This window comes from Eleutherodactylus coqui, chromosome 4 (assembly GCF_035609145.1).
Source record: "Eleutherodactylus coqui strain aEleCoq1 chromosome 4, aEleCoq1.hap1, whole genome shotgun sequence".
Classification (NCBI taxonomy): domain Eukaryota; kingdom Metazoa; phylum Chordata; class Amphibia; order Anura; family Eleutherodactylidae; genus Eleutherodactylus; species Eleutherodactylus coqui.
The window spans coordinates 27630629-27774807 of record NC_089840.1 but is presented as its reverse complement, the minus strand read 5'-3'; the positions used below and the strand labels follow the sequence as shown (position 1 = coordinate 27774807).

The following is a 144179-nucleotide window of genomic DNA, read 5'->3' as shown; positions in this document are numbered from 1 at the left end:
CACAACTGAGAAATTAGCAGCCATAAAGGATTGACATGCTCTTCTTGCTCCAAAACCCTCTACTTTCTAGGCCTGTGCCATAATATACTGAACCGTGGATAAACCACACCCCTGTCCATGGTCCGTGATAACAATTTTATTATAGTTTTCCTATTACATGTATTTAAAAAATCATGGCTGTAAACAGAAGATTTCAGGAGTAAGACAAATGTCTGGCGAAAATAATTGCGGTTTTGAATAAATTAAGTCTCCTTAGATACTAATTACTTGAAGTCACTATATAGGTCACATATGACCTTGGGGTAGAACTACCATTGAAGTGACAACAGGAATGGTGCATCTATCAACAGTTCTAATTAATTTGCTAATCTGATCATGGTGAGGAAATAGATTAAATCCATAATTTATAGAAAAGCAACATTTTATTTATCTTTCTGAAGAGTAGATAATCTTTAGATACGGCTGCAGATGCCTGTGAGTTATTACAGTAGGTTAGTTCTTCAACATGTATTTTAGTAGCACGCTGGTTATGTCAAAAACTCAAAGAAGCAGGGCTGTTTTAATATCCAGTGAGCCCAGCGAAGGGTATTAAAATGCCGCTCCCTACATGTTTTCCCCCTCCACAGTTGCCTTGCCCAAATTTTTTTTTGCAAAAACACCCCAGTAACAGCAACCAAATCCAGTAGCCTGCACTCCTCTGTGTAGCTTTCTTGCAGTCTCTACTCACATCCGTGTCCAGTGGTCATGTGCCCATCTAAGCACATGGGTAAAGGACCCACCTCTGAAATGGTTAAATTGTTACTAATGGAATGGGCTGGCAGTAAGATATTACCATAAAGTAGGAGGACAGTGCTGTTAGCACAGGAATGAAGCACTGCCCCTAGTGACGTCACCACGCTAAGCCTTGCCCCTGAGTGATGTCACGGTGGTCATCTTGGCCTGAGGAAGAGAAAAGCAGCTGTATTAGAATTTTGTCTTTTGGGGGGAGGTAGCCCTGTGAGAGCCATGAGCTGTGTCAGAGAGCAGAGCAGCTGCACAGCTGGAATAGAAACAGCAGCCTTGGGGTGATAGAAGGCGGCATTCCTGATGCTGGGGAGCTGAGAATCAGTAGAGCTGAGATCTCCTACTGATAAACCATAAGTGGGCCCCAACCTATAAATATGCACACCGGAGGGACTATTATTAGATTTTTAAATAATCGGTGCGTGTAAATGTGCGCCCATCGCCTACTTTTCAGGCACTGTTAGCTGATCGTTAAATTCAAGCTAACCTAAAAATCGTCATTCACTTTTATCAGTAGTTCTCCCTGGGGGAGTACTGATAGCATCGTTTCCCCGTGGAAAACATTGGATCTGAGCGCAGATAATAGCCTCGGGACTGCACTGATGAATTGGAGACTGCCTGCTGTCCGGAACCAACAGAGGGAGAGAGAATGGCCACGCTACAGTCCCAACCCGATGGAAGCCACTGGACTGCAACAACGATCATGGACAAGTTAGGGCCAGAAATAATAATAATAATCTTTATTTGTATAGCGCCAACAAGTAATGATGACCCCTTCAACAGAAAACCGTAAGTGAAGACGGCCTTAATCCTAAAAACAGGTGTGCATTCCAAGAGGGTTGCAAGAGTTAATCAAAATGCTGTGAGGTGCCATGCTAAGGGACTTGGACTATTTAGCAAATTGCCATTTCTCAGTGTTACGGACAGAGATAAAGCTTCATGTGTTGACTTACAAACACAATGCACACGACTTTGACATTAGCATGCGCTATTATTGGAATTTAATATGTATATGCTGATCCTGTAAATGTAATACTAAATATCGGAATAGTACATAAGATGCCAGGATCAGAAGCAGCAGATAATGGAATGACACTTCAGAGCTGTTATGTGTAATGTTATTGCTCTGCCACCTTTTTCTGCATTAATTATATAGAAATAAGAACAATTAAAAAGGACAAAATTAAAAAGTCAGCTCTCCGGCTTAATTTATGGCCAAAACCCTGAGTGTTCACCAACAATCATTATCGGTTACAGCCATGACATTTCAAAGTGATATTTGGAACAGGTTCCACATTTCTAAAGGTCTTCTATAAAGGAAACCTGTAGATTTATGCTGCCAGATGCGATTTTGTGGCTGTAGACATCTCATAACAAATAGTAAAATCCTGCACCGAGGTGAGAGGAAGATGTAAAAGTTTACAGGTTTGCAAACACAAGAACAGATAATGAACATGATGTTAATGAACCTTTAAATGGCACAAAAAGACAACTGGAATCTGCGCTAATCATGGAAACCAGAGTGTATGGGAAAATCCGCAATCTCCATATAAGTGCATAACTCATACACATTTCGGGTTTCTTTTGTTCATAGCTTGGTTTTATGCATTTTTTTTTATTTTGGCATTAGGTATATTTACATACATAATTTCCAATTATGTTTGTCCCGGTGAATAATAACCCTTTCAAGACCAGAAGCTTTTTTGTTTTTTATTTTCACCTTTTTATCTCCATATTCCATGAGCCATAGCTTTTTTAGTTTATAGTTAGTATACCCATACAAGGGCTTGTTTTCTGCAGGACAAGTTCTATTTTCTATTAGTACCATTTAAAGCAACCCTCTGGTTACGGGACACAATTGTATTCTGGGATTGAAAGGAGAAGGGAAGGTATTACCTGCAGTTGTTCGTTTCTGCTGGCCCTCTGATCCACCAGTTCCGAGTCCCATTTTTGCCCATCCAAGGTGGCCGACACACTCTTTAGACTACCTAATCTGCATAGTGCATTGGGAGTGTTAGACCAATGCAGCCTCTGACTACAGTTAAAATAAAAGTAGGGTCTGGTCTGGAGGCGACTGTAAGAAAAGGTAAGATGTGGACAGGGCGTGACGCATATGGTCAGTTTCCACACACGGCTCTTTGATAAGTGTTTTGGCTTACAAGTAGAAGGATCTGAATAGGAGTGAACCAAGGCTTGTGCTATTTTTAAAGGGGTTATCCGGGACTTTTAAAAAAATGTACAGGCTCAAACATATACAATAAAGAAAAAATCCTATTCCTATGCTCAAGTGGCCCCCGATCCGGTACTGGAGCCCTGGTGCCTCGGAAGCCAGAAAAAGTCAACAGGCTGTCATTTGCTGTCCATTCAAGGATTGTGGTATGATGTATGACATTTTCTATGCCATGCCAGAAAAATGTACACCAGACACTGGGACCACCACCACCAGTCTATTGAACCCCAATGTTGCATCCCTGGGACACATGTTGTTTATGCTAGACAAACCTTCAGCCAAGTTTTCAAGGTCCATTGACATCTTTCATGAGCCCATGTGAGGCACTGTTGGTGATGACGTGGGGTCATCAGGAGCACCCTTGTCAGTCTTCGCCTATTGAATCCCAGTGGACATAAGATATGTTGCATGTTTTTTGTAGAAATTTGTCTAACTTTCCCACTGTTGTACTGCTATGGCAGTTGTTCCACTGTGGCACATCACTGCTGAGATATCAGAAACACACGTGGCCTACGACTGTGTAATCTTCCATCGGATGTCTGTCATGGTACAACCAGTCTTAGTATACTCTTGATATTGTGGTTCAATGTGTTATGTCCATCCATCCTTCCACACTCAAAGCAGAAACCTGTCATACCCGCACACATTCAGATTCAATCAGATTAAATTGCTATAATAAGTACAAGGTATTAGTTCATGGATTAGTCAAGTCACTTAAGACTGCAAGCACACTTCAAGGATTATTGTTGTCTTGTGCGTCCCTACTCTAACGAGACAACTTCTCCCAGGAAACCTGCCTGCAAGCAGGGCGATCGTCCCAATAAGGACGACCCCACCCTGGAACCTAAAGACCTAACTCGCCCAAAGATGGTAAATGATCCACAGCAGGGACGGACTTAGTTCACACCAACACACCAGAAATTGCAACCCAGAACAGGACAGCTCACAACACATGTCCGGTCACCTGCACAGCCACAGAATACATCGCTGTTCACACTACAGAACCGGACTCTACTCAGAACTCTCATGCGTACAGATATCAAACCATAGCTAGCCCAAGTGTCCCACACCAAGGGGAAAGAGAGTCAGCCACCACACCATTCTAACATACAGGGGACCGTTTTAGGAATCACCCATCTGACCATGGCAGACACCAGATGCCTGGAGGCAACACCTGTAACAAGGAAAGGGAGAGCGGGACCACATAAAATGTAGACGGGGACAACAGGTGTCCAGACCATCCTCAGGAAAGGTGAGAGAAACACTACAGACTAAAATGTATAATCCCTAGCTTTGAGTGAAGGGATACCAGCTTACTTATGTGGAGGAACTGGTATATATATATGCAGCAGACCAGTGAAGATTGGCTGGCTGGAGAAATCCACACCCGGCTGGCACAGTTATTCGACACCTGGGAAGGTGTGCTCTTGGAAACCCTTAGAACAACAAGTCCCAGCACATACACCTTGACACCGTGGCAGCAAACAAATGTGACTCTTTCAGAAATATTGGCAGCACACCTCTGACTACAATCTGCCCACGGTCAAAGTCACTCAAGTAACCCCTGTTGTGTCTGCTTAAATCACTTTGTTGGTGTTTGGGTTTTTCTTTGCATTGTGTTCTCTGACTTTGCTCTACTCAGTCTCCTTTTGGAAGCCAGGTTAGAGTCAGAGTTCTGCCTGCATCATACAGATAAGTTCTGTGGTTTTTCGCTATTTGTGGTGTGTGACCTTTTGGTTTGTTTTATCTTTATTTTCAGAGATCAGGGTAAGAGAGTACCCCAGGTTCCAGTGTGAATGCGTCTTTATGGAGACGATCCATTCACTATTTAGGCACAGGCGTTCATATGGTAGAGTCCCTTAGGGAGAGTTCACATTTATTTTATTTTTCTCTTTCCCATTAACCATTTGCTTTCCAGGATCTGTGGTGTTAACAGTTCCCGGGTGTTTATTTCCGTTTCACATCTACCGCTCACTGGCAGCGGGGGCGACAACCACGTTTTCCAATGACTGCCAATGTTGGCTTCTGCTGGACAGAGGAAAGGTCAGCACATTATCTGAGAGTGGATCTTGAGGCGCCCATCACTATGGTACCAAATAGCTGATCACAAGATGTTTAGTGCTAGCCGTTCCTAATGTGGTGGTCATTTACTGCGCAACATGTTCTGCTAATAGAATAGCACAGCATCTGTAAAGATAACGGTTGCTACATCTGTGCAAACAAAAACTGGAACAAAAATAAGAAGATTGACAATTTAATGTGAAGGAATATTGTCTATTTATGCATAAGGCTGAAAAAGTTCTAGATTCCCTCTGATGTCACTCTTTTCAGTGACATCGCTGTCTTAAGAAAATGACTGAAACAGCTGCAGAAGGAAGGATTATTTGGCAGTGCAATTCAAACACGGTGCGAATGTGACAAAGTGCAGTGAAACCTGGCAGATGCTGAAAAAGGTGCTGCCAACATCCATGAGGCGCTCCCACCGTCCTTAGAAGGTGCACCTACCTCAACATCAGTGACGGGTCACAAAGCTGCTGTGCAGGCGCCAGACTTCGAACATCTTGTCAGATAATTGGGAAACATGACTATGAAAACAAAGCTAAAGACCGTGTGACATTAATAAAAAGGTAGAATAATGCATTATACTGGCAGATACAATGCCCAATGGAGATTATTATGGTACGATGCGGATAAACCATCCTACAAAGTCCCGAGCAACTTAGTAAAACATGGATAATTATGGATTAATTATAAAATCAGCCTTCAATATATGCAATATGATAGATGTACAGTATGTTAAGGACTCACCATAAAGGGTTAAGATTGCCATGGTTGGAACTGGAAGATGTGCCAGAATTTCTGCTTGTGCCAAAATTTGCACCAAATTTTGGCAAGCAGGTCTGAGCATGCTCATTGTGAACTTTCTGGGGGCATTATGCCCAGATATAAAAAAAAGACAAATTGCTGCTGCGTAGTGAGTTTAGCAGGAGCTGTACAGAGGGACAAAGCCCGCAGGCTGTAAAGATGCACAGGGCCTGTGGTGAAAAGGACAGAGAGAGAGAGAGAAGTAGCGATGACCCAGGACTGTGCCTTAGAAAAGTGTGGACAGCACCATCCAGGATCGGGCAGGAGTAGGATTGCCCAATGACAGCAGAAAGGAGCACAGAGTAGCGTGTCCTACTACAGCCAATGCTGTAGGAGTGCTTGGGTCTGTAGAAGCAGCAACTTCCATGCAACAAAATCGTAAGTGAGGCCAGCCTCAGCTAAGACTTTGGGTGTGTACACAATATATGAGGGTCAGCAGTAGTTTCAATAACAGGCCTGCTTCAGTAAATAGAATCTGCACAGAGGGAATTGGACTGATAATAAATTTCTTTTGCTTGAGCTTCTGGTCAAGGACTGAGATATTTCCACAGGGAGAAGGTAAAAAGGAAGCACAGGAGTGCACAAGGCCTAGGTAAAGGAGAATATATATTTAGCTGAAATGTATGCTCTATAAACTGTATTTTTAAGAGATTGCATTGATATTAGTAAAGGAAATTGCTTAGAAGGTAAATGTACGTTAGAGTTAACCCTTTCCAATCCACTGTCTGACGACTGAAGACATTCTGATTGAAGGCTGTACAGCTTTGATGTCGGAAGACATCTGGCAGGGTATTCTTACTGTATATTACTGGCTGCTCTGTTGTCGGGGGCCTCTCTAGCATGCCCCATACTGCAGTACTGGCTCTAGCCAGCAGATGGTGCCATTGTATAATGGCAGAAAGAGAAAACCCCCTAGGAAACCCTGAATCCAAAATTGTATTGCAAAGAGTTAATAGCGCATTGTGTCTAAAATACTGAAGGTAAAGTGTATTCGCTTTTTTCATTATCATATCATTGTTCATCTTTATTTTTGTGTTAAATGAATATTGTGCAATTTAGTTACTCCATCCGCTGCATTGTATCCTGAATCTTCCGTCGCCATACCTCCACCTGTGGCAAGTGCATCAGCCAGACAGTACAGAGAATGTATAGATACTAGCACAGTGAATACAATGTTTACATATACTGAAGAACATGGGTGCATGTGCAGTATGTGCGAATAAAAGGATGGGCCCCAAGACGGATGAAATGGCTAACATATCCATACACTGAGCTGCAAAGGCTACTAGAAGCTAGGTGTGTGATGTCAGCAAAACCTGCTTAAAATGCATAGGGGTACTGTTACTGAAAGGGGACATGTGGGGGCATTATAACTAAGGAGAGGCATGCAGGGACATTATTTCTGAGGGAGCACGTAGAGGTATTATTAGTGACTGGGTGTATGATTGGGTATTGTTACTGAGGGAGATATGTGGTGCGTTATTACTGGGTGAGGACTTGCAGGGGCATTATCACTGAGCAGGGCACTATAACTGTGAGAGGGTCATGGAGGGATGCTGTTGCTGTTGGAGGGTTATTAACGAGCACAATTACTATGAGGGGGCATAGATAGGGTGGATTATAGAGATGAGCGAGCATACTCGGTTCGGGTGTTTTTGCACTCGAGCACCGCTTTTTCCGAGTAACTGACTACTCGGACGAAAAGATTCGGGGGGGCGCCGGTGGTGAGCGGTTGTTGCAGAGGGGAGTGGGGGGGGGGGAGAGAGCTCCCCACTGCTACCCCCCGCTCCACCACGCCGCCCCCCGAATCTTTTCGTCCGAGTAGTCAGTTACTCGGAAAAAGCGGTGCTCAAGTGCAAAAACATCCGAACCGAGTATGCTCGCTCATCTCTAGTGGATTAGCATAAAATGGGCATGGCTTTAAAGTGTACCTGACATATGCCCACTATAGCATAGATTAAGTTATGGTGCTGTTAGCGAACCGGGTATTTTTTACTCACCTGCTTCCACGATTCAGCGCTGTCTCTCTCCAAAGTTGGTGCAGCATATAAAAATCTGACTCTTTTCATTGTCCCGTGAGTGCGTATCTCCCATAGACTTCTATAGGAGAGTTCACGCACAGGATTCTGAAAAGAGTCAGATTTTTGTGTGCAGTGCAATCCTCAGAGGGCGACAGCACTGGATCGTGAGGGTAGATGAGCATAAAAAATACATCACCTGGCTCCCTGTCACATCCCCTAACAGCAACACAACTTAGTTCTTGTCCCCTGTTTGGAGTAAAAAAAAATGTAATTAATTATTTAAAAAAATAAAAGGTAAAAAACCTTTACCGATAATTATAATAAAATAAAATCTATATAAGGAAAACCCCGAAACATATTTGGTGTTGCTGTGTCCATGAAAGTCAAAGTACCAAATTATTTACCCAGCATGGTGAATGTCATCAGAAAAAAAAAATAGAGAAAGTCAGAATTGCCCTTTTTTGTTCACCCCCTGTCCAAGAAAAAATGTTAAAAAAAAGCGATGAAAAAGTCATATGTATTCCAAAATGGTAGCAAATAAACTACAGGACATCCCACAAAAAAAGAGCCCTCACACAGCTATGTCGACAAAAAAGAAAAAAAAGTTATGGCCGTAGAAGAAGGTGGCGTCAGAAAAAAAGTTATTTTTTTTCCAAATATATTTGAATTAAAGTAGTTCAGCAAAAAAAAAAAACTATATAAATTTGGCAATGCAGAAATCATACCGACCCACGGAATAGAGTTATGCTATTTTTGCTGCACGGTGTACACCAGAGAAACAAGACCCCTCCCTTCCCTCAAAGATGGCGGAATTGCGCTATTTTCCCCATTTTACTCCACTTAGAATTTTTTAAATGTTTTTCAGTACATTATATGGTACATTAAATAGTAGGTTGTGCTGCTGGGATCTGTTGTTCTATGAGGTTCCAGCAGTTAATTAAACTGGCTGGGTGTGGAGTTTTTCCTGCCAGCCAATCACCATCCCTCTGGCTAGAGGACGCTGCTCATTTTACTCATTCTGTCTTATACCCGCTCAGAGCTTCGTGTTCTGCATGTTTACTTGGAAATGTTTCTCCCACCTTCCCTGTGGATTGTCTGGACACCTGTAGTCCTGGTCTGCATCTTATGCAGACCCCTCTCCCCTTCTCTTTGACAGGTACGGCCTCCAGATGTCTGTCTTGTGTGTGTTCAGGTGGGTAATGCCTGACACGGTTGCCTTTATGTCAATTTGGTGTCTTACTCTTTCCTCTTGGTGTGAGGACACTTGGACTGGCTATTGTTTACTAACTCAATGCATGTCTGTTCTGAGTGGGGTTCCTGTTTATGTGGTATGCATTACCTGTGTGTTGGTGTGAACAAAGATGTGTTCTGTGTGTCTGTGCATGTGTCTAGCCATGTGGTGTATGAACAGTTCTGTTCTGTGTGATGTACATTACCTGGTGTCAGTCTGAGCAGCGACATGTTCTGTGTGACTGTGCAGGTGACCAAACATTAGGTGTGAACAGTCCTGTGTGTAGGCGAGAACAGTAAGGTGTTTTGTACATCTCTCCAGGTACCTAATCAGCGATAGCCAGGTCCGGGATGAAGACCACGGGGCCGTCCTTGCTAGGACACCTACACCGCTTTTAGGCACTGGTTCCCAACTTGCCCTGATTAGTAAGAGACAGGTTTCCATCTATCTTTGCCTATCTATCTGTCCTTGCAAATACTGTGAGTGTTGTTGCGGTCTTGTTAGGACGCTGTCTTGCGTCGATGCTGCGACGTGGTGCGCCCGGTGGATGTAACAGTACCACTGAAAAACTCAATTCGTCCCGCAAGAAACAGGCCCTCAGAAAGATACATTGACAGATCAATAAAAGAGTTATGATTTCTTTAAAAGTGAGGAGGAAAAACTGAAACTGAAAAAAAAAAAAAAGGTCTGCATCCTTAAGGGGTTAAAATATCCCCATGACATGGTCTATCCATTAATACGTTAGGATGGCAGAGCTGCGACGAGATGAACTGGTTCATATTTCTATAATTAAGATTATATGGGAGATACCGTCCTTCTCATTATCCTTTGCCACCTTCATTATTCGCCATACCTCTTCAGAAGACCTAATTTCGGGAGGACGTGCACATTTTTGATGCCTTTATTGTGTAAGAAGCCTTCCAGGGAGATCTTTACATCTTTCTAAATGTCTCTCAAGGATCAAAAGGTTTCAGAATTAATCACCTAACGATGTCGATATCTTTGCCCCTCGCTTTCAACATCCTCTAGTATTTATTACCTTCTTCAATTATGGTGACAGATTTTCTCATCATGTGACCGTTCCCTCGCCGGGAAGATTTTTCTCATGTTGTTTATTCCTTCAATATCAAATGTTCCAAGAACTTTTAAGCTTCCAGTTGCGCTGCGGGAGAACAATTGCCTGGATGTTATTAGAAGTATTTTAATATCTGATAGCTACATAATTTGCCAAGTTTGCGTAACCCGACTCAACTTCAGCAAAGCGAAAAGACTTTTAAAGGCAAAAAAGTGGGTCAGTTTAAGTCAGGAATGTACAAAAAACATTTATGTGAGTGACACAACCAAGCAGCAGATTCTCTTAAGAGAACTGTATCATTAAAACTAAGATATTATTTATATTAGGTTTTAACTTTTTTAAATATCTTTTTAGTGGTGTTTTTCGACAAATGGGTCCTACAAAAGCCCCTTCGTCATTATTTGCTGGCGTTTAATTTCAGCAGGGCAAGCAAGGGTTAACCACTGGTTAACCTGCCCTGCAACTGAGCTATTAATATTCTGCCAGGCAACCAGTTTATTCTCATTGGTTGCCGACAGCTTCAGCCCTGATAGGACAGCAGCACAGATGAGCTGATCAACCGGATAGGCTGTCAAGCCGTGAGGTGATAGGAGCGCGGAAGCCTGTGATTGGAGCGCCTGTTGCCTGGTTACACCTGAGGAAAGGAAATAAAAAGCGTGCGCTGTGAGGTGACAGTTGGTCCTGACAGTTAGTCAAGAGAGTGGGTCTAGGCAGTTAGTCAAGTGAGTTGAACATAGGAGGAGACAGGAGGGAGAGGTTAGGTCAGAGGAGAGTAGAGGTAGAGAAGAGTCAGGTCATTTGGTCCTGTGATGAGACAGAAGTTAGTGTTAAGCCTGTTTTAGACACAACGATTATCGCTCAAAAGACATCTTTTGAGCGACTTTTGAGCGATAATCATTGTGTGGCTTTAAGTGCAGGGTGATCGCTCAAACGTTGAGCGATCACTATGTGCTCCGAGTGGGGAATGCAGAAGACAATTGAGGCTGCTTTTCTTCTGCATCCTGCTGTTCTCTGCTCGGATTGCCCAGCTGTTATACAGCTGAGCGCTCTGAGCAGGAATGCAGAAGACAAGCGGGGCCGCTTGTGTTCTGCATCCAGCTGTTCCCTGGTTGGAGCTCCTGGCTGTTATACAGCCGAGCGCTCCGAGCTGGGTAGGCAGAACACAGCTGGACAGCTGAGTTCTTCATACCCCCGCTTTTCACGGAGCACTCAGCTGGTATACAGCTCTATGCTCCGTGTGGAGTATGAAGAACACAGCTGGACTGTTGTGTTCTTCAGACCCCGCCTGTGTTCAGGGAGCGGGATACAGCTGAAACAATAGTATCAGCTGTATCCCGCTGTGTACTCCCGAAAGCATGCTGAAAGACAACGATCAGCGACTGCTTAACGAAAGCTGTCAGTGCAGTTAGACACAATGGTTATCGCTCAAAAGACGGCTCTTGGGAAAATTTTGAGTGATAATCGTTGTGTTTAAATCGACCATTAGTCAGTCAGTGAGTTTACTGCTAGACAAAGAAGAGTTTAGCTAACATACTAGATAGTGTAGTCTATGCCGTGTGTAGGAGCCGGAGAATAGTGAGCGGTAGATAACAGGTAGTGAGATAGATCAGTTAGTGTCCAGTCAGTTGTAAGTCAGTGTGTGCTGCAGAGGAGAGGTCAGTGTCGGTATAGGAGAGAGTATCAATAGAATAGTGGTAGTTTGTAAGTCTGTTTTAGTGAAAGCTAGCAGTATAGTGGAGCGTGCCCATAGGAGTTGTCTTAGGGAAGCAGTCGTCGGATAGTGAGGAGAGGGTTAGAGGCAGTGAAAGCTGACGTCGGAGGAGAGTCACCAGACCCTGGGGCGAGTTGCGGCCTACTGCAGCAGAGTGACAGCGCTGACGCCTAGGGAGAAAGGGAGCAAGCGATCGCTGAAGAGGGATAAATATCACTAAAACCCTATTGCCATACACTATCCATTATCAGGATTTCCCAGGAGGCCATTTATGTCAGGACGCCCCTTTAGCAGTGCCCCCCCCCCCCCCCTCCCCCACACATACACTTTCCCCTCCACCATCAGGAGAGATAAGGCTCCAAATTTCCGGTCCACCAGCACCTGCACGGAGGCAGAATAATGTGGACACCAGAAGTCAAATCCATACCTAAGCACAATTACAAGGCTATCAAAGGAAAGCCCATACAATTAGGTCACCAGTTTGTGGATTTAAAGGAGTAAAAGTGTTTATTCGCTGCGGATTGACTGTACTGTACACCAATACAATTTCTGCTATAATCTTCATCACAAAAGAGAAGAGAAAAAATGATAATTTATTACATTTATTTTACTAAACCCCGACTTGGCGCGATTAATTTGTCATCTTCATCACCCATTACATTTTGTGCTGTGAGGCACTGGCGTCACAAACAAATTAATAGAAATAGTAAACATATTCCAAAACAACACCCAGGCCATTGGTGTGGGATCTGCTGGGCAGACGCTAGCGGACAGCCGCCAATATAGGGAGAAGAAGGCAGAATCCAGTCACCAACCACAACAGCCCTTCACGTGTTTTTCTTTTTAATGAAAAAAGTTTGGTACCGTGTTAGCCAGTAGAGCAAAATGTGACTGTTGTCAGCAAGAAAAACCACGTAATCTTGTAGATGTGATACCTTTTAATGGCTAACAAACATATATGATGTCACAGTGAGCTTTCAGTTTCCTCAGGCATAATGGAATAGATCCAAAGAGGCATATATATATATATATATATATATATATATATATATAGTATAAATATATGTACACACATATGAAAAGGCACAGACAGGGTGTGATAAATTTGCACTCAAAACTGTACCAGAACAAGATGAGCAGAGGAGTAAATAATTAGTCCATTGATAAGGGTTGTGAAAGTTTTGTGGTCCCTAAATTGGTGTTAGGGGGTCACCAGAATTACCTGCAGCTAAGCACTTTTCTAGTCAGGGACACAACATAGAACATATGAAAGTTATTATATTAGGGCGGCTTCCAACGACCGTATATTGTCTGAGTTTTCACACTCTGCCACCCTCCCACCCACTCCTATTGCAAATAGTGGCGAGGGGCAGAGAAGGGGCGGGAGCTCAGTGCACTGCTCCCGGCTCTTCCAGCCTCCTCCCCCTGCAGAAAGGGACACCGTATATCGTCCGGGCGAGAAAACGCGGCAGATATATGGTCGTCTGAATAAGCCCTTAAAAGGCAATTTCAAATCCAAAAGGCACAGAAGGATCTGGGAGTACAAGTTTATACCCATCTTTCTTTCACACTTTTTGAACACAGGCCTAAATATTTCATGCCATCCTGCATCTTATACCAGTCTTTATGGGACATATTCGATTTAATCCACACTGGCCTTCATCAGCCTGTAGACTAATACCAATATATCCATTAAGTCTCAAATAGTTGACCTGAAGATATTTAGCATAGGATTGTTATGATTAATATGGTTCCTGATGAATTGTAATTTCCAAGGAAACGCGTCAAACCCTGAATTGAACCTTGAACTATAATCAAGATTATATTAGCATTAAGATCAGAACAGTGGAGTGAACTTTGAATTACATTGAGAATTAATTAATCAGAAGAGCACAAAATTAGCAAGAGAATTCTTTATCTTATAAATTTAAGCAAGCACAGAGCATCTGAGGCGTTTGGTGGCCCTCTCATGCTATTTTGTGAGGGGCCTTTAAATTTGCGTACTTCCATCATACTTATGAACTAAATTATGCACTCAGAGTGGGACTACAGTCAGTACTTTAGAATGCTTCCAATAATCCGGATATTATCTACCTTCTGGTTTGGAGTCAGCGTATCTCATTATTTACAATTCTTTATATGATGCAGTCTCCTTGTTACTTGGGGGGTGATGTGTTCTTGGATCGGGCTTGTCACAGTTTGAACCTCTCTGTGGCTCGCCATCTCTGACCCAACATCTCTCACCGGTGAAAAGTCATATAGAAATACGGGCTCACCTCTCCTGCAATGCCTCGGTAATATCTAGAAGACTCAGTGGAAGCTCTATCCTCAAGTAGCCATCGGCAAGCGGCTGAAGTCCAATTCCAGCTGTTGACAAAGGCCAGTCTGCCGAAATACGTCCAGCGTTCACGTCAGGGGCGTAACTATAGAGGGTGCAGGGGATGCGGTTGCACCCGGGCCCAAGAGCCTTAGGGGCCAATAAGGCTTCTCTTCTCCATATAGGGAGCCCAGTACTATGAATAAAGCATTATAGTTGGGGACCCTGTTACAGGTTTTGCATTGAGGCCCAGAAGCTTCAAGTTATGTCTCTGTGCAGCATGGTTTAGGTATGGGTACGGGTACAGAAAGAGATAGAGGGGGGGCCCTAGCTCACGTTTTGCATCAGGGCCCCTGAGCCTTTAGTTACGCCCCTGGTTCACGTGTACCTTGTCTGTAAACTTTATGCTTTTTTACTCAATAAAGAAGACTTTAGTGGTAGAAGCTTTCCTCCGACATCTCTCACCCAACATTTGGTCCTATCATCGGATGTTCCTAGGGACATCCCAGAAGTTGGCTTTTCTGTATTTGTTCTTTCATCTTCTCATCCTCTAATCGGATAGGTATTTTCATTCAACTAATCCTTCTGATTGTTGGCGATACCAAATTTATGTTTTGTCAGTCCTGGGCCCTAAGTTTTAATACAACATTAATACAAGTTATTTTTTAGGTTTTTCTATTCTGCGAAGGGCTTTTCCATAATCATACTAGAGCCCTCTGCCTCAGTGAGTCCCTTGGATAATATTTTATGACTCAAAACTCGTAATAATAAAAGAGGTAACACAAGTATAATCTACTCCTCCATCTTCCAAAGCTGTTTGTCTGGGGAAATAATCACAAGTCTAAAGAAACAAAATTTGTGTTAAAAGCCAGAGTATCTCGCGGGAAATAGTGTAATGAATGTGCAAAGAAAATGGTATTTTTACACATTTACCGTTCAATAAACTATATTACATACACAGACTTTTGTCATTATATTTTAACAGCAGCGATGGGTATATTTTAAATTCTCTTCCAAAACAATGCGACAAAGAATATTGTAGGGGTGGGGCCAATATATTAAATTATCATTTTTATGATTGGTGGGGGTGTTATTGCTAAAATCTGCAAAACCCAGGTATATCTTGATTAGAGATGAGAGAGTATACTCGCTAAGGCACATTACTCGAGCAAGTAGTTCCTTAGCCGAGTATCTCCCCGCTCGTCTCTAAAGATTCGGGGGCCGGTGCCGGTGACAGGTGAGTTGCGGGGGGGAGAGAGGGAGAGAGAGATCTCCCCTCCGTTCCTCCCCGCTCTCCCCCCCCCCCCCCCGCTTCCCGCCGCAACTCACCTGTCACCCGCGCCGGCCCCCGAATCTTTGGAGACGAGCGGGGAGATACTCGGCTAAGGCACTACTCACTCGAGTAATGTGCCTTAGTGAGTATACTCGCTCATCTCTAATCTTGATTGTGTAGAATTGGTTATTAGAAGAATAGCATCTGCTATAAAATCACGGTCATGTGACATTCAGCTTAGGCTTAGTGTACCGCGATGATCTCAACTATATTTCAACATGCTGCAATCTTTATCCTCTCAAATCAAAGGGTGCGCCTGGCTGCCTGAGCCAATAAACAAGCGTGGAAGGTTCTAGAAGAATATGTTCTTCACAGAACATTAGCTCTGCTATATCATCTTATATGTCTAGGACATGCTATGACGTCAATGGCTTCTTATCACAGTGCTTCGTCTGGTTATGCCATCTAGATTAAGAAGTCAAAGTAGCTATACAAGACTATGTCCTCTAACCAAAAAAGCTGTCTAATATTTCAATATATGTCTTTTTAAAGATACATACACAATTATTATCACAAAAAGTAATGAAGGTCATATAAAGAATCAATTTCACAATCTTACATACATATATTCTTTAACAGGGGTTTGACTACTGGGACCCCCATTGATCCTGAGAACTGGGTTCTCAGAGGTTCCTGCATGAATACAGTAGAAGTAACACCATTGCATTCATTACAATGGGAGTGCCGTAAGCTTTATTTCTTGGCAGAACTCCTTAAGGTTGATTCTTAAGAAAATTGCAGTAATATCACAACAGTGGTCTGTGCAATATTACTGCTTTATCTCACGGCAAAATAGCAATTTTGTGTCACTTCAAAGTCGCACATGGTGCTACAAAGTCATGCGGCTTTGTAGAGCTCTTTTGTCGGGATCCTTGGGGGAGCTTGAGATAAAAGCCCTACCCTGAAAGTAAGCCCTAGCTGCAGAAAAAAACCTAATACATCACTGTCAGCTCTGCCGCTTCTTCTCTCAGGTCCCCGGCACTTGTCTTCAGGTACCTCTTCCTGGTCAGAGATTTAAAAGTCCCTGTTTCTAGAAAGCACTAGCTCTGATTGGCTCTCGAGCGCTACGGCTCAGCCAATCAGAGCCAGTGCTCAATTGATCAATCACAGCCATTCAATGAATAAGTGGCTGAGCCATGGCACTCGAGAACCAGTAAGAGCAATCGCTTGCTGGAGGTGGGGTTTGCAAATCCCGTTACCAGCAAGCGATCTTCTGTTGGCACTGAAAACTGCAAGGAAGCCTGCCAGAACCACGGAGACCAGTGGGAGGGACTCAGACTGTGCTTGCTAGGTAAATATAATAAGCTTTCCCCTGAAAATAAGACCCTGTGCCTCTTTTGGCCGAAAATTATAAAAAACGAAGTATTTTTTTGAGGAAACACGATACCGGCAGCTACTGGCTCTGGATCTTTTACCGCCTCAGCTGTGGAGTCCTCATTTTTTAATTCAGACTTGTCTCTGGAAGTGTATTGGAGTGAGGTGCAGCATACTTACAGGCCGGCAGTGTTGCCTTTCAAACAAACTTTACTGATGGGACTTGGTGGAACAGCAAAGAATAGCAAAAGTTTCTAGACAGCAAAATATTGCTACAGATGGCTCTGGCTGGCAGCAATGAAGAGAAGAAATGGCAACAGGTTGTTTGGCCCTGATCTGCTGGCTTGCAAAAAGATATGGCACTCTATAGGGATGGCACCACAATGCCAGTGGCGTCACGCACAGGATCCTTACGTCAGCAGCTTCACCACATTCTAAATTGGTGGGAAAACTTCTCTTTAAAAACTCCTCTTATACATGTGTGTTAAGTCTTTATCACACACCAGTGCCCGTGCCATTAACACAATTCTTAATAAACTTAGGCAATAAATAGCAAATAACCAGGATACTCAGTCTGTCCATGAGGGCCCTTGCTAGGAAATGAGGCAGTCGATACAGTAGCACACATGACCTGGTGCTTGGTTTCCCTGACAGGACCAGTGGATTGGCTTGGTAATACAGGCTAACACAGCTCTTATTGAATACAATGCAATACCAACCTAGACCACTACACTGACAGTGGGCCGGATAGCAGCTAATCACTGGGGATCCTGAGCGTTGGACCCTGCTGATCTACTATTGAATATGCTGACAACTCTAGGAACTACTACTGGGTCACTATGCTCAACCAACTTCTTGAGGGGAAGATGAATGTAGCAAGGGCATATGCCTCACATTGGATATGGTACCAGTTAATCCTCCTGAACTGCGGCCTCACAGCTATTCCTTACCACCCTTCGTCAATAAAACAAACCCATAATATAGCTATGAGATACATGAAAAAGTCAACCAAACCTGCAGATTTAGTTGGGATAAGCTGCTGATCTAAAGTCCTTTTCACTGTCCCCCAACAGCCGATGTCTGGGGAGAGAGATCAGACATGTTGGATTTCAACATGCCCAATCTTCTGTTTCCATAGGAGATAAAATGCTGACAACAGCTAATACACTCAATGACATAGATGTGCACCACCAGCTTGGCTTATGGTAGAGTTATGGCCATCTTTACATCCTTCAGTAGGTTTACTTGACGTCTGATAGAAAATGGTTACAGCTTTGAGACCATGAGAAATGACAATCACATGCTGCTAGCCTGTAGACATGTCTGTACGTAGTTCTTGCAGGACTGTGTTTGAACCTGAGCACCAATGAATCCATGGTTTGACGATTAAGTGTGAATAATATATTGTAAGAGTGCCCTAGGGATACTCCGGGTTATATAAACATAATTCTAATCGCCAAAGGCAAAAAATTCCCATAGGTAATATCCCCTAAAATATAAATGCTTTATTATTAAAAAATAGACAATAACAACATCAAAACTATTATAAAATAAAGGGGCAAATGGTGGTAGCAATATAGTGTGACCAGCACTCATCAATTAGTATCATGTTTGTAATTGGGCATATACAAACTAAGGGCCTATTCACAGGAGCGTATATAGGCTGCAGGGACAGGGCAGAGCTAAGCTCCACCCCCGTTCTGCCCCTCCCATTGCTGGCTATAGACAAGGGGCGTGGAATGTGGGCGGAAGCTTAGCTCTGCCTCCGCCCCACCCACTACTAGTGCAAACAGCCGTAGGGGAGTGGAGAGGAGGTGAGTTGGTGAAGGGGAGGGAAGGGGAAGATAGCTCAGATGATAGCGTATATCAGCTGGCCGTGACAACGGTGGCCAATTCTCATGTAAATAAGCCCTTTAACTTAGGCCTGGATGGCCAACTTCCAAAAGCCTGTGTAGGAATTAGTAGGTCAGCACCACCAGAACCCTATTAAAAGTCTAACCTATAGCCACCCCAATATGTTTCACCTTATGGCGTCCTCAAGGGGAACAACAACCAGGGCAATAGTGATATGAAACATGTAAGGTTGGTTATAGGTGATACTTAGACAGAACATGCTCCCAACATTCTCCCATAGAAGTCTATACATAATGGTCTCCTGCCCACTTCCTGAGCATGTTCCCAGCACTCTCCCATTGCCAGGGCTCGAACCAATGACCTCCTGTTTCCTGTTGAGCCATCCAGGTCTTAGGACAAGTTCCTCTGCATACCCTAGACTTGTTTCATGATCCTGTTTACCTAGTTCCTGCCTCCCTGTCCTAGCTGCACCTTGCTCCTGATTAAGCCCTGTATATAAACCAGTCCCTGTCCCTTCATGCATTGCATGATTATTGTTCTCCAAGGCTTGATCAAGCTCTATTTCTGCCTGCTCTTCTGCTATCCAACTGAGACCTCCTAATACCAACTTATGGCTTCCTGTCTGACCATGCCACCCGTCTCCTCCATTTGTACCATGACACAAGACCTCCCATTGCTAACTCCTGGCTCTTCCCTGACTACTCTCCAGACTTGCAGCTACTATACCTGAGGCTCCAAACCTACTGCATGAAACTGCTACACCCATAGAAGTCTATATGTGATGGTCACAGCTCTCCTCTGCTCTTCCTGCACAGGTCATGGGTTATAAAATACCAGTCTTAGTAACCGTACCCCAATATCTAGCAGTTGTACCTCTCCTCTCCTGTCATGGAGCCTGATGATCACCAAGGGTCACACAAATAGGCAGTAGCCAACAGACAGCAGTGCGCACACAATATTCAACTACTGAAGTGAATGATGTGAAGCAGTGAATGAGCTTTTCTTGCATATAATATCCATTAAGCATAAATTGGTGCAGCGTTGATTTCAGATGACATGAAAATGATGTACAGCGGTCACTCATTAGTGGCTCACGCTTCCTTCACTCTCGCGTCCCGTTATGTGATTATAAACCCTTCTCAATCATCTTAGGGAACAAACTTTACTCAGCAATCAGACTGAGCATTAAAATCAGTCTGCTATCCACAAGTGCCGTCCGCGTCCACCAGGCGCCTCATCTGTAGGCTGCAATGTATAACAACGTGGAAAAATCAATGAAAGGTGCAATATTATGTCTGGGGTCTTCATATCTCACGTGTACTGATTACCTGAGACAATATCTACTGTAATATAGTCTAAAATACCGAAGTCCGGCTAAATTTGTTATTTAAAGGGACATTTTCCGGGACAGAAAATAGGTTAAACTGCCTTAAGATAAAGAAAAAATGAATAATCAATCACCTTTTGCAGCAGCAGTGTCTGCCAGGAGTAGCGATGGGTGGTTATGTGTCGTTCATTGTGCATGTGAGCGCTCAGCCACTCGCTGGCTTCAGCAGGGATTCTTCTATGGTGCTGAAGCCTGTAAGTGGCTGTGCATTCATGTGTGCAATATACGACAAATGACCACCCTGGGTTCTGTGCGGTGGGCACCAAGGCTACAGCGCCGTACAGGGAGCCGCCACTTCCTGTATGACACTCCCTATTCTGTACAGAAAACTTTTCAGACATCATCTCATTATCATCACAGGCCAGGATTACACTGAGAGTGAGCCTTCTAAATAGGTAACACAGGATCCACCATCCACAATAGGTGATGGTCACAGCTCACCTCCTCCCCCGGCCTGTCTGTGCCACAGAGCATGTCCACTATACTCTCCTATAGAAGTTTGCAGGTAACGGTCATAGCTTACCTCCTCTTCCTCCCTACACAGGTCACAGAGCATGCTCACAACACTCTTCCACAGACGTCTATAGATGATGGTAACAGCTCACCTCCTCACCTTACCTGCATAGCGCACAGGGCATGCCCATAACACTTTCCCATAAAAGTCAATGAATGATGTCACAACTCAACGCTTGCACAAGTCACAGAGCATGCTCACCACACTCTCCTGCAGAAGTCAATAGGTGATAGTAACAGCTCACCTCTACCCCCTCCCTGCACACAAAAAAGAGCATACCTACAACACGCTCCTATAGAAGTCAATGGGTCTCTTTATGTCCATTGTCTACTATGAACAAATCTTTAAATGCTGTTAACTGCAGCTCAGGCAAGATGGCCATCCCCATAGTCATGTACAGACAATAAAATAAAATCACCAATCACTTTTCTTGAAGGTTGGTATGGTATGCAATAGACTTAGTATAGTCTGGTTCATTTTCTCACTCCATTTTCCTGAGGATGATATGCTACCGTTTGGATCTTGGTGCATTGATACAGTTTACACAACTCTTGAAACAGTTGAGACTCAAATGCTGTTCCTTGATCAGTGAGGATCTTTTCTGGTGTTCCATAAGGCAATAAGAAGTAATTCCAAAGTGTTTTGGCAGCTGTTTTAGTAGCTAATTCTCTTACAGGAATTGCTGCTGTGAACTTGGTGTAGTGGTCTATCATGGTAAGCAAGTAGGTATAGCCACTCCTACTCAGCTCAATCTTCAGGGGGTAAAGGGCAAGGAGATCAACAATTTCTTTGTCACTACTGGGTGTTAAGGGATTTTTTGGTCAACTTTGTTGTTTCTCCTTTTAGTACATGTTTGGCACTCTAAGACCATGCCTCTATATCTCTTCTCCTTCCTACCCAGTAGAATTCTTCTCCGGATGGTATTATCTGTTTCGTGCACTCCAAAGTGCCCAGATTGGTCATGGTATGCTGTTAGTATAAGATGTGCTTCTCTTCGTGGAATGAGGATTTGGTGTATCTTCGAATAGGTGATAGGATCTATGGTTCCTCTGTACAATAGACCTCTCTTTACAAAGAGTCTTTTTCTTTTGCTGTCACAACCAGTGAAACTCTGGGCCTGTTTTCCTATTTCTCACTCTGACGGGTACAGTACCATGGGTCAAGAACATACTGAGTTCTCCTAAGGTGCAACTTTCAGTTTGAAGATCAATCCACTGTTTTTCTTCCACAGGTTTGTCTTCATTAGTACCAGCGGTTTGTATGACGTTCTGTTAAACGTTGTAGCAACCAAAGTAGGGCATCTCTATCTCCTCCCATTGATCTTCTTCTTCCATGGAGTAATCTACTGATGCAAGTTGTCTGCATCAGCATTGATGCTAGTCTTTCCGGCTCTATATTTGATAGTAAAGTTGAAGTTGGCTAGCCGTGAAGCCCATCTCTATTCAGGAGCTCCCAATTTTGCTGACTTTAAATGTACAAGAGGGTTGTTATCTGTGTAAGCAATGAATGTGGATGTGATCAAGTAGTCTTTGACTTTCTCCGTCACAGCCCATACGAGAGCTAAGAGTTCCAATTTAAATGAGCTGTAGCTCTGGTCGTTTTGGCTCCTTTCAAAGAACGGCTTGCAAATGATGTTACTCTCTCTTTATCGCCTTGGACTTAATACTGCAACCAATCCTCACTTACTCGGCTCAGTGTATAATCAAAATGGTTTGCTGTAATCTGGATATCCCAGTACAAGAGGAGATATTAACTTATTTTTCAGGATTTCAAAAGCTTCTTGTTGTTCTTTCTCCCATGTGAAGTAGATGTTTTTTCTGCAGTTTTCTTTTGATGTTCCCCGGATCAGTTTGTGCAATGGTTCCCCAATTCTGGTGAAATTTGGCATAAATCTTCAGTAGTATCCTGCGAATCCTGAAATAACTCCTCATTTGTTTAACAGGTTTGGGTATTGTGTTTGTAACAGATGACATTTGGATGGTTTCACCTCCAGGTGATGTCGAACTAGTATCTCGAACAATTCAGCCAGGTGTTTCAGATGGTCATCGTAAGTCTTGGAGTATACGATGATATGGTCCAGATATAGCAGCACCCTTTCAAAATTCTTATGCCCAGAGCATCTTTCTATGAGTCTTTCAAAAGTGCCAGTAGCATTACATAGGCTGAAGTACATAGAATTGAACTCGTATAGCCCCATTGGCGTAGTAAAAGCTGTTTTCTTTTTGTCCTCTGGAGCCATGGGTACTTGCCAGTATCCACTTGTCAAATCTAGGGTGGAGAAGTGAGCTGCTAACCCCAAAGCAGTGAAGGATTCTTCGATTTGGGGCAAAAGAGAGGCATTTCTATATGTGATATTGTTCAATTTTTTATAATCCACACAAAACCGAATGCCTCCATCTTTTTTCTTCACCAGTACCAGTGGGACTGCCCATGGGCTATGGCTCTCCTGTATCAACTTGGTGCCTTTCATTTCTTTCATTAGTTTCTTTATGGGTTGATACATGGCTTGTGGTATGGGTCAGTATCTTTCTCTAATGGGTGAATGGGATCCTGTTGGGATATAGTGACAGACACCTTTAGTTCAACCAAAGTCTAACAGGTTTTTACCGAAGGTTTGATGAAATTTCTAAGCCACTGTAACTACTCCTTCTTTCTTGGTAGCAGGGGTGTCAGCATTTCCAATTTGTAATTCAGCCCACCAAGGGGTCTCAGGTTGGCTATATCTGTGGTCGAGACTCTGTACTCTGCTGAACCTCTGCTCTGGAGAGGGTGAGGATATTGTTTGCATGTAATAGTGAGACTTGTGCCACTGAGTAATATTTCTTCAACTGTACCACAGACTCTCCTATATTAAGTAGGCAGACAGGCACTCTTCCTCTTGAGATCTTCACTACACTCTGGGCTACCATAATACCTGGATGTTCTTCCAATTGAAGCGGCTCTACCAGGGTTTGTAATACTTTCCCGGTAGAGTTTGACAACAGATTATGGTTTCAGTCCCGGATTTTAAAGTTATCGGTCTCACGTCTTTTATTCTTGCACGTCCTACTTGACCTTTATTATTGTTGAATTTCTGGTGGGCGGACAAGACTTTTATCGCCTCATGTAAAGCTTGTTGCTGGGCTTGTGAAGCAGAAGCAATGGAGTTTCGTAAGGCTTCCAACATTTCTTCATAGCAATTTCTAAGAATGTTCATGCTCAAAACGATGGCTGGAGCATTTATCTCTGCTACATTTAAGACTAAGATCCCTTGATGGGGCAGTTCAGCATTCCCGATCATCACTGTAGCCTCCCAGTAGCCTACTAAGGGAACATTTCATCCATTGGTAGCGACAACATTCATAAGCTGTGCAGGAGGTTGTACTAGTTCTTCTGGGGACCAATACTTCTAAAATAGGTCTCTGTGTATGGTGGTCACCTGTGATCCTGTATCCAATAGCGCTGGAAAAGGTATGCCATTGAGGTGGATGATTACCTCCGGGCAGGGTCCCATATACTTTGAGAACCATCTGGGGACTTCAGAACTTACTCTTGGTTTCCCTGAGGGGCAGTCCTTGGCCTCAGGAGATATCCATTTAACTGCAATCAGTCTTTTTTGGTATTCCCTCTCTTCTGGCAATACCTGGGCCTGGTCTACACGGTTGTATTCTGGTAGACGTGGTAGCTGGACAGGAATTATTCTTCTGTGGCAGGACTATTAAGTCCACTTGCTTTCTAATCTAGCCTGCAGTTCTTCCATTTTCTTGCAGAGGGCGGATACACTATGGGCTACTGCTGCAATGTTCTTCTGTACAATATCTCCTTCACGTCAGACTGGCTCTGACCCGCTTGTAATACTAGGACATTCGTCGGGGATTCTATAGATAAATGTTATTTCCTTTTATAGCGAGAGGCCTCTGACGTTGCGTCAGTCCCTGTTGGGACATCTCTGCCTAATACCTGTATGGCCAGTTGCTTAAAGCCTAGGAAAGACTACATATTCTGGATGGATAGCATGCGCAGCTGTCTTTTGGCTTCTTCCGTGGCTGCGCCTTCCACAAATTGTTCATGCAACATCTGGTCTGCTCCTATCGCAACTACTACATCTGCGTGGATCATGGCCTTCATGTCTTCTTGTAGCAACAGTGTGTATTCTTTAAGCATTTCATGTGATTTCTGTCTTCTGTTAATGAAACACTGTTTTACTCCGGATGCGGTGCTGGTCTTAAAGACGTTCTGCAGCCTCTCAAAAATCTGATCTACCGTCTTCCTATGTTCTGGGCCAGGCCTCTCACTAGCAAAGCCAGACTCCTACTGTGCACTGATGAAGGGCACAATACCCTGAAACAGCTGTCCATGCATGGAGTCTGGCTTTGCTTTTAATTCCCAGTCATTGTTACAAGGCTTGTATAAAGAGTCTGACTTTGGCTTGAAGGAATGCTGCCTTCCAATAGGTGGCACTGTGGAGTTCCATCCCCCTTATTTTCCTGTTAAGCATGCTCAGTAAAGTCCATAGAATGTAATGGCTCCTATTCACTTTTATTGACAATAGTCTCTGCCTGTCTTAGAGCCCCCTCTAGTAGCTAATGATAATATTACAGTTTGCATCACTTTCCATTGACTTGAAATATTGAAAAATGAAAAACGTTTCACTATCTGGTTTTAATTAGTAAAAAAAAAGGGTATAGTTGGCACATTCCCTTTAAGATCACCCCGGGCAGCAGAATAATTCAGCTAAGAATGACATTATAGAATGGCATACGGTATATAATGCATTTCTCTTATACAGAATGTAGGCAAAAAGCTGGATCCAGCGCAATGTCTCTACTGCTGTCCTATATTGAAATGACAATCGCATACTTAAATAGGTATGAATGTACTACATGATGGTATGGCTCAAGGCCCCTGGGGGCCCCAGAACATGGATTTCAATTTTGCATTGTGGCCCCTGAAAGAGATGGAAAGTAAAACCGAACTGCAAAGTTGAAATGTAGCGTGTGAGAAGCAGAAATCCACTTTTCGTGCCTCTCTAAGTCCCACGGGACCACCGCTATGACCGAAGTAAAGAGAATGTTCTCCAAGTGGCCTCCTTCTAGGGCAAAAACAGAAGGAGGCCACTTCTTCTACACTTTCCTTACTTCCGTAATAGCAGCGATCCCAAAGGACATAAGGAGACGTGAAAAGCGGATTTCTACTTCGCACATGCTACTCTTCAATTCTGTAATTGGGTTTTACTCTCCATCTCTTACAGGGGCACAACACAAAATTGAAGCCCATGGCATACCATCATGTAGCACATCCATGCCTTCCTATTCAAGTACCCTATTGCTATTTCTATATAGGACACCAGTATGAGATATAGCGCTGCATCCGGCTTTTTAAAACATTTTTGTAGCACTCAGCTGAAGACCGTGAGGCGCCGCCACCTCTCCTCTAATCCCTGCGTACGGGCGGCATCACTGAGATAACCTGTTTACAGAATGAGGTGGAGAAGTTGGGATTTCTTCTGCTTTCAGCGACCAAGTGCGTCCCCCCGATGAGCAGTTAGCTAATCAGAGCATTAACACATTTAGGAGGAGGAGATCCCGGCTTTATGTCATGCAGCTCCGGCGTAAAAGTCAAGAAACTGGAAGACGGTTTATCCTAATAATTGTATTAGAAGATGCCGGCTTCTATCTGCTCGGCTCAGTAAAGCTCCGCATGCATTGGCATTTAGTGAAATGAAATCGAAACAATATAATGTAATTGCGTCTGATCTGATAGCATCAGAAAGCCCCGTCATTCCTGTTCCATTATTCATGCAGCGCGCACGCTAAACGTTCTGCAAAACATTCGGCAAAAATTAAAAATGACAAAGGTCACAAAATGAGCAGAGAATTATAAATAGTTCCATTGTTACACCGGACCAGACTACTTGGTACATCTTGTTTCTTAGTTTTTGCAAAAAGTTAAAGAAAAAGTGTATTTTGATGTGATATCATAATGTGATTTTTTTTTTTTTACATTGGATGATGAGGATGAGAAGTTGTCATTCACAAAGCTGATGCTGCCACCTTCTGGTGAATAATGAGAAATGCACTGCAAGAGACGAACAGCCTCGATAACCAGGTACTGTTCAATTTGGGGCAACATTATGGGACTCGTGTTATTAACCCCTTAAGGACACGGCCTATTTTGGCCATAAGGACGCAGCGATTTGGGGGGAATTTTCATCTCCGCCTTTCATTTTACATTTTTCCTTCAACATGGTCATATAAGGGCTTGTTGGTACCATTTCTGGGTACATATGATGTATTGTATAGCTTCTATTAATTGTTTTGGATGGTGAGGAGAAAAAAAAAACACAATTCTGCCATTGTTTTTTTTTTTTCTTTTACAGCATTAATAGTGCTGAGCCCTAACTGTTACATCTCAAACCGGCTCAAGCCTATCGCCTCTGATCAGTTGGATGTTATTACTGAAACTCCAGCTGCCTTCATTAACAAAGTTAATTAATAGTGTTACTGTATGATGTCTGGGCCACCCATTACACTGGAGAACATAATTTTTGGTGACTGAGATGTTACAACCTTTTGGGGTATTTTGGGGTCGTAGATTCTGTCCATGGTACATGTGGATTCTGCACGTGGGTTCTGCATGTGGATTTCCGCAGCAGAAGACCTGCATGTAAGGGTGGGTTCACACGAGCAGGTTTTTGTGCGTACTTAGGTGCATACATATGTGAGCACCTAGGTATGAGAAAAAACATGCGTGTATGCAACTGCGTGCAGTATCTTCAATGGAGCCGCGGCTGCTGCTGGCGGCTCCATTGAAATCAACGCTCTGCCTGCTCCCTGCATTCTTTTTCAGGGAAGGGCTTTACATATAAGCCCTTACCTGAAAAAGAAAAATGCTAGTGTAAAAAAAAAATGCAGACATTCTCTTCAATAGAGCCCCAGAAAATCCTTCCCTGAAAATCAAGTAAAAGTGGTTTAAAAAAAACAAAAAAAATAGATACTCACCTTGCTTCAGCTGCCGGGGCTCAGCCACATCTTCTCCTGCTGTCCCCTGCGCTGTGGTGCTGATCTATCAGCAGGCGGCGATTTAAAATCCCCGCCTGCTGAAAGAGCTGGATGTGATTGGCTGAGGTGCTCAGCCAATCACAGGCAGCTCTCCCCAAATGAATGACGGGCGAGAGCTGCCTGTAATTGGCTGAACACCTCAGCCCATCACATTCAGCTCTTTCAGCAGGCGGGGATTTTAAATCCCCGGCTGCTGATAGATCAGCACCACAGTGCAGGGGACAGCAGTAGAAGACGCGGCTGAGCCCCAGGAGCTGAAGCAAGGTGAGTATCTATTTTTTTTGGTTTTTAAACCACTTTTACTTGATTTTCAGGGAAGGGCTTATATTTAAAGCCCTTCCCTGAAATCAATTGCCGGCAGCAGAATCCTCTACCGCAGCTGACATGAGTGACAGCTGCGGTAGAGAATTGAAGAATTCCTCTGCTGCATCTGTCACAGATGTGTCAGATGTAACAGCAGAGAATTCTTTTAACTAGCGGGGGTGAAGGAAACATCTGCGACATGCGGCAGATGTGCTCTTTATCCCCGAGGGATCACGGCAGCGGCAGACAGGTAAGTATTAAAGATGAGCGAACACCAAAATGTTCGGGTTCGCGTTATTCGAAACGAACTTCCCGCGATGTTCGGGTGTTCGTTTCGAATAACGAACCCCATTGAAGTCAATGGGCGACCGGAACATTTTTGTATTTCGCCGATGCTCGCTAAGGTTTTCATGTGTGAAAATCTTGGCAATTCAAGAAAATGATGGGAACGACACAGCAACGGATAGGGACGATGTTAGCCCATTGAATTCAGTGGAGCCGTCAATACAGCCGACTCCACTGAATGCAATGGGCTGCCGGCGATCGCGGGATGAATTGTCGGAAAGGGGTTAAATATATAAGCCCTTCCCTGCAATTCATCCAGAAATGTGTAAAAATAAAAAATATATATATACTCACCTGGTGCCCGCAGACGGAGTTCAGCGCGGCAGGCTGCAGTTCTCCTGAACTGCTCTGAACACCTGTGAGTAGTATTCAGCAGCCGGGGATTTAAAATCCCCGCCTGCTGAATAAGATGCCTCTGATTGGTCACAGCCTGACCAATCAGAGGCCAGCCCTCACTCACACCCATTCATGAATTCATGAATGGGTGAGTGAGGGCTGCCTCTGATTGGCTCAGGGGCAGGAGAGCTGAATTCATGAATGGGTGTGAGTGAGGGCTGGCCTCTGATTGGTCAGGCTGTGACCAATCAGAGGCATCTTATTCAGCAGGCGGGGATTTTAAATCCCCGGCTGCTGAATACTACTCACAGCTGTTCAGAGCAGTTCAGGAGAACTGCAGCCTGCTGCGCTGAACTCCGTCTGCGGGCACCAGGTGAGTATATATATATTTTTTATTTTTACACATTTCTGGATGAATTGCAGGGAAGGGCTTATATATTTAACCCCTTTCCGACAATTCATCCCGCGATCGCCGGCAGCCCATTGCATTCAGTGGAGTCGGCTGTATTGCCAGTTCCATTGAATTCAATGGGCAAACATCGTTCTTCTCTGTCACAGCTGTTACAGCTGTGGCAGAGAAGAACGATTTGTCTTCTATATGTTCTCAATGGGGTTGGCGCTGCTGCCGCCGGCCCCATTGAGCGCATATAGAAAAGATTTCTCAGGGAAGAAAGTTAAAGTAACCCGAACATCCGAACATCGTGTGGTGTTCGTTACGAATAACGAACATCCCGAACACCCTAATATTCGCCCGAGCATCAAGCTCGGACGAGTACGTTCGCTCATCTCTAGTAAGTATTTATATTTTTTTTTTTTACACTAAAATCTTTCTTTTTTAGGAAAGAGCTTATATGTAATGCCCTTCCCTGAAAAAGAATGCAGGGGTGCCGGCGGACCATTGTTTTCAATAGAGCCGCCGGCAGCAACCGCGGCTCCATTGAAAACAATGCGTGCATTCCCTATGGTGCACGCATGTCCTATCTTTGCAGGCACATGCCTGTAAAGCACGAACATGTGAACACACTATAGGGAATGCAATGTTGCAAATAGAAGTGTGTTTTTGTGCGTGCATATGCACGCACAAAAGCACGCACGTGTGAAGCCACCCTAAGTGTGGAAATTATTTATAAATGCTTGTTAGCAATTGCAGATGTGGTTTTTTTAGAACAACCACCACCTACAACTCCTCGCCTCTCTTTTATACCTTCTCCGTAGTAATAGTGACCCCCATAGTGGCTCTTAAAATTCCTAGAAGCAGGATTTAAACAGTCAGACACAACCTGCTGCAAAGCAGAACATGCCTCTGCTCTCCATTACACAGTGGCTCATCCATCTGTCTGCACAACTTGTACTGTGGGGGGAGCCATTCTGTACTGGAGAGCAGAGCAATATTCTCAGCTGTAGTGGGTTGTGTCTGATTGTGTGAGTCCTGCTGCCAGTAAATCCGAGTATCAAATAGATGGTGCTATCTTGCCAGTGCCAGTAAGAAATAAATACCAGCTGCGGCCTTTGGGCCTTTAAATATATACACCCCTTTAAATGGTTTTCACACAGGCCAATGTAGACTGTATAGGGGATGAACAATAGATAATATGATCATTCAATCCCCATTCAGTCCCATTATTCTTGACAGTATACCAAGGTGTTGGGGCAGCACAGAAATGCAAGGACAGTAGTCTTGTGTGTCACATGTGATACTGGGGAATAATATATATTGGGGGTCATGTTACCACCCTCATTGTTGGGGTATAACACTATGACACTTGGAGGAAGGTCTGGGGTTGCGGGGGGAGAGAGAGGGAGAAAAAAAAAATAAAAAATCTATGGCAGAATTGATGCGTTTTCTCTCCCTGCTATCATAAAAAAACAATAAAAGTTTTACAATATAGTTTATGTACCAAAAAAATCTACAGTTTGCCACGCAAAAAAACAAGCCCTTATACGGCCGCGTCGATGGAAAAATAAAAAAGTTATGGCTTTTGAAAAATGGAGAGGAATATTTGCCAAAAATCGTTTGGTCCTTAACACCAAAATAGGCCATGTCCTTAAGGGGTTAAATAAGAACAACACTTTTTTTAAACATTTTTGGCCCTTTGAATCACTAATAATTTGATCACTAATCTATATATATAAAGGTGAAAGCCCTCACTGACTCGCCACTAATTCTCTAACTTCCCGGTGTCGTACAAACATGAAATTTGGCACAACCATTCCTTAGAAATAGGAAAAGTAAAGGGGGCCCAACTTAATTTTTCAATGCTAAGTACAAAAGTATTGGCACCCTTGTCTAATGTACCTAATCTAACTCTCTAACTTGCCAGTATCGGGTAAACATGAAATTTGGCAGGAGCATTCTTTAGGTCCTAAATAGGAAAAGTAAAGGGTGACAACTCTATTATTCAATGCTAAGTGCAAACATATTGACACCCCTGTGTAATGTACCTAATCTAATTTTCTAACTTCCTGGTGTCATACAAACATGAAATTTTGCACAGCTATTCTTTAGGTCCTAAATAGGAAAAGTAAAGGTCACAACTTGATTATTCAATGCTAAGTGCAAAAATATTGGCACCCCTATGTAATGTAACTTCCCGCTACCGTACAAACATGAAATTTAGCACAACCATTCTTTAGGTCCTATATGGGAAAAATAAAGGGGTCACAACTCAATTAATCAATGCTAATTGCAATAGTAAGTGCAGCCCTATGTAATGGAACTTCCTGGTTTACAAGTATGAAATGTGGTACGAGCATTCTTTAGGTCCTAAATGAGGAGAGTGGGAGGGGTGACACATTCTGCAGACGGACATCAGTACATGCAGCCTGAGGAGAATCTAACACTCCTCTATAAGTATACACATTTTATTGCTCAGTTACTCTAAATTAACCTTGACTTCATAAAATTTTCTGTGCCAGCAGCACGTAAGCACCTGTATTAAATTAACTCAGGCGAAGCCGGGTATATTCACTAGTATAGTATAATGCAATACCATGGTATTGCATTATAAATGCATTCTGACAAACAGTCTATCAAGACATGCTAAGCCATGCCTTGATAGTCATTCATTCATGGCAGCTTTGGGGCCATCATAAGGCCATGGACTGCTGTGACACCTGAACTCAATGGAAGGGCTTGTTTGGGAGATTTAAATGCCACTAACAGCTGCAATAGGCATGAGTGCTGATGCTGCAGAAGATAGGTGTCAGCTGTCAAAGACAAACCCTGCACCCTGAAGACACAACTGTTTGTCCTTTTGGGTGTTAGTGAATAAAGAGACTGTGACTTGATCCAGAAAGGACTGAAAAGATGTGTCAGTACTGTCAAGTACTAAAATTGTGTTGTGGATTCTGAAGCTGCCTTCTCATTTCCATCTGCTCTTTCCATCCAGGGGTTCCGTCATAAATGCCAGAAATAATGGTGCATGGTGCAATTTTTTCCAGTAAAATGAAGGGACCAGTGAATTATGGAACCCGACAGAACCCTTTAGAGTGAATTGGTTTTATCAGGCACCACCAGGTTACGTAGTTTTGACAGATCCAGTTGACCGTCTTATTTTCGTTCTTCTGTTCCGTCAGATTATTGACTAGCTTAACACCGCTTCAAAATTTGGATCACCTCCCTGTCCTGGTCATAACAGAAATACCTCCAAAACATGTAATGTCCACTAAACACCAGGACTGCAGTGATCTCAATTATTTTCTATTCCATTGTCTTTGGTATCTTCTGCTTGTTCCTCCGAGTCTGATATAAGTTGATTCTGCTATAGGGAGTTTGAGATGTATGACATGCACAGAGCACACGCCAGGTGCTCATCCTGAGTAATATCAATCAGTTATCTCATAAACATTCAGTATTCATTTAATAAATTTATTGATTCCCTATATAACGTTCACAGCTGCGGACACAACAACTATAATCGTCATAAATCCTGCTCTATGCATTTAGGGGCAACGGAATAATCTGCTCGTAATCTCTGTGGTTTGCGATGTTTTCCAAATATGAAGATCTATGCGGTGGACACTGGATTAAAGGGACAATATAGGACGCTCCATCCAGGTACATGCTTCTCTTATCTAGTAGGATATTCTAGGTACTGGAGAGGTGGACAACACTGGGAGGTAGAAGAAACCTGAGCACTCAAAGCAAGAGGGCTGGAAGTAGTGGAACAATGTGCTTCACGTAGAGCTCACTAATCAATTTTACTTGAAAAATAGTTATATATCCCATATCTATCTATCTATCTATCTATCATTTGTATAGCTCATCTAATATCTATCTATATCATATCATATCTTTGTATATCATATCTATATCTATCTCTTCTAATATCTATTTATCTATCATCTGTCTACCTCATCTAACATCTATCTATATCACATCTATCTTATATCTATCTATATATCTATCTCATATCTATCTAGAAGTCCCTTGCAATGCTCCGCCACACATTCTTTGTACCAGGCTACTAATACAAATATTAATCCCATTTCCCCGAATTTCTGGCATGCTATCTATCAATCTATCTATCTATCTATCTATCTATCTATCTATCTATCTATCTCATATCTATCTATCTATCTCATATCTATCTATCTATCTATCTATCTCATATCTATCCATCTATTTATCTATCTATCATCTGTCTAACTCATCTAATATCTATCTATCTCATATCTACCTCTCTATCTAATATCTATCTATCTATCTATCTATCTATCAATCATCTGTCTAGCTCATCTCCTATCTATTTATCTATCTATCTATCTATCTATCTATCATTTGTGTAGCTCATCTAATATCTATTTATATCATATCATATTTATCTATCAATTTATCTCATCTACTATCTCTCTATCTAGCTAGCTATCTCATATCTATCTATCTCATCTTTCTATCTATCTTTCTATCTATCATTTGTCTAGCTAGATATCTGTTTATCTCATCTATCACTCTATTTATCTGATATGAAATACAAAGTGGTTTTAGTCATGCCGTTATTAGACAATATAATGATACTCTTCTATTGTGGGGAAACATGATGAACTTACATTATCTTTCAAAATGGTGACAAAAAAGTGACATCTAATTAGCATTTTCATATATTAAAATTTGCCTTTTGTCACTGATTCATGACAATTAACTTTTCATTTCCTGTTTTCCTCAACAAGATTTGGGGGAATTTGTAACTTAAACACAGGTATTTTAGCCTGACAATAACTTGTGTAATAAGGTTTTATTAAATATTTCCCAGTCTGACTTCGGCAGCTTCTACATATCACTGTATATAGAAAGCTGCAGACCGTCTTCCAATAGCAGATGTGTCAGTGAGATTGTCTAAAGGCTCTCCAGCCCCTCTGTCTTCAGTTAAATGAACTTCTAAGTCGATGTATGACCTAGAAAAAAAGAGGGGCTGCAGACTGAAGCATCATGCGAGCTCACGGACGGATCTGCTATAGGAAGACAGTTTATAGCTAGCTATATACAGTCATATGAAGAAGCTGCAGAAGCCAAAGGGGGCAATTTTTTTAAAAAAATTAAAACCCTATTACAAAGTGATTGTCATCCCTTAATAGATGCATTTAAGTTTAATCCCTTAGTGACCGCTCTATCTTTTGCTTTTTCAGTGTTACATTGCAAGAGCCATAACTCCAAGGGTTGTTTTTTTTTTTTAATGTGGGACAAGATGTATTTTTTAATGGCACCATTCTGGGGTACACATAATGTGTTGTATAACTTACATTACATTTTTTTGGAGGAGGAGATTAGAGATGAGCGAACGTGCTCATTTAGAGCAATAACTCGAACGAGCATCCCTTTTTTCGAGTAACTGCCTACTCGGGCGAAAAGATTCGGGGGGCGGCAGGGTGGAGCGGGGGACAGCAGGGGGGAACAGGGGGGAGCTCTCTCTTTTTTTCTACTTCTGTACAATAAAAATACTTAAAAAACAACAAACAATTGAATCTGCCCCACTGCATTCTAAGATCTATAACATTTTTATATTCCCAGCACCGAGCTACGAGAGAGCTTGTTTTTTGCAGGAAGAGTCGTAATTTTTATTTGCAGCATTTTGGAGTACATATGCGTTTTGGATTGATTTTTATTTCATGTTTTCGGGAGGCAAATAAAAGAAAAATAGCAATTCTGGTGTTACTTTCTAAAGTTGCTTTTAAGGTGTTCACCGTATGCTATAAATAACAAAATATTTTCATTCTCTGGGTCGATATGAATTGGGTAATATCCATTATGTGCTGTTTTTTTATATTTTATTTTTTGGTACACTCATTGTCAGTAACATCCCTCCCCTGAAAGGAGCTGGCGGAACCAAATGAAACCTTCTCTGTGTGAGTGTAATGTTGAGATAAGTGATGACAATATAAGAGCAAAAGGATCATTTCTTGCAGAAAACTGATCCTTTGAAAGGAGGCTCTAGTACCCTGTTGTACCGCCTCTAGCTTGGTTACAAGGTGTGATAGGGGTGGGCATGGATGCTCTAGCACCCTGTTGTACCGCCTCTAGCTTGGATACAAGATGTGATACAGGCAGGCATGGAGGCTCTAGTACCCTGTTGTACCGCCTCTAGCTTGGTTACAAGATGTGATAGGGGTGGGCATGGAGGCTCTAGTACCCTGTTGTACCGCCTCTAGCTTGGATATAAGATGTGATACAGGCAGGCATGGAGGCTCTAGTACCCTGTTGTACCGCCTCTAGCTTGGTTACAAGATGTGATAGGGGTGGGCATGGATGCTCCAGTACCCTGCTAGGCTGCCTCCAGCTTGGATATAAGATGTGATACGGGCGGGCATGGAGGCCCTAGTACCATGTTGAGCCGTCTCTAGTTTGGATACAAAGACGTGAAACGGAAGTGCATGGATGCTCTAGTACCCTGTTGTACCGCCTCTAGCTTGGATACAAGATGTGAAACGGGTGGGCATGGATGCTCTAGTACCCTGTTGGGCCGCCTCTAGCTTGGATACAATATGCAATACGGACAGGCATGGAGGCTCTAGTACCATGTTGGGCCATCTCTAGCTTGGATACAGCATGTGAAACTAGTACTCTGGGTGGGCATGGATGCTCTAGTACCCTCTAGTACCCTGTTGGGCTTTCTCTAACTTGAATAAAAGATGTGATACGGATGGGCATGGAGGCTCTAGTACCATGTTGGGCTGTCTTTAGCTTGGATATGAGATGTTATATGGGCAAGCATTTGCTATAACTGAGTCTCTAGATTTTGCATATTTCTAGGCTGTCAAAGTTGGTGTCCCAGATGTTCCCATACATGATCTACTGGTGATAAATCTGGTGACCGGGCAGCCACAGAAGTGTGACAATGTTGTGGAGGCTCCTGTCACCCCCTTGTGTGTGCACCCGAGCATTATACTGCTGCCTCTTGGAAGCCACCATGGAAGGAACACATGTGGCTGCAGGATGTCCTGAACATATCTCTGAGCTGTCATTGGCCCTTGTACCACTACTAGGGGGGACCGACTGTCGTATGTAATAGCTCCCCCAGATCCACAGCAAAGGCAGACACGAACACGGCCATCGTCAGTGCCCAAACTAAACCTGGATTAACTGTTGAAGACAAATCGGTTCAATTCCATAGCAGTCCAGTTTTGTTTTTGTTGCTCGAGATCACTGCAAACAAATGTGATAGTGGGTGGGCATCAAAGGCAATACATGTAGTGAGACCAAAAGTCCCTCAGCCAAGTGCCTGGAAATGGTTCTTACAGACAGATGATGGCGCCACCTGTCTCTGGATGGCGGACAACTAAACAATTGGAGCTGTTTGTGTTTGTCGGATGATCAGACAGTCGGGTTAGATTGTGGCTGCGGCAATATGCAAGTTGCAACTGGTCTGTATTCACTTACAAAAAGGCTAAAAAGTTGAACAACTTCATAGATACATTTTTTTATCCACCCTGCATGGATTCTGAATTAGGGGGCCTTCACATTAGGATTTCACCATCTGACAAGCCTATACATTTGAACACAAAAAAAGTGTTAAAATGTATTGCCTAATGTGCACATTTATTAATAATGGTAACAATGGTGCATACTTTTGACTACAGTTGACTTCCCTTATGTGTGTGTGTGTGTGTGTGTGTGTGTGTGTTTGTGTTGAACAGTGAAGCATACCTCTCTTTTCTGTCCCACAAAAATAATATAGAAACGTATAATTTTTTTTGTCACGTTACAGTCAATGTATACAACTGCACATATGTATAACGTACACATTTTTTGTTATCTTTAAGATAAAGAAAAGTATTCAACTACAAAACTTTTTTAAGAAAAAAGAGCTGACAATGAAAAACAGATACTTTTTAAATGTAAATTTTAATGCAAAAGTAAAAGGCGACACAAATGTTTAGAAACATACGGCTATCTGTTTAATATATAGGTTTTGGGTGTTTTTTACTCTTTTTATTAAGTTTTTTAAATAGTGCAAAGTACAAAATACAATAAACAAAAACACTTCACAGCATATTGAAGAAAGGTGTGCAAAAACAGTATCACTTTCTTATATAGCCATACAAAGCTCCATAACTGTATCAAACCACCCAAGCCTGGTACATTGCATTAGACCAGTGTTTCTCAACTCCAGTGCTCAGGACCTCCTAACAGGTCATGTTTTCAGGATATCCTATAATACGTACACCTGTGGCAATGTTTGAGGCACCGCCAATCATTACATCAACAGTGCAATACTGAGGAAATCCTGAAAACATGACCTGTTGGGGGTGCCTGAGGACTGGAGTTTGGGAAACACTGCATTAGACTATAGAGAGGCTGGTACTGGTGTATCTTGTCTCCACCAGACGAATGGGTGAAGACAAAATGTACGTCCACAACCAACACCCACAACTTGATTGGCTGGACAGGAGAATGGGTGCCCATCATCTCCCCTCCCAAATCATGTCACTCCTCACCCCTCTGCCAGTCTCCCTTATCCCCTTCCCGGTTCCTGCGCTGTCAGTCTCCTCACTGCTGTCACATACTGCAGCCATTATGCGAGGCCGGCGAGGAGACTGACAGCGGCTGACTGACTGCAATGAAGCTGGAAGGGGAGAAGGCAGCACTCACCTGTCCTCAGCCCTGATGATCCAGTGTTGCAACTCCATGGCTCAACAACTCTATGTTGAGATCCAAAGTGAACACTGCCTGCCAAGCAGAGGCCACAGCGTCACCATTCTAAATACCTGGCATCATGGTGCCCAGGATGCGATTGCTGAATCCAGGAGAACGGTCAGTGATGCTGCAATCTCTGATTGGCAGGCAGCAGTCACCTGACTTCTGCTCTCAACAAAGCCTGGAAGAATTTGGGGGCTGCAGTTTAATAGTGACTGAGACATCCTTGCAGTTGCATACTTGGTCCATGCTCAAAATGGCCGTACACCTTAGTGTAAAGTGACCAGATGTCTTGATTTAGGCAGGATAGTCCCGTTTTGGGACCCTGTGTCCGGCTTTCCACTGGGACGCCAGCGGGACAGTCATTTGTCCTGCTTTTCGGACATTTGTTGCACTTTTGTCCCACTTTTGGGACATCTGGTCGCCATGAAAGTGATTACCAGCTGTGGTGCTACAGCTCCCTGGCTGGTAATCACTTTCGGCGCCGTTGCCGGATGCACACACTGCCGGTAGTGTGTACATCTGGGATGTTTCTCCCTACCTCCCCTGACCTCTTCTTCTTAGTTCAATAAAAGAGAGGAGGGCAGGTGAGGAGGTCTTGCTTTGGGCGCACACACTTCTGCCGGCAGCAGCATCTCTTGGAAGACCAGGAGGAGAGTAAGTATGTGGGTTTCAGGGAATCTATAACTACTGTGACTACTGTGGGGGTCACTATTACTACTGGGCTCAATATAGGGTACACTATTAGTAATAGTGTTCCCTATATCAGCTCCAGTAGTAATAGTATTACCCCTGAGGCCACTGTGGGCGTCGCTATTACTATTAAGGACACTGTGGAGGGTCATTATTACTACTAAGGGCACTGTGGGGAGGAGGTGAGGGGGAGCACTGTATAGTATGAAATCAGCTGCGGGTATGCAAATTTTACAGTTTTTTGAATGCAGAAATGCTGCAGAATTTGCTCCCTGTGTCTTTTTGAACTGGCCCTGTACTTTTTATAACGACGGAGGTAAAATCATAAGTCGTGATAAGCCCCCTCCCCGCTTTGACCCTAGGAAAATCTGGTCACCTTACCGTACTAATCAACACTTTATCTCACCTGTCGAGCTGCATTTATGATTGGTGAGGGATCTAATAAATACAAAATTATTAACCACTTTAATTTAATTGGTGTTGACATTCATGCAGACTTCCTTTTAGGCAGTGACCATAAACTTTGGCTTCTTGATATACAGGTGAATTCACATCTTCTTTTAGCTTCAGGATCAGCATCTTCAGATACTTCACTGTCTCTGCTACCAGGGTCATATTGTCTGCATATCTTGGACTAATGATGGTTCTTCCACTTATTTTCAACCCAATACCTTGATCATTTAAGTGTTGCTGCCTCATGATGCCTTTCGAATAGAGGTTGAAAAGAAAGGAGAGAGGATTCATCCTTGTCTTGTACCCTTTTTGATATTGAACCATTTTGTATCCCCATATCTCGTTCTCACTGTGGCTTCTTGATTGCTGTAGAGAGATCTGATCAATGTGATCAGGTGCGCTGGTACTCCTACCTCACTCAGTGCTTCTCAAAACTTATCATGCTCAACGCAGTCGAAAGCCTTGGTGTCATCAATGAAACACAAGTAGAGCTTCTTCTGATGCTCTCGCCTTTTCCATGATCATCCTCAGGTTTGTTATGTGGTCATGGGTCCTTCTGCCCTTGTGGAATCCAGCTTGAACATCAGGAAGTTCCTGTTCAAGGGTATTGCCAAAGCACTTCTGGGTGAATTTTCAAAGCACCTTGCTGGCGTGGGGAATCAGAGCAATTGTTCTATAGTTTTCACAGTCTTTGACATCACCCTTTTTTGGCAGTTGGATGAAAACCAGATTGTCCGGCATAGTGTTGGAAGTGCAGCTCTTGGGACTGGTTTGAACAGCTCTGCAGGGATTCCATTTATGCCAGGTGTTTTGCCATTTGGCAACTCCACTCCACTTCGCTTTCCAGCAGGTCTGATTCCAGATCCTCTTGACCCCCATGTGCCTCTGGGTGGTCACTGCTGGCACCAGCATATAGTTCTTCTGTATATTGTTTCCATCTTTTCTTAATGTCCTGCTGCTCACGCTTTCATTCCCATTATGGTCCTCGATGGCTGCTTGGCAGGCGGAGAAAGGTTTCTTCACCTGTTTCACATTGGCAAATAATTTCCTGGTTGTTCTTGTCTTTCCTGGCTTCTCTTTGGAATTTGGTATTGAGTTGCCTTGCCTCGTCCAGCCTTCACCTAGCTGGAGCTTATCTCCTTTTATCAGCAATCTGGAGGGTGCTTGCAGCTCCCACTACGAACTGGCTTCTTTTATGGCACGTGTTCTTGAGCAATTTCAGTGATGTTTCCCTTTATTGCTGCCTGCAGGTCATTTGGTTCCCCACTTTCCTGCTTAAGCAAGTCAACCCTGTTCCTCACCTCGACTGTGTATTGTGCTAGCATCTTGCTTACGTCAAATTTCCTCTGAATGGCAGGATGCTTTAGCTTGCATAGTCTGATCCTGACTTTGGCTATAAGGATTTGCTGAGTGGACCCACAGTCTGCACCTGCTAGTGTTTTTGCAGAGAAAATTGAACCTCTCCATTTCTGCTGGCAGAAAATATAGTCAATTTGGTTGCGATGTTGCCCATTTGGGTATGTCTAGGTGTAGAGACATCATTTCGGCTTGATAAAGAAGGTGTTGGTAAATTTAAGCTTGTTCTCCTGGCAGAGCTGCACAAGGCAGTCCCCAACCTCATTCCTCTCCCCTAGGCGATGTTTGCCGACCACTCCTGGATCCTCTCCTTCTCCAACGTCGGCGTTGAAATCACCCATGATATAGATAAGGTCCTTTTTTGGGGTTCTCTCGAATGCACTTTGGACCTGTAAATAAAATGTAACTGAACGACCCCCTTAAGGGATTTTCTGGGACTTTAAAGGAAATACTATTGACCTCAGCCAATCAACTATTGATGACCTATCATGGGGTTAGGTCATCAATAGTAATTGCCCAGAAAAAAAACTTTAATAATGTTGGCTTATCCTTAGCTTAAGTCATCAATATTAGAATAGTAGGGGTCCGATTCCCCCCACCTCCGCTGATCAGCTGATCAGGAACTGCAGCGCTCTGGAGTGCATTGTGATCTCCAACATTTTGTAGATACAGGGTCATGCTGTACATTTGGTATAGACTTTAACCGCTTAGCCTCTGTATTATGGGAGGTCTGAAAGGTTGGTCTTGCAAAGATCATATTGTTACAGCCTTCTGTATCTTAGAGATATGTGTTAATAATACGACATTCACAGACCCCCATTTTATTTAAAAAAAATGAGCAAACATAAAGAATATTAGAGCATCCACCCCTCGTACTGTAAGGCATGCTGGTGCTTGCAGTTCTGCAGCAGCTGGAGAGATACAGGATCTCGCAGTGGTGACCTTTCCATAACTTCATAGCCGCCATGAATATGGTAATGAAATCACTTTGCACAGAAAATGTTGTTTTTTCTACTGAAACTGAAACCTGAAAACCTGGAGAACAGATGATGTTTGTGTCACTCCATTCACTAATATTCATAGATGCAGCCGGTGACCTCTGCGCTCCTATGAATAGTGATGAAGACCTGTAATTTGGAGGAGAACATGTGATAATTAGTGTTATCTATGTGTCTCTTGACCAATATGTGACCCTTTGGAGCTTATGTACGGATGTGACTGCCGCGCTCTTATTTTATGCGGTGAGTAAAAGCGCACGTCCGTCTCGCATACCGTAGTTCTATACATTACATGGCCCTTTGCAGGATATGAGCACCTTTATCCTCTTCTGCTGCAGTCCTTTTAGTTATTGTCATTTTAAATTTTTCCTCCCCGCTTTCAAAAAAATTATAATTTTTTTTTTCTGGTGACACAGTTTAGTTTTCTTTCGCAGGACGAGTTGTATTTTCAATAATACTAGTAATTATTAGGACGTTATAGTACCAGTGCTTCTGTTTCTGGTGGCACATCACACTCACATTAGCTTGATTACTACAAAAGACAAACACAGCTTGGCTCCTCCCACAGCAGTGACATCACCACAGGTGCTTCAGCCCACTGGATCTCTGTGGTGGTTGTAGGTCAGTGTGTTCTGTCAGGAGTGCTAAGTTGTGTAGCTTCTGATAATTCCCCCAACAATCTAATCAAGTTCTACTGTTTAGCTTCCTAATAAAAATAATTTCCTTCCTGAACCCTATTTATACCTTTTTAATATTTAAAATTTTCCCATAGTGTCCCCCCTTATCTGTTGTTCCTCCTCTAACATATGTAAAGGTTTCCATCATGTCCTCCCCTCTCGCTTCTCTCCTCCTGTAACACATATAAAGGTTTCCATCATATCCCCCCTCTCTCTTCTCTCCTCCTGTAACATATATAAAGGTTTCCATCATGTCCTCCTCTCCCTTCTACCCTTCTGTAACATATCTAAAGCTTTCCATCATGTCCTCCTCTCTCTTCTCTCCTCGTGTTACATATATAAAGGTTTCCATCATGTCCTCCCCTCTCCCTTCTCTCCTCCTGTAACATATATAAAGGTGTCCATCATGTCCCTCCAATCCCTTCTCTTCTTCTGTAACATATATAAAGGTTTCCATCATGTCCCCCTCTCCCTTCTCTCCTCCTGTAACATATATAAAGGTTTCCATCATGTTCCCCTTTCCCTTCTACCCTTCTGTAACATATCTAAAGGTTTCCATCATGTCCCCTTCTCCCTTCTCTCCTACTGTAACATATATAAAGCTTTCCATCATGTCCCTTCCTCTCCCTTCTCTCCTCGTGTTACATATATAAAGGTTTCCATCATGTCCTCCCCTCTCCCTTCTCTCCTCCTGTAACATATATAAAGGTGTCCATCAGGTCCCTCCACTCCCTTCTCTCCTCCTGTAACATATATAAAGGTTTCCATCATGTCCCCCTCTCCCTTCTCTCCTCCTGTAACATATATAAAGGTTTCCATCATGTTCCCCTTTCCCTACTCTCCTCCTGTAACACATATAACGGTTTCCATCATGTCCCCCTCTCCCTTCTACCCTTCTGTAACATATCTAAAGGTTTCCATCATGTCCCCTTCTCCCTTCTCTCCTACTGTAACATATATAAAGCTTTCCATCATGTCCCTCCTCTCCCTTCTCTCCTCCTGTAACATATATAAAGGTTTCCATCATGTCCTCCTCTCCCTTCTCCCCTATAACATATATAAAGGTTCCCATCATGTCCCCCTCTCCCTTCTTCCCTCCTGTAACATATATAAAGGTTTCCATCATGTCCTCCTCTCCCTTTTCTCCTCCTGTAACATATATAAAGGTTTCCATCATGTCCTCCTCACCCTTCTCTCCTCGTGTTACATATATAAAGGTTTCCATCATGTCCCCCTCTCCCTTCTATCTTTCTGCAACATATCTAATGGTTTCCATCATGTCCTCCTCTCCCTTCTCTCCTCGTGTTACATATATAAAGGTGTCCATCATGTCCCTCCACTCCCTTCTCTTCTTCTGTAACATATATAAAGGTTTCCATCATGTCCCCCTCTCCCTTCTCTCCTCCTGTAACATATATAAAGGTTTCCATCATGTCCTCCTCTCCCTTCTCCCCTACTGTATCATATATAAAGGTTTCCATCATGTCCTCCTCACCCTTCTCTCCTCGTGTTACATATATAAAGGTTTCCAGCATCTCCTCCCTCTCCCTTCTCTTGTCCTGTAACATATATAATGGTTTCCATCATGTCCCTCCTCTCCCTTCTCTCCTCCTGTAACATATATAAAGGTGTCCATCATGTCCCTCCACTCCCTTCTCTTCTTCTGTAACATATATAAAGGTTTCCATCATGTCCCCCTCTCCCTTCTCTCCTCCTGTAACATATATAAAGGTTTCCATCATGTCCTCCTCTCCCTTCTCCCCTACTGTATCATATATAAAGGTTTCCATCATGTCCCCTCTCCCTTCTATCTTTCTGCAACATATCTAATGGTTTCCATCATGTCCCCTTCTCCCTTCTCTCCTCCTGTAACATATATAAAGGTTTCCATCATGTCTCTTCTCTCCCTTCTCTCCTTCTGTAACATATATAAAGGTTTCCTTTATGACCTTCTCTTTGTTCTTCCTCATGTAACATATTTAAAGCTTTCCATTATGTCCCCCCTCTCCCTTCTCTCCTCCTGTAACATATATAAAGGTTTCCATCATGTCCCTTCTCTCCTCTTGTAACATATATAAAAGTTTCCATCATGTACCACCTCTCCCTTCTGTCCTCATATAACATACTGTATATAAAGGTTTCCATCATGTCCCCCTCTCTCTTCTCTCCACCTGTAACATACTGTATATAAAGTTTTCCATCATGTCCCCCTCTCCCTTCATTCCTCCTGTAATATATATAAAGGTTTCCATCATGTGTCTTCTCTCTTCTCTCCTTCTAGAACATATATAAACGTTTCCATCATGACCCCTCTCACTTCTCTACTTGTGCAATTAGGGAAAGAAGGGAGATGGGGGATATGATGGAAATCTTATATGTAAAAATTTCCATCATATGAAGGCTCCCATAATGCCACCCTTCCCTCTCCTCCCCTCCCTTCCCTTTATTAGTCCAGGCAATGCACCTTAGGTAAAAGAGTATGCAAATAATTTCTCATTGTGGAGAAAAAAAGCAGGTTCTCTAGTGCCACCTTTTCAATAGCAACCCTGTACTTCAATGTTCATCTCATTAACAATATGCTGCTGTGCATTGACAAGGGGCAAAACATGAACCAGCTGTCTTTAAATGGGTACCTTCTCCACAAGACAGGAGGATAACTGTCTTATCGCTGAGGGTTGGACTGCATGGACTACCAGCAATCCCAGGAGCTGTGCCCTCGAATGCACCTGAGAATGGAGTGCACATGTATAACCACCGCTCCATTCACTTCTACGGGATGCAGGGAGATTGACAAGTGAATCAATCTCGAGCTATCGTGTCAAAGTGAATGGACTGTCAAACACACATACACACCACTGCTCCATTCACATGGGCATTTGGGGTGCAGTTCTAGGAATCGCTGGGGGGTTCAGCGGTCAGACCCCCAGCAATCAGATATAGCAGAAAATTGTCATTGGTTGCAAAACCCCTTTAGGCCTTAGTCAGACGGGCGTTTTTAGCCGCGATTTGCGCATGTGCATGCGTCCGGCGATTTTATAAAACCATTGCTTTGCAATGGTATCGGACACATGAGCGCTTTTTATGCGCTCGTCCGATAAATTATAGAACAAAAAATCGCAGATCGCACCTATCTGCGATCTGCGATTCCTGTTCTCTTCTGTATATGCGCTCAATGGGGCCGGTGGCAGCAGCGCCAACCCCATTGAGAACATATAGAAGACAAATCATTCTTCTCTGCCACAGCTGTAACAGCTGTGGCAGAGAAGAACGATGTTTGCCCATTGAATTCAATGGAGCGGCAATACAGCCGCTCCATTGAAAGCAATGGGCTGCCGGCGTGCGCGGGGTGAATTGTCGGGAAGGGGTTAAATATATAAGCCCTTCCCTGCAATTCATTCTAAAATGTGTTAAAATAAAAAAAAATTGTATACTCACCTTTCCGCTGCAGCCGGAGTCCAGCCGCGGCCGCTGTCAGTTCTCCTGAACTGCTTCTTGGCACTATTCAGCCGGCGGGGCTTTAAAATCCCCGCCTGCTGAATGATCTGCCTCTGATTGGTCACAGCCCTGACCAATCAGAGGCTGAAAACACTCACACACCCATTCATGAATTCATGAATGGGTGAGTGACTGCTGCCTCTCAGCGCTGAGCCAATCAGGGGCAGGTCTGACTCACATCCATTCATGAATTCATGAATGGGTGTGAGTGAGGCATGCCTCTGATTGGCTCAGCGCTGAGCCAATCAGGGGGCAGGTCTGACTCACACCCCCTTCACACCCACTGCAGGACGGCCGCACGGAGCTCCGGCTGCCGGAAGAAGGTGAGTATACAATTTTTTTTAATTTTAACACATTTTAGGATGCATTGCAGGGAAGGGCTTATATATTTAAGCCCTTACCGACAATTCATCCCGGGCTCGCCCGCAGCGCATTGCTTTCAATGGAGCCGGCTGTATTGCCGTCTCCATTGAATGCAATGCGCTGGACAGCTCCGGCCCGTTTCTAATGAAACGCGGCTAGGAGCAGATTTTCGGGCGATTTGCGGGCGACTTGCGCGCACCGGTCACGCGATTTGCGGATGCGCATCCGTCATGCGATCGGCAAATCGCGCGAAAAATCGCCCGTCTGACTAGGGTGTATTCACATGTAAGTGCAGTGTAGGTTACTGAAAAACTAACATTTTTTCTGCAAATTCACTGCGATTTTCATGCATGTGCGATGCATTTTTGCATTATAAGCGCATGTTTTGCATCAGATTTACATTTATCTTTCACTCGTGTGAAAAAAAATCACATGCGGTTCCAACAGTGAAATAATTTAGAAACGGCACTTAAATTGCATAGCATGTGAGTGTGATACTTTTTTTTTCACACTCCCATAGAAAATAAGGCCACTTCCACATAGGCGATTTTTTTTCACGCAATTTTGTCACAATGCGACAGCGCTACAAATCGCATGTATGTGAAGCCCATGTTTTCCTATGGGTTCTTCCACACGAGCGAGGTTTTGTAGGCTGCTACATTGCAAGACTACAAAATTGCGGCATGCTCTATACAGCCGCGTTTTATTTTTTGTAGCCCATGTTTCCCTATGGAGCCTTCCTATGTGGTGCATCGCATTGCACAAAAATGTAATTGTATAAGTCCCAAACCAAAAAAAAGGAAAACATCACCTTTTTGGCTTCCGTCAATGTCCCCGCGTGTCTTCTCAGAAGCTCCTGGTCAGTTGCTTGAAGTTCTCCTGCAGAGCATCCTGTTCAGGACTTTGAAGATCCCCGCTTCAGGAAGCTCTGCCTCTGATTGGTTCCCGCGGCTCAGCCAATCAGAGCCAGAGCTTGCCATTCATTAAATGAAGAGTGGCAAGATGACCGCGCCAGAGAGGTGATATACTCCTTTTTTATGCAACTAGGGCTATTTTTCTGGGTAGGGCTTATATTTCACAGCCCTCCCTCCTTCCCCCCAAAAATCCTTGCATGTGGTGAAGTTGCGCAATTTTGTAGAACCACATGTGACTTTGTAGCGACACAAAATAGTGATATCACCAGGAGAAAACGCTGCAATATCGCACACAACACTGATGCGATATCACTGCGATTTTCCTGCGGCAATATCTTTGTCGCCCGTGCGGAAGCAGCCTAATGGTTGATTTTTGAGCAAGAATTGACCAAAAACAAGTTTGGTCCTGGTGAAAAATCTAAGTGAAAAATCACCCTTGTGAATGAACCCATTCAAATGAATAGATTATTTTACCGTGCGATTTCTGTCCATTTCAGAGTCAGATGGAACTCCTACGGGAACATCGCCCATGTGATTTTCGCGCGTTTTTTGCGCGTTTTCCACGCGTTTTTCACGGCATTTTTTGCACGTTTTTCGTGGCGTTTTTTGCAGCCCTCCATTGACAATCATGGGTGCATTAAGAGAAAAATAAGGAGACATATGCAACTGACAGTTCCTATGTGAAAAAACCCCACGAAACGGAAAAAAAACCCCAGATGGACAAGAACACATTCTATACTAATTGCTCTTGAGAAAAAACGCAAAACATCACAGGAAAAAAAAATCGCAAGTGGGTAGGCACCCTTAATAGGAATTCATAAATCTCCATTTACTTGAAGCCTTTAGCTGCATTATACACAGTATATACATTTTCTCTCCTGCGCAGACAGCGGAGGCAGAACATGGGCAGGTGGCTCAGTAAACCAAATCTAACTGTATTTGTCCTTTACCTTAATATGTTGTTTTTTTCAAAAATCTGGCTTTCCGCTATTGTCACCTATAATGAAATTATGCTTGTTTGCATTGAAAAGTCAGCGAAGCGGACATCAGCAGCAAGACCTAATAAGCCATCTATATGTTTCCTAAAACCTGGCACATTGTGTAGCTGCATGGGAAAGTGTCTTCTTTTCAGACCCCTAATTGGCTCTGTGTACCTGCTTATCTGGATTGCACTGACCCTCTTATTTCAGCCTCGTCCACACGTCGGCTTAATCAGCGGCCCTAGCCTTATTTGCGAAATGTAATGCCAATTTTACATGTTCAGCGGTAATGAGAATTGTCTGCATTGAAAATAAATAAATAAAAAGATATATAAACAGACAAATAAATAGATAGATAAATATTATTGCAGTGCAGTTGTGAATGGCCACCGTCCTCTTCATAATTGGAGCTTTCCTGTTCAGGGATTAGACCCCTGACCCCGGAGTGCAGCATAAAATCATATAGGTTTTCCAGAGATTAGTTTCAGTGATCCACTTTGGATGGGAAAATCCAGGGATCTGAGCAACTTCTAACAAGGCCTGGTCATCTATGATAGGCTAGTTGGGGACAAGATTTCACTGCCAACCTTATAGGGTAGTGGGGTGGAGAGTAATCCGGGAATGATGTGAGTAAGGAAAAGCATTCAGTGAAAGGGGATCCTGTGGATTGAAACAATTCATCACTGAAAGGGGTCAGAGGAGGATGTCAAAAATGGTTCTTGCCAACACGTGCTGCACAATCAAGAGCAGCTAAATACAATGCTGGTGCTCCAAGTAATATTTCCAAGCACACAACTTGTCCTTAACATAGATGAGCCATTAGAGTTGATGACCAGTTCCAGCAACATTACTGTCGAAGAGAATAAGAAAGTAAAGACCCCAGTGAGCAAAAGAGCCCAAAAATTGGATCCCTGAGCAATTGAAAAACATCTCCTTGTCAGATGAATCCAGATTTTTATTGCTCCCTGCTGATTGGAGGGGAAGAATTTGGCACAAGCAGCATGAATCGATGACCCCTTCCTGTCAGCTGATCAGAGCATGTCAGCACCTTCATGTAATTTGTGGCAACTACAAGACGTTCTCCTGCCCGTATTGGCCCATATTTCTCCAGAATGATTTCATTACCTTGTCATGCACAGAAATGCTCAGTCGCATATTCCATGTAAATGGAAAGATGTGACGCTGATCAATGACAGCTTTATAAGGATGAACGATATTATGAACAAGTGCTTGTTCCCTAATGGAGTTTCTATCAACCTTTGTAAAGAGATTATTACTGATCTATCAGAGTAAATTGCTCCTCATAAATGACTTTTAGAGAGAAGGTAAAGGTGGCCAACAATGGTAGATTATAATTGGGGCAGTTTGGGCTGCAACCTGGAACCCAATGCTCCTGGGGAGCCCAAGGCCACCCAAACTACCCCATCATGGTTGCAGGCTGTCTGGTCCCTCACACAGTATTCCTGATGCTATCTCACTACAGCATACCACTCCATGCATAACCCGCTCCTCCATATCTCCTACAAATACTGTACTCAGAGCAAGAGAAGGGAAGGAGCAGGTTATGTACAGGCAATAATGTAATTAGGCAGTACTATCGGACTACAGCTTCTCCTGTGTGAGTGACTGAGGTTGGGCAGTGGACCTCAAGGGGCACAGAATGGGGATCTATTACTTTGTGGTAGTACAGAGGGAGCTGCATTACTTTGTGGGGGCACAGAGGGGTATCTATGAATTTACGGTGGCAAAAGAGGAGGTGTTCTATTACTTTGAGAATGGAGAAAGGGGCCCAGTGATATTTACTCCCACCCCATTTTCCACTGGGTGGCTGGAACCAGTGCGGAACTCCCTTCTTCAGAGGAAGTGAATTTCTCTAAATCAAGGCAGCTGGAAATGTCTTCAGGGTTATTTAAGGGGAGTACAGGAAAACACAAATATCAAACCTTTCCATCCTGGGTGCTAAAATCAGCACCTTATTAGGGGGCCCATTTTTATCTTTGCAATGGACCCCCTCTCTTCTCTGTACACCACTGCTGTTAGCTTTGCCAAGTTAAGCCACTAGACTCTGCTGTCTGCTCTCCTTAGTCCTATATTGTCCATAGAGCTACAGTCATTTAAATGAATAGAGCATCTCAGGTTTCTGTTTAGTCAGACCAGTTGGCTGGGTATTGTTCTATGAGGTGGGAAGGACAGTTGATGCCTTTATGTAGCAATCTCCTGGGAAGAAATCATTAACATGGATACAGGGATTTCCTAAGAGTATAAATACCTGCACACGCCATGCACTCGCCAGGCAGTCCCTTAATGCATACATGCAAGTCGAAGAAAACTTTTCTTGAAAGATTCATTTGAGATTCACAAAAGACTTGGAGAAAACTTTTGAAATTCATCTCTTGTCTATTTTCTATTGTCTGGGGGGATGAGTTTCCAAGCTTTTGTGACAGCTGACACATTTGTACCTATAAATTCTGATTCTTCAGCCACATTCCCCCTTAGGATGCATCACGGCACTGCAGAGTATCTGCCTGTCACCAATCATACAACAAACGTGGTCTCCACAGGTATTTCTGAATTGATGTTTTTTTTAATTTTTTTGTTATATTGCTATACTTAAAATTCAGTGTGTGTACTCAGTATGGCTCGAGGTGAGGGCGAAGTGCTTTAATTAGACCACAGACAGCTCTATACCTGACCCGTGACGCTTAGGTTTTACTTGGACTTCAAATATGAAATGTTAAGAATTAAAAAAAAGGATCTTGATAAAAATTAAGATTTTTCGTATATTATGCAAATTAAATATATCTATTGAATCTATTATTATAAGACCCATATGTGTAAAATCCAATGCCTGTAGACAAAAATGTATAGAGATATGTTCTAGTAATATCCAGTTATTTTAATTTAATTCTAGTGATGCAAAGTTTGCAATTTCAAAAACTTTTTTAGTGGATGCAACTTTTTAAATTTCCATAAACTCTGCCATAATGGCATAACGGCACTATGTATATATTGTAATCATGATATCTGCTCATTAATATGTACTGAAATCTTGTGTTTTATCCAAGGCAAGCAATTAGCAGATCTTTGCTGTGATTTTTCTTTTCTGTTTCGCAGTTATTGAAAAAAAATCAATTTTTAGGCAATTTCTGTTATTTTCTAATATTAACATTTCTGATTTGAAAATCTTTATGTTGTTTACGAAGTATCACAAACAACTTTAACAATCAGTCATTTTATCTGTCATTTAGCATTTATTATAAGTATTTGGGTAAATCAAAAGAATAAGTATAATAGTATGAATTATAAAAAAATATGAAATACATGAAAAAATAAATATATACATTAATTACAAATCATAATAAAAATGAATTACGAAATTGTACTGCTAGGTATTATCATTTATTTGTATAGTGGCATGAGCTTCCATGGATATTGCACCAACAGTGATTAATATACAAATATACACGTTACTATTAATATGTACACATGTGATTTTTTTATAAGTAGGCTTAATCATACAATGATAATTTAAATATACTAAATAAGTTACTTTAACAATCTACCCTGTTTCCCTAAAAATAAGACATATTCTGAAAATAAGACATAGCATGATTTTCCAGAATTTTTGAGGATGCAAAAGATTTTTCAGGCTTTTTAAGGGTGCTTGAAATAGAAGCCCTACTCCAAAATTAAGCCCTGCTAACAGTTAATTTAAAAAAAGTCAATTTAAATAGTGTCCAGGCAGCTATACATGTAAAAAAGTTAAACCTTTTTGAACAAAAATTAATATAAGACACTGTCTTATTTTCGGGGAAACACGGTATTAAATTGTCCTTAAGATCTCAGATGATCGTACTTGGATCTGGTGAATTTTTAGTTTGGGAATATTTTTCTGTAGGATTCATAAATAATATTCCATAGACCAGAGGTCCCCAACCTTTTGTAACTTGCAAGCCACATTCAGCTCTGAGTGATGGTCAGAAGTCTCTTCCTAATAAACATGGAGAACACAAAAATAGAAAAATTTCAAGGATTTGCAAAGTTTTGACATATTCATAATATACCATCCAAACTAGCACTGTTTGAAAGTCATGATACATTTGCAATATTGCCAGAGTGGAAAACATATTGTGAGAGCACTTGGTTAAAACGTAGGACTTCTATGACTATCAAATAGTATGAAGTTGTGAGAAACATGTGGCTCCCAAGATGTATTGTCTTCTAATGTATATTGTCCGGGCATTCAGATCGACAGAATTCTTATCGAATATTTACTCTAGAAATTAGGAAAAAATTGTATTTATTAAACCTTAATCAGTCCCGTCAGGTTGTCATAAATTATATTTCACTATTCCTTAGCTTTATCTATTTCTGGTAAAGCTCGGGGACAATCAGTATGGGAACTATATTGTAGGTCGCACAACATTGTCAAAGAGCAGTAAATAGCACATTTGCTTAGCTGTACTGCAAGATGATAGAATGGTGTGTTACTAGGCAAATTTACCATTGAGGAGTCTTGGAAATATAGAAGAAAACCAAGGGTCTACCTTGAAAGACTTACTTCCAGTCACTGGATAAAGGCCCATTTACACGACGTGATGATCGCTCAAAAATTGCCACAAAAGCAATCGTTTGAGCGATAATCGTTTTGTCTAAATGTGTGCACATTGCGCACTTTCCGTGCACTGCTAGCTGATTGTTAAATTCAGTCCGACCTAAAAATCATCATTCAGCCTTATAAGCAGATCTCCGTGGGTTGTGCTGATAGCATTGTTTCCCGCTGGAAAACAAAAGAACTGAAAGCTGATAAGAGCCCTTATCAGCTAAATTGCTCTTATGCTCTTAATTGCACTTAATTGCTCTTATGTAGCTACTTAAAAGCTTATGCAAAATGATCGCTCAAAGCTGTCACTAAAACTGTCCTTTGAGCGTTCTTTGAGCGATCATCGCTCCGTGTAAATGGGCCTTTAGAGATAAATGTTAGAGTGGTCATACACCCAAGACCCCCGTACACATGCACGCTTTGCTCAGCCAAGCGAACATGTGCTCTGAATGTAGAGGGGACAGAAATCCACTGCCGAACAACACAGATAGCAGCTTGTCTCTTCAAAAACAAAGAGATCGTAGAGTTGAGATCCAACTGCCTGATACTTATTTCCCGCAAAGTCTGCCATCAAGGGAGTATCAGAAGACATGTAGAGTGCACCCACACACAGTAGATGATTGTCTGAACCTTCCAAAATTGTTGGGTTTTACCTGAATACATCTATTGTATGGCCATCTTTAGATTAGTAAGAATGGCCATACATGTTCTACCAATTAGTGAGGGTTACGGTCCTCAGATCTAACATTCCTTCTAACTAGATAGGTTTGCTGCCCTAGTTCTGTATCTAAATATCCTGACCAGAGCAAAATAACTTGTTGGTGTAAAGCTATGTCCCTTTGGCAAGCAGTACATTGAGCGCATCCATCTACTCCAAAAACATTTTCTATCAAAAGTGGTTATCCATGGAGTGAAAAACTAGTCCAGGTCCAACAAGCACCTCCACTTCCGGTCAAGTTCTGACATCACATCATGTTGTCAGTGATGTAATTGCAGCGGCTGGCTGTTCAGCTCATAACTAAGCCGTTACCCTTTTCAGTCAAGGCCAATGCTGAAACAGAGAAGGGGTCTGGCTTAGTTATTGAAATGTGCCAATCAGTCATCCCTCTGCGATTATGTCACTAACAACGAGAGGGGAGGAGAAAAAACAAGTATCATACGACCCAGTGTCGAAACTGGGCCAGAAATGGACATGCCAGCGCCACTAGTCCTGGACTGGATTGGGTAGGTTTTTCCTTCCACTTCAAAAAGCCCTAAATTGGCATAAAATAGAAAAATATTAAACATGTCAATATATACCTTTTTAATATGCCTTTCTTCCCCCACTACCATTCTCTAGATTTACAAACCTGTATAATGAGGTGTTATCCACCATTTGGTATGAATAACATATCATGCAAGTTTATAAATGCTGAGGCGGCAGGAGACCCAGGGGGTCATGAGGGAATGAAGATCAGGAAAGGTTAAGTAGATTGAGAAGTTTATAATTTTTATTCTAACCACCATTTTTTTCCAATCTTCTCTATTTGTAAGGGGCGGGTTGTTAAATAGTTTATATTATGTGTTTATTGTCATCGTATATTACACGTACAGAACCGTGAATTACAGCGGAGTGAATACAATGAATATTTTTGAATACTTGTACGTTTTCTTACCAGTCCCGTCTGTTTTGTCTTTGGTCCAAATTCCTAAATTATCTCCTATATACTTCTCTATGCCTAATGTGGACAATATACCAGCAGGGCTTCACTACCCAAACCCATCATGCCACTATGGAAACCAGCAAGCTACCTATGGAGTCATGACAGGTAAGAAGTTCTAATTTTACATTTTTTGAAGAGCTTTGATATATTTAGTGCATTTCCTTCTTATTCTATCCAAACTGGCCTATGCTTCAGACTGTGAGTCTTGACTATTTGCTACTGACCCCACAATGAAGAGAGAGGTGGAAACAGGACGACTGTTCTCAGGATTGGTGAGGGTCTCAGTGGTGAGACCCCAATGATCGTAAAGTTTTCGCCTATCCTGTGTTTCGGGGGATAATTTTAGATTTTGGGATAACCCCTTTAATTCTTAGGGACCAGTGTGTTTTGCTCCTAAAGGGAATTTTAGGGAATTTTACGTATGTGTTGGCATTATTTTTTTCCTCAGCTACTAAAATAATTTTTGCTCCTTTTTTGGGACATGTAGGGATATTTTTTAATATCTTTTTTTCACAGAGTTTTTTCCATTTGTTTTCTTTTATTAGGGGCAGAAAGCTAAAAAAGGCCATTACTATGATCTTTTGTCCCTGTACAGATTGCATTCACTGGCAGCATATTCTGCTGTTTATATGGATGGATCTACTACTGTTGAGTGTGAATTTTGATATCCGCATACATGTTCAAACCAGTCTACATTTGCTTGTTTTGTTGGCTGATTGGTGACTTATTCAGGTGGGCTGATTATCAGTAAAATGAAGGTTCCCAGCGAATGTTTGTGCCCAAATATTGGCCTGTTTAATAGGACCATAACCCTTTCCAATCCAATGTGTATCCTGGTTTTCCTAGGGGCTTACTCTTTTTCTGCCGTTATACAATGGCGCTATATGCTGGCTAAAGCCAGTACTGCATGAGGTAACACATTGGATAGGCTCCGACAGCAGGGAGGCTGGCAATATACAGTAAGAGAACCCCGACGGATGTCTTCCAACATCGGAGCTGTACAGCCTTAAATCATAATGTCTTCAGAGGTCAGACAGTGGATTGGAAAGGGTTAAAGGCCCCATATCAAGATTGACTTTCATCACCTATCCATAGAATAAATGATAAAAGTCTGATCGGTAGGGTCTCACCACTGAGACCCTCACTGATCTCGAGAACTGGGATCTTGTGACCCTCTCTACTCATTATTTCTGGCTCATTGCACCCACTCAAAGTGATGTGGAGATTGAATCGAGCAACAGTCACACATGCGTAGTGTTGTTCCATTCATTTCAATGGGGCTGATGGAAATAGGTGCCTATAAGTACTCAATAGTCTCCAGCAGTCCCATTGAAGATGAATGGAGCTACAGCAGACATACTAGACTGCCACTCTATTCCATCTCTTCCTCACTGTAGGGGGGGGGGGGTGCAAAGAGCCTGCGGCGAGGAGGAGAGGGGGACACATGACCCCCATTCTCAGGAACGGTAGGAGTCTCAGGGGTGAGATCCCACCAGTCAAACTTTTATCAGCAATTCAATGGATAGGTGCTGAAATTCAATCTTCATACAACCACTTTAAGTTTGGTTGCTTATTCGCAGCACATCCCCAAAAGTAAACAATGGGACGTGCTGGTGAGTAATGCAATCTTTATGGGGAATCTTGTTGGCCTCCAAAATTGCAAACATCAAAAGTTGGATATTTGGTGGTAAGGATGATATCTGCTCCAGTCCTGGGAAATCAGAAAAGCCTCTCCGAAAGCTTCCGCTTTACATCTGCAATACTGAGCCATCATAACGCCTTGTGCAGAGTCTAAGGGAACATTTTCAGGGATGTATTTGTGGAAAGTGCCCCCCCCCCCCCCCCCGCCACCCCAGATATTTTTTGCTTCATAAAATTGGCAATGGATCCCAGAAGAAGGAAATAGAAAAAACTGTTTTGTTTGAACAGAAGTTTTCCTTCTTCCCTTTTCTCGACTCCTGTTTCTTAGCTAAGATGAACTCTGGCTGTTTTAAAAAGCACAGGTAAATATTTTCAGCAGTTTCAGGTTTTCTGTCACAATTTCTCTTCCCAGGAATAAAACCCAGCGCTCCAGAAATGTTGTCAGCAAGTATTTCCCAGACACGGATCTTACAGACATGCAGCATGCCGCTATCCAATGTTGTGAATGGAGTGAGTACTTTACAAGGTAAGCTGAGGGGAAGAAGATGTCGGCATGTTGTAGTTTCTTCTGTCACCATTAGCATAATAGTCAGCATTATTTATATGAAAATCTTTTAATGTTTTAGTATTAATCTAAAGGAAAACGATACTAGTGTATAAGTGACCTACCTAAATAGCAATTTCATTATATGCATTGCAGCAACCTTGGGGGTTACTCACTTTATGGGATTGCCATCTTCTCTATTTGAGAGTGTTGGCACCATGTACATAAAAGCTCAGGATCACTGGCTACCACCAGTTTTATTTCACACATAGCAAACATGTACTGGAACATAGTATGACTTCAGGGTTTCCCCTTACTATCCCCTTCCTGGCGTGTCTAGAGGGCGTCTTCCTTTGTGATGGGCTCTAGTTTGGTCTGTGCCGGAACTCAGCTTCCCAGTTCCTGATACTGCTACTGCAGCCTCTCACTCTGGCTTTCAACCAACTTCCCCCTTTGCAGGAATATGTCTGGAGGTTTTATCTCCTCCAACCATACCCCTATAGCTGTCCCAGCTGATTAGCACACAGAAGGCCTGCTTTCATGCCCTCTGTAGGCCCTTCTGTGAACTACCTTGCCACATATTCCCCTTCCCTGATAAAGCCCGTAGCCGTTATCGCAGGTTTTGCCCCTCCGGGGTCAAAACTCCAGGCTCGGGGTTCTCTCTTTTTTTTAACAGCAAGTGTTTTATTGGATTTTTTAACATAAAATAAGAAAACATATAAATTACACATTGCAAAATTTACCCAGTACATAGGGTGTGCAATACATAGTTTATAGCCCACAAATTTAGTATAGACAATCAAGTAAGTCAACATGTGGTTCATATTCCAACATATAATGGGACCTGGGTATGGTGTTGACTAGCTAACATGTTTGAATTCGATCCTGCACATGTCCAAGTGGGTGGTAGAGTGTACCTTCGCTCGGTATGCGTATATTGGGTTGTGTTGGTCCCATCAGATCGTGGGCTAGCATAGACAAAGCTTAAAAGGACAATACTATTGAAGAGAGGAGAGAAAATTTAAAAAAAAGGAAAAAGGAACAGCAAATAATATGGACACTATCAATGGGTTACTCGGTCATGGATGTCTCCCTCGATAATAACTCAGCTACATTATTACATCATAATGAACATCTAAATTAGGCAATGCCTAAAACAACTACATGCAAGGATATATTTTCTTTTGTACCCAATGGATTCATTTTTGAGGTAGGAAATTAACATGAGTATCCTGAGAAAAGAAGCCACTTTTGCCCAATGGTTTTTCAATTTTCCCAATTGGGCCAATCTGTTTGCAATCAGGTCGGGGATTTCTCTCTTTCATGCTTACTACCTCTTCATGTTGCTTAACTGGCACTTTCCTAACTGCCACCTCATCTTTCTCATGCTCAATTTCTTGCTCATTCCGGAACTGCCATTGGTTCTTCAGTTGCTTCTCTACAGGTCCTTGTGTGGAGTCTGCCCCTATTGGCTTTGTTTTGCTATTCTCTGCAACTTCTTTCACATTGTTCTTTTCACCTGCATTTTCTGAGGCCTCCTTTCCCATCTTTGCTTCTTTAGTGGCCTTCTCAGCTTCAGCAGCCTCACTTTCTGCCTTCTCTTTGTCTCTTGTACTTCAGAGAATTGCTCAGCCTCGATCTGTTGCTCAGCACTCACCTTCTCAATGTCTTTACTATGGTTTACAGAGGTAATTTCTTCCCTCAAGACTATTCCACTTTTCACAAACTGTTCACCTGTAGTGCCCAGGTCACCTTCGAAGCATAATTCGGCATGCTTTACTGCTTGTATCTCATTTTTAAGATTCTCCAACAGGGTCTTCATTCCTTCTACTGGTTGTAGGAACACGCTCTTGAGCTTTTCTTGTACCAGAGTTCTCTTTTCAGGATCCATCTTGGTGCTAATCCAGTCTTGTATTTCTGTGTGCGCCTGCTTGTTAAGCAGTTCTTCTGCATATTTAGCCAACATTGTTTTCTCCACAGTAAGCCCCTGTACATACATCTTCTGTTTCTTCTCCCATCTGATGTTGGTGGCCAAGCTCCACATGAATATCTAATTACAGCTGAAAACTCATTTTAAACTTCTCTAATTTATCATAAGCAGCTGGTTTTTCTTCATACAACTGATTTATAGCTTCCAATTCTTCTAGGATTTTGCTCTCTTGCTCTTCAACAGAGGCCCAGCATACAGGGTTCTCCTTCATTTTCTTTGTCATATCTGCAGCCACATTCTGAAGTACTGAAATCTGCATTAACAGTTTTTTCTTTGTTTCTGCATCTACTTCTAACTGCTCAAAGACTACATTCTCTCATCTTACCTTCTCTTCAGGTGTGCACTAAGGTCAAACTTCTGACTAGTTTCTTCTTGCAAAAATTTCAGAGAATCTTCAAACTAAGCTTCCAATTCCACCTGCAGTCGGTTCACCTTCCCAGACAGCTCTGCCTGTACTCTGTCACCTTCAGTGATTTTTATTTGTAGCTCTTAAAGTTGAGTCTTTACCCTTTTTCTCTTGTCTTCAGAGTCACTCTTAAGTACCTTTATCTCACTGTTCAACTCACTATGCTCCCTTTTTAAAGCCTGATTAGTTTGCTCTAGTTGTTTGGACAGTCCCTCCATAACTAGAGCACGATTCTGTTTAGGCTCCTGGATTTGAGCTCCATGCACTTCAGCTTTCTCCTCCAAGCTTTTCTTCAACTGGGTCACCTCTTGCTCATGGAGTGCTTCCTGGGCTTCCTTGAAGTCCAGTATATCTTCCAAGACCTTTGTTTGCTTCTCCGCCTGGCTGTAAGCAGTTTTCTCTGATTCCAGGTTTTCTTTGAGTTCACTTATCCAAGACTCCAATTCACCATTTTTCTTAGCTAACTGCATTTTTATCTCTGCCATGTATGTTTGCAATTTGATTATGCAAATCTGTAGACTCTCCTTCCAACTTGCAACACGTCATCTCTAAATGTGCATTTACACTGAAAGCTGATCGCTCAAAATTCGCTCAAACAGCAGTTTGAGTGACAGTTTTGAGCGACCACTTTGCATAAACTCTTAAGTAGCTAATTAGCTACTTAAGAGCTTATTAGTAAGTAAATAAAGGCTCCCATTGTATGCAGAAGACAGCTGGAGCACTGTCATCTGCATATAGCTGTTTTGTTTGCAGAGCTCTCAGCTGGTATCCAGCTGAGAGCTCCAAGCAGGATACCAGCTGAAACAATACTATCAGCGGTATCCCGCTGAGAACTCAGTGTGTGGTGCTGATAAGGCTCATTGCTGATTTTTAGCTTGCTAAAAGTCAACGATAAATGAATACTGCACGAAAGTGCACGATGGCTGCCCGTTAAGACACAGGGATTATTGAATGGGTGAGTGCTGCCTCTGATTGGCTGAGCGCAGGGACCAATCAGAGGCAGCTCTCAGCTGTCAATCAATAGCTGGTTTTAAATCCTCGCCTACTGAATACTACTCAGAGCAGTGCAGGAGAAGAGCCGGCTGGATGCGGCTGAGCCCTGACAGCTGCGGAGAGGTGAGTATAGATTTTTTTTTTTTAACACACTTTTGGATTGACTTTCAGGGAAGGGCTTACATTTGAAGCCCTTCCCCGAAAATCACTGCAGCGCTTGCCAGCGGCCCATTACTTTCAATGGAGCCGGCTGTATTGTCGGCTCTATTGAATTCAATGGGAGAACATCGCACTCCTCTGCCACAGCTGTGACAGCTGTGACACAGCTATCACAGCTTTACAGAGGATCACGATCTTCAGTATATGTTTTCAATAGGGTCAGTGCTGCTGCCGCCGGCCCCATTGAGTGCAAGGTGAAACCCCTGGATTCAAAAGCATCCAGGGGGTTCACATACATAGAACACCGGTTTGCCGCAGTTACATGCATTCTGCGAACTGGTGTCCTATAATTTTCACCGCAGGTGTATTTCCGCATGTTAAATTCGCAGATGTGACGGCTGCCACTGATAAGCATTGGTTCTATCTAGTGTGAATTTTTGAACGCACGGAGAAACGCATGTAAAAACGCTCATATGAGCCCTAAAAGGTAAACAGGTAGGAGGTCAGGGCAGGCAGCAATCAGTCAAAGCATAGTAAATATAACAGGCCAATGTCAGGGCAGGCAGAGTGCAGGAAAGCTGTGCAATCAGGCAGAGAGTCAAAACCAAGAATCAAAGAAGACACAGGAACACCTTTACAGATACACTAGGAACCTTTTGTTTAGGAACTTTCCAGTATAGGGAGGTTCCTTAAATAGGGTTGTATAACCGTAGACCAGTCACAGTGCCCATGCTCACTCCTGCCACCACAAAAAGTGCCTACAATGGGATGTGAGCATCAAAGTTGGACCATGGAGGAAGGTGTCCTAGTCTTACATCATGGTTACATCATGGGTTTACTTCATGTGGAATGCTGGGAAAGAGAAGGCACTAGGATGCACTATGAGAAGAAGACAAGCTGTCAGGGGCAGTGTGATGGGCAATGTTCTGCTGGATACTTAGCATCATGTGGATGTGACTCATACCAGCTACCTAACATTGCACAGGGCAAGTATACCCCTCCATGGCAGCAGGATTTCCTAATGGCAATGCTCAGCGCAGGATAATGCGCCTGGCCACACTGCAAGAGTTGTTCAGGAACATAGAAAAGAGGTCAATGTGATGACTTGTCCTCCATATTCTCAGAACTATTATGGTGCTAAAAAATGTAATTAGTGTAATTATGCAGATCTGCATTCAAGACCTTGGCTACATAGACTCTTTGAAGCACAGCTTCCCAATATTAGAGCTGCAGCTGCAGTCCAGAGGAATACATGGAGTTTCATGCCATCAGGAAGCTTAAGTGGACCACAGCTGCTCCTCATACTGCATATATAGTGCTTTTTACTTTATGTACATATATTTACACGCATTAAATACCCATGTGTTTTACCAGCTCAGCAATCAAATCTCGAAAGCTCAGACTCTATCCTTCTTCCACAGGAGTCCATACAGGCAGTTTACCACCTTGCTTGATGAGTGCCAGCTCCTGCACACTGGGTCATAGTTTTGCCCCTGTCCATCAAACCCTCCTGGAAGATGTTACAACAACGGACTTCAAGCAAGAATTCAGAAGAAAGAGTAAAGTCATTGAGGAGCCCATTGATATTGACTCCCCAGAAATCAGAGAATTGGAAAAGTTTGCTAATGAATTCAAAGTGCGAAGGATTAAGCTAGGTATGGATCTCTTAATGATGATGCACTGAGTGCTAATGTATTCAAGGGGTTGTTCAGTTAGGGGCTATTGATGGTCTATCCTTAGGATAGGCCATCAATAATAGATTGGCAGGATTCCTCCTCTGCACTTATGCACTGAGAAGGTTTCTTCAGGAAGCAGCCAGCATCATTCCCACTGCAGTGGCCATTCTTGGTATGTGAAGGCAAAGTTCCCATTGAAATGAATGAGACTTTTGCCTGCAGTACTAAGCCTGGCCACTGCAGTAGGAACGGAGCTGTCTGCTTCCTACAGAAATCAGCTCAGTGCATGAGTCCAAACAGCTGATCAGTGATGATCCCTTGTGGCAAGCCCCCGCTGATCTGCCATTAATGACCTAGTTTACAACTGGGCAACCCCTTTAAAGGGGGCTTCCAGGACTTTACTATTGATAAACTATTCTTGGAATAGGTCATAAACAGTTGATCACCAGGCCCGCTATCAATGCAGACAGTGCTGGAGGTAGGTAGTGCTGTCTGTACTGTAGTGGCCCAGATTTATACAGCAGACACAGCTCCCACTGCAATGTTGACAGCACTACCTACGTCCAGCACTGTCCACACTCTCAGTGATCAGCTGATCATCAGGAATTCCAAGCAGGACTCCTGAGGATAGGCCATCAATAGTAAAAGTCTCAAAAGTCCTAGACAACCCCTTTAAGTTACTACCAAACCTAAAAACTGCAGCTTGTCATAATACTATGCTTATTTTAATGCTATCGACTTATCAGAAGCTTTGATCAGTGGGGATCTGGATGCTGAAACCCCCACTGATCGCTGAAATGAAGGGGCAGAAGAATTGACCTGAGCATTGTGCACATCAGCTCGTAGACTTCTATACACTTCTATGTGTCCGTCTTCAACTGCCAAGAAGAGCCAACAAGTAGTGATTAGAGATGAGCGAACGTACTCGTTTCGAGTAATTACTCGATCGAGCACCGCGATTTTCGAGTACTTCAGTACTCGGGTGAAAAGATTCGGGGGGCGCCGGGGGGCGGCGTGGCGGCGCGGGGGGTAGCAGCGGGGAACAGGGGGGAGCCCTCTCTCTCTCCCTCTCCCCCCCACTCCCCGCTGAAACCCCCCACTCACCCACGGCGCCCCCCGAATCTTTTCGCCCGAGTACGGAAGTACTCGAAAATCGCGGTACTCGGGCGAAAAAGGGGCATGGCCGAGTACGCTCGCTCATCTCTACTAGTGATCACAATTCTCAGTTCAGCGTTTTTGCCCCTTCATTTCAGCAATTAGTGGGGGTCCGAGCACCCTGAATCCCATGAATTAAAACTTCCTAGATGTCACTGTTCCGCGTCAAAAGTTTTGTAACACTTTTCGCAATATTTGTAACTTTGACCACTGGAGAGACCCAGAGATCACCGTATTTTTGCTTGTGTAGTTCCAGTAGATAAAGATTTAGAAGCGTGCCCTAAATCATACGCAGCTGCACAGTAAATGTAGACCTTAAAGGGGTTGTACCAGCATACACTTTTATTAGCTATCCATAGAATTGGTAATAAAAGTGTGATCAGTGGGGCGCTCATGCATACGTGATGAAAGTCTTTCCGGGTAATACCCCTTTAAGGGTACGTCCACATATTGCGTATTCAGTAGTAATATAATGGATGAGATTTTCATAACTTTTATCCTATTACTCATATAAACCATCTAAATGGGTCAAACTCACACCCTAGCTTGGCGACTGTCAGCTATTTCATACAGCTGGCAACGAGCTGCAATAGCAGTGATCAGAGCTAGCTCCTATCACTGCCGTTTAACTACTTAGATGCTGACTGTGAGATTTGAGCAGCTTGCCCAAATGGGACCTCTTGCACTCTGTCCCACACCCACAACACAATTGGGAGTTGCTAATGGGTTGCCATTGCAGCCTTTGGCCTAATGAAGGCTTCTAGGCCTATCATGGATTTCAGCCGATTGAGCCCTGCCTGTAACAAGTTCAAGTTCATATCTCTACTGGTTTCTAAAAAAAAGGTAAAAATAAGTTTAATAGATTTTTTTTAAAGGAATCTGTCACCTCAAACATGCTGTCCAAACTGCAGGCACCATGTTATAGAGTAGGAGGAGCTGAGCAGATTGATATATAGTTTTATGGGGAAAGGTTATTTCATTTATATCTCTGCACATTCTGAGCTGAACAGTCCAGTAGGCGGTCCTAACAGTGACTGACAGCTATCTGAGTGTAACTGCACATATAGAAATAGCTGTCAGTTACTGATCGCTCCGCCCACTGGACTGTTCAGCTCAGAATGAGCAGAGATATAAACGAATAAAAACACAAGTTATACTCAATCTTTCCACATAAAGCTACATATCAATCTGGTAAGCTCCTCCTGCAGATTGGACAGCATGCTCGAGCCCATAGATTTGCTTTAAATATTAATCACTTTTAATAATGTGGCACCTGCATATTACACAGCATCACTTGATATTGGATTCTGTTCCTATGGGGGCTTACAATCTAGATTTACCTATCTGTATGTTTTTGTAGCATGGAAGGAAACTGATACACCTGGATAAAATCCATACAAAGACAGGGTATACATAGAAACTCGATTCAAATGTTATCATGATGGTACTAGAGATGAGCGAGTATACTCGCTGAGGCACATTACTCGAGCGAGTAGTGCCTTAGCCAAGTATCTCCCTGCTCGTCTCTAAAGATTCGGCTGCCGGCGCGGGTGACAGGTGAGTTGCGTCGGGGAGCAGGGGGGAGCGGGGGGGAAGGTGGGGGAGAGGAGAGAGATCTCCTCCCCTCCGTTCCTCCCCACTCTCCCCACCGCTCCCCGCCGGCCCCCGAATCTTTAGAGACGAACGGGGAGATACTCGGCTAAGGCACTACTCGCTCGAGTAATGTGCCTTAGCGAGTATACTCGCTCATCTCTAGATGGTACCAATAAAACACACAGCTCGTCTCCCAAAAAACGAACACACAGTTTAATCGATGGAAAACTACAAAAAGCTTTAGGGGTCAGAACACAAATTTTCAACATTTTTTGTTAAGTGTTTACTTTTTAACCCTTTCCAGTCCAATTTGTATCCCGGTTTTCCTTGGTTGGCTTACTCTTTTTCTGCCGTTATAAAATGGCGCTATCTGCTGGCTAAAGCCAGTACTGCATGAGGTGACACGTTGGATAGGCTCCGACAGCAGAAAGGCTGGCAATATACAGTAAGAGAACCCCGACGGACGTCTTTCCAACATCGGAGCTGCACAGCCTTAAATCATAATGTCTTCAGACGTCAGATAGTGGATTTAAAAGGGTTAATAGTAAAACATAAACTATATAAATTTGGTATCATAAGCATAATAAGTCAGAATAACACATACCGTCATTTTTACGTTGGAAAGACAACCCCTTCCCAACCCCCTCCCCCAAAATAGTGCAATTGCATTTATTTTTCAATTTCCCCTCACTTGAAAGCTTTTAAAAGTTTCTAAGTAAATGATATGGCACATTAAATGCTACAGATGAAAAATGCAAGTCGTCACGCAAAAAGCATGCCCCAGAAACATAAAGGTGTGATTTTTTTAAAAGGTGGAGATGAAAAAAATGAAAATGAAAATTGATCATGTTCTTAAGGGGTTAAAAGGCTATTGCAACAGGTAACTTTAAGGCCTCATGTCAACGGGGAAAATCAGGCCCGCCGTGGATTCTTCATGTAGAATCCGTAGCGGGTCCCTCCTGCCCCGCGGACATGAGGCCTAAAAATCAGAATAAACTCACCTGCTCCGGACGATGCGGATCTTCCTTCCTTCGCGGCCGGGTCTTCTTTCTTCGGCCTGGTGGATGTGCTTGGCACATCCGCCGGGCCGAAGAAAGCAGATCCGGCCGCGAAGAAGGGAAGAACCGCATCGCCCGGAGCAGTTGAGTTTAATTCTGGTACAGGTCTCTCGCGGTTCCGTACAGCTTACATAGGCTTCGACGGGAAAAATGACATCCGCAGGTATTTAACTACCTGCGGGTGTCCAATGCATCCCTATGGGGCGCGGATCCACGTGCGGGAGAAACGCTGCGGATTTTAAGCCCGTGGACATGAGGCCTTATATGTATAACAGAATATACCATAAATATCGGATGGTCCCGTGTCCCTCTTTACCCTTCCAAGAACGAGGCAGAAGGGAAGACGGCCAGCGGCGAGCTCTTATGCATTCAACAGAGAGTGATGCTGTGTCTGTTTCTATAACCCTGATCGTCTGTGGATTTAAAGGGGCTTTCCCACAACTTAAATTGCTTCACAACTGCTATATCCTTCCTGGTTGCTGCTGACCAGGACATGTGACCGCTGCAGCCAATCACTGGCTATAGAAGATCACTGCTGTGGCCATTCATTGGCTGCAGAAGTCACATGTCCTGGTCAGCAACAACCAGGAAGGATATAGCAGTTGTGAAGCAATTTTGGTCAGCAGCAAAAAGGAAGGACAAGAAGCAATTTTAAGTGGAAAAACCCCTTTAATGTAAAATTTCTTCATCGGATATGGCTTTAAGAGTGGGGTTGATCTGTCTTTTCTCGGACACATAAATCTGTTTATTCCTCTCAAGCAGGTTACACCCAGACCAATGTCGGAGAAGCCCTTGCTGCCGTCCACGGCTCCGAATTCAGCCAAACAACAATCTGCCGTTTTGAAAATTTGCAGCTGAGTTTCAGAAATGCCTGTAAGTTAAAGTCCATCCTGTCCAAGTGGCTGGACGAAGCAGAACAAGTCGGAGGTACAGTAAATGTTCCGTAAATGCTTCACAGCACAGTCGTTTAGTTACCCGGCATGAACTCTACTCTGCCTGTCTGATAATGTACCAGCGACAGCGCTATATGTCACTGTTATCATCCTACCTGACATCAGGTTCATAAAGACATTTATTGTACGAGACAGGATTACCAGACGTGACATCAACTTCAAGAAAGGGGAGACCGGCAGCTGAGCATGGCCGGCAATGAATTACACAAATCTCCACACCAAGTGTATGAATCTGGAGGGAAACACATAAGTGCAAGCTGGTTCCCCCGTTTATAATGTTTACCGAATACATCGGCCGCCAAAGAACACGATGGCTGATACTGTCAAAGCTGATACTGGCATGGATATCAACCGACTGAAGGAAGCAGTGCAAGACCGAAATACAGGGAGGGAGCCTTTAGGGTCACCGAGGGCCGTGAACGACTAAACAACAAACAACAACAACACTGAATCCATGGTTTGGCCACATGACTAGATTCCCCTATCTTGTAGCGTTGGACCTCCTTTAGTCATCAGAATTGTAGTAATTTATTGTGGCGTCCATCCACATGGTAGTAGAGGACCCAGGGTGTACAAAAAAAACTGTCCCCACACTATTTCTCCCCTCCAACAGCCTTAAGGAAAGGCTATAATGACCATCAGCAAGAGTAAAATATTGACACTTCCCTCTGGAACCAACCGAACCCGAAATAACACACATGAATGCCATAACTTTCTGTTGGGTGAAGGTCGGCCATAGCTTTTATTTAACTTTAATACTCAAATGAGCTTCCCATTAAAAGGCACTTAGAGGGTCAACTGTGGAGCGAGAAACAGAATGGCAAGCCCCAGAAGTCCACCTTCTCTGCTCCTCAACAGATCTCCAGTTTCCACCAGCTGTGACTTGAATATCCGTAGGAAACATCTCCATTGTATAACGGAATACAATAAACGAAGCAATACCCACAAAACATATACAACACGTTCAAGTAAGAACCCCAAATTAACTTCACAGCATAAGAGAGGGCAGAGCAGCAATATCCAGGAACCAAGAGGATGGGGAGAAGAGCAACCTCAACTTAAAGAGAACCCGTCAGCAGTTTTTAATAAAGTAGAGTGATAGCAGCGGAGGAATTATCCTTCCAAGACTGTTTTTGCTTTGAATGGGGCTAAAAGCAAACCTGTGTATTTGCACTTTGAGAATGCCCCGCATGTAAATGAATCGGAGCGGTCTGGTGGGCGGGCCGGACTGTCTCTGCTAGCTGTATGTTTACCCGGAAAGTCCGCCCCTCTCGCATCCCCTGGTGTGGATGACGCATATTAGATCATCAATGCAACTCTCTGAAGACTTGTGCTTGAACCGCGATGTCAGGATCCGAGAGGGGGGCTGGCCAATTGGCTGCAGCGCTTATGTGAGCCATGAATGTCACATCATCGCTTCCAGTTATAGCGGGACTGGGTTGGTGGCGCTGGACCGCCATTCACCACCCTGGGCACGTTTTTTTAAGGTCGGAAAAACCCTTTAATGCAGTTATTTGAGACATCCCCTTTACTTGTAGCTGTTGATGACCAGTTTTATATAATAATCACAATGTACTCTTGACGATGCGATACCTGATACAAAAAGGTATAAAGAAAAGGTTCATAAGCTGATGAAACTAGGGGTTCGTCAAGCGGCTGTATGCGGGTTTCGGTCATGCAAATGAAGAGTATATTTACGCAACCGAAACTCGCCGTTGCCTGAATAATTTGCTCTTGCAGGCTTTTGTGAGTGCCAATACAATTAGCGCATGCAAAAAAGTACGCAGAAGCGCAGATTTATTTGTTGTGTATTCACTGCATATTCGTGCCGGCCTATCATATCAGACATTTCATTAGCTGTTATTTGCCTCTGCAGCCTTGTACAATGAAAAGATCGGAGGGAACGAACGGAAAAGAAAGCGCAGAACAACTATAAGGTAGAGTTGGTGTGTGGTGGGGGAGAGGGGATAGTCAATAGTGGTGCCAAAACCTTTGCAATAAATACCTCCATTATATTATAGGAGTTTTCCAAAGCTGGCAGTCTGCAGCACCTCAGACGGGAGGCGATGGGTTGCTACATGGCTGTTAGCATGGTTCCCCCCAAATCAGACCCTGTCTTATATTAATTTTTGCCCCAAAAGAGGCACTAGGTCTTATTTTTGAGGGATGTCTTATTATATTTACCCAGCAGGCTCTTGTCAGGTCCCTCCCACTGCTTTCCGGGGCTCCAACGCGCTTCTTGCAGTCCTCGGCTGGCCATAGAAGATCACTGCCTGGTTACGGCATTCATAAATTCTGCCTCCATTGGCTCAAATTGGTTCATCGAATGCTGCATTGGTGGGTTGAATAACCAGAGATCGCATTGTGGAGACAGGATTAATGAATTGGCAGAGCCGCGGCATTGATTGGCCAATTCATAAATCCCGCCTCCACAATGTGATTTTTGTGATTGGTTCTTCACAGAAGAGCACTTCCTGGTTACGTGATTCATAAATCCCACCTCAAGGAAGTGATGGCTGTAATTGGTTCTCAAGCTCTGTTTTGCAATCAATGCAGCACTCGATGAACGAATCACAGCCATCACATTGGTCCATCGAGCGCTGCATTGATTGGTTCTCGAGCGCTGCTCAGCCAATCAGAGCCATCACTTCCTGGAGGTGGGATTTATGAATTCCGTAACCAGGAAGTGATCTTCTGTGGACGTCCGAGGACTGCAGGAAGCCCGCCGAAGCTCCGGAGAGCAGCAAGAGGGACCTGAACCGAGTCTGCTAGGTAACGCATTCCTTTTTTTACGCAGTTATGCCAAATTTCGCACAAATATGAACCTCATTCATCCGAATAGGGTTCATACATAACAGCGATGTTTTCCCGCATGGCACGCGATGCGATGCCATGCGGAAAACAAATCACGGCATGTCCTATCTTGCTGCGTGCTCTCGCATCGCAGCCCCATTGTTTTCAATTGGGTTGGCGACAGCCGTGCTGACCTCATTGCAAGCAATGGAAGAACCCTGCATTCTCGGGGCTTTCACATCGTAGGGAGTGTGATATGAGGGCAGGATTCATGGCCCCATATTGCGTTCGCCCATGTGAACCCAGCCTAAAATGTAAATTTATCTCAGTGCTGAGACCCCCACCGATCCTGAGAACAGGGGTCCCATGGACCTCCTCTTCCATAATGAGGGCTTACTGCACCCCCTGCAGTGAGGAGGAGATTGTATGCCGCAGCAGTCACAAATGCGCTGTGCCACTCCAATAACTGTCAATGGGATATTCAGTCTTACATCACTGAGGATCGGTGGGGTTCAAAGCAGTAACAAAGCCCCCCATATCAGTGAATGTCATACTTCCAAGCCCCAAAACATCAAGCCACATAAACTTACAGTGGGCTGACAGCTAAAATGCCCCCCATAGCAACTGTGCCCTCATAAAGTCAGGTCATATTGCTAAAATATACAGTACTGCTGGAGGAGCGCCTGAGGTCTGCAGCTCACATTGTTTTAGTGACTTCACTTTTTCACTACTTACATTTAACAGCATTGCTGCAAAAGAAGCCTTGGAATCCCATTTTGGAGAACAGAGCAAACCCTCCTCCCAGGAGATCATGAGGATGGCCGAAAGCCTCAACCTGGAGAAGGAGGTGGTCCGGGTTTGGTTTTGTAACCGCAGACAGAGAGAGAAGCGAGTCAAGACAAGTCTTCACCAGAATGCTTTCACCAGCTTCTCGAAAGATCATCATGAATGCAGATGAAAGCAGAGAGCACAAGCATCACATCGCACTTTATACATAACGTTAATGACGGATGGACGTCTGGCCGGTAACAGCTCACACAGGCACTCATAATTAACGCAGCATGTCCAAAATGTGCACATCAGTGGAATGCAACAGATCATCTACCGTGTTTCCCCCCAAAATGGGACAGTTTAATATTCATTTTTGCTCCAAAAGATACGCTAAGGCTTATTCTCAGAAGATGTCTTATTTTGACGCAGATCAGCTGAGTCACTTACCCAGCAGACTCGGTCCAGGTCTTTCCTGCTGCTCTCCAGAGACCCGGAGTGGTTCCTGCAGTCCTCAGCCGCCCCCATAGGATCACTTCCTGGTTACGGGATTCATAAATCCCGCCTCCATGAAGCTGTAGCTGTGATTGGTTCTTTGAGCGCTGCATTGATTGGCTGAGCCACGACTCAAAGAACCAATCACAGCCATCACTTCATGAAGGCGAGATTTATCAATTGGCTGAGCCATGGCTCAGCCAACTCATAAGGGCCTAGACCAAGCCTACTGGGTAAGTTACTGGGCTGACCTGTGTAAAAAATGCAGTAAAAATGCAGCAATTGTGTTTTTACGGCCCTTTTCATGCACCTAATACATTCTTATTAACTCTTTTATGAGGTCAGATTTGACCAAGGACAACTTCTGCATGGAGTTTGTATGTTTTCTCTGTACTTGTGTTTCTTCTCCTCCTGCGGAGGAATAAGACAGAAGAAGCTTGGTGGCTCAGTGGTTAGCACTGTTGCCTTGCATCACTGGGGTCCTAGGTTTTAATCTGATCAGGTAGATGTTGTCCTTTTTGAACCTAGGACCCCGATGTTGTAAGGCAACAGTGCTAACCACTGAGCCACATTGGAGGGGAAGGATGAATTTTAGTGGATTTGGTCCAAAGCAAAGTTCAACTGTTTTGGGATCTCTCAACACTATTTTTGGGCTCCTGGGGCAGGGGCTGCTGAGTCCGGGCATGTCACTCTCATGCTCACCTGCCTCCCTGTTACCTGGCTGTCCACTTGGGAAGTCACCACTTGGTCCATTGAATGGACTCCTCTCTTTATCCTGTGCTTGCACACAAACACTGTCCATAATGAGGGCACATGTAGTCCATTTTTTTTTATCATGGTCTGTCAGTTCTTCCTAGTATTTAACACGTAGTTTGCAGCACGTTGTGTTTCTCTGTGTGCTCTGTAGCTGCTGATAATTTATTATTTATACTGGGGTAAAATAAACGTTTATGGAAACTTTTACTTTTGAGTGATTTTCTTTTATTGTAATTGTTATCCACAACATTACCACAAGAGGGCGGAATTGTCTTACAAATGCAAACATAGGTTTGTATCATGATTGCTGTCCAAGGGTGAGTTCACACATAGCGGAAATGCTACGGATTTTTGGAGTGAAAATCTGCTGCATTGGTACGGATTTTGACTTGAAATTTCGCCCCTCGCAATCAGCTGCCCCTCAGTGCAGCCCTTACATCCTCACCCGACAACCACTACCAAGCGCTGCATCCGCCAGTCAGGTGTTGTGGAAGTGGGAGCATCACCTGCCCAGTGGCTGCAGCAGCTTAGAAGGTGAGGGCTGCTCCATGCGCTCCAGTTGTCTGCAGCTGTTTTCGAGCCAAAATTCACACCAATTGGCAAGCGCGATATCACACTCGTCCAACTCTAGCCTAAGAAAGGTAGACTAGATTTACCATTGATCGTTTTTTCACGATCATAGATGACTGATCTTAGGTACGAATGAGGGGTCTAGTTTAAAAATGATTTTATTTTTGGTGACCCAGCAGTGTTAGTGATGGATTAACCTCTTCATGACTAAGCCCGTTTGTGCCTTAACTTTAGTTGTTTTTTTATTAACCATTTAGGAGACGTATGAATTTAACATTAATTATCATTTCGAGGACCACTTTGTCTTCCTGCTCCAAGCCAAGATTGAAAAGGCTCATAGGTGTCAGAATGGTAGATACCCCCACGTATGACCCCATTTAAAAAAATATACCCCTCAATGTATTCACTGAAGGGGGTCAAATATTTTGACCCCAGTTTTTTTTTTTTCAGGAATTAATGGAGAAAAAAAATAAAATTTGATACTCTGATTTGAAGCTGTAGGTCCTGAACCTTGTTTATGGAGAGGAGGGAACGCTGATTTCCTGAATCCAGTATTATTCCTGGGAAGGACTTTCTTTGGCTAGGGGTGGTCTCTGATTTCTCCCAGTTGATTATCCAGCGTAGACGTTGCAGGAGTTGGATGGTTGTAGCTAGATGGGCCATCAAGAGATCCCTGGCTTTCACTACCACTACGGCTGGGTTCACACGGGGCGGATTTGCTGCGGTTTGCCATTGCACATCCGCACTGCCACAAAACCGCTGCATTTGCAGTGCAAATGTGTTTGGCCAAAAAGCTGTTCTCACAGGGTGGAATTTTTCCGCACTGCAGAAATGCAGCTGCAGCGTGGTTTTAGAATATGCAGCTGTCAACTCTTGTTTTTTTTCTGCAGCACTTTTTTGCACATAGCCTCCATGGACGCAGCAAAATCCGCACTGCAAAAGTAAAAAAGCGCTGCGGAAAAAAAACGCTTGTGCATTTTTCGAGCTGAAAGAGTGGCCAAAGCATGTATGAAAATCCCCAAGCCTAAAAGAACCTTTGAAGCGGTTTTGCCACAGTAACTGTTCTTCTGCAGCAAAACCGCAAGGAAAAAACCTCAGCAAATCCGCCGTGTGTGAACCTAGCCTAAGAGGTCTCCTAGGTATAGGACTATTAGAATCGACCTTTGCCGTAGACTGGCTGTCAGCCCCACCACGAGCTTTGTGAAGATACTGGGGTGGGGCAAGGATACCTTGAATGGCAGGCACGTAAACTGGAAGTGGCGCAGCTTCCCTCCCACGGGTAATACAAACATGTGGAACGTCTGGGAATCAGCGTGAATTGGCACATGGGAATAGGCATCCTTTAGGTCTATTGATGCCAAACATACACCTTTTCACCAATTTTACTGTGGAGTTTATGGTCTCCATCCTAAACCTCCTGTATTTATTGAAGTGTTGAGGGGGTTTAGATTTATGGTCGTGCAGTTTTTGTCGCCGGTCTTATTGATTAGAAATAACCTGGAATAATGTCCTGTATTCTGCTTGACCAAGGAAACTGGAGTTACCGCCTGCAACTGCAATAAGTCCGCAGTCCCGGTTGAAGAAGGTGTAATTGGGGTTTAGTGCCCAAGGTTACCAGAATGTTTTGTTTGGGGCAAGAGAGGAATTCTATCAGGTACCCTTCTTTTAATATCTTGGGGATCCAGGTGATATCTGAGAGTCATGGCCACCTCTACAAAACGGCCTGGAATCTCACCCCCACTGGAATGGCATTATGGTCTTGACATATGAGCGCACCCGTGATATAGAAGCGCTTTCGGACCTGACTGCAGGTCTCCTGCCCTGAACTCTGAGCATCATACAAATGTATTGAGACGGAAGCATAAGAAGGGCCAGGATGGACTCATTTGACTCCAGCTTTTTGTTGCACCGTGCTGATGGGAAGTCAGAATTTGGCACAAGCAGCATAACTTAATGGACCCTGAAATCTTGCAGAGGAAGAAGTATCCTCTTTAACCCCAATTGTTGGGGGGGGGGGGCGCGCTTATATGCAAGCTGGAGTCATCTGACCAGGTGAGGTTTCTCCACCACTCCGTGATCCAATTTTACAAATTATACATTTGGCCACTTTAGATGGAGTGCTGGAGTCGTATTCAGCAGCTGTAAAACTGATCAGGGATATTCCCGAGATCCATTTTAGGGTACGTGACCATCACTTTTAGGCCAGTGACACACTGCTGTATGTTGGCCGTTTAGCATCTGTAAAACAGAAATGAGTCTGTCCTGGCCATTCTTATGTTTCCATCTCAATACATTTGTATGATGCTCAGAGTTCAGGGCAGGAGACCTGCAGTCAGGTCCGAAAGCTCTTTTATATCACGGGTGCAAAACGGAGGCCAAAATACAGCAGAGTGTCACCAGTCTTGTGTGTCTCCATCAAAAGTACCCACAGGGAATATCCTGGTCCTCTATCACTCTGTACACCCTCAGAAGCAGTAGCATGGAGGACATAATACAGCAGTACTGAGCAGTGCAGAGGTGAATACAGCAGAGAGAGATAAAAACATGGCAGTTATAGTCTGACCTCTCTGTGAACAAATCTTTGTGCAAGGATTGGATCCATAAATTTAGAGTATGTGATCAGTGCAGCTTCGAAGGAGTGCGGAGGAGGAGAGGGCAAAATTTTTTTTTGTAATAAGGTATATTACAAAGCCTCATCCTTACCTGCGCTATTGATTTATGTGGAAAAGTCACTCTTTACATGCAAGAGCCCTTTTGCACTGAGCGATTACCGTTCCGATTCTTGCTGGATCGCGGGAATCTGAATGATAATCGTTCAGTGTAAATGCTTGCAGCAACTGAATGTCGAAACAATAATTCATTTGCCATTCAGATAGTGCATGCACTAAAAAAACAAAAAACAAAATGATGACTGGACTGTGTAACCAGGTGACGAACAGCCGCCTGTTAAATGGAAATGAAGGTAGGTGGCCGGAAGCAGTCTCTGGCATGCACTGCCTGTAATCACTGAGCACTTATCGCTTGGATGACTAGTGGGAGGTTCTGTGGTAAACGGTGGTCCCATGTAAAAAGCCCCTGAGTTTTCCTCCGTTGTGCAGAGTTCTTCCTCAATGACTTGGCAGAGATAAAATGATGGTTATGAAAAGGCTTTAATTTACAAAGGCACAAAATCAGAGGTGGATAAAGCACATAAAAATGCAGTAAAACCAAAGCGTCCGACTTCCCAGAACTTAACAGCAGGCTATTAAATAAAAAGGCAAATCAGATTAGACAATCAGGAAAGATACGGCGGTTCTGCTTATAAAGACCTTGTACACTACAGTGTAGAGGCTCAGTGCAACCTCCAAAGTGTATGGAGGTGTAATACAGACTTCTACATATGGTACCTCTAATGTCATGGGACACAGTCTCCTCTACCAACACGGCTCCTAGGTGACATCTCCATAAGGCGCACACTAGCTGTGCATTTGATTTGTACCCGAGAAGCTCAGGTGCAGCTCACATTGGATGCCACGTGGTCATGCATCGGTCCATGAAACAGACAGGCAAGAGACCATCAATGTGCATGTCCTTAGACATAATGGGGCCATGTGACTATCTGTAGATTGGCACAGATAGCCCAAAGTACATCAGTGTAGGGGGGCCCTAATACAGATGTACCAATTGGCAGCACATGTAGTAAGAAGGCACACGGCTCCTGTCACCTGCATGGTGCTTACTGCTCACAAAGGAGAACGTTCAATAGAAATCCGCCATTATTATATCAAATTATACAGAAAGCAAAGCCCTGCAACAATAAACCCCACATCCATTAATTTGTAGTTTTGGGCAAAAAAAAAAAAAAAGATACAATTCCAATATGTTACCAAGTGCAAATAGCAATATACAGATGGTTCTGGGGGCATTCAAACTATTGAAATCCTCAAATGAACCCAATTGTAGGGCAGAAAAATAAGACTTCTGAATACCCAGAAGTCTCTTCATCTGATAACTAACGACCGCGTCAAGCTGGCCTAGCACTTTTAGCTTAGGGCTATACAGTGACTTTGGCTGTACTGGTTGTGCAGTCAGAAATGGCAGTATAGACCTGTGACCCTGCCATCTAACAGAAGCCAATGCAGTAGTGTTGCAGCTTGCACGTTGCCACAGCCACAGCTCACTAATAGCAAGAAAAGCATCGTTTCTGCATTTTCTTACAATCTGCAGGTTGTGATTACTTGCACTGTGTTGACTTAAACAGGTTTTCCAGAAAAAGCGCAAGGATGACAAATTCTCAGGGCAACCCGTGTTGTGACCCAAGTTGGCATGCAGCCCTAGGTTACTCTCCTGTTCTATTGTGTCAGTACAGGGGAATTCTGAACTATCAGGTGCCAAATAAATGGAAGTTTATTGTAAGACCGATTTCACAGAGTATTATGGGCGTCTGTTATACAGACAAGTGTCCTGAACTCAGTGCATTAGATCCCGATATACTTTGATTTCAGGTAAGAACCATAGCCAGGCCAATATACCTGTATTACAGATGCATATATGGGCCCGGCCTAGGGTTGTGGGAAACCAGCTATAAAGCCAGACACATATTTGTTATAAAGATGTAGATAATATAACATGAACACAATATACCTTTTTTTAATAGAAACTCCTGACTTAGTTGATGTGTAAGCATGCATGTTAGGAATCGGTCACCATGCACATGGCCGGAGGATTGTAAGCGGTGAACTAATGGGTTAAAAGTTCTCTGGTCATTTTCTGAATACCGTATGTCCGTTACATGTAAAGGAGGAGCATTTTTACAAAATTGTACAACGCAGCCAACGGCCTCGCGGCCCAATGCTATCGTCTATATACAGTTGCTAGTATCATACAAGTTAATGTAGTGTCCGTTAGCAAACAAATGACACGGTTCATCTTTCAGTCCTGGAAAATAAATCACAACGTTCCATCAGTAGCCGAAAATACAAGTCCACACGTGGCGGAAAGCTTTCTATGGTCAGGTGGTTAATCGACTCCCAGAGCCTTCAGCTGGCGCTCGATCTCTTCATCCGAGATGGCTTTAGTAGAGGCGGCGGAGGGAAGGCCTTTGGCTGCTGATGGCGCTTTTGCCATCTAAAATGATAAGGATAAGAAGATTAGGGGTGAGTAGTGCAAAGCGGAATGTAGTAGATGCAGATTATTCATTCAAATGCAAGTATTCCACGGGAGGACGACAAAACTGAGTAAAAACCTGAGTCACATGAAGACTGGCACAGATTACCTCCTTAAAGAGGACCTTTCATGCCAGCGAGGCCGACTACATAGGCAGCGGCAACCTCGCTGACTGTCTTTTTTCCTTCCCTTGCAGTGGATTTTTTTAGATTTGGCTCCTGCCACTGTGAATATGTCAAGTGGGCGTTCCTCACTGTCATCGAGTAATGAGGACTGCCAGAGTATAAACAAGAGCCATCACTAGAGTCAGCAGAGCCGCAGCTCCAAAACTATACAGGGGGCGCTGCTGACATGACAGGTCCTCTTAAGAACACAACTACAATGTGATTGGCTTCTTCGTACAGCATCGCTTCTCATTTACTACTAGATGGGTGCAGGCATTGCTAAGTGCGGGGAGCTGTATGGCAGCAGGATAGTCACCCCTGGAAGAAACACTACTAGAGAATAGCTTTTAGGGTGCATTCCCACAAACGTATATCGGCTGGGTTTTCACGCCGAGCCGATATACGTTGTCCTCGTGTGCAGGAGGGGAGGGAGAATGGAAGAGCCAGGAGCAGGAACTGAGCTCCTGCCCCCTCTCCGCCCTCTGCACTATTTGCAATGGGGAGAGGCGGGACGGGGCGGGGCTAAGTTCTGAGAATTAGCCCCGCCCCCCATTGCAAATAGTGCAGAGGGGCGGAGAGGAGGCAGAGAGGGGGCGGGAGCTCAGTTCCTGCTCCTGGCTCTTCCATCCTCCCCCCCCTGCACACGAAGAGACGTATATCGGCTCGGCGTGAAAACCGAGCCAATAGACGTTCGTGGGAGTGCACCCTTACCCACAGGCTTTACCCCCTGATCCTAAATGATGCACATGTATATCCTCAAGATTCAGGACTCTAAACAACAAGGACCAGCTGTATTAACAGCCAACACCCAGCCACAATCAGCACGAGTGCCAATCGCGGCTATTAACCCTTTAAAGCAAACCTGCAAGCTGAAACACTGTCCACACTGCAGGCATCATGTTATAGAGCCGGAGGAGGAGCAGAGAGGACTGATATATAGTTTGATGGGGAAAGATGGAGTATAATTTGTATTTTACTCATTTATATCTCTGAACATCCTGAGGTGAACAGTCCAATGGTCAAAGAACTAGTCCTCCACTGCCGTTACTTCATGGGCCATAGAGATATTTACTAAACCGGACATGTGAAGGGGGATGATCAGTCCTCTGTAAATCAGCAGAATAATTAGCCATGGCACAATTAGGTCTATTAGGCCAGTTTCATGTGAGCACTTATGTACCTGTAATATGGACGACTGACCCGGTCCAACAGTTGGTCTGCTGACCTGATCTCATGGTATCAGATTCCTATGAGATACCATTGCCTACATACAATGCTGCAAGTTCGGGTCAGCAGACCCACGGTTGCCAGGGACAGTTGTCCGCACAAGGGGCACATTAATGCGCGCTCCTGTGAAACTGGCCTTACGATGGGAATTCTGCAGTGAGGGATGATTCAGCTTTGTTAAGGAAGATCACAACAAGGACTCTAGAGGGCGCTCCGCAATCATGCAAACAAGCAGATCATCACAGTAACAAGTTACAATCTTCTACACTCCTGAAGTTCTTAGAAGATAACGTTGATGTGCACAATGTGAAAGTAGACCTAAAGGGCTGCAATATTTTACAGCCACTGCTTGCCTTAAGGGACCTGGTACTTACCTTTCCTGAGATTTCAATGCCAATCTCATCCAACACCTGGTTCACAATGTCCTGGCTCTCTTCCTCATCTTCAGAGGCATCAAAGATGTCATCCAGGGTGTCATTTACTGCAAAAGAAAGAAATGTGAAGTTACTGTCCTGTGTAGCCGGGAGACAGTGATGCATCTGGCTTGAGGAGAGCTCTGGTGCAGCCGTCTTGTCCACGGCGCCCAGAGAAAAAGCCAAAGTGACATTACTGGCACTGCAGTTAGGGGACTACAGGTAGCAGCATGTCCTGCATATCTAGTGTCCTAGGGTAGCAGAGAGGAATGAGGAGTCAAAGATCACTGCTCGTCCCTAGCTGCTGGAATTAAGGATTGTTTTAGAGGGAGCAATGTGCTATGGTAGATGAGCGTTAATCAACAAGATTGTTGCTTATCTAATGGATCTATACACGGACCATTTCAGGCTCCATTAACCCCTTGGTGACCACCAATATGCTTTTTTACAATGCTCACTAATGGGCTTTAAACCTGCATATGCATCCTTTTAAGGTGGTGGCTTAGCAGACTACTCACAGCCAGGTTCCAGCTCTAACAGCCAGGAATGGAGAAACCCCAGAACCTTGTACTTTAACCCCAACATGCCGCAATCAATAGCAACTTTAGCATGTATGCAGATGGGGGGAGGGGGGGGGGGGGCGGCTTTGTCATCCTTCACCCTGTAGTGCGATCTCAAGGTACCAATGGGTTCTTATGGCAGCCAAAAAGCTGACAAAGGCCCCCAAGTCTGCCATGTAACTATTAGGCCCCGCCTCTCACAGGGTCTAATAAGCAGTTGTCAGACTTAGTAGAATGCACTACATAAGTAATACAGCATCAAATAAATGTTCAAAAAAGTTTAAGTTAAAGAGCAAGAATAAATAAATAATTTTCTCTACAAAAAAAAAAAAAAAAAAAAACTGTTTTAAATGGATAAAATACAAAAGAAAAAAAAAAAAAGAAACAAAAAAAAATTATTTAATCTAGCATGATGAACGACGCCAAATTTGCTCTTTTTATTTTGCTTACTTTTCAAAAAATGTATTTAAAAGCAATCCATAAGTCACATGTACCTCAAACTGGTACTAATGAAAACTACAACTCCTATTGCAAAAAACAAGCCCTCTCATAGCTTCAATGCTGGAAAAATAAACTCTTCTGGGTCTTAGAAGGCGGCGATGCAGAGTCGATTGTTTATCTGTAAAAACGTATTTTTATTGTGCTAAAGTAGTAACAAAAAAAAAAAAAAAAATCTGTATGGACTTGTTAATCGGCGTAATCACGATTAATGATCTAAGAAAATGTTATTTTTACTGAATGGTGGATGCTGTAAAAACCAAACCCCAAAAACAATAATTTTCCCATCTGTATAACATTTACTGCATTTAGGGGGAGCAAACGCATCATATGTACCGCAAGTAAAAAAACTAAAAAAATAGCCCCCACACGTCAACAAGTTAAGGCTCTTGCAATGCGTCCATGAAAATTGTTTGGTCCTTAGAGCACAAACAAGGCGGGTGACTAAGGGGTTAAAGGGTGAATGAGCGATCATTTACAAAGAGCTGTTGACTGTCCATCGCCATTTACATGGGGAGATGTGCAGCCGACAAGCGAGCATTTTTATGCTTGAAGATACAATTAGCTGACAAACGAGCATTTGCTTGTTCATTGGCTAACAGTTTGCCCTTCTACTTGGTCCAACAATCAGGTGACCTCACTTGCCCGATGAATGAGCCTTTATACTAAGTGCTATAGTACGACGTGGCAGGAGCGCACCAGAAACCGGACTATTTATGAGCACTGTGTAGTAAGGACTTACTCATTTCTTCTGTCATTTCCATCTTCATATTTTCTTTCTGGAAGTTTTGCATGGTTTGCAGAGTTTTCTGTGGGTCCATCTTCTTGTTTACGGCTTGCATAGTCTAGAAGACAAGAAAAGAAAAAAATGTAAGTTTGCTCTGCAAAACCTGTCCTGTAAAGTTACAACGTGATCAAGAGCCTTAAAGAGGCTTCCCGGGACTAGGATATGGATAAACTATCAGGACCCCACCGGCCAGCTATATTAAGAAGCTACGGCCTCTTTATCACATACCAGACAGCACCATTCATTTTGTAGCGGTAGTGCCCGGTAGAGTAGTTGGATCCCATTCTAGGGCCTCTCTGCACATGGGCTACTTGACGTCACTGGCCAGTAAAGAGGCCGCAGCGCTCACCCTCTTCGAACAACTGATCGGTGGAGGTCCCAGGCAGTGGGTAGTGATCGGACACGGATGACCTATCCTTAGGACAGGTCAGCAATATTGGAGTCCCAGAAATCCCCTTTAAAATCCATCCGCATGGAGCGCTCACCTTTGCTGTAGTGGACATTGCACCGGCCATCTTCATCTGTGAGCTCATGACTTTGGTCTGCGTTGACATAGAGGTGACTTTGGAACTAACGGCGTAAGTTCTGGTTTTCTGCTTACGTAGTTGTACTAGTTGCTTCGCTAGAACTCTGCAGGCATCTCTGTTCCCTGTCTTGGCCATCTTCTTGATTTCCATTTCCTGGGGGGGGGGGGGGGGGGTGAAATAATACATTAAGCTAAACAACTGCGGACACTTGGTACGTTGCTTTGCTCCTCATAGTAATCAGGAGCTACATTTGTGCTTCTTTATGGTCTGCATAGAGTAGTTAATGATTGACATGCTGGGTATTGTAGTTATTATAGCAAGCACGTCCAGTAATACAATAAAAGAAGATTACTGCATTACTGACCTTCAGTTTGTTTTTTACCACCGGACAACAAGATCATCCTTCCAACTAACGCTGCCCAGTGAGATTATTGGACCATGTGTGTAATACAAATTACAGCTGCTCTTTGTAGTGTTCTGCACCATAGAAGCCACTCACCCCTTCCATATTAAATGCTCTATAGGACAGATGGAAGGGGTAGTCAAAGCTGCTTTGCAACAAGACTGCCCTATATCCGCCAACAGTTTAGTATAGTATTCACAGTTCTATGTAACTCAGGAGAAGTAATTTAAAGGGTTTGTCTGGTTACCAGACAATGACTTTTCGATAGGACCCTGTGTGAAAAATAAATGGTGCTATACTTACCCTTCCGCGGCCGCTTGGATCTAGCGCCCTGAGGTTTGCTGTGGCAGATGATTTTACACTAAGTCACGTGACCAGTGCAACCAGTAACAGGCTGCAGCGTCACGTTCTTGAACTCCTGGCATCATGGTCCTCAGGATGTTGGCGCCGGTGCCAGGATAACGGGAGGTGACACTGCAGCCTCTCATTGGCTGCAGCAGTCACCTGATTTCATGCGACATCATCTGTCACAGGAATCACCAGGACCGCAGCGCCGGACACCGGCAGCTACAGAGGGGTAAGTATACTTCTACTTATTATTTTCACAGGGGGTCCTACTGAAGAGGGGCTTGTCCAGCAAGTGGACAACCCTTTAAAAGTATGTACAAAGTTACTCAATGTCGCATATAAATGAATGTACAATATTCATAGAAAATTAAGGGAACCCCGATGCTGCAGACGGCGTAATGCTAACTATGGCATTTCCAGATGTGTGCTTAGTGGGAACCTGCTCACATCTACGACAAGAACTGGACACCAATGGCGGACCCGCCAATTTTGTTGCAAATCAAGCTACACAGTACGGGTCTGTGAGCAGAGGTGCCACTGTAGGACATCGGCCGTCAGGCCACCCACATGGTGTCTGTGTAGGAAAGTGTGGTCATATGCAAATGGGAAGATGCCACCTTACCCCTATAGCGCCACCTATTAGACGGTGACATTCCTTGTAATAACGACTGGGAGTGTGAGCCAAAGCCAGAGTCTTGTCCAGAAGGAAAATATAACCATGTACAAACAGAATGTTTTTGCCTCTGATCAGTGTACAGTAGGTTGCTGGCTAAGCAAGAGGCCTATAACGTGGGTCAGAAGGGGTATAGTTTCTCTAAGAAAGTGTCAGGAGACTTCTAAGGGCATGCATACTTCTTGGAAAATATGCAAATGACAAGATGGAACAATGGCTCTACAGCGCCACCAACTAGAAGGTGGCACAGTCAGAAACAGTAGCCAGCTGGAAGTTATTCCATAGAGCGCTGGCACTGCCGATACTGGGTTGATGCCCTTCTAGGGTCTTGTCCAGTTCTCCTTGTGACCTGGTATCTGCTCCATGCTCTTGAGACGGTGCTAGGAGGCACACGTTCTTGTGATTGCATGTATGGATGAGCCATCCTGGGGGGGGGGGGGGGGGGGCAGGACGAACTGTACAACCTGATTGGACTGTAAGTAATAGTGACAAAAATAAATAAAGTAAAAAAAAAAAAAACACCAGCAAAAGGCAGAATTAGAGAAGAATCAGCCATATCACCCCTCCGCTGCGCCTGTTGCCACTTTTATTTGCACCAAAACAGGAGAAATTGATTCCCATTTGCTTCTGCTTCCCAACCAGACAGATTGATATCCCTGAAGTGTAAGTGACTTGGGGATATACTGGGGTGCTTAAGTATTGCTGAATTTTTTGGAACATTGGACATATGAACATTTACTATGGAGCGACACTAGGCTTATGTTCAATCTTCTCGGTGACGTGGCCCTATTAGCCTTTCTTTATTACTGGCGCACATACTGTATTGTCTCCGTCTGGTCCTATAACCCATGTAATAACACATTCAATCATCGATTATGACACGCCGCCTTCAGTTCACCCACCAGCTGCTTCTCCTGCTTCTCCAAGGCGGCTCGGTCTCTGGTTATCGCCCTCTGAGTGCCTCTCAGCTCCTTATTCTGCTCCTTTATTATGTCTGCAAGAGAGAAAAGATGAGAAGAGAAGACGTATAAATGTCTGATTGCATTGCGTGCGATCCTCTAATTTTGCCGCTACGACGGCGGCGGACAAGAGGGACTTAATAATGTTTGTATTAGATGTTGCGGGGTCAGACGGGCGAGAGTTGTAATAATCTGCTGAAGTTACGGGAAGACTCGCATGCATGAATATTTAATAGGGGAAAGATTTAGGGACGCCGAATCTCAACTCCAAAGGCTTAAAAAGCAGCTTTTACCTTCTGTTTCTGCGAGTGCTAAAGATCTGGTTGGGAAGAAGGGAGAGAAGAACATTCCTCAGGGGGCGTATTAAATCTAATTAGGGCGTTTATAGCTTTAAAGGGCCACGGAACGGGAGAAGTAATTGGAGCCATAAAGGGAGCGCTCTCTGCAATTCTGCATTGTGCTTTCGCTACAAAGAACATTTGCAAGCAACCAGGCAGAAAAAGTTCTGGAGCCGACTAACTTCAGGAGAGAACTCCCAGCATGCTCTAGTGATGCAGGTACAATGCATCCACATTGGGAAAGCCTCTAGCGTATACTGCAAAATGTATCTGTAGGCCCCCCATTAGAGGTGGTGGGGGGGGTGAGGATGGACATACAGAAGTGAATATCAGGAAATACCCTGCGAATTACATAAACCCTCAAGAACATGTTGTGCACTTCCAATACCGCCCATTTACCTGATATGCCAATCCCTGACAATAAAAGCCACATGATATCTACACATTCCTTTGTAACCCCTTCCTACCCCAAGACGCACATGTACATCCACGGAATGACCTAGATTTATGCCATATGGATGGTATGGGCTCAGGAACTGAGATGAAGCCATCTGTAGTGGGAGCTGGCTATGACTGATAGCGGACTTCCCTCCCCAGTGTTCCCTCCCCACTGTTTCGGCAAGTACAACAGATCCCCCACCATCAACCCCTCACACGCTGCTTTCAATGCAGATCGCTGGATGCATGGATTTAACAGAGGAAAGGAGCTTTCTGAGGTCCTTGGCGCTCAGCCATGAAATCATTCAGAGCAGATGGGTTACCATAGCTTTCAGTGTAAATGGTCAGTGATAATACACTGCAGTACAGAAGTACTGCAGTCATCTTGAGTGATCATAAGATTGCACGTTTAAGTCCCCTGAACATTCAGGTTAAAAAATAAAATAGTTCATGTACAATAAAACCTTTACATGCACTTTTTTTAAAGGGAAGAGTTAAAAGAAGTTGCATGCTTGGTATGACCACAACCGTAATCACCTGTGTAATGAATTGAAAACACCATCTCACTCATGTTAGACTATGTGAAGCAAAAAAGGGAACCAAAATGCTTTAATTGGTCATTGTCCTTCCAAAAAAATAAATAATCACAATAAAAGTGACCAGAAGAAGTCCTAGGTAATGCAAAACAGTACCAATAAAACGACACACACACACACACACACAAAGCTTCGGTTAGAGCTCTAACAAGAAAAAAAGCTAATATATATTTTGGCATCATCATAATCATACCAACCTGCAGAAAAAAAGTAATCATGCCTTATAGCCGTATGGCTAAAGTGGAAGCAAAAGTCCCTAAAAAAATCGTCATATCCTTAAGGAGTTAAGATTCCAAATCCAATCTCCTTCCTAAGCCTCCAGCAGGAAGCGTCGCTACAATAAAGAGATAACATCCCAGCTGATTTAGCATGAGAATATGGAGATCGTAGAGAACGGGTGAGAAATCCCTCATTGTCAAGTACTCCGAGGGTCCACAAGGGTTAATACTCCCATTACCGGCACCAGAGAGACCCGCCGGCGATCTGCCACTTTATACGGGTGCTAAAAATTATGTTTCGATACAAAATACTCCAGATTTCAGCACTTAATATTGTAGCAAATAAAGTCCCCGGACCTGCAGTGACTTGAGATCCTCCTCCTTCGCACGCTCCGTCCTCGAGGCTCCACTATACAGTTCTTCATCTTCGATCGGGAATGGATCTGGGGTCTCTGCATACTCACCACCATGAGGTCCGTCGCAGCAGACGAGATCCTACAAGTGCGGGCTGCGTGGCAGTGCCATGCCCACTTATACTGTGCAGTAAGTTACGCCAATTGGTCCAACGCTGCCGAGGGGGAGGGCTGCCCGTAACTTACTACTCGCAATACCAACATGTAGCTTTTTTTTCTCTCGGAAGGGGGGAGACTAATTTTAAAGGAAGATACAGAAATGATGAGCGGGGTTGGCACACTGTTGGGGTATATACTGTGATCACGAGTTGGTATAGAGCCAGTCTGAGGACAGGATGGCATGAAGCAGACCTATGTGAATTTACAGCACATTATGCATCTTATTTGGCCATTTTCTTATTAAATGACTTTATAACATCCCATATCCATCGCTGCACAATACAACCTGTTCATTGCAAGTTCTTCTGACGGACCTTTCCCATTTCGAAGAGCGATGACTTCTAACAACTGTCGCCGTTTCAGGTTTTCCTGGTCATAAAATGTCATACGGCGAGACACCAGGGAGACGCCCGTCTATCCGCAGCTCTCCAGAGACGCACAACTCTGCGCTAATTTGCTCTGCCACCGTGCCACAAGGAATACAGGTCATGCAATAAAGAATTATTCCCCTCCTGTATCATCCGGAGAGGTTTATACATCGCTGTCAGCATTAATGGGGTGTGCGCTGATTTATATATAAGTCATGTGTTATTTCCATAAAGCTCCTGATGACATATCGCTCCGTGTCACCTGCGATGGATACAGATGTATCACAGTATGTACACAAGACTTTCCAATAAGGAGAAGGGGCTATACACGGCAGGAATACACAAGTCTGTTCTGTCTGCAGAGCCTGGATTGTGTGTGACTGTAGTATGCAGACTATCCACTAGAGGGAGCAGTCTGACAGAACAAGGACAACCGCATTCACATTACAGGAGGTCAGAATAACGGAGCAGAAGTGGCGATCGAGGCGTCTTTGTGCCGTGCAGGTTTACAAGTAAGAGTCTAATAAAAGTGACGATTTTCCCGCACATGGTCCGTCCAAATCCAAGACGGACAGAACTTGTGTGGGAAGAGAGACCCTTCTTGAATAGGTTAATTCACGCCTGATTTATTTTTTTTTTTTCGCTCTCAGTACAATAGTCAGAGTTTGAAAGATTGCTGCGTGTCTTATTCTTGTTTGAGAAACGACCTTTATTTTCTATGGGAGAGTAAAGAACGGATCAGAATTCCACACCATGCGAGTTGCAGCTAATTCACAGCACGTTCCTATTCTGGCGGGCGGTCACCGATTCAACAGATGGGTGTTTTTGGCGCACACTTTTTATGTTCATTGCTAATTCACACTGGGCGTCCTTTTCATTCTTTCAGCCCATTCTGACTAAGGCTAGGTTCACATGGAGCGGAATTGCCGCGCGGCGGCTCCTAATCTCGGGATTAGCCAGCAAAGTGGCTGAAATTTTGCAAAAGTCTCGTCCACGTGCTGCGGCTGAGCCGCGTGGAAAAGGACATGCGGCGCGGGAAACAAAGATGTAGCATGTCAGTTTTTTTTCTCTGCAGCGGCCTCTTTCCTCTCTATGCGGAGAGAAAGCCACATTGGAATGCCGACGGCGAAACCGCTCCAAAACCTGCGCCTAAATGCCATGGGGTTTGAACTGCGCTTTTCCAGCGAAGTTATCGAGGTTTTTTTTGGTGCGACCATTCCATGAGAATTCCACTGAAAATCCGTCCCGTGTGACCCCAGCCTAATAGGGCAGCTGATGCCATTGACGTCTCCATGTAAATGGCCAATAACATAAAACAATAGACTGGAAGGCGACTCCCTCCATAATAACGAGTCTACCGGAGAACGCCACATTTATTTTCCTGCTGAATTTGCACACAAATAAGAAAACCTCCGATCGCTTCTATAGGAGATAAGTATACGGGGGGTAAGAGACGACTGTGGGTCCCCTAGGACAGCTCTGAGGGTGCAGAGAGCCAAAATACAGGCGCGCCTGAGGTGCACGGACAGAGGTGTAGCTCTACCTACATGCAGATATATGTGACGGCTTTTTTAGCTCAGTTTACACGGATGCAGATGTGAGCGTAAGGCTTGTTCAGAAGTCCCTTCACTCCCGGCACACAAAGGGTCAATCAACGCCACAAATGATTTGTAGCTACAACATCATAAAGTCAGAGCATAAAAATAATTAGTGTCACATGTGAATGGGGAAACATTGTTGCTGTTCTGCTCTGACAGTAAACGCAGCATCAGGTAGAGACCCCGAGAACTGTGCCCACCCTGCCAACTTGGTGCCAATTGTACCGTGCCCACAGCAGCGACTTCCATCACTCACAATACTGTTAAGGCCCGAATACGGCGTAGGAGCATTCCTCTGAACGTTCATTCACTCGGGCTATTTAAAAGGCCAATGAAGAACCAACAAATGAGCGACTGCCCCTCTGTTGACTGGTCACTGATTTGGCACCATGTATATGGGGCAAAGTGTCTTCATGGGCATTGATTTTAATAGGGAACCTTGCATCGCCCAGCATACAAGGCATTAAAGGTCCCATTGAAATCAGCAGGCAATGCATTCCGAGGGCCGTAAAACGTTAGGCACGTGTATACATGGCTCCATTCAAAAGAACGGACTTCATATTTGCACACGATCTGCGCTTCTCACAACACACAGATCTCACGCAATTTCCTCAACCGCGTGAAACCAAAAAAAATGCTGCTTCAAAACCCACGCGGACTGTCGGCAGCACAAACGAGACTTTAGCAAACGTCGGCCAGTTTGCTGCTTAGTCTCAGGGTTAAAAATGCCGGCAGAAATCCCGCCCCGTGTGAAGCGAGCCTTAGAGCGCGTTCACGTGCAGCGGATTTGCCGCAGACTCTCCACATGGAAAATCTGCGGTATTTACAGCAGCAGTAAAGTGAGGAGCGGGTGAATTTCGCACCAAATGATGCAGATTTTTTCAGCTGGGGAAAATCTAGAGCAAAATCAGCGATGTGTGAGCGCGTCCTTAGGGGCGCTGGCGCGAGACAACCTTTTAAAAATAGAGCCAAATCTTGTAAAACAATAGATGCAGCGGTCCTTACCCGTCCTCAGCTTGGGCGAGCAGGCGCTGCCGCCCCACGGTCCTTGCGGTCTCCCACATGCCCACTGCAGCCAATCACATGCAGTTCTCCTGGCATCATGGCTCCCTGTATGCCAGGAGAACGGCATCTGACCACTGCGGCCTGTGATTGGCTGCGGCAGTAAGGTGGTGGCCATTTTTTTTTTTTTTTTTAAACAAAGACCAGGAGTACCCGGGGCTGCAACGCTGGATGGCCCGGAGAGAGAAGGGGTAAGTGCTGTTTGAACAGACTTGGATCCATTTATAACAAGCTGCCTCACACCCAGACATCCCCTCTAAATAGTCTTTACTATCCTTTCCATACGAGATCTAGGATCTACTGGCGATGACCGGTGAAGGTCGCTTTGATGATGTAGAAAGTTCATCGTGTCCGTTGACTAAAACGTGGCAGATGCTTCCCAAAGAAAAAAAAAAAAACATTGTATACGAAAGAAAGCTTTCAGCGTTAACCGATCCGTAATAACTGTATAGAATTCTGAGAAACTAGAAATGCAAAATTTTTAAAATATATATATTAATTAGAAAACAATATAAAAAAAGTAAAGAAAAGGAAAAAAAAAAAACTGCGGCGCAGCACACAGAAGGGGGTTCATAAAAAAATTAAGAGAACTGACGACTATTTTCTGGAGTTTATAAAGTATTTTTCGGCGCAGTAAAGCACCTCCAGACGCTGCGGCAACAACACTTCTATCATCACATCCCTTCTCCTTCCCCCCCTTTGCTCCCGTTGGCACAGGTTTACGTCACACATCCCTCTGATAATACTGCTCGTCATTCACTACTGGAATCCCCGATGCCCGTCCCTTCTGAGTCACCTTTATGACTCCGCCCCTTTCTCATCACCTGATGAGTCGGTGACATCAGTTCCGAGTCTTACGCCGGATCACGTGGATAAATAAGTCTCGAAATAACTTCCGGATAGAAGGAGCTAAAAATGGAAGCCCTGTCATTGGCAAAAATCAGACCGTTCTAAAAACTTCCAGCACGCGCGGGGTGCATAGCAAGACAAACTGCTTCTAAGACTTCCACAGACAGATGTAGCAGAGCCGTGTTTGTGATTGCTGATGTATGCAGTAGGTTGCAGTCCTGTGTAACACTACAGATTACTAGACAACGCTCCTGCCCCTTACAGACCCGGCTCTGCTACATCTTACAGTGTCAGCTCTGCTACATCTTACAGTGTCAGCTCTGCTACATCTGCAGGGCTGCAGCCGTCCTGCTTTAATGTTTCACATCTACAGAATCATAAAAGCAGAATTTGTAGTTCTGAATAACCCAGATATAGACTTAATCCGGGGATAAATCCTCTTACCAGCAGCAGGAGCGAAGAATCAGAAGACCCACACAAACCCCCACAATCATTCTGCTAACATCCCCTCCTGATGGGCTAGATACGGTGATGCCAACACGGACACTGCAGTGGCCGGGGGGGGGGGGGGGGGGGGGGGGGATTGGTGGGCATCAATGTAGACGGAGACTCAGACACAATGATGGGGACGGAGGGGATGAGATGTGGCAATGCAGATGACAATGACAGGAGGAGGACGAGGGCCAGCTGCTGCTGCTGGGGGAGGATGGGCAAACCTGGCAAATGGGGTTACAGGATAGGCACTGGGTTGCAAAGGTGACAAGTTTAGGGGCAAACCTTGCAAGTAGCAGAAAGTGAAGGGCACTGGGTGGCACAGGGATAGGAGCAATTAGGGAGAGGAGATGATGGGCACCGGGTGACAGAGCTATAAAAGGGACACTGACAAGTATGGAGAGGAGATGATGGGCACAGGATCACAGGTATAGGGGGGTAGATATCAGGCACTGGTGGCAAAGGTAACAGGCAAACCTGGCAAAAGGGAGGGATAAGGGGGAACGAGGCGGCACAGGTATAGGGGAAAAATATGGTAAGTGGGGAGAGGAGATGATGGGCACCAGGTGGCACAGGGGATAAGTGTAAAGTGCAGACATGGCAACCAGGTGTCGGGGGTGAGATGATGGGCACCAGATGACAGGTATAGGGGCAAACCTAGCAAGGCGGTGGGGGGTAGATCATGGGCACTGGGTGGCAAAGGTGACAGTGATACATCTGGTAAATGAGAAGAGATGATAGGCACCAGGTGGCACAGGTGACAGTGAAGGACCTGGTAATTAGAAGAGAGATGATGGGCACCGGGTGGTACAGGAATAGAGGACAAATCAGACAAGTGGGGGTAGACAACAGGTGGCACAGTTGACAGGTATAAGGGGCAAACCTGGTAAGTGTGTGGGGGGGGGGGGTAGATGATGGGTACTGGATGGCAAAGGTGGCAGGTACAGGAGGCAAGCCAGGCAAGTACTAGGAGATGATGGGCACCAGGTGGTACAGGTATAGGGGCACATATGGCAAGTAAGGAGAGATTATGGGCAGCAGGTGGCACAAATATAAGTGGCAAACCTGGCAAGTGTATGGGGGGAGCTGTTGGGCACCGGATGACAGGTATTAGGGGCAAATTTGCCAGTTGGAGCATAGATGGGCAGCAGGTGGCACAGATGACAGGTATAAGGGGGCAAACCTGGCAAGTGGGTGTAGGAGGGAGAGCTGATGGGCACCGGATGACCGGTAAAAGTCAGAAAATGTGACGGGCAGCAGGTGGCACAGATGACGGGTATACGGTGTAAACGGGGCGGGTATACAAGGTCAAAATGAGACGCCCTCCGAGGCACATTTAACCCCGAACATTCCTCCATCACCGCCGCCGCGAGGAGCGACAATTCTCATCCTTCAAAGTAAAAAACATGGGCGTTTTTGCAGTCCACCAGTGATGGCGGCAACGTATGGCGCTCACCCACACCGGCACAGGGGGGCGCTGGGTATATTAATGGCACGGAGTTACCAGGGGAAACACCTGGACTACTGGAAAAGTATACAATGGCACGGCTGCCCCGTATATGAACTACCCAGGTGCCAATTACCAATCAGAACTGTCATAGGGCCGCTGCCAGGGTGTGAGGTGAGGGGCGCAGGAAGGGGTTAATAGTCAATGACGAACTAAAACCTGCCGGACGAGAAGAGTAAAGGGGGGCAGAGATGGCGCCAGGAACGGGCGAGGCCATGGCGGCAGTCAGGCTGGCTGGCGGTCACTCACCGTCCACCGTCTTCTTCTTGAACAGGGAGGCCATGTCCGCCGCTCGCCGCACTTCCGTATTCACTGCACAACCAGGAACCGGTCACACAGCTTCCCCCCCTCCTCTCACGTGATCCGACAAGCCGCGCCCCCTAGACCACGTGATCTCATCATCGCCTCACACATTCCCGCCCTTTTTCCGTGATGTCAGTAGCGCCCAGAGAAGCTCGCCGAGCTGTGGTCACGTGACCCTCTCTGAGGTGTTGAGCGCCGGCGGGCTGCGGGGAGCGGCGCTGTCTCTGGTCAGTAGTATATAGAAGGCTCTAGAAGAGTATATAGAGTCCATTTTACCACAGGAGTATATGAGGCCCCTACTGTGTATCTTGGGGAATAAGAGAAACCGCTTTGAACCCCAATATTGATAAACCCGAACATGAGCCGACCCTGACAGGAAACACGGATGATTCTCCCCTTACTTTGTAGGAGCCGTGCGCACATGTGAGAAACATACGCTAAAAAATGAGTACAAGCGCATGCGTTTTTAAGGAAGTCTGTTGGCACTGTTTGGGCTCCCAGCTGGCAGAGGTCCGATGATCTGAAGAGTTTGTTGGTACTTGTAGTATTTTTCACTGCGCCGTCACTCTCCAGACCTAGCCCAGTATTTGTGCCGCGCTATATACCAATTAGAGGTGCACCGTCTGGGGGCGTTCCCGCTCTGTCTACAGTCCGGCTCTCTCTTTGCCCGTTGATGAAGAAACCGCAACCATTGAGTGCTTGAGAGAACCGGACAAAAGGTATAAGTGGCAAACCTGGTAAGTGGGGGTAGATGATGGGCAAGGGTGGCAGGTACAGGGAGATGATGGGCACCAGGTGGTACAGGGGCAAATCTGGCAAGTAGGGAGACATGATGGCAGCAGGTGGCACAGGTGACAGGCATAAGGGGCAAATCTGGCAAGCAGTTGTAGGGGGAGAACTGATGGGCATCGGATGACAGGTATAAGGGGCAAATTTGACAAGTCAAGTATAGATGATGGGCACCATGTGGAACAGGTATAGGAACATATATAGCAAGTAGAGAGATGATGGGCAGCGGGTGGCACAGATGACAGGTATAAGGGGCAAATTTGCCAATGGAGGAGAGATGATGGGCACCTGGTGGCACAGATGACTGGCAGCTATAAGCTGTAAACGAGGCGGGTGCTTTTGTAATGTCTCCAGCTGTGCCCACTAGAGACGTATAATCCAGCATCATCGCGAGCGGGCAAACACGCTGTAACACTTCCCTGCCCGCATTGACGGCGGCGTATGCTCGTGACAGTCCAACCGGGTACCGACTCACTCGGTGCGGCACAAGCGCGGTGACGCTGCAACGAATGACGTTTCCATTGGTCAGGCGTGGTTTCTTCAGCGAACAGGGAGAAAGCCGGACTGCAGACAGAGCAGGAATGTCCATCGGATGGCGCACATCTAAGGGCTCATTCACACGACCATATCCGTTAAACGCAGGAGTCCCGCAGCTTTATACTGGTCTGTGTGAGCCATCGAAGACCGTGTATGGACTGCGAGTGCACTGCGCATGACCGTGGATCCCGCGTACACGCACATGCGCAGTGCGATAGTCTTTTTTTTTCTTCCTGCTCTGTTTCATAGCGGGGTTAAGTGTGGGGCTCCCGCTGCGCGCTGCGACCTATTTCTCGTGCGCAGCTACACGCAGTGTTTACACGCTAATGTGAACGGATCAATGAAAGTCTGTTTACGTGTCAAGCTGTCTTGCATCATGGCCATTATATGTGCCGAAATCACACTTGTGTGAATGAGCCCTAATTCCAATATAGCGCGCGGCACAAATACTGGGCTATGCCCGAAGAGTGGAGACGCAGTGTAGAATAATAGAGGCACCGATATGTTCTTCATATCATTGGACATCTGCCAGTGTATTCAGCTAGTAGCTGACTGCCTTCTCTTAGGTATACGTTTAGGTTTCTTTAAAAAAAATGTATCTGCGGTATACTTTTTAATCCATTTTGATCCTTTTTTTATATGAAAATCATACAGTTTTTCATTGTAAACTCTTTTTTTCTTCATAAAGTTTTGAAGTTCAACACAAAACGTATGTCAAGCTCAATCTAGCCAAACAGTATAGTTTGATTGCGCTTAACCCATTATAGCCTATGGATCCATAAAACGTCACATTTTCACCTGTTTTTTGGACAAAAAAGTGTGTGTTTCGCAGATGCCAGTGTGAATTCAACCTGAACTGACAGAAGATACAGACACCTCGTCCCATATGTTGCCAAGTGGCTGTTCACAACACCTTGTAATGTATAATAAATGTACAGAGATTAGATCCTTCACTGATACCGTATGAACGGTGCCCAACAAACCCCACTGACTATATTGGGGTCTGACTGGCTGCTGTCATGTTGGCCAGGAACTTCCTGGACAAAATTCTGCACCTGAGTCTCTGAATGGAGTAAACCGCTTATCAACAAAAGGGGTCAGAGGAGGAAGTCAAGATTCGTTTTGACGAACAGGCACTGCCCAGTCAAGGAAACTGTAACCGATCACAACACTGCTGCCCCATCTAAGGGCGCCTTCACACTTGCGAGCGCGATATTGGTGTGTTTTTTAACGTGAATGTCAATCGGACTTTAGAATGTTAAAAATGCATCGCACAAAAATCGCAAGGCAAAAAGCTTTTCACAGTACTTGGGCTGGGATCACACAGGGCGGATTTGCCGCGGTTTTTCCGTTGCAGTTTTGCCGCAGAAGAACTGCTTCTGCGGCAAAACCGCTTCAAAGGTTAATTTGGGCTTGCAGATTTTTCTGCGGATTTTCGTGTGGATAAATCCGCAAGCGTTTTTTTTTTTACTGCGTCCATAGAGGTCTATGGACAAAAAAGCGCTGCAACGGCAATCCGCGGCAAATCCGCCCTGTGTGACCCCAGCCTTAGGCCTCATGTCCACTTGAAAAATAAAATCCGCGCAGAATCTGCCACGGATTTCCGCAGCGGATTCCACGCGGATTTGCTTTAAATGTTTGTTTTTTTTGCATGCAGATTTCCGCACACATTGCTATCAATGTGATAGCAATGTTGCCGATCCGCGTGGAATCCGCGGCAGAATGGAGCATGCCGCGTTTTTTCTCTCGCGCGTGAAAAACGCAATTCTTTAAAAATGACATCCGCAGCTGCAAAAATCAATTTAATGGACCGCGGATGGCCAATGATTCCCTATGGGCAAAATCCGCTGCGGATTCCGCAATTCCATTTAGCTAGTGGACATGAGGCCTTATAGTGATCATCCTGCTTGCACTCCTTTGTGTTTTTGGTTTGCAAAGTAAATAAGATTCTCCCTTTTATTTGAGTGTATATACCTTTTTCTTTTTTTTTTTAAACATATAGTGGCTGATAGCTGGCAGACGGCAAGGGACCAGTCCCGCCGAGAATATGAACCCCAAAACAGGAATGGCGCAGGGGGACTTAGACACCCTACCAGTACTTGAGGTTCCTGTAATTTTTGTGAAGGCTGGTTGACGTGCTCCATTTCTTTTTTTTTTTGTGTTTCACTTTAGTATTTGGACACTGTGCTTCATGGGAAAAACATTATGTGTCATAAAGTGCCTGAGAAAAAGGAGATATTTGACCAATAGTAATATTTAAGTTCTGAAATGTCCCATTCGTATGGTTTGCCTTTTGCAGTTGAAAAAAGAATGAACATTGTGTGGAGCTGGTGACAGTAGACTGGGCCATTGTGGACCTTCATGTGTCCTATAAATTACCACAAAAACATGTTGTAAATGGGCTGATAACTTTTTTACATTGCATGGAGTATTTGAGGTTTACATCTGCCCCGTTTGCTCCATGAAGAGCGGACCGATACTTGTCTGTATTTAATAACTTTAAACATTTATATCTGCCACCTGTTTAGAATTTTGCTGGAATGTGACAGTATAAGGACCAGTTTAATTAAATTGCATTTTTCTACCATTAGACTCCCTGATTCCTTTTTCATAATCCTCTTCAGGAAAGTTGAGTCATTTTATAGCCTGTTACAGTATCCTGTCCATGCCCCATCACACCAAAGCCACACGAGGCCTCTGAAGATCTGGGGCAGCCCTCAACCTCAGCTGCAGTAACCCACCATGCAGCTCCAAGCTAGTGAGGTCCAGAGGCCAATCCTACTCCTGGTTTGCTTGTAGATCACAATGTTCTGAAGTGATTGCAAACCAGGAGGCAAGAGGATTTGTCAGCTTTGTACTGCCGAAGTCTGGTCCCAGACTTCAGGGACTTGGCAAAACACAAAGTGCTGCCTATGAAGGCTGTGATAGCGACTAGAGATGAGTGAATGTACTCGATTAGGGTGATTTCGCACTCGAGCACCACTTTTTTCGAGTAACTGACTACTCGGACGAAAAGATTCGGGGGGCGCCAGGGGTTGCAGAGGGGAGTGGGGAAGAGAGCTCCCCCCTTTTCCCCACTGCTACCCCCCGCTCCACCACACAGCCCCCCGAATCTTTTCGCCCGAGTAGTCAGTTACTCGAAAAAAGCGGTGCTTGAGTTCGAAATCCCCCTAAACGAGTATGTTCGCTCATCTCTAATAGCGACGTTGTTTGAGGCCACGCAGATGAAACGGGCGAGTGCTTCATTTCTCTTGACCACTGGAGGCACACCAGGACAAAGTGGTACTCTGCTTCAGTCAGGTGTCTCCAGCACCTCCACAAGCATAATACCACAGGTATATGCCATATGAAACTGGCCATTGGTCTCATGCTTCTTTAGAGCGAACCCATGGCCAGTTTCATAAGCAGGAGCCATATTATGCTGTCCCTCCTTTATGAAACCTGGCCTCAGCAAGGGAAGCAATAACGAGGTATTGGTTAGTAATTTGGCAAACTTCTAAACATTGGTAAATAAAGTCAAAATCTATTTTTTAAGATAATCTAACGTATGTATATTAACAAATTATTTTAAGCTTGCAACCCACGTCAAGGGTCCTTGTTGTCTTGCGAGTCCTTAACTAAACATGTGCCAATAAGTATCTAGCTAAACAAAAAAAATGGAAGCACAGCCGGCTTAAAGAAAACAATGATGCTGTTTGGAGAGATCAGTTCATCTGGTTCCTTGAACATAGTCCATCTGCCACGGAACTGCTCCCTGAGGACCCAGAAAGTAGTCGCGCAGATGTCCATGACTCAGAATGCAGATGCTGTTGGACTGCAGTGCAGCCTGTGGTCATTTATAATTTCCGATAGGAAAGTTCTAGGTTCAGCCTCTTCTGCATTCCAACCTGCAACGTTGTCCAGGCAAAACCTATGCAGAACCACAGAGGCTCCAATTACGGCACACACGATCTCAGGTCTTAGCTGAAGCATGGTGTGGAAAACTTTCCACTTGTTGGGGAGCATGTGAAAGGCACAGTCCACAAAACACCGGGCACATGTGAGTCGGTAATTAAACACCCACCTCCTGGTGTCTATGTTCCTGCAAGCGAAAGGATGCAGAACACAAGTCGTCAGATCAAATCCATAATCCGCCACAATGACGAATGGGGCAGGTGGACCTGAGGAACCAGGAATGTTCTGTGGTTCCATCAGGGACAGCTGGTCGGCTATGAATCACTAACCCATAATGGAAGCCCTGAAAATGCGAGCATCTGCAATGCTTCCAAAGGCCCCGATATTCACAAGAAGAAAATCAATAGTTACTATCAGCAACATCAGTACTGAGAAGTCCTGCTTCTACTTGGAATACCGGGACCCTGAGTGCAGCGGCATTTTAATACAGATTTGTGAGCCGTTCAGCACCCCCTATTGTAGTTCAGAAACTGCTCAGCAATGTCCATGTCTATTTATGATTGCTTGCAGTGGTGAGAGTCAATGATGACAAGTTGAAGTCTTTTGCGTTTTTTTTGTTCGCAAATGCGCATGGTTTGAACGTGTGAAATCTGCGCCTATACGCGCAGAAAAAAGACTCGTTCACCGCATAAGTACGTTGCACTGAAGCGCGTGCAATGGCACATACAGACATCTGAAGCTGCCGTAAGGCTACCTATACATAAGCAAGCATTATCTGCACCCGATATCGCTCTCGCCAATGTGCATTTTCACGGCAATGTGAGCCGTTTTCATGGCAAAAACGCCTCCAATCACTTTAGTAAAGTACTGATCAGCCACATCGGAGTATCGGCAAGTGTTTCCCGTTGTTTTCAATAGGAAACCTTGCATGGCGTGCATATGGGTGTGATGCAATGAGTTTTACTGTCCCATTGAAAGCAATGAGAGATGCATTCTGAGGAATGTGATAGGATTATGCAGGGATTTTTATTATTTTTTTTTACCTCGTAGCATCGCGATGCGGTGCGGAAAAACAATGCTTATGTATATGACTGCATTCAAAAGAATAAGGTTCATATTCGTGCAAGATTTTTGTATCTCGCAATGCACAAATATCACGTGATTTTCGGGTTGTAAAATTTGCAATGACTGCACAAAAAAAATTCAAAACACAGAATACGCACAGTTTCGGTCCATGAATATACAGCATTTTCACAAACAAACTGAAAACGCCTGTGTGAATGAGCCGTAAGAGAAATAGAAAAAGCCTCTAGTGGGCAAAAAGTGTATTACTGAGCAGTGGAAAAACATTGCCTGATCAGGTGAATCCGGATTCTGTTGCAGCGTGATGAAGGGAAGTATGGATTGATGATCCCTTTCTGTCAGGCTGCTGGAGGTGCAGTAATGGTGTGGGGAAGGTTTTCTTGGCACACCCATGGTCCTCTGATGTCTATGCATAGACACCACAATGAATTGCTGCAGTCCTGAAAGTCAAAGGAGGTCTAACACTAGGAGATGGGCAGCTGTAATAAATTTAGTGATTTATTCCTTTGCATATATACACTTAGTGTGCTTTTACACTTGTTATCACAATATTGTTGCGTTTTTTAAACGCAAATGTCAATAGGACTTTCTAATGTTAAAAACTACAGATTATCAAGCACGCTCGGATAAGGCAGTTACTCGAGCGAGCATCGCTCTTCTCAATTAGCTGCATTCTCGCCCGAGCAGGCTTGGGGGGAGCGGCAGGGGGGAGAGAGAGATCTCTCTCACTCTCCCCACTGCCCCCCGAGCCTGCTCGGACGAGAATGCAGTTACTCGAGAAGAGCGATGCTTGCTCGAGTAACTGCCTTATCCGAGCGTGCTCGTTCATCTGTATTAAAAACGCATTGCACAAAAATCAAAAAGCACAAACTTTTTTTTTGCGATGAGTTTTTAACATTAGAAAGTCCTATTGACATTTGCGTTAAAAAAACAGGGATATTGTGATCGCAAGTGCAAAGGCACCCTTAAGGCAGCAGAAACCTCAAAAGAGCAAAATTGGGAATCATAGAAATAAGGTTTGTGTTACAATATAACTTTTAGTGGATATGCATTAAAATTAGCCAAAAAGACAAGACACGCATATAAAGACATAACTATGGTTTATAATAAGACTATATAGCATGTGGGCACCTGCTCAAAACAATTGTGAGAGTTCTCCTAGAAGTATTGTGATTAATCTCCTACTTGATAGTAATGTTTAACAGGTGACTGTGAATCTCAAAAATGCACTCTGCTCATTAAAGTCATTTCTCTGGTCCACTGTTCAGACTTGCTCTTCTCTCCCTGTTTCTGGCAGACATGGGCGTCGTCTTGCTTTCCCTGTTACCAGAGCTTCTACATACTGTCTTCCAGCATGTCAATGGTTACCTGCTCCAGGTATTTTAGCTCAGCTGTAGGGCATGGCCAATCATTGCCTTATTTAGCTGAGCTGGGAATCCTCCCCCCTTTGCCTCAGTGTTGTTGTGAGTTTCTCTCTGACACCCAGCTTCGGTCCTGCTTCGGCATTTATCCTGTTTTTGTCTAGTATTTGTCGGTTTGTTGTGCTCCTGCCTCTGCACTCTACCTGTCAGGTAGCCCTTCATCTGTTACACTGTTTCGTTCTTGTTTGCAGCCCCTTGTTTCTGCTATTTTTCCATCCTCGGTCTGTCTTTTGGTTTTTACAGTGTTTTGTCCTGTCAGGGTTAGCTAGGCCATAGAGGAAGAGCACAGTGTCGTTCTTATCAGGACGCCAGCTTCTAGGCAGGGCTGTCCCTTCTCTCCTGTGCGAGCTGAGGGCTAGGTATCTCGTCCATAGGTCTCCTCTCCGTACTGTGTCACTTTCGCCTGGTATCTTCGCCTCCGATTACCAAGGGTCAGCGGTCAACCTCATCCACGGCAGTAACCTTCATATCCCTCAGTTAAATTCTGGGTACTGTATTGCTCAAGCTGTCTTATCAGTAAACAGAAAGTGATTAAATGGAAGAGATTTTTATTACAATAGGTTCTTATCTCTTAATTTTTAGTATATCATTTCTTTACTCTCTCCGTATGATGTTGCATTCAGTAAGGCCTCGCTCACACGAATTTGCACATGCGTAGGTGCGCACGAATACGCGCGTCCATGCACGTGCCAAAACACACGTGAACGAAGCTCCGTGCAGCATTACTCTCAATGGGGCCGCCGGGGCAATTTCTGCAGGGGCAAATTCTGCAGCATTTCCACATCCAAAACAAAGTCAAAATCTTCACCATCAGTGCGGACTTTGACTTGAAATGAAACAGGCAGCCGATTTCTAGTCACATTCTGCACCTATAGTGCCAATTTTGACTCTGCTTTTGTGAAAACGCTATACATTGTGCGGTGGAATTTTCCGCTGCTGAAAACCCGCAGTATTTCTGCTACTATGTGTAAACGTACCCTAAAGTAGCAAATGTTTATCAGAGAAAGTGTTATGACCTGTGCGGGAAGTATCAGGTGTAGTGTGACAGATTAATGAGTTGTGTCATAAAAAACAAATGACATCCCCTCACCCAAATGTTAATGGCCCCCCAATCCATTCCCGTGACTCAAGTCCTAAGGACGCCATTAATTAGTCAAACTGGAGACAATATAATAGCGGTAAAAATAAGCGTTTCATCTCCATCATACAGCAGGAAGAATTCCACTTTCTCTGTGAAAAGTATTAATGAAATACATTATTCAGCACTTGTAAACCTTCCATTTCACGTCTCAACAGGATCGTCACGACATTATCTGAGACTTGGCCTTAATGACAAATCCATTAATCTCCAGCTCTCCTGCGGAGACGTGCAGACCACCCAGCAACAGCCATTCATTTACCTTGAACCTTGTTCAAGATTGGATGCCAAGGTTTTTACAAATTAATGAACCCGGTAATCAGTGTGTCACAAAGAGATGTGACTGCAAAGTACGAAAGAAGGGATGGGAGCAGGTATGGAAACCGGTACAGGAGAACACACTGGCGTCTACCTCCACCTGCCAAAGTGTCCTGTGTCATTTATTACCAGTGGCACATCTGCGATTGGCTGCTATTGGCCTCGGCGTTATGTTTCCTGTAGCTTTCATAAGTGACACGGCCACATGCTCGCTGGCAAAAATACTAGCTGCATTTACACTGAAATTCTGCTAATCGTACAAAATCCCCAATACGACCGAACTGCATTATTTCTCATCTGTTCTGTTAAGGACCCGTCTTCTCAGGATATCCATGGCATTCTATCCATGGCATTCGCTGGCCATAGATAAGTTATTAGTACTGACTAATGGTGATATACAAGGATCAGACTTTCACATTTTTCCCGGAGATAAGCAGCATAAAAGTTATCTGGTAGCAGCTCATCTCCCTATTCTATCCGGAGTGAAATAACACTCAGTCAAACAGGCATGTTTATGGAATTGCTGTGGCGTATATGTTTCACCTAAGGTTGCCCTCTTTATTACCACATAGTAATAGTGCCCCTCTCAGTGGCCCCAATAGAAATTTTGTCCCCTTTAATGGCCCCAACAGTAATAGTGGCTCTTTAGTGACCCTGTAATAATAATAATCCCCTTAGTGGCCTCAGTAGTAATGATGCTCTCATAGTAATAGTTTCCCCAATAATAAGTGTCCCCTTTAGTGACCCTGGTACTAACAGTGACCCCATTAGTAGTCCTAGTAATACTAGCGCTCCCTCTTTACCCCTGTACTCCTGGCCCGCATGAACCACACCATGTAGTAGTTTAACTCACTCTCTAGCTTTGGTCCGGCCGCTGTTAATCAGACCACCGATGTCTGCGCTGCATACAGGACATGCTGGAACGCAGACATGAGAGCGGTTAGGGGTCAGAGTCTCTGATTACATCAGCAGCAGCCAGGCCGGAACTAGAGAATGATGTGGTTGCTCCCTGGCCGTCCTCACAGCTAACAATTATTTGTTTACTGGTTATTAACATGGCAAGTAAAAAAATGAATGCCGGCAATGGCCTTTGGATTTAATTACCAGCTGGGCTGGGGAGCAACCCTAGTTTCACCAGAGGCCAAAAGTGTGTCTTTTTGGCCTTAATCTTGGGAGTATGTGTAGCATACCGATTTTTTAGATATATAGGAAAGCTCAGTGTGTTTCCTATATGAGGAGCGGCCGCAACAAAAAGGTATGTGATGCTATATATATATATATATATATATATATATATTTATTTTTTTTTAATTCAGTGGATCCCTCTGGGTGAAAGAGGCCACTGTATAGCATCTGTCACAAGCTTCCGATGGATGTATACATCCTGAGACCTCCTTCACACTGGCGATCGCGATTTTGCCGCAAGACAATTGCAGCAAAATCGTGACTTTTTTCCTGCAATTTTTAAGCATCAGCGCTGCTTTTTCTCACTTAAACATCCCTGCCACTCCCAATTTTCTCACACCTTTGACGCAATTTTCTATTATCGCTAAAGTCAATACGTCTTTCTAATTTCAAAACACATCGCACGAAAAATCGCAAGTTCGTGAGTTAGGGCTAATTCAGACAGTCGTATGTCGGTTGGGTTTTCAGGCCCGTACGATATACGCTGTCCCTCTCTGCAAGGGGAGGAGGTGGGCCTGGCTGGGAGCAATGCACTGAGCTCCGGCCCTCTGTCTTTACTTGCAATGGGAGGGGTGGCTAAGTTTTCCCCGCCCACTCCCATTGCAAACAGTGGCGAGGGGTGGGAGCTCAGTGCAAAACCCAAATGATATACGCCTGTCCGAATAAGCCCTTCCAATGTGACAAAAAGCAGGCTCCATAGGGCTTTACATATAAGCCCCTCCCTGAAAATCATTCCTAGCTGTAGTAAATAAAAAATATATATACGCATCTCAGCCACTGTCGAGGCTCAGGATCATCTCTTCGCTTGTTCTCCCTGCACTGTAATAAAGTTCTCTCAGCAGGCGGGAATTTAAAATCTCCAATTGCTGAAAAGGCTGCGTCTGATTGGCTGAGCGCTCAGCCAATCACAGGCATTGCTCAGCCATTCATTGAATGACAGCTGAGCTCTGCTTGTGACTGGTCACAGCGCTCAGCCAATCACAGGCAGCGCACTGAATTCAATGTATTGCAGAGCGCTGCCTGTGATTGGCTGAGCGCTGTGAGCAATCACAGGCAGCACTCAGCTGTGATTCAATGAATGGCTGAGCGCTCAGCCAATCAGACACAGCCCTTTCAGCAATGGCAGACAGGTGAGTATAAATGTTTTCATTTTTTACTACTAAGTTCTGGAACTTAGCTCAGCCCCGCCCCCTTTCCAATGCAAATAGTGCCAAGGGGCGGATAGGTGGCGGGAGCTCAATGCACTGCCCCCGACTCTTCCAGCCTCCTCCCCATGCAGAGAGGGACACCGTATATCGGCCGGGCGTGAAAACCCGGCCGATATACGGTTGTCTGAATAAGCCCTGAGTCTGTGAAATAGCTCTGTCTTCACTGCGTGTGTCTATACTTTTTAGGTGCGTATGTGTTTATTTTTTTTATCTGTAATTCATCATTGTGTAATTCAATTTTTCATGTGTGCAAAAAAGCAAGAAGGCCCAAGTGAAGTAAGTTTTGTCACCGCCTGCAGAAAACAGAGCGTGCAAAAGAAAAAAACGTATTAAACATGGATGCTTATATGTGTGCACTTTCTTTTATGCTCCCTTAGACTTTAACCCTTTGCAATCCAATTTTGGATTCAGGATTTCCTAGGGGGCTTTCTCTTTCTGCCATCATACAATGGCGCCATCTGCTGGCTAGAGCCAGTACTGCGGTATGGGACATGCTCGAGAGGCCCCCGACAACAGAGCCGCCAGTAATATACAGTAAGAATACCCTGCCGGACGTCTTCCGACATCAGGGCTGTACAGCCTTCAATCAGAATGTCTTCAGGCGTCAGACAGTGGATTGGAAAGGGTTAATTGGTGATTTTGGTCTGTGAATACAAATCAAAATAGGACATGCTGCAAATTTTTTAATATGCAACATCGGTGCGAATTTTGGCGCAGATTTTTCTGCTGCGGAAAATCTGCACCAAATGCGCAATGTGTGAACATAAGGCTACCTACACACGGGCGAGCATGATATCAGGCCAAGAAACTCGTCCCGATATCATGCTCGCCAGTGTGCATTTTCACGCCAACGCAAGGCGTTTTTCTGGCAAGAACGCATCCTGTCACTTTCAGGCGTGTAAGGGGATCAGTAAGTCTTTCCCATTGTTTTCAGTGGGGAACCTCGCATCCTTCTTGAGTGCACACCACACGGTGTGCAATGTGTTTCACTGTCCCATTGAAAACAATGGGCTATGCGTTCTAAGGGATGTAAACACTTAGAACATTGTGGTTCATAATCGCGCAAGTTTTGTGAGTCTCACAAACGCACCAAAACTCGTGCGAGATTCTTAGCCATGTAAAACCCGCCTCAGACTATCTGAAACACTTTGCTTTTGACTCGAATTTCATCCCTCATTTGAAGAGGTGGAATCCATGCTGGAAATCCACAGAACAAATTGAGATGCTGCGGATTCAAAATGCACATCGCGGATCGATTCATGCTGCAGATTTGAAATCTTATCAAAACTGATATTACAAAATGCTGCAGATTTTCCGCAGCAAATTCTGCTGTAGAATATCTGCGGCATTTCTACTATCTGTCAACATACCCTTCTTCTCTCCTCCTTCGGAACTAAGGAGGAGAGGTCAGGGAAGGAGGATCCCGGATGCACACACTGCCATCAGTCTGTGCACCCGTAGAAGTGCCACTGAGTGATTACCAGCTGGAGAGCCATGGCACCCTGGCTGGTAATCACCTTCATTGTGACCCAGCAACCCGAAAGCGGCACCAAAATGGGATAAAAGGCTGTCCTGCTTATGAACCTTGGGGAAAGTAGGACACGATCCCAAAGCCGGACTGTCCCATCTAAATCGGGACGTCTGGTCACCTTACCCTAGGACTCTGGCACACGCTCTTATTTTGGGGCTGCATGCTGTCCGTGTTATTCCATTATAGCCTATGGGGCTATACACATGGACGTTTTTTCACATAGACCCATGGCATATCCTTTTCCTGTCCATTTCACGGATGAGAAATAGAACATTTTAATGCACCTCCATGTGCAGTCTGTGTATATCGGACAGCACACTGACTGGTGACAGTGACTGATGTGACTGATATTTTTCTTCATTCTCTCAACTTGTGCTGTGGAACACATTTATTTTGGTTTGTGGTGTTTGTTTGGCCTTTTTGATCCTGATGGTGTTTCTTTGAAGCATGCTATGCTCGGGGGCACGCGTGAGAAACTGCACTAAAAATAAGAATATGTCTATATCAGTATGTTCGCTGTCAGAATCTGGCCTCAGCAATAAGCCTTAAATAAGTAACTTAACACAACAGTCATAATAAATTTGGAAAAACCCTCCCGAAAATGTCACTTTTTTATTGTAAATTTTGAACGTATGTCTCATGTATATACATTTGGCGCAGAACTCAATCACCTTAAGTGCATTTCTGATTCCTTAGTGACAAAACTAATTTTAGCCTTAAGAAGCGTTTTCCCGTTTGTGTTTCAGCGGTCATAACTTTGCTATTCTTTAATCAATATAGCTGTATGACACGCTGCTTTTTGCAGGGCGACTTCTAGTTTCTATAAGAAAGCAATTTCGGTTATAATAATATATTGAATAATTTTTTTATTATTTTTTTTGCTGGGGGCAATTGAAAAAAAAAACCTATTTTATCATTGTTTTTTTAGATATATTTTTACGGCGTTCATATTGTGGTATAAATATGATGTTACCTTTTATTCTGCTTTTATTATGTTTCACTGCTTTTACACAGTAGAAACACTTTTATTTTTCAAAAATACTTTTTTTGTTTGGCACCACATTCCAAAGTCAGAACATTTTTTTTTCCTGTTGAGGGTGACTACCCACTACAGTTTTTTTTCACTGCGAAATTCGCAGCGTTTTTTTTCTGCAGGGGTCTATGGGACTTGTAATGTTAAAATCGCAATCGCACAAAATCGCGGTAAATTGTGATTTTGCGCGATCACGATTTTAACATTACAAGTCCCATAGACCCCTGCAGGAAAAAAAACTGTAGTGAGTAGTCACCCTGATAGAGCTGTATGAGAGCTAATTCACACAAGCGATATTCTCGCGCAATTTTTATGTGATCTGTTGCGCACAAAACTCGTGCAAATATGAGATCCATCCTTTTGAATGGATTCATTCACATGAGAGATTTTATTTTCTAATTTGATACGAAATCGCAGCATGGTCTATCTTTGCCTCACTCAGTTTCCTCAATGGCACCTTAAAAGCCACCACGTGGCATTCGCATGTTGTGTGGTATTTGTGCGAGTGCGATACAATGTTTCCCACTGAAGGCACTAAGATCGCAATTTCACAGAATTGATGCAAATTTGAATGTTGAAGAAAATTATGGAAGATTTGTGCATTGCAAGACACACAAATATTGCATGAATATAAACCCCTGGGGTTACACGCATGAGCGATTTTTTTCCTTTTTTTCCCCACATCACATTGCACCGTGATACAGGAAACGAATCGCGGCACGTTCTATCTTTGGGCATTTCAATGCATTGCCTATTGTTTCCAATGGGGCTGGTGGCAGCATCACGCCACGTGCTAGGCTCACGCTAGTGCAATGCGAGGTCTCCCTATTGAAAACAAGCTTGAGGAAGGCCGTTAGGCCGAAATGTTGCTGTTTATTGTGATGGGACAATAAACCTTTGTTTTTCTACTGCACTCTTGCATGCTGCAGCCCTATATTTATTTGATATGGACTTCTTATGGAGTTTGTGGTTTGAAACTCCCTGACTAGCTATTGCATTTAACGGCCTGACCCAGTGTGGGATACTGTTGGTGCTGTTGGTACAAACCTACTTTATATATATTGAAAACAATGGGAGACACTCTGCAATCGAGTCATGGTGGAGAATGAATAATTCCCCAAAGTCACACGAGGTGGTTTTGATATAAAAACGCCTTGCATCCATGAGGAGATTGTATTACGGCCCAATATTGCACTCGCTTTTGTGAAGTTAACCTTAGGGTGCATTTACACGAGCGTGTGCCGAAGATAGGTGCACACAAAACCGCGCACCCACATACCTGCACAAACACGCGTGAATGCAGGTCCGTGCAGCAGTGCTTTCAAAGGTCCCACGGCTGCTGGAAAATGACTTGGGGTTTTTAGTTAACTGTAAGCTTGTGTCAGGCAGCTGCTGCTAAGGCAGATAGGATCATGAGGTGCATCACAAGAGGTCTAGAGGCACATGGCAAGAACTTGTTGTCTTTACAAGTCACTGGGCAGCCCACACATTTAATATTGCGTATAGTTTTGGCACTGCTAGTCAAGAAGGACATATCAGAGCTTGAGTGGGTACAAAGGTGGACAACAAAAGTAATAAATGGAATGAGTGCAATAGAATACCTAGAGAGGTTATTAAAATTTGGTTTATTTACCCTGTTTCCCTGAAAATAAGACATACCCTGAAAATAAGACATAGCATGATTTTCCAGAATTTTTGAGGGTGCATAATGATTTTTCAGGCTTTTTAAGGATGTCCAGGCAGCTATACATGTAAAAAAGTTAAACCTTTTTGAACAAAAATTAATATAAGACACTGTATTATTTTCGGGGAAACAGGGTAGTTTAGTAAAAAGGCAGCTGAGGGGCGACCTGATAACTATGTAGAAATATACCAGGGGACAGTACAGAAAACTCTCCACAATCCATTTATACCCAAGACTGTGACTGTAACAAGGGGGCATCAGCTACATCTTGGGGAAAGAAAGTTTTTACACCAACATAAAAGGGGATTCTTTAATGTAATAGCAGTGAAACTATGAAACTCTCTGCCTGAGGAGGTGGTGATGGCAAATTCGGTATGAGTGCAAGAGGGGCCCGTATATTTTTCTTGAGAATTACAATATCACAAATCATAGTCACTAATAAATTGAGAAGCGGTGTTGATCCAAGCATTATTCTGATTGACATATTGGAGTCGGGAAGGAAATTCTTCCTCTGATGCAATAGTACAACCCTGGTCTTGATAGTATCCACAAATATTAGATATAGCGGCCTAGCTATCACATCACTTAGTTCATTTAGTACCCTTGGGTGTATTCTATCTGGGCCTGGCGATTTATCGATTTTAATCTTCTTTAACCTGTTCCGCACTTCCTCCTGCGTTAGGTATGAGATATTTTGTGAGGGGTTCATTTTATTCCCTTGCATCTCATGTGGCATTTCCTTTTCGTTTGTGAATACGCTTGAGAAGAAACTATGTAATAGGTTTGCCTTCCCTCCATCATCTTCAATGGTGGCAGAGAACAAGACCAAACATGTAGCTCAACGGTGTAAGAATGCATTATACTGTGGGCGCAACTTATCAAAAGGGAACATCTTGCTCCCCTCTGCCATCTTGGGGTGCAAAGCATTGTGCCACTTCACACACGCTTAAGCCTGTATCTCTTCTCCATATCTTCTGTAACACAGGTCCATCTCCCCGCATTCTTTGTGTCACCCACTGAAAGCCCAGTAGGCAGCATTTTCTCATTCTGGATAAGGCCGCCCGTCCACAGTCGCGACGGACTATCGCTAGTGATATTCCTTTGCGGGGGAGGAGTGGGGAGCACTGTAAGGTCTCTGCGATCTAATTTATAGGCTTACCACGGAGTATTGCGGCATGCCACAGTTTTAATCACGCGAGCGGATCTCGCTATGACATCTTGCCCGTAGACAGGCAGCCTAAGGATAGGTGCAACAGCAGATAGATAAATTACTTGGACTCTCCCCAGTCTGGGCTTCCATTATACCCCATGGTACTGTTACCCTTGGCTCTGAGATGAATGAACAGTTAATTACTTGTTTAAAGCATTTGTTTTCTTGGAAAAAGTTAACAAGCCCACGCTCCCTGCAGATATAGCCCAGCTTACTCAGGTCCCAGAGACGCTATGGTTCGACTAGTAAGACATATTAGGAAGTTTCCGGTCCCATCTGTCTTGGTCAAGCTGAAAGAAAGGGCTGTGCTTCCTCGCACACCTCAGTACCACTTGGGTCCCGCTAAAAGAAGCACCCATTGCAGTAACAATTCGTGCCTTACTACAGGCCCAGTCCATAAAATAAACAACTTCTCCTTGTAATACGCCACTGTATCCAGTCAAAAAGAAAGGAGAAAAAGGCCAGATCCCTACTTACCGAATGATACACGATCTTTGTGCCATCAACAAAGTAACTGAATTGATAGCGCCCATTTTTCCAAATCCTCACACCTTACAGGCTTAAAGTGCCCCCCTACTGCCACTCATTTTATGGTTGTAGATCTGGAAAACACCTTCTTTAGTATCCCCCTGCTGGAATCTTGCCAGTACTTGTTTCCCTTCCCCTTTAAAGCCAAGCAATATACATGGCTAGGCCTCCCCAGGTTGCACCTAGTTCAATCCTGCTACATTACATACACCGGATTCAAAGGGGGAAAATGGACACAGTAACCACTGAGCAGCCTGAATATACTCTGTATTTTAAATCACTAGAACCACAGAACAACAAGATGTTCTTTGTCAACATAATTGCATTTACGTTATGACGCAGGAAACTGTTGGATTTGAGCTATTAAAGATGAACTAAGTGCTAACCCAGATTTTGATTTTTTTCGTAGGTGCTTCCGGAAATGATGAATATATACAAGCAGATTAACAAATATGAACAGGTTATGCAGTGGTAACCAATGGTGAGGTAATTGTAGGGTTAATTAAAAAGTGCCTTCCTGGGACATCTGCTGAGGAGGCTGGAGTTGATGGCATTTGTTGGCGTGTAAACTGGCCAGAGGTAAGACTTGTTAATGTCTGCACCAACTCAAGGTACACTTTTGGAATCATATTAGATTTTGCACCCTTGTGGCGCAGCATAAGTTTGGTTGGATCATCAGTTAAACTAATCCAGAACGCAGAAGCAGTGTCTTTGTTGTACAAGGCTTTAACTCTTCTCAAACAGGTAGTTATCATCAAGGGCCAGGCTCACACCAAGGAAGTGATTCCTAAGGCTCTAGAGAACCAGAGAGTAGATGCAGCAGCCAAAGCAGCAGCCTGACTCTTCTGGACTGAGATAGCAGCTCTTAACCTGGTTGCACCTGAATCAGGTGTGGATATCTCTATGTTGCTTAAAGTGCAGGAACAGGCCTCAAAGAGAGAAAAGAAAGAGAGTGGCAAGAGAGGAGGGAACAGAACACATCAGAGTTTGGAGGAAGGGTAAGCCCCTGTGCTTCCCACACACAATCTACTTCATGATGTAACAACTGAGCCATGGGCCTACCAATCAATCCAAGGAGGTAATGTGGTATTGTGTCTTCTACTTGGCTAGCCCCAGGGTTGAACGTTGCTGGGGTTTGTTCAGGGTTGCATTGTATGCGCCCTTCACAACCCAGGTCAATTGTTCAACGTACCACCTCGATGTGAGCCAAGGCCAGATTATCTGTTCCAGCGACTGCAGATTGACTGCATACAGCTACCAAAGGTGTTTTGGAGTTTATATTGGTTTGCATAGACCTCTTCTCACATCATCTAGATGCGGAGCTTGTAACATAAAGTATAAATAAAATATAAATACCAACGCCAAAACTATGGCTAAGAAATTGTTGAATTAAGTAATTTGCATATATGGTGTACCAGAAGTCATAAAATAATAAAGGTACACATTTTATTAGCTCTCTATTTAGTCAGAACTGTGCCAATCGTCAGACAAACTTGAGCCCCTATGAAGTTTTGTTTGGTAGGGGCACCTTAACAGGCCTATACTTTTTTCAGTCCCAGCATGAGGACCTTACTTATATGCTCTATATCAAGAATTAACTGTCACTCATTGTGTATTTTCCTCGATTCCAATCCTAGACTCAAAAGATGAGTCGTAAATTTTTGCTTTCAGGTGAATGAGTTGTCCTCAAAAGGACATATCAGGAAAAGTTTAAAACCGAGATTTGATGGACCACATCCAGTTGACAACTGCCACTTCAGTCAAATTGGAAGGAAGAGACAACTGCATACATGCCAGCCACTGCTAGAGAGTCCTCGCGTCTCAACCAGAAAATGACTCTTGTCACTGTTGCTATGTGCTGCGACACACACACACAGACTTAATAATGTGTTGAAAGATGATTGGGACAAGAGGTTTTGTTAAAATCGTGAAGTGTTTGTAGCATGTGATGATACAGAAAAACTGAATAATTGTTGAATGTGTACTCATGCCCCTATAGCATCCTCTACACCCTTTGTGGCTATATCCCTCCCTGCGGAGGAGATCAGGTCCTGGTCTAATAATAATCTTGGTACCCCTGTGTTGTCACGAAAAGAGCAGAGCTGCCCCAATAATGGTTGGAGCATGGCTTAGTGACCCCTCGTTGGCTCTTAATTGCTCCATCATGCCATCTCAGTTGCCCAGACAAAGTGTGCATGTGTGGAGGTTTCAAATTATGGGACAACTCTGTTTTCAAATCCTACCCCCTACCGGGATTGCAATAGGTTACCTAATAAATGTGTACAATGTGTGGGACAACATATATAGTAAGATGGTAGAAAATTGGGCCAGAACATAGGATGTCCTGAGCTTTGGACGACAGTTGTCTGGCATCCTAGATGACACGGCCACCTTTGTGTTACAGCAGTCATAAATGGTAAGCCCTCAACACACACACTTCAAGAGAGCTGCTGAATTGGTCAAGGCTAAATGGTAAGCCTCAGTTAATGTCTATGGACATAGCTAACAGGATGGTTTTATTTACCCACCCATCTGTCTGGGATGATTTAGTAAATCTTGCACTGAGCAGGGGGTTAGACCCGATGACCCTGGAGGTCCCTTCCAACTCTACCATTCTATGATTCTATACTATAAATGAGGGATAATTTAGTGAAAGCTACAGACTATCTAGATGTTCAGATTTTCACAGTGTTAGGGGGGGCTGGTTAATCAAACTAATGCAATTCAAGTTTGATTGATTGTTGTTACTAACCAACAAGCAATAGTGCTAGATTATCTTACAGTGACCCCAGCATGGCATATGATACCGTAGTATGTTTTGTATTTTGTCACACTTATGTATTCTCATGCATCAATCACCTGACTACAATTTAGGGCAAAAAGGGAATTCTGTCAGCTAGATGAAACCCGTAAGGAATCGTCCACACTGCTGAGCAATATTAAAGTCATAGCCCTGCACCCTTTATGGCAGAAGCGTTTGATCTAAGTGTGCCTTTCGGTGAGCCTCCTGGTTTACCTGGCAGTACATAAAAAGCAATCAGAGACCCACTGTGAGTGAGTCAAAGTGATTGTGTGACCCACCTACTTTTCCTGTGTCACACAGTCTACCCCTAGTTACTTTTGCAGGTCACACTTGGGGTTCTAAATTTTGAGGTACAGGAGGGTTTACGCCCAACCTTACAAATGTTTGGTTTTAGTCCCACTCAATACTGTTCTACCATGGTGCCATATCTTACTCATGTACTGAAAATGGCTAGTTTAAATATTCTGTCCTGGAATGTGAGCGACTTAAGCTGCCCGCATAAAAGGGCAATGATCTCACATATACGTAAGTATAGCCCTTATTTGATTTGTCTTCAAGAGACATATAATACTGTTCAGACAGTCCAAATATTGAACAAATCCTGGGTTCAGTGGAGTAGACATTCATATCATACTTCATTTTCAAGAGGGATTTCTCTGCTAGTACACAAATCACTTAGATGGGAAGTGCTTCAATCCAAATCTGACCCAGAAGGGCAATATGGTTTACTAGTTGCCAATATCAACATCATGCCATTTGTTATTATAGAGATATATAATCCACCACATGCTTCCACCGATTACCTGCAGAAAGCTGCTATATTTGCATCAAATTTTTATGTTACCCGTATTTTAATTTTGGGAGACTTCAAGTTTATGGCCCTTGTATAAGTAAATTTTCACCTCAATTTCAATGGAATGTCTCTCTGGGTTGGTTAGATATATGGAGAGTCACCTATCCTCATACTTGTATATACTCCAGTTTCACTCTACATATTACAGCACTCTCTAGAATTGATTATATGTTTGGGAAAAATCAGATATGTGGGATGCTAGAATTCATAGAATGCTAGAATCCCACGTAGGCTGGGTGCATTTCTGATCACTGCCCTTTGTTCTTAAATTTGAATCTATCTCACCATAATAACTATGGGAAATGGCAAATTCATTCATTTTGGTTGCAATTATTAGAAAGGTCAGACAGAGTTCCAGATCAATTGCAAATGTTTTTAGAGATGCATAATGGAGTTTTTGACCCATAATTGCAATGGGGGGACTCTTAAAGCCTTCCTTAGGGGCTGCCTCAAATCCTCCATCTCCTTTATTAAACAAGATACAGTGTGGATAGAGACTGAATTGGAAACTCTGTGTCGCTCTCAGGAAGCCAGGTTTATAGCCGAGCCTTGGAATGATAACAAATATAGGTGGTTACAGACTGGTAGAGAATATCTCCAATTCCTGAAAGTGAAAGCTTTACAGAAGCTACTTTTTACTAAGCAAACTTTCTTTGAGTTAGGCAACGAGTGTAGTAAGTTGTTAACACACATTTTTAAGCAAAATTCCTCTTCTCCGCCCATTTTAAAAATTACAACAACTAGCTGGGATATAGTACATGACTCCAAGACTATATTAACAACTTTTTCTGAGTACTATACTCATCTCTATCTATCCAAAGCTTAATATATTGCATGGTGGAGTTGGGTAGTTAGTTGGACAACATTGTTTTTTCCCAGAATTTCTCCTGGATGCCCTAATCTTAATTGATAAGATTAGGTCAGTAATAGCTGATATGCCAAAAGGGAAATCTCTTGTACCTGAAGGAGGTGTACCAGAAATATTATTCCCATCTAGCCCCTGAACTGCTTGAACTATAGCAGGCTATTTATCGATTGTGCTTCTTAACCCATCACTCAATGAAGCCACTATAGTGCTGTTACTAAAACTTCCAGATGAATGCAGCGCACATAGACCTACTTAAAGGGGTTGTCCCGCGGCAGCAAGTGGGTCTATACACTTCTGTATGGCCATATTAATGCACTTTGTAATGTACATTGTGCATTAATTATGAGCCATACAGAAGTTATAAAAAGTTTTATACTTACCTGCTCCGTTGCTGGCGTCCTCGTCTCCATGGTGCCGACTAATTTTCGCCCTCCGATGGCCAAATTAGCCGCGCTTGCGCAGTCCGGGTCTTCTTCTTTTCTGAATGGGGCTCCGTGTAGCTCCGTGTAGCTGCGCCCCGTCATGTGCCGATTCCAGCCAATCAGGAGGCTGGAATCGGCAATGGACCGCACAGAAGCCCTGCGGTCCATGGAGACAGAGGATCCCGGCGGCCATCTTCAGCAGGTGAGTATGAAGACGCCGGACCGCCGGGATTCAGGTAAGCGCTGTGCGGGTTGTTTTTTTAACCCCTGCATCGGGGTTGTCTCGCGCCGAACGGGGGGGGGGGGGTTAAAAAAAAAAAAAACCGTTTCGGCGCGGGACAACCCCTTTAATATAGACTATAAGACTTTACCTAAAATCCTGGCCAATAGACTGAGTAAGGTAATTCTGAGTCTCATTCACCCGGATCAATCGGGTTTTATGCCTGGAAAAAGTACATTAGATAATATTTGGTGGGTACAAGTGGTCACTCAGGGGAGTTGGCATGGTCAAGAAGATTGAGCTTTGAATACGGCCAAAGCTTTTGACACAAAAGAATGGCCATACCTACAGGCAGTACTAAAACATTTTACCTTTGAATAGGTCTTCCAAAAGTGAATCTCTACTACTGTGTATATAACTCCCCCACAGCCTGTATATTGATTAAGGGGACTCTGTCCCTACTCTTTACATTGGGGTGAGGGACACTAGCTCTTAAAATTTGTCAAGACCAACATTACCTAGCTATCCAGATAAGCGACCGTGAAAATTGAACAAGATTATATTCATGAGACCATGGAATCACATCTATTCGTTTTTCCTGCTACTACTAATAAAATGGACCAATTGTATATCTTCCATAAATGTTATCTCATCCCAACCTGACTCTTCCGAATGCATTGGTTGTCACATACAGGGTGAACAAAGGGCAAACTTTATGCATCTCAAATGGTGCTGTCGTGGGGGGGCTCTTTGGGAGGAGGTGCTGGGCATATCAATACCTGGCACTCCTGAGGTATGCCTTTTGAACATCCTTAAGGATGAAATGTGGACGCACAACCAAAAAACTTTCTAGGAAGTACTCTCTTTTTCTTGCTCACAAGGCATGAGCCCACAAATGGATGGCACCCAGAACACCTTCTGCTACTCAGTGGAAAAACATGGTACAAACTACCCTAATGTATGAAAAGGTTGTATATAGAAAGTGTCCTGAACAATTTGGAAAGGTGTGGGAGGCTTTGTGTGATTCTTATTTGATATCTGGTTTGGGATCTCTGTTATCTGCTTCTTAAGTGGTTGGGGATGGAGTTGAAATTTGTTTTACTACCTGACAAATTACTCATTTGTATTTGGTTTGCGGGCTCAGTTTATATGTTCTGAAATAGTAACTGAGTTAAAGAAAAAATACTGCTGGTGGAGTCACTGTGTCCCCCTTCCCTCCCCCTCACCAGCTCACCTCCTCTCTCCTCCCCTTTGGCTGTTTGGAATGGGAAGGGTGGAGGCAGAGCTAAGCTTCCGCCCCCTAACTGCCCCTTGTCCGCAGCCAGCAATGGGAGGGGATGGGCCAGAACTTAGCTCTGCCCCTGTCCCGCCCCATCCCATTGCAAACAGCTGGAGGGGAGGATAGAAGGGAGAGGTAGTTTAGCAGTCACGCTGCTAAACTCCTTCCCTTCTCCGGCCGCTGTCATTGGCTCCCGTAGGAGTCTATGGCAGCGGCCGTAGTCCGTCCAGGAAGATAGTTTCAGGACTATCTTTTACACTGCGGGAATACACCTGTGTAATCTGATGCATTGGAATCCAAAGCATTAGATGCTAGCATATATCAAATATATTTTGATTGTTTTGGCTTTGTTTTATATTTTTTTATTGGAAAGCAGAGGTGCTTTGAAATTGAATATTTGTTTTTGCTATTGAAAGTTCATTAAACTTTTTTTTTCATTAAACTTTTTTTTTACACTTTTATTGCAATCATTTGAGTGCTTGCACTATATACTGCAATACTTCAGTATTACAGTGTATAGTTACTTTGAACATTGCATGGCAACTATGCATTGCAGCACTGGGAGCCTTCAGTAGGCTCCAGACTCCTATGCTAGCCTATCAGCACCCCTTGGCCATGTTGCAGGTGGTGCCAATAGGGCGTGAGAGGGGGAATCCCCCATCCTGCTGACTGTTTGCTTAGACAGTTGACAGTATCTAAAAAGTTAACTCCTGTGATCAGAGCAAACTTTAATCACAACAGTTACTGGAGGCTGTCAGAAACGGGTGATAGCTACTGGGTATGGAGCGGACTTGGCTCCCAAGCGCACTCCATACACCCTTCCCGACTGCATGATGTATATTTACGTTGTGGTTGGGAATGGAGTTAAAGCGGCTTTCTGTCATGTTTGAACCAACAGCATGTGATCACTGAGGCCAGGAATGGCTGCAGCAATCGTGAGTGATGAACATGATGTTATTTCTTCCTTGATCAGCAGGGACCAAAGCAGAGAGGACCAGGTCAGCGCTGCTAGACTAATAATGTGAGTGGGTGAGTATTGGTGTTTTTTTTTTTTACACCCTTCCCTATTCGGGGTAAGTTTTGTTAAAGGGGGTGTCCCGCGGCGAAATCAAAAATTTTTTTTTCATACATACCCCCACATTGTGCCCCATTAAAAACAATCCCTTTGTTATTTAAAAAAAAAACAAAACGCTTACCTGCATTCCCGTTTGGGCGGCTTCTTCTTTTCTTCTTTTAAAGATGGCCGCCGGTCCTTTCCCATGGTGCACCGCGATTTTCTCCCATGGTGCACCGCGTGTCTTCTCCCATGGTGCACCGTGGATTTTCTTCTCCTGTCTTGCGTTCCACTGCCGATTACAGCCACCTAATTGGCTGAGCGGCACCACGTGATGGAGGTGGAGCTATGATGACGCGGAGAAGAGGGAGGAGCCAGGACGCAGCTCGTGAGCCCGGAGGTAGACAGAAGAGGAATCCTTCGGTGCACAAGCGCGACTGTTCGTGCGACTAAAGAAGCAGCTTTAGTCGGCGCCATGGAGACGGGGACGCCAGCAACGGAGTGGGTAAGTGAATAACTTCTGTATGGCTCATATTTAATGCACGATGTATATTACAAAGTGCATTAATATGGCCATACAGAAGTGTATACCCCCACTTGCTTTCACAGGACAACCCCTTTAAGTGTTAAAAAGCCCCTTTAATGAGCTGCAAAGAAAGTCAGAAGTGTAGAAATGTTTTCTGGAGCACAAAACAAGCTACTAATACTAATTATTATACTATGCATGCTGTATAGTGTTACATAGACGTATTGCGTAGCTCTCCCTTTCTCGGGGCATCATGCAATCAGTCTTTAGCGCTCTTTCCTTTATTTATTGCTTTATGCAGGAATGGATGTATTGTCAGTGACTATGAAATAAGGAATGTGAAGCGCTGCTGATCCATGTTATACAAGACTCATGATTTGAAGGAAATGTCATAAAGGCAGTATGTTGCTTGTCAGACATGAACAATAGGTTTTATGTCCAGGACTTTGTTCCTGGGAGCTTTATAAATTGCACAACAAAACAAGAAAACCAATTAATGTAAATCTTAAGCAGACGAAATGTGCGGTATCTTTCCTAGTGACTTCTAGCTGAGAGATAAATCAGGGGAGAAATCCCATTGAGCCTGTTTACTCAGCTGCAAATGCATGAAATGACAGTAATTCAGCTTTAGGCCATCGCTCTTCCTCACATTCCACACAGATATACCGTAAAAATGTATTACACAGCAGGGTGTGAAGGACGGACAGAAATATATAAATATTATATATGGATATATACACTGATCAGCCATAACATTACCACTACTCTCCTAATGTGTAGGACGCCTTCATGCCTACAAAACAACTTAGACCCAACATGTCCCGGACTCCAGAAGACCTCTGAAGTGTCCTGTAGCAGCTGACAGAAGATGCTAGCAGAACCTGTAAATGGATCAAACTTTTTTTTCAGGCACATCCCACAGATGTTCAATCAGATGTCAAGTCATCACTTTCATTTCTTTGTCATCTTCATAGATTGATAGAGTTGGAAGGGACCTCCTGGATCATCAGGACCAACCCCCTGCTCAGTGCAAGATTCACTAAATCATCCCAGACAGATGTCTGCCCAGTCTCTGTTTGAACACTTCTATTGAAGGAGAACTCGCCACTTTCTGTGGCAATCTCTTCCACTCATTGATCACTCTCGCTGTGAAAAAGTTTTTTCTAATAAGTCATCTGTGTTTCCTCCTCTTCCTCATCTATTCCTGAACTGTGTGTGCAGCGTGGTTGGGCGCATTATCTTGCTGAGAGAGGACACTGCACATTAGGGAATACCACTGCCAGAAAATGGTTACTACACAATGGTTCAATAGCTGGTATGTATCACATCCCAATGAATGTCCACTACCCAGCAGAAGATTGCCAAGAGCATCACGCTGCCTCTGCCTGCTTCTCTTCCCATAGCGCATTCTGGTGCCATCTTCAAGAGGCTTGTAAAATTGAGCTGTGATTTGATGAGTCGGTCACTGGCATGGGATATGGATACTGCTTTGGCCATAGCATTCCTGCAGTAAGTAATGACAGTTGTAGGCAGGGTTGTTGTCTATATTGCAGGTGGTCAATCAGACTCCATAAACGCAATTTTCACAGTTCTTTACTGACCTCAGATGACCACATGTTGATGCTGAAGAAACTTTACTTGGCAACTTCGTAAGTTATAAACAGTCTCTAAGGTAACGTGTCACTGGTTCTCACGTAGTAAAGATGAATATCTGGCGAAACCGTCATCTTCCACTAGAAGCCTGTGGTAGAATTGTCTTTTTCTAACTTTTGCCCCATAAAAGCAATTGTGTCCTGATAAATCTCAGGCCCCCATTAATGCGTGTCCAAATGTGTGGCGAATGTTTATTTCTCTCACCTTGGGAATCTGTGAAACCTGTGGATGGATACCACAATGAATTGATGCGGTTGTGAACACCAGAGGAGGTTCAAAAATGTCCCATTTTTTCTGTGATGTATTTGAAGTTTTAGGGGGGGGGGGGGGAGGGCAGAATAGAGGAGGGGGTTGTACTTTGTTATTCAAGTCATATTGGCGCTCCAGCATTTTTTCCAAGAACAGAATACACATCAACCTTAATCATGCCATTTGCCAGTTAGCTATGATTGGCATGTGGTCGTTATATACCATTCAGCAGGTTTCATTACAGATGTTTTGGAAATAATAAGGTAGTTTAGGTGCTGGGTGTTAAACCTCAGCCAGAGGCCAAACACTTCATACAGACCTGATGTAATAGTTGTCCCAAAAGAACGGACATGCACAATTTGTTAATGCAGAGAACTAAAACCATTACTACTGAAACTAAAAAGTGGGAAAAGGGAACTCTTACTCTGTAATACGAATACAAGGAAACCCTACCTAAAAGCGGCACAATCACCCTAACATGGTTAGCCCCACATCTGGAATCTGGGGGCAACCTAGACTGTCCCTAGCTGGTAGTAGGGGAGTGACAATTGACAAGTATAAATAACAATCATCACAATATGAGGAAGCAGATGTTGCAAGACCAAACAATAAGAACACCAGAGACATATCTAAAAGCGAGATTACACCAGGAGGATGTGGACCAGACCAGAACACTACCTTGCAGAAAAATAACTGGCATCATCTTCTGGGGCTTACTAGAATGTCTGTTGATTTGTCAGCTGGGGGATCCACCGACCAATGAACCCCACACCAGCAGATGAAGTGTACACTTCGGCGGCCGAATGGCAGGGCATATACACTGATGTTGCAGTCACTTGAGCCGGTGCTGCTATTCTGAAATCACCCAAGATCCACTTTCTGGTTGTGGACTGTACGCTGCAACATCGGTGTAACATAACCTTCAAGATATTTTTATAAGTAACATTAAGTGACCTGACTATTGAGCTCAGACTGATGAAACATTGTTCACATAATCGCACTATAAGAATACAACTCCACTTTCCCTGAGTTTTTTCTGGCTGGTGAAGGTTATGATTTGGATACTCTGTTAACTAGAATAAGAATCTCTGTCATCTTGACACATTTTCCATGTCACAAGTCCTTCTAAATGTTAATGTCAACATAGATTCATTACCTCATGCTGAACACTCATATTAATTTTGATGGCCTTTGAGAGTTTCATATTTTTCGTCTCAAGTATCATTTAGTGCTTCTGCTGTGCCGTACGCGAGCTTGTATGTAGCCGTTACAAGTGGGAATTAAACATTGTGGAAATGTATTCAATCGAGCATGACACTAGGTTTCATGACCCCGCTGTTAGTTTTCAGCCTTAGGCTTTACATGTTCTCCAAGGAATACAGAAAAGAGGAAATTCATTACAAGATGCATTAATTATCATATGGAGCCGAGTGTTCAAGAATTTCCAAATAGATTATGAAAGTAAGTCACTGCCCTGACATAGGAGTTAAAGTAGATATTTAGCAGTTCAATTTATTGTATATTTTACACTTTAAAATAACCAAATCTGCTATCCTAAAATTATGATGGAAATAAAAAAATGAATCTTTTTCAAACAACTGTCATAATGAAAATTCTTCACTTGTTATATGACCACCATGTAGTATTTGCTTAAAGGGGAGTTCCAATATTAAAATCAATGACTTCACGGATTGCACACCGAAGCACGTGAAAGGCCATCCTCTAATTACAGCATAAGGTCCAACTGGATGGGAGCCACTCTAGCAGAACAGCTCTACGGTCTGGCCATAGAGGGGTTATGAACAGGTGATGCCATCTTGGCACAATCCCTTTAAAGGATTTTTGCAGGACTGAAATAAAAAATAATAATTTGCAGGGAATGGTGTAAAATTACAAATTAGTCTGTTCTCACTTCTTAAATGGTCCCTCATGACCTGGATCCACAATGCATTGATTCCAGAAGAAGCTGCAGCAGCCATGTGCAAATATTGCCATGAATGGCACATGACTGCTGAAGCGTGTGAAATGAACTTGTTGAGCAGCATGTAGCTAAGGGTAGTGAAGGACCAGCAGAGAAGAACAAAGGGAGAAATGGGTTAACAGGTAGGCAGCAGAGTTGGAAAGTTGGAACATTTATTGGAGGGGTGCAAGGCCTTTGATTAATTCCTTTTTTTCTCAGTATTTTCACTGTTTGTAAACCAAAATACACTGAATGGCAACCTTATTGGAGACTCCCACCGAGGTGCACATTGAACCTCCTTTGGCCTTCAGAATTGCAGCAATTAGTTGTGATGATCATCAGCAGATATCAGAGGAGCCAGTGTCTGCCAAGAAAACATTTCCCATACCATTACTGCACCTCCACAAGTCTGATAGGAAGAGTTCAACTGTTCCTATCACAATTCTTTATCAGAACGATTCCTGACATCCCCCTCTGACCCCTTTTTGTGATGAGCTGTTCATGTCTACAGTATTCCATTTCGCTGATGTGTTTCCTCGATACCATTCTGTGCATTCACACTGAAACTGATTGTCATGGCTCAGCGGCCATGAGGGTTGGAACTGGAGAGATATCAATGCCTCAGCCCGAGCTCACATGATCCTCAGCCTTAGGGCGCCTACCCACTGGTGTTGCCGATTTTCGTGCGTGAAAAACGCAGCGTTTTCCGCGCATTTTTCGCGGCGTTTTTCGTTAATTTCCATTGACAATTATGGGTGCATTAAGAGAAAAATAAGGAGACATATGCAACTGACAGTTCCTATGTTAAAAATTGCAACGGATCGGAACCCCCCCCAGTGGACAAGAACACATTCTATACTAATTGCTCTTCAGAAAAAACGCAAAACGCAATTTAGCATCGCAGGAAAAAAAACGCCAGTGGGTAGGCGCCCTTAGTTTGTGTATATTTATTCCGGCTCTTCCTCATAGAGGATGCCAGTTATACTCTGTCTGAAAATGTTTCTGGTCCTGTCAGAGGCTCCTAGTCCTGTCTTGAGTCTCAGCTAAGATAAGTTTGTTGGAGGTTTATTTTATTTGTCTAGGTGTTTTGTACATCTGTTTCTTTGTACCTTGGTGGTTTAATATTCGTTGAAAGTCATCCACTTTTGCCACTCTTCTGTGTCAACATCTAGAAAAGGTCAGGGTTGCCCCAGCTTCCTGACGTGGCATCACCCTCATCAGGGCAAATGTCCCACTGGTAGGTGGGGTCTTTCCCATTTTGTGTTTCCTATTGACATCTTAGCGTTGCCTGTGTTTATACTGAGAGAGTATATATTTACCCTTTTTGGACATCACCATTAACTCTGGGTTAGAACATAACACTGATTCACAGAAAATGTCTGAATTGATTTAATGCTTCAGTCTGAGGTCACAAATCTGATTTTCATACAAGGAAGTTCCAATTGGGAGAGGGCTGGGGTCTCTCATAAAATGGCCATTCAGTGTATAAAGAAGTAAGACACTCTGGAAACACAAGTCAAAACATAACTATTGTAAACTTGCATTGTTAGAGTGAAGACGTATCACTCCATGCAAAAGGCCCGTCTACTTTAATGCAGAATCTATTTTCTATTTATTGCCTCATGCTGGTGTCTCTATTTTGTTCATGAGCGTCGGCACTCACTAAAATTTATGTTATGTTGTACGGGACTAGTAATAACAGACACGATTCCATCCCCAGCTTCATGTTTACAATATTCACTCTGAGTGTAAATTCTCCGTAACAGGTCAGAGAATGTAAATGGCTCCCCGATATCCCCAACCTGCGGTATTATTATGTTGACATTGGTATATTTTGTTTTATGCCAATTAAGTCTTTGTTTCGTCTTTTACGATCTTGTTCTTGTTCTCGCAGAATCAATTTCCACAGAAGAGAAAGATCATTCAATTTTATTGAAGTTGCCTTCTATTATCAAGAGGTTCTCATGACATTCTCATTGATTCCTAGAACAAAACTTACAAAGATGAAGAAATAAAATATGATCATGATATAGTAGAGACGATGAGGAGACGCTTCTCAATTACCGAGAGCGTTCATGATGGCCCCATTGATTCCTGAAACAAAACATACAGTAATAATTAGATTATAGTGCAACTGTCTGTAAGGGAAATAAAAGTCCTTTGACATGCTGCAATTTACTCCGGTAGACAAGTGGCACTCAACAAGATCGGTGCTCATCTACCGGCAGGGCCGCTTCTTACATGGGGCAACCTCAGAGGGACAGTGACGGGTTGCTACCTGGCCGGTATTCATTTTTTACCAGCCATATTAATAGCTGTTAAGAAATAATTGCTAGTTGCGAGTTGGCCGTGCAGCAACCCGACAAGAATTGAACTAACTTCATCAGCAGCTCCCTTCCAGAGGGCGGCGCTGTTGTAAGCAGTCAATGACCTCCGACCTCTTTCCCCATTTTCTGCGCTGTTTGCAAGCACAGTCGTCCGTGGGGGGAGCAAGGGCTACAGATTCATTGCAATTATAAAGTGATGGTCACCAGCAGAGAGGAGCAAATGGAGTGAGTTCAGTGCTTGTCTGGTGGCTGCCCAAGGTCCACTATGGGAGGCACTACTTATTCTAGGGCCACTTTGGAAGACACTATTACTACTGGGGTGAGTGTTGGGGCACTATTACAACTGGTGCGACTATGGAGGACACTCTTATTACTGGGGCCACTAACAGGGTCACTGTTAATACTGGGAACATTAACAGGGTCATTATTATTACTGGGGCCATTCAGAAGATCGCTATTATTCCTGGGATCATTATTACTAATGGGACCACTAAAGGGATGTCTATTACTATTGGGGCCATTAAGGAGGTCACTATTATTACTGGGACCACTAAAGTCTTCACTGTCTGTAAAATGAGTCGGCTTTTGTCTGTGCTTTCTTGTAACTAGATATAGTCATAATAGAACTCCATACTTATTATCTTACTTCATATTACGTTCTCGAAGGTCCGTGGCATTAGAACATCGTGGCCTCGCGCACTGTAGGTGCCAGAGTACATCACCAACTTAGGAGTCCTGTGTCACAGCAGATTCAACACACAGTAGGTGCAACAAGACATCTCTCGTACACTCATCTAATCTTTTGCTTGCGGGTAACACCACAACCCAAAATGCCTTGCCCCACGTCACATCATCTTACACATCACATATTAACAATGAACGTTAAACTCTCACAATGTAACGTCACATTTCCCAATTAACTACAGTCCCATGAGGGAGGTACTCCTCCAGTCTGTACTCATCTGTCATAGTGTGCACACACTAACATCATGGTGGAGACTCAGCTTGCTCTGTCCTTGTTCCGGGTCCATGGCACCATCTGCTTCTTCAGGGACTGAGACGCCTATGGGAAGAGACCCCCTCTACTTCCACGTGACACAATGTTGTTTTCAATCCACATTCATCAGGGCCCTTTGGTTTTGGTAGCTCGGGACCATGACTGCTTTCAGCCCCCTGGTTTCACCATGGCCCACCTCTCCTATGCTGCTCCCAACATGCTAGACAGCACTGCTCACGCCACTCTAAAAAGTAACGGTTGCCATGTCAGAACAAGCCTCTCTGCTGCTGTTCCTGGCCTAATACTGCTCACACAATTTTCCCTGCACCACACAGTGAACTGTGATGCAGCTTTAACTTCATTTATAGGGTCCCTGCTGCGCCTGACATTTCCAGGACTGATGCAACTAGCACATCATCAATGGTGCAGAACCCCATTTTATAGCACTCTGAATATCCTTGCTCCCTGCCGCTGCTCTCAGGCAGGGAAGTAGGGACACGATTTGGCTCCTCTACTTCTCCTCCAATCCGGTCATGTTCTTGGCCGGTGGAGGAAACTTTCTCTGCCACTTGCAATTGGTTTTCTCTGCTTTGCTCCCCGTCCCCTTCGCAGCTAGATCCCGGACTGGAGGAGGCAGGGCCTAACATGCATTACTCAGACTGCTGTCAGAGCAGCCTGACCGCTGTGAATTGTAAGGGATAGCGTCGTCTGCACTACCCCATTACAGAGTTCTAAGTGTGTTATGTTGCTTATGTCTTCTACTATCCTTTGGACAATCCTTACTTGTTAGAAGGGGTTCTGGACAGTAAGCTTATTGCAAAGTGTCACCCCATGCTGTGCTATTTCAGCCAAGATTTTGGGATGGGTTGACATGGATTTGAACAAAACCAAAAAGAGTTTGTTTTTTGGAAGCCTTTTAACATTACTTTTCGCAGCAGGCTGTGCTATTTCATCCTCGAAAATGCCAAAGAGCCGGACGGACCCCATTGGAGTTAGCAGAGGTACTTCCTGCACCGTTTAGTTCTATCATAAGACAGATCCTTTTCCTGAAGGGATTCCATTTTGCTGCTCTCATGAGGGAACAAGAAAACAGAATGCCAAATGCTAATGTTAAAAGGGCATTAACTGTTCAAACAGCTTATGCTCATGTTTAACAAGCTTGTGTTAGTCTCATCATTTCTGTAATATAATTGCATTTTTTTGCTTTATCACTGTAGATCACGTTTGAACTTTCTACCACTAGGGGGTCTCCCTTTCAGCTTCTCAGCAATCCACTTTCTGTCATTAGGTACAAAGCTTCCTTAGTAAAAAGGATACAGGGATGTTTCCATAGCAACAGGGGAGCGACTATCTTTACAGGTGGCTCCCCTGCACCCACAGGCTGCAGGCTGACAGAACTGCAGACACTGTGATAACAATCTCCACAATCTCTGCCTCTGCACTTAGAGCATGTAGGTGTGCACACATAACAAACAGATTGTAGTAGGTTTACTAACCATTTGGCCAGTATTACTCTGAATGCCTAAATAATCCTGGGACAGCAGAGGGGCTAGCATTCAGATACTATCTTACTGTTCATTGGACCAGAGACAATGTAATGCAGCATGGGAAGTAAGCGTAAGGATGTCAAGGCAGTGAACTACTGGCAGAATGCTAGGCTTGCTACATGCCCCTTCCCTGACTTTGGATCACTATCTGCAGAACAGCAGAAAAATAGAGAAGACCACCTAAAAATCAGAGCTTACAGAAATGGAACAGCAGCAAATGAGAAAGCAAAGAGACCCTGGTGTATTTTAGAAAACTTTTTGAAAACTCAGGCACGCTTTAACATGACCTTTTTCTAATCCTGGGTATCCCCTAGTTTCTGTATGTGTATGTGAGTGTGTTAGTAAACTCTGAACACATATGGTACATTGTAAGTGAATGTTGCTGGGCTTAGATCCTTATTAGTTTCACTGTTTATTTCAAAAACAGACACAACCGCCTTCTTTTCTGTAAAATTTGCAGGTAATAGAAGAGAAATTCTAGAGAAGACAAGAAAAAAAACTCTCCAAAGATCTGTCTTCTTGATGACTTTGCCCAAGGATAAACATGTAACCAGCGGTGCCATCTATGCAAGAAAAAAAAAAACTTTTAGTGCTTTATCATAGGCTAGAAGATCTCCTTAAGGCATCTGTCTATGCAGAAGGAGATTGCATGAGGGAGATTTATTAACACCAACTACCGAGTCAAAAGGGATTCAAGCTAAACGCTTTTTTTTTTTACAATCATAATAGCTTTTAATACTAATTCTTGCCTGAAGGTCTAGAACTCCCTATGATTAGCTATTACGGAGGCAGAACTACGTTTGGTCATCGGTTTAACAGCCACCTTAAATAAATTAGTTTTATACCCCCCTTTGCCTGATCCTAGCAGATATGCCGTGTACTCCACGTTTTATTGTAGGTAATTGCCATTTAATTGGTTGTTTGCTTAGTGATTCAAAAATTTAAGCTGTTTAAGCATTTTTTTTTTTTTTTGCCACCGAGCATCTTAAGAGGAAAATCCTTTACTAAATAATCAAGTTTTAATTATCACAGTATGTAGGTAAATAGAACATATGTGTAATTAGTGAGCTACACTAATCGTTTAAAGGATACTATTGTCTGACGGAATTATTAGTGAAGCTCAGAGTTAATTGATGTCATAACAGCATTTTAAAAAGATTCATGCCCCCCATACAGCCGAGGTCCTTGAGATCCCCGCTGCACTGTTGTGCTCAATATAGATCAGAAATTAGAATCAAAATAAGGCAAATAATAACTAAAAAGGGAAAACAGATCATCGCTGGCACACAGCTGGCGTGGAACCGCTGTGCCACTGACTGATTTGGCTTTGGGCTCCTCCTAAGTGCAGCACTTCGGGGTCCACTGATTTTTACCACTTAACCTTCTAAGCAGGATCTTGTCTTAGCTTAAGGGGTCTTCAGGCTGTCACCCTAAGAGTAGTGTCACTGTATTGAGGTGTAGAAGGAAGGAAGAAAAACCACTGATGTAATGGTATGGTCTTTTTGGACAGACGTACGTAAGCTTGAAGCTCCACCTCCTTCCTTTTTCTACCACTGCATGTATTGGGGTGTAGCCATGGTATTTGTTATTTAAGCAAGGTGATGTTTGGGTAATTGCACCTGTAATACAGATCATAGAGCTTGGAATACTATAGCATATAGCAGAGGTCTCTAAAGCCCCATTTACACGGGACGAACTGTTGTGCAAACTATGCCCAACACTCGTCCCAGTAAAGCTCGTTTCTGTGCTGTTACACAGCACGGACAGCATAGAGGCGGGGCGGCTCAGAAGCATTCTCCCTCCGTCTGCCTCCATTCACTGTCAGCAAAAGTCGTTCAGAACTGAATGACTGCTGTTTACACTGAACGGCTAGTTGTTCAGTTTTCTGCATGCTGAAACTGAATGACTGAACAACTCTTGCTCAGTCGTTCAGTCTCTGCATGCATTTACATAAGACGACTATCGTTCAAACTCCTGCGGGAGAGCAGGGAGTTGAACAACTCTGAACGATATTGTCCCGTGTAAATGGGGCTTTAGTGTGTCCACTCTTCCTCTAATTTCCTGTAATTTCTGGTTGCTTTCCGAGCAGAAAGCAGATTAATGGCCAATTTACATGTAATGATTATTGCTCAAAATTCATTCAAACGAACGCATTTGAGCAATTATTATTTAGTGTAAATGCACAGAAACTGTTCACCATTCATTCACAGTTTGTTAGGGCTCTTCCACACTGGTGATAGATTTTTGTGCAATGCGACAGTGAGTGAAAATGCATGATTATGAAACCAATGATTTGCAGTGGTTTCATTCTCATTTGCGAAGTGTTCACTCAAGACAAGTTGCAATAAAAAAAATCTGCGATATCACACATTGTCTTCAAAAACATTCAAATCAATGGGAGATTGTGAAACAGCCTCGGAATCCCCCATTGCAAGGAAAGAGGTGGGCAGAGCTACAGGGGATCTCTTAAATATCTCACCATATTTGGTGAGATAGGAGGCAGGACTAAAGAGCTTCCCAGGGGACGGAGATAGAAAGAGGCTTTGCTAGATGGGTTCTCATAGCAATTCTCTATAGGCAAGAGAGGGGGCAGGGATAGAGGGGTTCTCATGATTCTTCTCTAGCCAAGAGTAAGCGCTGGGAAAGCCCTCAAGCCCTGCCCCTATCTCTCTAAATATGGGTAGATATGTAGGAGCTCCCCTGTAGCTCCGCACCCCTCTCTCTCCTTGCTATGGGGGATTCTGAGGCTGTTTCACGATCTCTCATTTATTTCAGTGGAGTCGGCGCTTCTGCCCCGGCCCCTTTGAAAACAATTGGCGATATCGCAGGTTTTTTTAGCACAACTTGGCTTTAGTGAACAGATCACAAATGAGAATGAAACCATTGAAAATCATTGGTTTTATAATTATGCGTTTTCACTCACTGTCCCATCACACAAATATCTATTGCTAGTGTGCAAGAGCCCTTAAGATGACTTTTCAGTCAGCTTAAAAAACATTCTCCTGTGTAAACGCTCCCTGCTCAGCGCTTCGCATAGGAGGTGAAGCGCTGAACCAGAAGCCGATGAGAAGTCTGCGATCCTGCACTGTAGTCTTTCTGTATAAACACTCTGCTGACAACCCTAGGGGGGGACGTCAGCGCTTGTGCAGTTGTTTGCCCAACTGTCGCTCCGTGTAAATGGGCCATAAGTTATCTTCAGTGAGAAAAGAAAGCAAGTACAGCAATTGCACTGCAGAATGATAAGACCGAACCAGCATAGAAGAAGAGGCAACAACCCAACTGCATTTTCTCTTGAAATGGTCACACCAAGGGTGTCCTCTGGATATCACCTTGTGGCGGTCGTTACCGGGCTTGAATTTGTTTTTTGCTACACAGCACTAGTGAACTTGGACTGTGAGTATCCAGATTGCAATATACAGCAATGAGCATGTTTGCGCTAAAGGACTTGAAATTTTAGTTACACTTGCTGAACAAGAGGACTGTTTGTTTGTTCAAAAGACTGCAGCTGGAAATAGCCTTGTTATTATTGCTGATGTATAATTGTTGCACACAGGGGCGAAACGAAAGGCTCTGGGGCCCTGATGCAAAACAAGAGCTGGGGCCCCTCCTCTATCTGTATCTGTACCCGTACCCATACCTAAACCATGCTACACAGAGACATAACTTGAAGCTTCTGGGCCCCAATGCAAAACCTGTAACAGGGCCCCCAACTATAATGCTTTATTCATAGTACTGGGCTCCCTATATGGAGAAGAGAGGCCTTATGGGCCCCCTAAGGCTCCTGGGCCCGGGTGCAACCCCATCCCCTGCACCCTCTATAGTTACGCCCCTGGTTGCACAGACTAAGAAACTGTTGTATGGCTGGACAGACAGCAATCAATAAATTGTGATCAAGGTACAACTCGAGGTCAGGGCAGGAGAAGTCAGGAAAACTGGGTGAACAGGCATGGGTCAAAACTAGGAGTCAATCATGAAACAACAGCAGCTTTGTAGAACCTATTACTCAAGCATCCTCCAGTGAGGGAGGGTTCATTAAATAACCTGCAAGACACCAGGATTGGTTCCGGACAGGGAGGTTGGGTATGCTTGCTGGGACCTTAAAATGTGGATTAGTCATCAGCACTTACCCTACTGGTATCATTAGCAGCTGGAGGGATACTGTGACATTTCTTGGACGGAAGATGCAGAGGAAACTGATGGCTGTGACTGATCGTAGAGGAGGGTGAGATGAGGCACCACTAACTTTGGCCAATGATCATAACAAAAATGGCTGATTCAGAAGGGCCTATTTTCTGTCCTTGTGCTGTCTGTGTATTTCATGTATGTCCATTGTGACAGTGCAGTAGCAAGAGTGGCCTGTAGAGGGCCTCTGAGCGCAGTCACTGTGTTTGATTTAGTTCATCTGCACCTACAAGGGTGCGGCTACACAGTTTAAATTTCCTCTCCATTACAAACTTAGGGTCCTTGAAGCCTGAGGGGCCTGAGGTCTGTGTAGATTTGGTGCTGGTCTGTGAGGGACCTGGAAGCACAGAGCGGACAGAGGGTAGTCGGCCCCTCGCTCATCGCCTGTCGGGGCGAAGTCACCTTCTTGGAAGCGGTACGTGTTGCTGTGCGCACTGTGACGGACAACAGTGTGAAGTTGCATATGACATGCTGGACTGTATGTATACTGAATACAATGCTATGCTAAAATAAACGCTGGAGGACCCAGCATTTGGACTTTACCTTGTTTTTTTATCATTGCGGTGCTGCCACCCCTGGGCAGAGGAAAGTAAGCAGAAGTTCCCGGGCAAGTAACCCCAATTTGCCACACAATGCACAGCCAACGAGTTCCGTATGAAAAAAAAATCACTGCATATCATGTTCTCGTCCGTATTATGGATGTGAATAGGACATGCAATGTGCACTGTCCACACAGACGTGTGTTGTGTAATGTGAGTTGCGCCCAAGATTCTTGCACTCTCCTGTTTGAATAAAACCTAACTCCGGATTCCTATAGTGAATCATGCAGCAGGGGGTTGCAAGTCACTATTTGAGGGTCACTGCCTGATGGTAGTGGCCTCTTTCAGCAGGATAATGCAGTTACGGCTTGTCGGCGTGTGCTTCTGTCATTTTGGTGCTAGACACTAACAAGAGCACATCTCTACCGGTTTTGATTGATGTGGATTAGCCCACCCAGTTTATTACCATTTGACTGTGGGCATTTATTCTGGCTCCTCTTCTCAGAGGGTGCCGGTTATTTTCCAGTCTTGTGCATGCCGGTCAGATCTCTGTCTGTGTCTTGTCTAATTCCTGTCTGTTTCTTATCTGATTCCTGACTGCACACAATCAAATTTCAGGTCTGACTTCTGAATCCTATCTGTGTCTTGTCTGACTCCTATCTGAATGAGTTCTGGTCTTATTGGTGTCACCTGGTTCAGCCCTGTCTGTTTTACTCTTATGATGGAGCAGGGGCGTAACTATAGGGGATGCACTCGGGCCCAGGAGCCTTAGGGGGCCCAGAAGGCCTCTCTTTTCCATAAAGGGAGCCCAGTACTATGAATAAAGCATTATAGTTGGGGGCCCGGTTTTGATTTGGGGCCTGGGAGCTTCTTTGATGGAGTATTGTAATATCATGTTCCCTATATTTGGTGATATTATATGGCATGTCATCTTTGCCACTATTTTCCTATTATCATCTATGGAGAATCAAGTCACACCAGGTTATTAGGACGATCACTCCGCTTACAGGTAGGAGTTTGCTTATCTTAGTGATTGGGGCAGGCTCGCTTGATTCCCTTTATTTATATTTCCGTATTTGCCACTTTGTGTTATCCACATATGTACTACTCAAATCACTGGCGTAACTATAGAGGATGCAGGGGATGCGGTTGCACACGGGCCCAGGAGCCTTAAGGGACCCAGAAGGCCTCTCTTTTCCATATAGGGAGCCCAATGCTATGAATAAAGCATTATAGTTGGGGCCCTGTTACAGGTAATGCACTGGGCCCAGAAGCTTCAAGTTACGCCTCTGACTCAAGTGTATATGTTTTGTCCAGCTGTAGTTGTTGTCTTTGTATTAGTGAGTATATTAGCCTTTTTAAGACATTATATATACACCTGTGTAGACCATGTAGGATACGCCCCGCACGGACGTAACATGCGCTCAGCCACTATGCAAAAAATACTTCAGGAATAAATGAGGAACATGAGGCCACCAAATTCCAAAATCTCATCTGATGGAGCATTTATGTGATATCCAAACCGCTACATGTGAACATACACTAAAAAACAAAAAATATGGAATAAAAAAATAAGTAAAACTATAAAATCATTAAAAAACACTAAATACTGTGTGGCAACACAGAGAAGGGCGTCCACTTCTCCTGTCCTGGGATGATTACAGTCCTGCAGACACTTCTGCATTTTGTATTTTAACCCTTTGTAATCCAATTTTTGGTTCAGGGTTTCCTAGGGGGGGGGTTCTCTTTCTGCCATTTTACTATGGCACCATCTGCTGGCTAGAGCAAGTACTGCAGTATGGGACATGCTGGAGAGGCCTGTGATAACAGAGCGGTCAGTAATATACAGTAAGAATACGCTAATGGACGTCTTCCGACATCGGAGCTGTACACCCTTCAATCAGAATGTCTGAAGATGTCAGACAGTGGATTGGAAAGGGTTAATGCTTTGTGAAAAATGCCAAAAATGACTAACCGTTTTCTAGAACGCGGGGGATTTTTTTTTCACAACGAACTTTATTGCTAACATGAGCATAATCCGTAAAGGGTTTTCTATTGTTTTGGAAGTAATGATACCATTGTAAAGGAGTCATTGGGAAGAGCTCATACTGTGTACTCCACCAGGCTCCACGCGCGGAGTGAATGCGTTCCTACTATCCGGTCTCAGTAGAGGTTTGGAAGTGATAAAGTTGATGAGAATAATAGTTTTTGAATTTCAATGTTGTTAGCATCTGCTTAATTGATTTTTGCCAACGTTAACAATTTCCCATTAGATCGCAGCTGTTATGTTTTATTTCATTGTAGTGGGTTTAGTAGGCGCTCTCCGAGGGAACATATTTCAGTACAGTAGTGCATCTGTACCTGACAGCGGTGGATACGGCTAATCTGCAAATTAAGGGCAAGACAACCGCATCTACTCTGCACAACATAGCGGTCTCATGGTGGTTTAAACTCATAATACAAATCATTTCTACATTCTTTTACATTAAAGTAACATGATTTTAAGAGAAGCAACTGATTAACTCTTTCAAGGCCAGAGATGACTTTGTTTTCCTTTTCATTCATTCGTCCCTGCCTTTCAAAAGCCATAACATTTTCATTTTTCTGTCAGCATACCTATATACACGAGGGCTTGTTTTCTGTGGGACAAGTTGTATTTTGTAATGTATTAAAAAAACTTTAAAAAATTTTCAAGTGGAGTGAAGTTTAAAAACAAAGAAATATGCAATTGCATTATTTTTTGAAATTTTAAGATGCAGTAAAAATGGCATATCATTATTCTATGGCTCAGTTGCTCCTATACAGCCATCCTCCATCAGTTACGATGATATCAAACCTATACAAATTTTTAATGTTTCGCTACTTAAAGAAAACCTTTGAAAATACGCTTTTTGTCACTACATTCTGGGCCCCATAACTTTTTCCTTTTTTTTAATCAGGCTATGCAGGGGCTTGTTTTTTGTGGGTGAGCTGTAGTTTTTATTGGTACCATTTTAGGCTGCCTGTTAATGGGCGTTTTTGCATTGCCTTATCCGCAGCGATAATCCGGCCGCAGGTAACGCAGGCCAAGCTTTCTATAGCATTGCTATGGAAAGCGCAGCCCTGCTGTCCACAAGCGGAGGGTCATAGCGATTCTCCGCTCGTGGGATTCAAATCGCAGCTGTCTCCTGCTCCCCGGTGGCGGAGATCCGCCGCGGGATATCACTACGCCCGTGGACAGGCAGCCTTAGGGTAGTTATGACTTTTTGATCACTTTTGATTCAATTTTTTTTAGGGATCAGGTTGGCCAAATAAACACGGTTCTGGCATTGTGTTTTTTCTTGCGCTATTTACCATCTGGGATAAATAATGTGATATTTTCAAGCCACTCTCACACAGGCGTTAATAAAAAAAAAAGGTGTTTGTAAACACAACGTTTTTACTAGGGCACTCTGCTTTGTACAGCATTAAGGCTGGTTTCACACAGGGCGGATTTGCTGCGGTTTTGCCGCGGATTGCCGTTGCATATCCGCACTGCAGCAAAACCGCTGCGTTTGCAGTGCAATGCAGCACAAATGAGTTGTCGAAAAAAGCTGTTCTCACAGGACAGATTTTTCTCGCACAGCCGCAGCGCGGAAATGCAACTGTGGCGCAGTTTTAAAAGAAGCAGCATGTCCATTCTTCTGTCTTTTCCGCAGCGCTTTTTTGTCCATAGACCTCTATGGATGCAGCCAGATCCGCACCAAAATGCGCTGCAAAATGTAAAAAAGCGCTGCGGAAAAAAACTATTTTTCTGCAAGAAAATCCGCAAGCCACAATTAAAAGAAGCAGTTCTTTTGCGGCAAAACTGCAACGGAAAAACCGTGGCGAAACCGCAGTAAATCCGCCCTGTGTGAACCCTGCCTTAGTGTGAGCGTTTGCCTGTGTTGTTATTGCCCTTTCAGGCGCTTGCAGGCAAAACAAGCCAATGACATCATCACCTTCATTTTCCCTTCCAGTTGCATAGAACACTGCATTCAGAATCACAGTAAAATGCTGTACACGGCGTTCTACCGTATTTTTGACAGTGATGAAAGCGCTTCCTATTGATTTCAATGGACAATGCATCACATTCACAAAAGCTTAATTGTCGAAAATAGAACAGACAGTGCTCAAAAAAGTTAGAACGGTAGTCTGAGCAGCCCTATTGAAATCAATGGAGACGTTTTACAGCATTTAGCACGGCGTTTGAAACGCCACAGAAAATGCGGTAAGAAATATGCGTGAGCCTAAGGCCACTCTCACACATGCTTTTAGAAAACGCTGCTTGAAACCGCAACATTTTACCATGATTTCGAGCAGCGTTTTTGAACGCATGGTAGAGCGTTTGACAGCGCTTTTTAACGCACCCCATTATTGTGACGAGTGATGAGCTGCGTTAAAAAATGCGAAAATGTAATAAAATAGAAGACAGCTCTGGAAAAATCGAGCGCTGGTCTTCGAGTCCCCATTGAAATCAATGGCAGTGTTGTACCACGGTTAGCGTCCAGTGTGAGAGCGACATAAGAGCTTACTCTTTGACAAGCAAAAGGCAAAAGAAGCCCAAATAAATGCAGAGCAAAAACAAAAAAAAATCAAATATAAGCTTTATTGATAATACAAACAAGCTAGGGCTTGAATAAAAGTAAAAGTCTCTAAAAGTGGCTAATGGGACACTCATTGGTGTCTCACAGAAGAAATAGTGGATCTTATATACATCTCTATGTGCTTGAGAGATACCAGCATAACCCCGACTGAGGTTATAGGAGCCAAGATATAATCATTGCAACCAATAAAGCCCTGCTAGTTACAGCACAATTCATAGCCTCCCCAACATGTTTCACTTACACAGCCATCCCCAGGGGAACGGGGGGAGAGATTACAAGGGTCAGCGAGGCTGCTTTTATTGTTCTAATCGAATCAATGCAATAATCTTTATTTCTATAATGCCAACTCAATCCACTGCACTTCACACATCAGAGAAAACATGTATAGACAAAGTCAGACATTACATACACTATTACTCTAATATGCAATAAGCGTAAGGACCCTGCTTACAAGAGCTTACAATCTATGAGGATATGGAGGTGAGGATCCTGCTTACAAGAGCTTACAATCTATGAGGATATAAAGGTGAGGGTCCTCACAAGAGCTTACAATCTATGAGGATATGGAGGTGAGGATCCTGCTTACAAGAGCTTACAATCTATGAGGATATAAGGGTGAGGGTCCTCACAAGAGCTTACAATCTATGAGGATATGGAGGTGAGGGTCCTCACAAGAGCTTACAATCTATGAGGATATGGAGGTGAGGATCCTGCTCACAAGAGCTTACAATCTATGAGGATATGGAGGTGAGGATCCTGCTCACAAGAGCTTACAATCTATGAGGATATGGAGGTGAGGATCCTGCTCACAAGAGCTTAACATTTATGAGAAAATTGAGGTTACACAATCTATGAGGAAATAGGATAAGAGGTGGCATAAGAGGTCAGCCTTGCAGTGACTGGCACAGGTTGGAGGTATCGGTACAGTAAATGGCTCAGGGTAGAAGTACCGGTGTAGTGACTGGCATATGGCAAAGGTATCAGTGCAGTAAATGACACAGGGTAGAGGCATCAGTGTAGGGATTGGTACAGGGTGGAGGCATTGGTGCAGTGACTGATACAGGGTGGAGGCATCAGTGTAGTGACTGGCACAGGGTGGTAGCACCAGTGCAGTGACTGGCACAGGATGAAGGCACCAGTGCAGTGACTGGCACAGGGTGGAAGCACCAGTGCAGTGACTGGCACAGGATGGATGGAGGCATTGGTGTAGTGACTGATACAGGATGGAGGCACTGGTATAGCGACTGGCACAGGATAGAGGCACTGGTGCAGCGACTGGCACAGGATAGAGGCACTGGTGCAGTGACTGGCACAGGATGGGGGCATTGGTGTAGTGACTGGCACAGGATGGAGGCATTGGTATAGTGACTAGCACAGGATGGAGGCATTGGTATAGTGACTGGCACTGGATGGAGGCATAGGGGTAGTCACTGGCACAGGATGGAGGCATTGGGGTAGTGACTGACACAGGATGGAGGCACTGGTGTAGTGACTGGCACAGGATGGAGGCCTTGTTGTAGCGACTGACCTGATGGGGGCCTTGGTGTAGTGACTGACACAGGGTGGAGGCCTTGGTGTAGTGACTGACACAGGATGGAGGCATCGGTGTAGAAACTGGCACAGGATGAAGGCTTTGTAGTAGTGTCTGATACAGGTTGGAGGCAACAGTGTAGTGACTGGCACAGGGCGGAAGCACCAGTGCAGTGACTGACACAGGATGGATGCATTGGTGTAATGACTGATACAGGGTGGAGGCACCAGTGTAGTGACTAACACAGGATGAAGGCTTTGTAGTAGTGTCTGATACAGGTTGGAGGCAACAGTGTAGTGACTGACACAGGATGGAAAGGGAAAAGTATCCAGGAGCACTCAATCCGTACCCACTAGGAGTGAGGTGAAAAAATGCAAGCCACTCAACAATGAGTCTGGGCCTCAAGACTCAATAGTCAATCGCAAAAGTAGTAGAGAGGAAGTGGCAGCATGCAAAAACTTCATAAAAAAATCAAATTTTGTTATTCTATACTCTTAAAAAGGTAGGCTACGTTTCGGCTTTAGAAGGCCTTTTTCAAGCTGACACAGGATGGAGGCATTAGGGTAGTGACTGACACAGGATGGAGGCATTGGTTTAATGGCTGACACAGGATGGAGGCATTAGGGTAGTGACTGACACAGGATGGAGGCATTGGTGTAATGGCTGACACAGGATGGAGGCATTGGTGTAGCGACTGACACAGGATGGAGGCATTGGTGTAGCGACTGACACAGGATGGAGGCATTGGTGTAGCGACTGACACAGGATTGAGGCACTGGTGTAGCGACTGACACAGGATTGAGGCATTGGTGTAGCAACTGACACAGGATGGAGGCATTGGTGTAGCGACTGACACAGGATGGGGGCATTGGTGTAGTGACTGACACAGGATGGAGGCATTGGTATAGCGACTGACACAGGATGGAGCCATTGGGGTAGTGACTGACAGGATGGAGGCATTGGGGTAGGGACTGACACAGGATGGAGGCATTGGTGTAGCGACTGACACAGGATGGAGGCATTGGTGTAGCGACTGACACAGGATGGAGGCATTGGTGTGGCGACTGACAGGATGGAGGCATTGGTGTAGCGACTGACACAAGATGGAGGCATTGGTGTAGCGACTGACACAAGATGGAGGCATTGGTGTAGCGACTGACACAGGATGGAGGCATTGGTGTAGCGACTGACACAGGATGGAGGCATTGGTGTAGCGACTGACACAGGATGGAGGCATTGGTGTAGCGACTGACACAGGATGGAGGCATTGGTGTAGCGACTGACACAGGATGGAGGCATTGGTGTAGCGACTGACACAGGATGGAGGCATTGGTGTAGCGACTGACACAGGATGGAGGCATTGGTGTAGCGACTGACACAGGATGGAGGCATTGGTGTAGCGACTGACACAGGATGGAGGCATTGGTGTAGCGACTGACACAGGATGGAGGCATTGGTGTAGCGACTGACACAGGATTGAGGCACTGGTGTAGCGACTGACACAGGATTGAGGCATTGGTGTAGCAACTGACACAGGATGGAGGCATTGGTGTAGCGACTGACACAGGATGGGGGCATTGGTGTAGTGACTGACACAGGATGGAGGCATTGGTGTAGCGACTGACACAGGATGGAGCCATTGGGGTAGTGACTGACAGGATGGAGGCATTGGGGTAGGGACTGACACAGGATGGAGGCATTGGTGTAGCGACTGACACAGGATGGAGGCATTGGTGTAGCGACTGACACAGGATGGAGGCATTGGTGTGGCGACTGACACAGGATGGAGGCATTGGTGTAGCGACTGACACAAGATGGAGGCATTGGTGTAGCGACTGACACAAGATGGAGGCATTGGTGTAGCGACTGACACAGGATGGAGGCATTGGTGTAGCGACTGACACAGGATGGAGGCATTGGTGTAGCGACTGACACAGGATGGAGGCATTGGTGTAGCGACTGACACAGGATGGAGGCATTGGTGTAGCGACTGACACAGGATGGAGGCATTGGTGTAGCGACTGACAGGATGGAGGCATTGGTGTAGCGACTGACACAGGATGGAGGCATTGGTGTAGCGACTGACACAGGATGGAGGCATTGGTGTAGCGACTGACACAGGATGGAGGCATTGGTGTAGCGACTGACACAGGATGGAGGCATTGGTGTAGCGACTGACACAGGATGGAGGCATTGTTGTAGCGACTGACACAGGATGGAGGCATTGGTGTAGCGACTGACACAGGATGGAGGCATTGGTGTAGCGACTGACACAGGATGGAGGCATTGGTGTAGCGACTGACAGGATGGAGGCACTGGGGTAGCAACTGACACAGGATGGAGGCATTGGTGTAGCGACTGACACAGGATGGAGGCATTGGTGTAGCGACTGACACAGGATGGAGGCATTGGTGTAGCGACTGACACAGGATGGAGGCATTGGTGTAGCGACTGACACAGGATGGAGGCATTGGTGTAGCGACTGACACAGGATGGAGGCATTGTAGTAGTGTCTGATACGGGATAGAGGCATCGGTGCATTGACTAGCACAGGGTTGAGGTATCTGTATATTAACTGGCAGAGGGCAGAAGCTAAGATGCCGTGCCTAGCACAGGGCTTAGGGAATGATGTAGGATAAAAAGATGAGGCTGGGTGCTGCATTAAGGATGGATGGGAGAGTTTAGTGGTGAGAAGACCGATCAGTAGGGGGTTTCAGTAGTCAAGATGAGAAGATCAGGGCAACAATAAGAGTTTTTGCTATTTCAACAGTAAAAAAAAGTGCAAATTCTGGAGATGTTTTTGAGGTTTACACAGGCACGGCTGTCTGTCCATACATGTAGCTGTGCCCTATACTGCACTGAAATCTATTCAAGTAAGCAAAAGTATAAAATAAAACGTTTCCCCAATGCATCAGACAGGTCTTTATACATTGCAGTAAATATACTGTAGCAATGTAACAAATGTTATACTGAAATGTACTACAATGCTGTAAATCCAATTATCACGATTCAGCAGCTCTGTTGAATGTTGCTACATCTGTGCAATTACTGTCTTTATCTTTCTTTATAAAATACTTAATGAGCCGACATTCTTAGTGATTTTTACCACTTGCTGGTTGTACAGTGGGTGATTTATACTTATATCTTTTTTGTGACTGGGCTCTCCCTTTTTTGTAATAGTTTATATCCTAATTTTTTTTCTTTGAAGGTATTGTGCTCTTAGGCCTTGTCCAAACAACCGTATGCGTTTTTACGTTCACCTGTGCAATCTGTATTATTGCATGAATGAATAATTACTGCGTTCGAGTCCCAAGCTTCAGCCACGTATCTTCTGCGATTCACACAGGCCGCTGCTGCGTATAGACAAAAGAATATACAGAAGAACGGAAAATTATTGATCGCTGTAAAATGCTAGGAATGACCAATAATGCTTAAATCGGGCCAGCTGTGTTCTTTTCCCATCATGATACGCTGGGTAACTCCCTCCCCCTCACTTTTTCTCCACTTCCATTGAAGACTACGGGAGCTTCCACATACCTCGGCAAAAGATAGAGCAAGACCTATCTTTTGATGTGTATAAAATCAGCGACCGCAAAAGGTTGTATATGTGCTATTTTTCCTGGGGCAATTTGTTTTACGTGCCCAAAAATCGTTCATCTGAATGAATACATTGGAATCCAATACTTCAGATGGTCAAAATATTTAACAATTTTTTTACATGGCTAAATACCAATAAGATTCAAGCTCTCATTTTTTTAAAGATTGTTTTTTAACCTCTTGGCTCTATACACGGTGGGTGCGAACTCTAGATCATAGCTGACACTTGGCCACAGTGGCTAGAATCAAAGATGGACAGTGATACAATTTTTTTTCTTAATTTTGCTTTGGTACAACTCCACAATAGATTTAAATGAAAGTCATCAAGTAGTGATTGCAGTGTAGACTTTCAGCTTTATTTTAAAAGTGTTTAACAAAAATGTAGGGATTACAGCCATTGCTATATAGTCCTTCAATCAGCAAGTATGAGTTGTTATCTCCTGTTTTCTAGCTAGTTGTTAGGGCAGTTGCTATATAACTGTCCCACAACAGATCCATTAGAGTAGGTCAACTGACCACACTGTTGAAGTCTATTCTTGTTTGGAGAGGAGACTGGTTAACCTTTCATGGCTTCTGTAATGTGTTGCTGGTTATAGTGTAAGCTATAAATCTAATATTCCTTATATGCTTCAAGTATCTTATTCCTAGTCTAGTTTATTTCTGCTTAGCATAGTTTTGTTTCTGTGGTTATTTCTAGTCCAATCCTTTCTTGGTAACTGGGTAGTTGTTTGCTTTTTCCCTGTTTGTATCTATCTTGTCTTGCTTCCTAGTACATTCCTACTTAGTTTGTTTTTCTTTTCTCTGAGCCTTAATACCCTCTTATTGTTTGTCATCGTCAATGTTTCAGATAGGGTTCCCATTAGGAAAATACTTAGAGATACTCAGGGACAGTGGTGTCTGATGTTAGAGTCAGCATGAGATACAAATTAGGAGACTTAGGAAAATTTAGAGTCAGAGTTTTCTATTTTCAGTTTGTATTATCTGTTTATCATCACCCATCTGCTCCATTATCTGATTACATTGACCATCAATTTGTCTACTGCATCTGTTCAAACCTATCTGCAGAACCGCCAAGAGATTCAGAGATAAAGTGCAGGAGCAGGCTAAGAAAGTGCAATGCATAGAGAATAACAGAGTAGCTAGACATGCAAAACAAAACAAAACAATAAACATTGATAGGAAAAAAGGTCAAAAATCAATCCCAAGAAGAGGACCTAACAGAAAAACAAAGCATCAGCCCTGATAAGGACAGCCCTGGGGCTGGAACTTAACTTAATTTCCTAAAATGTCCCTGGATGTAAATTTAGATAGAAGGGAAACATAAGAGTTCAGGGCGAAACCAAAGGCAAATAGACAAAACAAAGTCAGAGTAAAAACAGGCATAACAAAAGTTGAAGTCCAAAATCTGTAAAACAAAAAAGGCACAAAATAAGCACTCAGGCAAAACACAAGTCCACAGGCAAAACACCTACAAAAGAGTAGGGCCAATGGACACCAATGGCATCTTATATTAAGAGGAGCTGGACTAAATACCCTTAGAAAAACAGGTTGACTGGGACAATTGACAGCCTAACCAGCCCATCAGCACTTAAAACAAGAAGGAAATGTTACTTTCGAGTGTCCAGCGCAAAATGACACTGTGCATGCGCTAGCCGGAGTGTATGGTCCGGCACTGCTGCTGTGATATTAGACTGTACTGTGTTTGTGCTTTGCATCCATTGGTGCTGGCAGCAACATGACATTGTCCCTGTCCAATCAGCTAATTACTGTCACCACACTGTTCCGGTCATCTATTGGTCATTTCCATTTTGTTACATAGTCGTGTGCTTTATGTTTTTGCTCAATCGACAGTTGTTATGTAGTTCAGCCCTACTGTTAATCTTGGGGGTATCCGAGTACTGGAATATACCATTAGGCCTCATGCACACAGGCTATTTTGCCACAATAAAACGTCGGCCAACAATTGCAACCATGTGAGGCTTTGGATTCCAATGCATTCGTACACATGGGCAATTTTCAGGGGAGTGAAAAAATTGCACCGCTAAATCGTCAAATCACGACCATTTTTGGTCGGCGATTTTTCACGCTGTGTCAAAAGATAGGTCTTTACCTATCATTTGACAAAAAACGCTGGAGGCTCCCATAGACTCCTATAGCAACTGGAAAAAAAGGGAGCTGGAGGGAGTTAATCTGCGTCCGGCGCTCGGAAAGGAAGACAGCTGGCTCTATTTAAGCTATTAGAAGTCATTGCGAGGATTTCTGCCAACCGACGGAATTCTGAGCTGCAGCATTTTTTTCCGGCAATACGCCCATGTGAATGGATGAGAAAACTCTAATTAATCACAGGACTTGATTGCGGCTATTCTTGAGCGATGCAGCCGACATAAAATCACAATGCTCATGTGAATGAGGACTTAATAACCGGGAAAATGATTGCAATAGGCAAAGTCCAGTTCTGTCATATTGTGTCCAAAAGATGGCGTTACACATATTACACATATCGCTGATATCCTTGAGTACAGCGATGCATACAGCAATTTGGTTGTATCTTATATTGACAAGATATAATTTCATAGCGAATGGTAATTTAGCTCAGGGCACTTAAGGTCCAGTAAGAAATAGCATGTAAAATAGTTCACTCCTATGAAATTAAGTAGAGTGTCATGGGACTAAGGTGTAATTAGAGGACAATGAGGGCATTCCGTTAGCCATTCCTCGAGCATGTCACAATATCATAGCAGGGAATGTGCCATATAATAGCTTTAACTATAATGTCATAGGGTAATTATAGCGCCGAATCCATCTTAAAAGCACTTGGAAGTGACATATAGTGAACTGTTTAGCTAAGCCGACTGGATTATTCATTGGTTTTATAAGAAAACAATATCGAGACTCATTACTTTCGACGTAATTGTATTTTATACAGAAAATAATTATCATGATGTATATTACTTATGGATACGCGCATTAACTACACATAATTAAAATCTCTCACACTGGGTTACTCTAATGAGCCACTAATTAATTGATTAAAACATTGTTAATGCTTCCTATTTTCGCAGAATGAATAACTCCAAAACCGTAGAAAGAACATTAATTTTCTCAAGTCCCCCTGTCAAGTTCAAGCAATTGGAAGAGTTCTGTGCTGATTCTACTATAAGCCCCTTCACATTTGCTATCGTTACAACAAAGATGGAGTCATAGCCTTGAGGCCTCATGCTCATGACCATCGTTCACAGCTCCATTTTGTTCATGGAGATGTATAGTGTAAAATCCAACAGAAAAAATCGAGTCACGCTCAATCGAATGTATAAATGAAGGAGTTGCAACATGGAGAGAATAGCTTCACGTGGAAACCTGACAGTCAGTGCTGCAGCATACAGTAAGTATATAGCTCCATAGTGGAAGGCATAAAGCTGGATTCACATATACAGCTTTCGGTGAAAATTTTGATGCAGTTTTGTGAGCCAAATACAGAACGCCATGGCTCTGTTCTTGAGGCCGGTTGCAGACAGGGGAACAAGTGGAGCTACTTGGTTGCTTGGGAGGAGTGACATCATCAGGTCGTTGCTTCTTTTTAGGCGAGCAAAGAGTAGAGAAAACATTGTCCAATGTTTGACTGTCTAGTGACTGTCTAAGGATCTCTGCATCACCTTTGCAGAATACTGTAGTGAAGACCTCTGTGGTCGACCCTGGAGGTTTTGAGGCATCCAAGAAGCGACAAACAGGTGGTTTAGGAAGCAGGCACTTTGAATTGCAGGATAACCCCCAATATAACTGTATTATGCAG

The 144179-nt window shown here is 43.9% G+C and overlaps 2 protein-coding genes across 3 annotated transcripts; one reads left to right on the top strand and one right to left on the bottom strand.

Moving 5' to 3' along the window:
• Nucleotides 1–50137: 50137 nt before the first annotated feature.
• On the top strand, nucleotides 50138–69943 carry POU1F1 (POU class 1 homeobox 1). 2 transcript variants are annotated; one of them, XM_066598530.1, is made up of 6 exons: nucleotides 50138–50279; nucleotides 54061–54129; nucleotides 61191–61412; nucleotides 66002–66166; nucleotides 68069–68129; nucleotides 69730–69943. In XM_066598530.1, exons 1-6 carry the CDS (start codon nucleotides 50138–50140, stop codon nucleotides 69941–69943), a joined length of 873 nt encoding a protein of 290 aa, XP_066454627.1. The 2 variants fall into 2 exon arrangements, with proteins under 2 accessions (XP_066454627.1, XP_066454626.1); XM_066598529.1 differs by having other exon boundaries at nucleotides 53980–54129.
• A 4761-nt stretch (nucleotides 69944–74704) lies between these two features.
• Nucleotides 74705–91669, bottom strand: CHMP2B (charged multivesicular body protein 2B). Its single transcript, XM_066599146.1, has 6 exons — nucleotides 91566–91669; nucleotides 83222–83313; nucleotides 80854–81048; nucleotides 80324–80426; nucleotides 78485–78591; nucleotides 74705–76680 (listed from the first exon to the last, which is right to left on the bottom strand). Exons 1-6 carry the CDS (start codon nucleotides 91597–91599, stop codon nucleotides 76573–76575), a joined length of 639 nt encoding a protein of 212 aa, XP_066455243.1. The 5' UTR covers nucleotides 91600–91669; the 3' UTR covers nucleotides 74705–76572.
• Between the last annotated feature and the right edge of the window lie 52510 nt (nucleotides 91670–144179).

Excerpts from the sequence above, each read along its gene's own strand:
- POU1F1 (XM_066598529.1), top strand. The coding sequence starts at position 50,138 with ATGAGTTTCCAAGCTTTTGTGACAGCTGACACATTTGTACCTATAAAT. Across the intron at positions 50,280-53,979 it reads AACAAACGTGGTCTCCACAG|TCCCGTCTGTTTTGTCTTTG; the intron begins GTATTTCTGAAT and ends TTTTCTTACCAG. Across the intron at positions 66,167-68,068 it reads CGAAGCAGAACAAGTCGGAG|CCTTGTACAATGAAAAGATC; the intron begins GTACAGTAAATG and ends TTGCCTCTGCAG.
- CHMP2B (XM_066599146.1), bottom strand. The coding sequence starts at position 91,599 with ATGGCCTCCCTGTTCAAGAAGAAGACGGTGGACG. Across the intron at positions 80,427-80,853 it reads CAATGTCCACTACAGCAAAG|ACTATGCAAGCCGTAAACAA; the intron begins GTGAGCGCTCCA and ends CTTGTCTTCTAG. Across the intron at positions 78,592-80,323 it reads GGAAATGACAGAAGAAATGA|TAAATGACACCCTGGATGAC; the intron begins GTAAGTCCTTAC and ends TTTCTTTTGCAG.